We start from the raw sequence: 144179 nt of genomic DNA, 5'->3' as shown, positions 1-144179 counted from the left end.
CAGGAAAATGCACTACTAAATCAAATCTGAGCAGGGCTCAGAATCTCAATTCTCTTTGTTCCCTGATGCTGCAAGGATGCATCTGAGAGGGGGGTGGATGGAGTGGGAGGGCTGTTATGAGCAAGCTGACTCAACTCATTTCTTGTAAATACTATAAAAACCAACACTTGACCATAATCTATGAATCAGACATACAGAGAGAAAATAGTTTGTAGAGAAATAAGCATTTTAAAGTGCTACTTGAACATCAAATTGAAGAAAACATTTATGAATTTTCCGTCGTGTTGTGAAGCATCGTGTCAGGAAGGATCAACTGCATAAAACTATTTAGTGACAATACTTGTAAATGATTTTAGCATTATCTGTTGCTCTAAAGCAATAGCAAAGACTAGACAAGCCACCAGAGAGTTCAGAATTGTAATAGGGACTTTGAAGAGATTATTTGCAAACTAATCCTGTATTTTCTCATGGAAGCATTCTACAATGTGAAGTACCACATTCATATGGCACATTTCACCTTCCAAAATTACCTCTGAAAGAGCCAGTGAAAAATTATACATTGTGCAGACAAGCATACATCTAAATGATATGCATGTCTAACAGAAAGAGGTTATTTTCAAGGGGTCCTGAGCTCAGTTTTTCTATTTGTCCACACAACTGAACGCAATAATTTATATATAAGAATCTATGTATTTCAATGAGATACACACAACTACTACAGCTTTCTATTCTTGCACATTAAAATAGTAATAAAAAAAAAACATTAAAATCAAATATATTTTAAGATGTTATGTTTGGTTTTAAAACAAATCCAGGAGACAATATATTCACAGTCCTCATAACACTGAATGAGCTTCCAAAAAGAGCTGCCCATCAAGATATGGAATTTTAATGATAGGTGCTTAAAAGCAATCACTAAGAGATGTCTTCATGCTGTTGTCCTTATTCATCCTTTGCAGTCCCTCTATTTCCCTTTATTCCCCACCTATGATTGTCAGTAATTTAGGCTTCCAACCTCAATCTTCTAGATGCTACCCAAGCGAGGTGACTCAAACAGCAATCAGTCAGAAGCATGGAAGTACTTCTTTGATCAAAGAAATCAAAAATAAAAATAAAAAGCACCTTGTTTAGGATGCAAAGGATTAGTCTTCCTAATCGTGCCTCAGATGATAAGAAACTAAGAAATCAAGTGGCTAAGATGCAATAAGGCTGGTTCAGGACTTGGATCAACCCAAAAGGAAAACCTACTCATCACCACAGGGAATTTTGCTGATTGCCTGTTTAAGAAAAAAAGAAGAGAGAAATATGCTTCTTTCTTATCCGAGGGTACCAGCAGATAACGAATGAAACACGTTAGAGGTTTAGCAAATCTTCAGGCAAGCTGCAGAGGAAACTGTTGGGCTCCTGCTTCATCTGCAGCTCAGCCATTTCCATCAGACAGCCGAGGAAGAGCCGTGCTGTGCAGCACTGCATTACGAGCACTCTGCTTTCCACTGATTTTGCTTGCTGCTAATGAACTCTGAAGTAATAACACTGCACTGGAAAAACATCGGGGCAGCAATAAAAACCCATGGTTGCATTCTTCCATCCTCATCATGCCTGGAAGTATCCAGGTCGAGCAGCAACAACTGCCTGTAACTTCAGCAGTATAGATAGAGTTCCTCACTCAGATTTTCCCTTCCGTTTTCACCGTGGCTCTCAAAATACAACTGCCTTTAATATCTTTTCTAGCGCAAAGAAATTAGATTAATCTCATAATCAAAGGTGAATGTCATGTTCAAAAAGCCAAAGCTCTCCAGTAATAAGCTTATGTCTGTAAAACCCTGTGGCACAGCAGCATAAGATTTCATTTTCTTCTGTGTTCTGCCACGGAGAGAAGAGAAGAATTCAGTTTCACTGCCCCTTTCATTTTGCATCTCTGGTCCTCGGGTCCTTATCGAAGTAGCTGACCCTTGGGTGCAACAGCAGGAAGAGTCCAAAGTGGCTTTCAATAACTTAATTAAAAAAAAAATAGAGTGAGAGAAACCAACTTCTAAATTTCCTTTGTCTATGTGAGGAGGAGTGCATTATGTCAGATAAGGGATATTAAATGGCCTTTAAGCCTGACGCCAGAGAATGGCTCTAATGGGAGTCCCAAATTGTGCTGCTGGCAACGTACTGTACTTACAAAACAGGAACAGAGAGATGCCAGAGCAGTGCCATGACCTATATTTCCTGCAAACCAATTTTCTTCTGTGTAGGGTGGATGGAAAGGATCCAACAGCTTTTCAAGTTCCATTTCTTTCTTCTGGAGCTATGCCTCACCATACATATTTCTCCAACACCCAACTTTCTTGTGCCCTGCAGCATTTAAAGCATGAATTATCTACAGCCTACTTATGCAGTTATAAACAATAAATACTGCAAAAGCGTGTTTAGGCTGCAATTACCAGATGGGAACTGAATTCTTTACATCTCATTTCCCTACTTTTAAAAGGAGCCAAATCCCTTCAGGGGGAATCTTAAGGAGAAGAACAATGTCACAGGGCAATAAAGATCACATTCCGGGGAACTTGTGTGGATTTGTTATTGATGGAGTACAGTACAGGTGATGCTCTCAGAGCATACAACTTCACCTTACTGATTCCATCCTTAGAAAGTCCAGCTTTGCCTTCAAATCTCTCCCGTTTCTCACACAGGCTGTGCTCAAGGAGATCACAGAACACCTGAAAGGAGGCATTTCTTCTCAGCAAGCCTGCTCTCATTCCCCCTCCCTCTCCCTGCCACCCCTGCCAAATGCAGGCACTCTCCCTCAGGCAGGAAAATTTGGAAATAGAACACCTGATGCAGCTTCTATTCCAAAACAGCCTCACGTGTGTTGAGTGTCAGAAAGAGCCGTGTTGTGCCATGGCACCCACTTGTCTCAGGAAAATTGAAATGGTTCAGCGTCTAACACTTTGAACGATTTCCCAACTTCTCACTTGCCCCATCTGCTCCTCTCAGCTCATTTTGATTTGTTTTGGCCTTTGTGCCTGCAGGGGCACCAGCAAAACTGCAGCATCACTGTGAGCTCCTCTGCTATGGAGCAGGGCCAAGTTTCTCTCAAATTCAGCCTTCTCAAAACAAAAAAATCAACAAAAAAAAAAGGTAGAAAATGAGCAAGACCACCATCCAGTTCTGTTGTCTCTTGCTTCCTACATTTATACACATGAGCAGCTAGCTGGCTTCAGTACTGAGCTCTAAAATAACATCCCACCTATGAGGTAACCAATGCAAAAATTGAAAATCAGAAGTCTGCACAATAGGGCAAAGCCACATCTCAGCCCCAGTCTTACTGTATTTGCTGGCCCAGTTAGCTAAGGAGATAAAATTACTTGGCTTTAGGTAGATTTGTTTTCCCTCTGTCATTAGCACAATATTTATAGGACAGTATTTATAGTCAAAAATATCATCAATTTCCCAACATTTAAGAAACTGAGATTCTGAAACCAGAAACAAAACCACAAGGTAGGTGGGAAAACTGATGAAAGCCAATAGGTTTGGTGGCTTTTATTAAGACAGTGCAAAAATTCAACTAACTCAGTGCTCTCCACAATAAAGTTACGGTACACCTGCCCAGGGTTTTAAAAAGGACCTTAAATGTGATGGATCAATAAAACTGACTCAATGTGTGTCCTGGTGTGGCATTTCTGACAGAAGCTCAGGATGTGTCGGGTATCCACGGACTTTTGTTTTCCTTCATTGGGCATAAAGAGCATACAAGCACTCACCAAAAGTTGATGCTAACTCCATTATGCTGAATCATGTAGCTGAACTTTGTTAGTGATATATTCCCTTTTCCCAAATGTTCATTCTTGCCTTCCAACAAAGCTAGATTTCTTTCGCTCTGTGATTCAGAAGATGTATGGTCACACACCTCTAACCAGAAGTTGCTAAACAGGCTGCTTCTGCAGCATCCTCACTCACGGAGTTGAGCTGGACCTGAATGCAGAGAAATGTTGTTCAGCGGCCATTGGGGAGGAAATGAGGCAGAAAGTGAGTTAGCCAGGCAACTGCAGAGCCCAGAGCCCAATCAGATGTGGGAGCTGCAGGGGAAGGAAAGGTGAGCAGAGCTGGAGAGCCAGCAGCCTGCATTTGCAAGTAAAACGTGAGCTATCTGGAACCAACGGACAGCAGGAAGGGAAATCTCAGCAGCAAAAGAGGCTGATTAGTTCATGAATTGCTCTCATGAAAGTCTCTGGAATACTGAAGTATATCTTAGTGTAGCATGCACTCATCCTGCTTCTTCCAGAAAAGGGGGAAAATGAGCCAGGCTACATCTTGAAATAACAAACTGACCTGCCCTCACAGACATGCTGCTCCTTCAAGAAAAACAGTCTCAGCCAAACCTCTGCTCCTGTCTATTGACATCTGCTGACAAGTGAAAAAATACCATCCCATTTCCTAACTTCTATTTCTGAAATAAGGGGCACACCCTCTTTGTGTTAGCAGGAAATCCCTTGCAGATACAACAAGTTCAATGCTGAAATCCCACTCAGCTCCTGATTTGTTTCACAATGCATTGAAAGCCCAACATCTCCAGCCAACTGTAAAATACACTGTTAATAAAATTACAGCAAGAGGAACCTTTTTGCACTGCTCTTTTGTTAGAGAACTCCTACCGACTCCGTTATACAACTACAACATCTGAACTGTGCTCATTAAGTGCTGCCATGTACCAGTTGCACTCTGTGTTTGCACTACAAGCTGGACTCTGAAGGCAACAGCCTACAATAAGTGAAGTATGAATGGGGCTGTGAGCAACCTGGTCCAGAGAGAGGTGTCCCTGCCTATAGCAGCAGAGTAAAGAAACAGATACCTGATAACTCCATATTACTGCCATCGAGGAACCACTCAATGGGAAGATTGGGCGGCTCCAGGAACCAGTAACGGTGTGTTTGCCTTTAATGTCTAGGTAACCTGTGCAAATCTGGCTCAAGCTGATAACGATCAAACCTAATTACAATCCGACAGCTGTTCAGCGTTTTATACAGTGCTGTCGACTCTTAAGATTTTATCACAAGTCTCATGATATTTAATGTTTTTCTGAAGCCCTAATTCCTGAAGCCAAGCAATTATCCAACAACCGCCGCTTCCAGTAATAATGAAAATGAAAGCTGTCATCTCAGAAACACGAAACAAAGTTTAGAACACCACCAAAATGCAAGATAAGTTTCTATATTTAAGCAGCAAATAAGCCCTACTACGGAGTAGCAGCTCAGAACCAGAGTCAGACCCCAATGAAATCCAAGCTGAGGTCTCCCCAGAGAAACCTTTATACCCATCCCATGGAGCTGTCAGACTGGAAGTTGCCATGCAGTGATAGAGATGGTAACACCTCAGTCCCTGACCCCTACAACAACCCAAATAGCGAATATTCACAACAACACTTTGGTTTTCTTTCTACACTTCCTATACTTAACTCTTAAGAGTAACCTTAAATATGCATAATAAAAGCCAGAACATTTCAAGTGGTGAGCACAGAGTAATGTTACATAAAGGTCAACTACTTCAGTAATGTTGAAGAAATAATGCATTAGCATCAAACGCATCTGCTGTGCTTTGCGAAGATAATAGACATGCCAAAAAGCCTTTTTTTTCCCCCCCAATAGTATCTCTTTTGCTAGCTCTAAGCCAAGTAATGTGTCTACTGCACCAAAGTGGGATTATGGTTTGAGAAGCCAGAGGTCCTCATGTGCTGGCACCAGGACATACTTCTCCCAACACTTTACATGGCCACTAACAGTGGAACATCTGCTGGAAGGTCATTTCTATGAACAATTGCTAAGGGGATGCACAGTCTAACTGCAGTGCCACCAACATTAACAACCACGAGTGCTCTCAGCTCCAACCAAGGCTCGACTCCCACTCTGCACAGTGCTGCCACAGACCAAGCCACACAGCTTTTTCCACATGAGATAAAAATTGAACTAATATAATTTAAAGCATGAATTTAAGCTCATTTAAGCAGCTGCAAACCCTGTGTAGGCATGGTTACTTCAACATTAAAGTTGCAATTTTCAGTTTAGCTTCAGCTAACTGAAGGCGTTTAAACGTTAAATCTACATAAGCCAGTCCTGGTCTGAAGGATGTTTCCAGAAAGAGACTACACCAGTTTACCAGTGTAGGGAAAATAAATCAATTTGAAGTGAGACTTAATCAGTGATCGTATACATCTCAGATCTATGGCTGGAAGGACTTTGGTCTATTGACAGTTATCATGCGCTTTATCATGAACCCAACATCATCTCTTCATCCACCAGACAAATAAAATCCCACACTGGAAAACAATAATGACAACCAGTTAATATTTTCAGTAATAAGTTATCTTCTCAAAGAGCACTTGACCTTCCCTGTAATTTCCACACAGCTTGCAGTAAACCAACGAAATGTGACGAATAAAGAAATAATAAAAAATGATAGAATGTTGTTAAAGTAGGTCACAATTCAAACAGCACAATTACTGAAAAAAAAGAAAAAAAAATGATGTTTGAAACAGCACCATTCACAATACTGCTCACACTGGATGAGCTACTCCATAATTTATTTTGCTCAACAACAGCTTCTGCCCATATTCTTTCCCTTTCCATATCCCTGAAGACTGCATTAATGCAGCCCACCGTGCCACACAGCAGCAGTGCCCACACGAGACATGAAATGTCACAGATCACAGCGTTACACCTGACCAACATAATATATTCATCCAATTCCTCCAAGCAGTAGGAGCATTTGTTGCTGTTTTGTGGGTCAAACCTCACCGAGACAGATGGAATGGGCACTTTATTTACATATGAAGTCCCTAAGCCCATTTACTTTATTTATGGCAGATGAAATCTGGCCTTACACAGGCATTTAAGCAGCCTTGTACCAAAGACACTTATTTTAACAAAGATAAGGAAAAGTGGCTGTATCTCATGTTTCTAGACGATGAAGATTCATCTGCTGTTTAATATTCATTTCCATGTACTTAAAACAACTTAAAGAAAGCTCAGAGTACTGATATTGATTCACATGCTAAGAGGAGATCAGTGCAATTAAGACTTGCTCGTGCGCTAAACCAGCTTTGAGAGACCTCTGGACTCTCTCAGGCACTCATAACTACACTGTGGGAGCCCATGCTCTGCAGAATGCAAGGTAAGTCCATATAACCCATGTTAGAATGCTCAACTTTTTCTTTTAATCAGAAGTCCAAGGCAGTTGTGGATGCAGACACTAACATTACCAATCCTTCACAGATTACTAAATAAACTGGCTGCAAGGATGAAAACGTAGGAAGGAAATCCGTGTGTCACTTTATACATTAGGTTTATCTTGAGTGACTTTGAAATAGCTTTTTAATTTACTGCTATTGATGTTACCATGAAAGCTTTGGGGGAAGATTTCTACAGAAATAGGAAAACCTCCTTTGCTGTAAGGAGAGTATTGACCCTTCAAAGCTATCTTTGACTTATCCACATTGTACATGAGCGAGGTGGGCAGCTTGGAAGCCTCCTTGTGTTTCAGCTCCCAGAAAAACAAAAAAAAGTTCAGGAAAGAAAAATAAAAATCATAGAAATGGTATCCATCATAACACTGCTAAGTTTCTACCACTACACTGCTCTTCTCAATGCATTTAGTAAGAATTTAATACAGCATCTGGATGCATACTTAATTTTCTTTCTCATCATCTGGTTGTGCTTCATGACCCCCAAATGGGCCATCAGCACTTCGATAGACCATAGATAGACATTAGATAGATCATAGATAGACCATAGATTAGACATTAGATAGATCATAGATAGACCATAGATTAGACATTAGATAGGAGGAGCCCAGCAGATGCACAACAATCCTTGAAGTTCCTGGAGCTGTACTTTTAATTGTAATAGCAGCATCACTGAGCCTCCAAAACAACTTGATGCCTCTTCTCCCCTCCATTGCATACTGCCATCCTGCTCCTTTTCCAGCCAACTAGAAGGCCCTGCCATTAAAAAACATTTGAAATCAGACTGCTACTTTTTAATCAAAAATAGTTGCTACTTTTGTTAGAAAAGATTCAAGTTCACACAGCTGAATGGAAAAATCACTACTATAGAATTGTTTTGAGCATCATTCTCCTGAAACATCAGTTACTTTTCAGTAAGCTTCATCACCTTGGTTCACTATGGATGCTACATAGTAATACAAGGCAGATGTGTCCAGAAAGCCCGGTGCACGGGGTGGGTGGCACGCTGACCACAACAAAACACCCTGTAGGAAGGCAGAACGTTCCTGTCTTCCTCAGCTGAAGCTTTCAAATGAAATGTAAGACAGAGCCCTGACCATTCATCATCATTAACAATCCCATGGCAATTACTGCAAGAGTAAAAATGTTAACTAACATGTCCTGGCCAATATCCAACTCGGATAATTGCATTCTGCTTCCTAAATTCCCCTTACAGTTTCAATTGGATTAGTTTTTCTTCATCTCTCTTCCCCAAACCCCTCCTGCATAATGCTTCCAGCCCGCAATGGCTGCCGAATTCCACTCCAGAGGTGCATGAATTATCAGCGCTGGGCAATCCCGACGTACATTTGGATGTGTTACTCAGAGAAAACGCTCCACGAGGCAAAGCAATACCCTTACACCTCTCACTGAGGAATATTTAACTTTTCAAATAAGAAATCCCAGCGATGGCAGTAGGAATTCTTTTCTGTACAATACAGCACAGCAATCATAGAGGCACCACGGCCAGCGTCCCGCAAATGAGCGCAGTCCTGGGCTGTGTCCCCAGCTTCAGGGCTTGGATGACGTTGCTCCAACTTCATTCCTGCTACATCAAAACTGGAGTAAATAAATACTCGTACATTAGTTTTTCATTGAGTCATGTTTAAGTGTTGTAAGAATCAAAGAAGCTCCTGCTGAACGCATCAACATGCAGATATAAAAGAGGATTGCATGCGCTTGTTCTTGCACGAGAAATTTGGAGGTTCTTTATCTTGGAATACCAGTGGAAAAATTTAAGTGCTGTGAAACATGGATCTCCTATTATTTGTGATGGGTACTACATGTTAGGTACTTGAAATAATGTGACGGCAAACTGAAAAGTCCTAACCCAATGCATTTTATGGAACAGGAGGAGCAAAGGTGATTTATGTGCATAAGAGCAAAATCTGGCAAGTCCTTGATCTTCTTGTAGAACAATCCCAAAACGATTGTCAAAATTGCTCAGGTTTCTCATCCTCTCTATTTCTTGTAATAGAACAATTTCAACCAAAATGGTGTTTTATAGACACTGTTTAAGGGGTCATTTTCATCTGCTCTCCAGGTTACTCAGAAGAATATCTTTCATTCTCTTTTCCAAGAACTATAATCAACAGACGAGAATAGCTTGTTTTCATCTCCAGCCTGTTTCTGCGTGCCTGGCAAAGCATAAACTCGCCTCCTACTTCACTCTTTAGTGCTCCAATAGCAGAAGGACATTTAAAGTCTGAGAGCAATTGCAAGCAGTATGCAATCAGAAGAAGAAGGAACATAGAAAGCATCATTATTTTCATATTTTCCTCATGATTTTTTACAGTCCTCTTCCATCCCCCCCCCTCCATTAATACTTAATTCACTTAATAGGGGTCACTTTGAAAGCGTCCACACCTGCCAGTGCTGGGTTGGGTTTGTTGCTTACATTTCTACATCCCTCTGCGGAAGGGAGTGACATGGAGTCCTGCACTTCAACAGCAAAAACTCATGTTACTAAAGTGTGAAATTGGTGAAATTAAGAGTTGCCAATAGAGAAGCAAGCACGGTTTGGGCTCATCTGATCAGTGCAGATGGAGCCACATAGGAATATTAAGTAAGAATCAGGTGGTTACTGAAACACAGACTACGTTCCTGACCTTCATATGGTGCTGGTAAGGAGAAAGCTGACCATCAAGAGTGACTGACAATCTCCTGTTGCTCTTGTCCTGTCACTCTGGGTACCAGTCTTGACTCCAGCTCATCTTCTTTTGCTGACATTCGTATGGGGAACGATGCCCATCCTCAACCATACTCCTATCACTTCCCACAGTTTCCTCCAATGGAGAAATGGTCTTAAGCTGAAGGACATCAGCTCAAGGTAAGGTAATTACTGACATTTCTACCGGATTGCGAGCTTAATCCATTCATTGAAACTTAATTGCAAAAGCATGTAGCTGTTCATCAATGGCCTTGGCTTTATGAGCATCCCAAATAAGGACGGAAGTACAACGTCTCTTTAGCCTCTCCTTCCTTCCCACTTCCTCCCAGGACTATTCAGCCTGGAGTGGGAACATTGGCATTACTCCGCTCTACAACACAGCAGCAGCTGCCACAACAATCAATAAAAAATTAGCATGACTGCAGGAACAGAAGCTTGGGATTAGAGAAATCTAAGAATAGAAGGATTTCCCTCCCCACCCCTCCGCATCCTGATGAACCCTTCCAAAACCCATCTGTAAACATTTTAATTCTCTATCAGCTTGCTGGAGGAAGTCATTAGAGAGGCCAAATGAGGCATCACCACGTGCCACTGCGATAAGTGTCTGTCAGTGAAGGAAACATCAGCCTGCAGGTCCCTCCTGCACCCTCGTTCTCCCAAACCATGGCAGCAGTGCTTGGAACGATGGACCCAAAGCCGACCACTTTTGGCCATGGAGTAGGGCAGTATTTCAGATGCCTTTTTAATCTGTTACTTGATACAAAGTCCTCTGGTTCAAGCAGGTTTTACACTTAATTTTAAGATACACCTTTGTTTACTAAGCAAACAAAAACTGGTAATGAAATAAGAGCTGCAGTCAGAGCGAGGTAAGCAACCTGCTTGTCTTCCACTCAAAATTAAAAAGTTTCAACATCGAACATTGACTCTGCAAGGTAAGCAGCTCATGTTCTGGTGAAGAGCTCATCTGCTCTTCACTCCTTCCGAGTGCACCACAGAGCACGGTGTGAGATTGCTGAAGGACATACAGCAACCTGTTCTGTGACTTCACTATCACACCCCGCAGACACCATCACCAAATCGTAAGGAACCTTCATTGCTCAATTTGCAAATGCCTCCCACCTCAGCGATCTCTTCCCCTCTTATCCCTGGTCCTCCTTGCCTCCATCCCCAGTAGCACCACAGGCACTGAACCACCCACAGAAGACAACCATAGCATCGTGTGCTGCTGCTCAGCACCAGAACAGCACTCTGCTTAGAGAGGGAAATACATGCAAGGAAAAGACCTCATCGCCAATTAATTAACAGTAGAAAGAAAAAGCCAGAAAGGACCTGTTGCAAAAAATAAATAAATAAAAATAAAAATAATTAAAAATGATTTCGAATAAAGCTTTGGCTAGTTTGGGGGGGGGTTTCCTTTCCAGGTTTCAGCTCACACTTACCGTTCCCAGGAACGTTTACAAGCAGTTTAAAACCACAATTAAAAGAACACAGTCAGTTCAGGTCTGAAATCCAGCACGGTTATTTCCCGTAGAAGTACTGAAACCGCGGAAAGCGTCGCTGCAGCACCGGAGGGTTATTTGCTCCAAGGACCTTTTTAATATGGCTGTATTGTAACACTGCAGTGCAAATGCCTCTCCGCTCACGAGAAGAAATTCAGCTCAGAAACAACTTGTGGGCTCTGAGGAGCGGCACGTCGGCTTCGAGCCGCGCTCATCCAACAACGGCGTCATTTAACGAGAGCGATGCCAACGACTCCGGGCACCGCTCGGAGCACCGAGACAGCCCCCTCCCCGCACACCGACACCCGAACGGCGGCGGAGGGACCGTAGCGGCGGGCAGGACGGCACGGCAGCGCTCCCGCTACCCGCAGCCAGCCGTGCCCGCAGCCCTCACTCAATCCATCCCGGCGCGAAGCCGGGCTGCACCGCACCGCCGCGGAGCCACCTCCCGAAGGAGTTACGCCTAATCTCTCACCAACCTGACCGAGCGTGAGCACCTCCGTCTGCCCCAAGTTCTCCCGGCGGCTGCAGCGGTGCCACCGACTCCGCGCCCCCCGCGCGGGGCTCTCCCCGCGGCCGCTCCCACGCGCCGCGCAGCTCCGCCGCCCCTCCGTGACGGAACGACCGCGGGCAGCCCGCAGCCCCCGCCTCCCTCCCTCCTACCGGCCCTCCCTCCCTCGCTCCGAACGGCCCAAACTTTGCACACAAGTGCTCCCCATCTCCACGGTCCCCCTTGACGAACCGGGACCCCCCCCCCCCCCGCCACCCACACCGTACAACCCGGCCGCCTGCTCCCTACCTGCAGCCGCCTCGGCCGCCCGCAGCGCCGCGCTCATCCTCCTGTGGCGGCGAAGCGATGCGCGCGCCCGCGGCTGAGCGCGCAGCCGACCCCGCGCGCAGCTCCGCGCCGCTCTGCGGCCCCTGCAGCCACCGCGCTACCGCATTCCCCCTAATAGCGGGGCGCGGCTCCGCGCCTGGCTGCATCCCCCCGCCCGGGGGGTGAATGCTGGACCGGAGCCCCTCACAGAGAACTGCAGGAGGGAGTCCAGAGGTGATGGGACCTGGAGCACCTCCTGATGGGGACAGGCTGAGAGCCCCGGGGCTGTGGGGAACGGAAGGATGAGAGTGGATCTGATCAGAGCAGATCAATATCTCACGGTGGGAGTCAGGAGGATGGAGCTGGGATCTTTTCACTCATTTTCAGTGACAGAATATGAGGCAATAGGCACAAATTGGAACACAGAAGTTCCATCTGAACAGGAGGAAGAACTTTACTGTGAGGTGGCAGAGTCCCAGCACAGCTGCCCATAATGGTGGAGGACCCTCCTTCGCTGGAGAGATCCAAACCCACCTGGACGTGTTCCTCTGCAGCTGCTGTAGAGAACTGCTGTAGTGGGGCTGGACTGGGGGAGTGCAAAAGTTCCTCCTGACCCCTCTGGTTCTGTGGTTCCGAGACAGCATTTTTCACAGCCCTGACCTCTCACCAGCATGCCTGTGCCACTTACCTATCACAGCAGTGATGGTTTCTCCTGCCTGTTATGTTCCAGGTGCCAGCCCTGAGCCATCTGACAACAGCTGCTTCAGACACTTTGTTATCCCTAACTGGTGGACAATGAAAGGTGAACAAAGCTGCCAGACACCCTTATGGGCTATGAGACTGAACCATATCCTGATTGCCCTTCTCATGTTGAGTTGCTTCCAGTCTACTCCTTTCAGGGATTTAGGAGAACGGGAAGAGGAGCCATGCCAGACCGACCTGCTCCAATCCCACCACATCCCCATTCCAACAATCAGCACAAAACGTTTGTCAATGTCAAGACTTGCATTCTTTGGCTGTTCAGTTGTGGTGATGCTGGCACTGAGGCCCCAGCAGTTTTCTTACTGTTCTTCCCTGTTTTTGGAGGGAGAAGTTGGTAGGAAATGCACCAGGTTCAGCCAGCCATTGGGCTAAGCCACAGCGGGGGGATTGAAGAGATGGGGGTTTTGAGCAGAATTGCTGAAGTTGGGGAGGGTGGTCAGTTGGACCTGGGAGGGAACTCCATGAGAAGCTCACATGGAAAGAGCTTAACCATACGATGCTTGGTACAAAGAGCATCAAATATGCAAATTCTCATCAGCAATCCCATCCAAACAGGAGCTGGGAAATGTCTGTAAAAGATGACTGCATGAGATATGTCTGCAAATGCTGTTAATTTCTGTTCCTTAACACAGATGGCTGAGCAAAAAGCCCTGGGATGCTGCAAAGGAGAGTGCTGGTGAGCTCGTGCAGAGCTGCTGGGGCTGCGTGCCTCCAAGCAGCAGGGAGCAGAGAGCTGGGAACAAGGCAACAAAAGCAGCAAGGAGGGAGTGCTGCAGCCACAGCCACAGCCAGGGACGGGCTGTGCTCAGCTCGGGGCAGGCAGAACTTGGCATGGAAATGAGGTTTCCCTGTCATGTTACTCAGCAGCCAAGGCAGACATTGCTCTGAGAAAGCAGCATGCAGCATGGACTCTGTTTTGCTCAGCTCAACTCAGAGGTTCGTTTAATTACAAGTCAAAAAGTCCCATGTGGTAATGGACCGGTTAAGAAAAAGCTACGTTCACCCTCACATCTTGACAGTGACATCAAGGTCTCCCTGCTTATGTACTCATAGCAGAGCAAATTCCCTTTACAACTCTCATCCTTATGGGCTTGGAACCAAAGTATCACCCATGGCGCTAGCAAAGATCCCTGCAGCCAGGCATGCAAAGGCCCCCCACCCGAGCTGCTGGGGATGAACTCTGCTGCCCTTTGCACCCAGGCATGGCTAAGGGTGCCCCAGGTTAAGGTGCCCGCTTGACCCAAAATTCCCATGAGGAAATCACACCTACCCAATGCACCTACCCTTAAAAACTCCCAGAGATGTAACTTCCAGGCAAGTGTGAATGCAAATGTCTGCCAAAAGAGAATTTTGACTTGCCCTGTCATCACCCTTCATCACAGCCAGGGCTTTTTTTTCCTTCTTTTTTATGACTTTAGGAAAGTATTGGCTTTCTCAAGCAAGACATGTGTCCTCTGATGGCACCTACCAAAAGAGACCTCTGATCTCTGATGTAGTCAAGGCAGAGAGAGATATTTAATCATATGCATGCCCAGGAATAGTGCGAGTTTCACAAGCATAGATAAATGCTCTGACTTTTTGCATTGCAATCCTTTTACTTTAGCATTTGCCACCTGCAGATCTCATGGAGTTTGACACATGTGCCAATACCCCAATTTTACCAAAAAGACAACAGATTTGAGGTGTCTGCTGTTTGGCACTCTCAAGTAGATACGGTAGCATGGGCTGCTTTCGCATCATTCAAAACGAACCTTTAATAAATTGGATCCTTAAATAAATTACAAAAAAGATCTTGCTTTCCTGGAGGTTTCCTTCTGGCCTCTGTTACAAAAAAACACCCTGATCCAGCAAACAAAGCAAGAGATTCCATCAGTCCTTGCAGGGGTAGCACTAACCAGACCACAGCGCCTCACGTCCCAGTGCTCCAAGTACCCTCTGCCCCCATCATCCCATCTGAAGGCATTTCTCTTTTATCCCTGGGCTGGAAGAAAGGGGAGGGAAGGCACATTAGAGGCAGCAAGTCAAAAGGGTTTGCTGAGATGCTTCCCCACAAAATGCATTGCATCACTGTAACATTCGCCACATGCTCTTACACTGAACTCCAATCTGAAGATTAGTATTTAAGGCGTAAATATTAATCTGGAGCTACAATCACAGTGCACACACCCACCCACCTCATCCACTGAAAGAATAACTAAGTAATTTTATGTTGCCTCCAGAAACACTACTTCTGATGGTGAAAGTCAAGGATCATAAATAATAATTGCATTATTTCTTCTTTCAGATGTGTTACTCCTGAAGAAAACAGCTGAGTGCCTTGTATTCCCCTTCTGAAGCATTTCAGAGATCAAACTGTAATAGTTTAAATCTGAATAATAAAAAATATATTAAATATTGAGAGTCACATCATCTGTTGTTGTTTGGAGGTATTTAGACTAGCAGCAACACTATAGCCATCCAAGAAAGAAGAGGGAATGATGTCTATTTCTCCAGTCACAAGTACACTAATTTTAACAGTGAACTACTTCCAGATGAGACTTTATTGTCCTGCTCATGAAAATGGGAAGATGGTGGCTAGAGGGGAAGTCATGCTTTAATTTAACTAGAAATTAGTGCAAAACATACATAACGTGGATGGATGTTTTGCAGAAATAAAGATGCAAAATGCAGCCAAGGAATTATCTGCTGTGAATTATTCACTTGGTTCTGTCATTTTCTGAACCTTTAGGAAGATTCTGTGGAAAGCAGAAAAAAAAAAAAAAATATTCAAGCATATGCAAAGCAAAACAGCATCAAAAGTCAAAGAAGTCTCCAAGGGAGATGAACTTCAATGCCAGGAGAGAGTAAACAAATGGAATTATTTACAATATAACGTTATCGTTTGCAATGATATTTTATTCATTATTTAATCACACACTGAGTCTCCCCTGTAGCCTGTGGTAGATGGTGCAGCCATTTTGTTCCACCTGCCATGTATCTATGTCAATGGCCTCGTTTATTTAACGTCTGTGTGAACTGCACAACACGCTGCCTTGTGTTTGCAATCCATCCCCACCTGCTAATGGGGCACACAGGCTGTGGGATGTCATTGGTTGATGTGGCTGGGTGCACAAAGTTCACCTTTTTTGCTCAAGCTGAGCCTTAGATTCTGTTGCTATTTTCGTATCCTCCATGTTGAGGATGTCATTCCAGTATTCAAGTTCAAGAATCTCGCTAGGATACAATTTGCATAACCACGTGTATCAATCCGTGCTATGCTTAAGCACCTCTTGGCTTAATCCCCTAATTTGCAGGAAGGGGTGGGGGCAAGGGGTGGTTCTGTTCAGCAATGCAAGTCCAAGAAAGGAGGATTAGCCTAATCCAGCTGCTGCAGCTATTCAATTTGGAGACTAAGAATGATAAAACCAATTTTCCTAGTCTATCATGGTGATTGATTTGAGTAAAAAAAAAAAAAAAAGGAGGGGGGGAGGGGAAGGAAATCAGGGTATAAGTTAATGAAATCAGTGGAGTTATGTCAAGTGACACCACTGAGAATAAGGCCCTGCACTGGAAGCATCCCACTATTGCTGTGAAGGAAAGTCAATAAATTATTAGAAACTATATCACGACGAGTTTATCAACGCACTTTATCCCCTCAAGCACTACTTTCCAAATACCAGGTATCACTTGTACTGCCACTTAAGGAAGTGAGGAGCAGTGAGGATGCTTGAAGCATCACCAGGCACTCAGCAGGGCCAGGAGTGGAAGGTGGCACTCCACTGTACATCCAAACTCATTAAAGAGATTCCCAGAGCTGCTGGCTGACACTGATGCAGGATCTGCTCTCGCTGCCAGTTCCACCCATGAGCAGATCCCCATCAGAGAGTTTTGAGCTCCCTTCCTCCTTTTTCTGCTCTCTGTGTGGTCTCGCTGCTGGTCCCCACCAGCACAATTGTGTGCTCTGTCCCCTTCCTATTGCATGCTCTCAATAATGGCTCCAGCAAAGTCTCACAAAATGCTAGGTCCTTCAGATGGAGATTGCTGAAAAGGAACAAATGCAAGCCCACAGGCTGTGAGCAACCCCCTTGTTGCATTATGGGGATGTCATACGCAGCTTGACTTAACTTCCCAAACACATTTGATCCTGGCACTGCAAACGGCCTAATGAAAACTGCACTAGCTTCATTTACTGTAGGTGATTTCTTAAAGGCTAACCTGTATTCCTCTAATAACCCATCCCCACCTTCCTCATTCAGAGTGTGCATGGAGCCAACCAAGACCTCAGCACAGGCTCTGACACTGACAAATGCCTCTTTTTGATCACTTCAGGTTGTGTGAATCCATTGCATACACATCAAAATCAAACACAAAGTAAGGGGAAGCGTTAATTAAAGCACATCAAACACGGACTTGACAAGACTATGATTTAAGCATAAAACTGCCTCGAGAACCACGATTCAATATTTTGAATTGTAACCCACTTTCTATGTCACCGTACAGAACTGAAAAAAGAGAACACTTCCACCCCCCCCTCCCTCCACACACACACCCTTCATCTGCTCTATTTCATCTTTCAGCTCTAGCTGGCAACTCTGTCTCAGTACCACCTATGAAGGAGGTGACATAAACAGCTGGAAGAGTTGAAAGAGAAGAAAAACTTGTAAACAAGTTACCAGTTCTCATACCTTGTCCCCTAACTCCAAAGGCAGAAAGAACAACACGTCTTTCAGAGGATGCAGCTTTTCTCCTCTGGCTCCAAGGCTGAGAATTGCTCCATGCAACACTTCTGCAGGTGTGCCTGTGACTCTTTAACAGAGATCATCCTAAATCACAGGAATATTTAAAGAAAAAAACCTAGTAGGCACACACATGGAACTCATCACTTGCCTACTAGGAATTCATACTCTGATCATTAAGGAACAACGAGGGTTGATTTTCAAAAGGTTTACACTGGATGTAAATCTGATGTGTACACAAATGCTTTGGATCAGAAGTCTTGAGAATAAAACTCATGAGATTCCTGATACTCTATGCTTAAACTGCTAGAAACTCGAAGGGAACATGAAAACTACAATTAAAAATAGAAATTAAGCAAACCTTTGAATCTACATGTACATACATAAATGACACAACCACTCCTCCTGCAGCCCTTGGAAGAGTCAGCCACGGGCAGCAACACATCAGTGTGGTACAACAGAGCAGTAACCCAGAAGCAAGGCAAAGGACTAGCACTGGGTGTGGGCATATGCATCCCGTATTAATTTGTTAAGTGCTTTCCAGCCTATCTCCCATCCTTTAATGTCAGAAAGGCTTATGAGAATATTGAAAAGGCCGGCCAAGCCTGGCCTTTGACACCAGGAGACGAGACCTCCAAGTCAGAGCCTGTTGGGAGTATAATGCTAACTCTCCTCCAATACTGTGCCATTTCCTTTTATCTTTACTGCAGGTATATCCTCTTTCTTCCTCTTGATTTCAGGCTAGACGTTTCACTTTTTACGCTTCTCTGTATGTAACACTCTTCTATTTGCTTCTCTATCTGAAGAAAAGAATGCCTTTTTTATCAGTAGAAATTGATCACTTGCACTTCTGATGAAAATACCTACACTATCTGATGTTTCCAATTGTGCATCGTGGCATCCCAAGACACCGATCATGTGACGCATGGCACTGCGATAAGATGCTCTTACAGAAGGATTTTCTCCCAGAGCAGCAAGAATGTTTCCTCAGTCCTCCCCACTGTTTGCTGGAACCACAGGGCTGGCCCCTGGCTCATTTTGCCATCTTCTGCAGTAGCCACAGCCTGAAGCCTTTTGTACGTCCTCAGTTTTACAGTGAGTTTACCACCAAGATATCTTCGGTGCGCTGCTCCTTACTTGGATGTGACAGGGAATGAAATTTAGTTCACAGCAGGATTACTATTATTATTGAGTTGGATTCATCTGAAGGAACACAAATGTCATGCCGTTACTCCCATACATCATTTCCCGTTCTTTGCCATCTTCATTCAGAACAATCTCAGCATCCTTTATTATTGTCTTCAAGTTTGCATCTGCTGACCCAGTTTAATTTTCCCATTTGCATCTTCACGTTACCGCACGCAAGTTATTGAAGTTAATGCGTGTCATTTATCTTATTCCTTCCCCCAAAATGTGTACATTTGAAAATCTGATATTCATTACTCTTTTTGACAGATCCTGGTACTGCTTGAAAATGCTCCACAAGACTTATCTGCATTGGCCACATTGATTTATCAGATTAATTTAACTTCTTTGAAGAGGCTCTCGGTAATAATCAGCTCTATTGTGTTCACAAAAATAATTCTAAATGAAGAAATGTTAATTAAGATCCAGGGTTCTGATTTAGCTTATTGTAAAGATAAGGGGAGTTCCAAAATTCAGTTGTGTTTGGCTTCCAAAACCTCAAAGAAGCTCAGTGGTCCTAGAAGCAGAAGGCTACTTCAGATGCTCCCAAACTGTTCTGCTTGTTCAGACCGCTGCTCTTGATCTTCCCTTGCGTTATCCTAAGGACAAAGCATACAGTGAAAGCATTAGTAAGGCAAAACTCCTCATTTCTTGGTGCAGGCAATATAATAGAGACAAAGGCTTCCAAACAAGAGGAAAATATATAAATATAAGAGAAAAAAAAGAAAACTGGGAGATGCTAGAGCATGGGTGGATCCTTTCAGAAATCACACCAGTTGTGTTAAGAAGCGTACACTTCTATTTTTCCAAGCTTTCTCCATATTCTCAGGACCACCACCATCTCCTGAAGGATGCCTCGCTGTTTCCCAAGTAAAACTGTGTTCATTTAAAATGAAGTGCTTTCGCAGCGGCTTCTCCTAATGCAAGTACTGTTAGCAAAACTACACCTATGTGTCTGTAGGTAGTGCCCTTTTAGGTATTTTCCAGCCCCCAGCAGGGAGAAAAGGCTCAGATACCAGTCCCTGTGGTAGCTACTTAGACTCAAGAACTGGTGAATTGCACTCAAAACATGCTTTGAAATAAGGTTAAAAACCAACAGTTGTGGGACTATCAAAGAGTCAATTACTGACTTCTTTATTTTTTCCAAAATAAAATACAGTTAGAAGAATGCCCTCAATGCCCTGTCTGCATCTCAGTTGTGTTAATACTAAATCACATGCAGTCTGTAAAGGTCTTCCACAACAGAGATTTGAAGCAGCCCTGATAAATAATTCAGATGATTTATGTAATTAGTTTAAAATGCAATGCACTTCTTTTTCTTGATCATTTCAGACACGAGTGCCTGTTATGAATGTAATACTTAGTTGGAGACAAGCTTCATATCAAACAATTCTTGAAAAAAACACGGTATGAAAATGGATGTCTAGACATTGTGTGGACCTCTGGGTGTGAAGAGGCACTCTTCCCAACTTGTCTCACTGCACACATTTCACACTGATTGCTGGACCAAAGCACTGAGCTGAGGCTCCGGATCTGCTGCCTGCTCCTCCTAATCTTGGCAGCTGAACACAAGCAGAGACTTTCCCACACCATCTCAACTCACTTTTCTGGAATCACCTCATGTTTCAGAGGCAGGATCCATAGTCAGGCTATTCTGATGAGACAGGGCATCGGATTGCACAACCACTGCTGTCACAGCCAAAGGTGATGGTAGGCAACCACATCTCCCCAGTTTTGTAGAAGTGGCTCTGAAACATTTTTGTGCTTTACTGTCACAGTTCATTTCAATATTGCAACTGACAATTAAAAAAGAAACAAAGGAAATGTTAAGGCTGGTGTATAGCCCAGACTGAGGGTCTGTCTGTGAAAGATCCTGCCTGCTTTAGCCAAGACCAACGCATGCAGCTCTGTCATCCATCTGGAAAGGGAATGGTTGATGTTCAAACACAACCCAGAGAGAGTGAAACGAACATGAAGGAAGGAGATTTCCTCCATAACTAGCCCTGTAGCTGAGAGATAAAGAGGGCAGAGAGCAAAGTCTGTTCTGTTCAGGGAACAGCTTTGTATCGCATTACTCTCAGAGGCTTTTGTCTGAATTAATAAACAGTGCCTTAAGGGAAGAGGTTGGAAGCAACTTTGGCAAGATGTTAGCCCTTCCTTAGTTGAGGAGACAAGCCAGCAGCCATACGGCACTTATGGGATAATCTGCCCACAGGGAAGCTTCTTCTTAGCTCTCATTAGTTAGAGGTGGGTTTATACCCTGAAGCATGAAGCACAAATCTGGGAATTTTAAAAGCATTAGTAATAAGAAATCCACAATTAGCATTGTTTCGGCTCTTTTTAATTGACCATAATGCAAATATATTTAAAATGTCTGAAAGATACTTGAAAGAAATTCCTCTCTGCTGGTATCATGTTTAAATCTGTTATAATGCCCAAAGAAAATTAACTCACATCTTAAATAATTCATGCATTTATTGGGTCAGAGGCTCTTTCAGATCTGTTGCTCTGCCAATGGAAATGGCAGAGACACAAATGAGAAATCAGACAGGAGCATTACCCATGAAGTTCGAAGATGGATCAAATCCTAGGCCTCTTGACGTGGGACATGTACAGATGAAAAGCTTGTTTTCAGGTGTGCTCCTTCCAAAAGCAATGAAGGTTTTCCTTGCAAATGCCCTGCAATCAGGTCATATTAGTCATAAGCAGAGCTACACAGTTCAGCATAGTAGTAATAATTGGGAAAGACATCCAAATGCAGGAAGAGTTCAACCTATCCACAGCGATGTGAAGACCTTCTGCAACATCAGCGAACAGACAACACTGACTTCTAAAGCTGAGACTTACAGACAAGAGAATATGAACAGTTTAGTGGTAGAAGTTCTGCCTAAACTTCATAAAAATCAGCACAGCAGCTATGGGCTGCACCCTACAGGTGCACTGAAATGCCAATACTTCAACAACATGTACCAATGACATTTTTTGTGCAGCATGTCCCTTGAATAGGCTGGTGACCACTTAACACGTATTGTAACGAAGTAGAACTAGCTGAGGTATGCCAAGTAATTTAGCTTTTGACATAACTCTGCTAATTCACCCCAGCTGTGGCCTTTAGCACCCCCAGGTAGCCATTCCCTGGATCTCACATAAAAAATGACTGCCCATCATGATGAACCCATGTGGTCGGTTTATATTGCAGACAAATATCTGCTAGAGATGAGGTCAGGGCCACTGAACTCACTTTATTCGTGACCCTAAGCCAGTTTAGACCTTTGTTTTTAGAGATGAAAAATGACTGCATTAACCCATGCACTGCAAAGCTAGCAGCAGCTTTCTGCTATCATGCAGTCAGCACAACACACCCCAGGACAAATACAGTGTACAAAGGCTGAGCTAAAGTCCTGGAAGGGGAACTTTTAGATCAGCTGTTACCAGTGAATTCTCTCTGTTGGAAGCACTCCAGGGATAGTTGATTAATTCAACCAGGGCATTGCAAAAGGCATGGATAAGCAATCCAACATCCATTTGGGAGAGGTGGTAATGCAGCACTACACTGTTCCGAGATAATCAAATGTCAGCCTGGCAACTCTGCTGATACAATCATTAAAGATGGGCTCAAATCCATGAAAACTCCCAGGTTTTTCATCCCTTGAGATGGAAACAGCTTTACCCCACTTAGAAGAAAAATGAATATTTTGCATATATAAAGCTCTTTTACCCCAAGGACTCCACTCAACATGGACTAGATTTTAAAATAGACTTCCAGCTGTTGCCTTTGGAGTTGTGAACAATTACTGTACAGACTGCCCTACAATGCACAGGGAAACCTGATTGTATTGAGATCATCTCCAAGCATGAATGCACAAAGAGCAAAAGGATTACAGTCCCATTGCTTCTCACCTGCAAAGATTGGGTGCATGTGAGAAAGTGATACGTGGAGACTTGAACAGATGGAAAATAATTTTTCACTAAGGACAAAATTCTGTAGGCTGGTAACTTCTCTGTCACTGAGCAGCAACTATCCCAGTTTTTGGACAAAAGAATGTTAGTATGTGGTCACAGGATCCTGGGGCTCCTGACAAGATTTCCCAGTGTATTTTATATAGAGAATCTTCATCCAAGGTCTAACTTTTCCAGATATAAGTGTGCTCAACTGGGTGAGTAACTGCTCCAAACAAAAGCACGAAACCTATCAGAAAACTCTTCATACCTGGCTCTGACCTTATTATATTTAAAGCACTTGCTACAGTCTGGTTAATAATTCCCGTTACGGATAAGTACTTCTCAAGTGACCTGGTTCTAGTGCTTATCATTCCTATGAGCCTGCAGATACTGATTAATTCTAGCTCTCCAAGAAGGCATTGGCACCAAGTCAGGGAGGTTGCAAGAACACCAGGAGAATGCCTGGAACGCTTACATTTCTTATTAGAAAAAGGCCACGAAGAGAACAACTCTTGGAAAAGCTCATTAAATACAAAAGCAAATGCTAATTACACACCTAGCATGATTAGTTCTTCTTGCATAGGGAATTCTTTAATCCAACCACTTGATCTAATCCACCTGCATAATAAATGAGTTATTACATTAAAGGACAGAACAGTACCTTTCTCACTGCTCTAATGGAAAGCAAATAGTGAGTTATTTTGCAGCGAAGCAGGCAAAGCACATCTATTTTCCATGCACGACATATGCTAACTGAGAACACATTGGAAAGCAGCTACGTTATCATTAACCAGCATTTATAAATGAAGGTTCACAGGAAGAGTAATGAACACTGCAGCATTTTTTTTTTTTTTAATGTATTCTCCCATCACATATCTATCCCAATAACCTCCCAGGAAAATAAGGAGGTCAAGAGAGCAGTCAAAGTTGATGATGTGGAATTTCAAAACTACTATTATTAAACACGATCATTCGGAAAGCAAGAACTGGCAAAACCGCAGTGTGTCAGTTAAACCAAAGGTGACTAAGGCCACGAAAGGACTCCAGCACGTCCATCAGTCAGGGAGAAAGAGCAGAGAAAGTAAAAATTGGACTGAGGCAATCTCCAGCTCTGGTGTATTTACAGAAAGGGAGGAATGAGTAATATGCCGAGTGAAAATGAGTATATAAAACAAAAAAAGCAAAGTAAAATGAAATGCTGCACCAAACGCATCCCCTAGCTCATAAATACAGATGCTGGAACCGCAGAAGGCTGCTGGCTTGAGTCACTTCAAGGTCTCTTGTGTACAAAAACCGATATAAACAGTACTGGTTTCACACAAACTGATAAATAAGGGCTCCCAAGAACGGTGTAAATAAAAATTACCAAAAAAAAACCCACAAAAACACCACACAGATACAATGTGTAAGTGGGAAGAGCTGATTGTTAAGAGTAAGAACTCCGCTGCAAGAATTTTCTAGAAGCATACGGCCATAGCAAATGGGCAGGTCTCCTGAGATCTCCTCTCCAGAGCAGCTTCTGATGGCTGCACCTCCAGCAGGTGGCATTTTTGGTAGGGACTGCTGCAAGGGTTCATCCTGACAGCACGCTGAGCCACCCAAGGGCACACACACATTCATTAAGGCCAGCAGTGATGTTCCACTAGAATCACAGCACAAAGGGAGTTAGCAGCAACTTATCAAATAAAAGTTGCTTTGCTGCTGATTTTCTCCTTGGCCGTTGTTTGTGGCGACTTACTACAACAATTTACATAAGCAAAAGCCAGGAATATATGCCTTACGTGCCTTCCACAGCTTGCAGCCCACTGCACGACGTGTCCAGTTTCCTATCCTTCTGCAAACCCTCAGAGCAACAGGAAAAGAGAACACAATTTATTGAAGCAGGCCCAGAAGCCCCCAGATGGCAGGCAGTCACAACAGTCGTAAGAAAGAAATAACACAGCTAAGTAAAAAGAAAGCTTACACAGCTACTGCTAAACTTAACAAATAGCACCCTCCCCTTCAAGGCTTGAACTGAAAATGGAAGAACTACTCAGAAGCAAGCAAATAGAAATGAAAATCTTGAGGATAAACTCAGAGCCGTGTCCTCATTCACACAGCCTTAATGTACAGACACAGGGCTGGCAGAGCAACATGAACTCAGCGTATTCAGAATTTCAGGATGAAATTCTCCATCCCGAAATGGAGAAATGCACGTTTCTCCAGCACCTCTAAATAGATTCAATTAAATGTCTTTAAAAAGAGCACTGGAATTCACCACTAGGGATACAGGCATGTGCTTGTGTACTAGAAGCAAGTAGACATTGGAGCAGTAAGTCCTGGAGTGCAAAACCTACATTTCCTGTTCACCCAGACTGAAGGGGCCAGAGTTTTTACAGGTAGAAGAATATATTGCTTAAACAAATGCTGACTTATTCAATCTTAAAAGAAAAGGCAATTTCCCTTCCTCAGTGTTTGCTGAACCCTTTGTTAAAGTAAGCACCAAAAAAATGAGTTCTCAACAAAAATTTTACTCCCTTCTCTCTGCAACTGGTGTCTTCCAGCCTGTATTTACAGCACAGAAACATATAATGCGAGACATATACCAGCAGTTATTGTTATTAGGCATAGATTTGTATTTTGAATTGTTGCTGTAGCAGTGTAATGATTCCCTAAAGGGCTCAAAGCCATGCTGCTGCACATAGGGCATGTTGCAAGGATGGTATGCTGAAGAAGATGTGAGATTAATGCAACATGTCTTTGCTATTTGATTTCTGAGACAGAAATGGAAGAAGTTCCAAATCTTTGGGAAATTAGTTTGTTGTTGTTTTTTTTTTTTCCCCTCTTTCTTCCCCCACATAAAAATTCTAAACTCCTCAGTGCCAAGTGCACATCAGTACTGAAAACCTGAAATTCTGAAGTCTTCAAGGACAGAAACTCAGTTCCCCTTCCAGGTCTGTTTCAAAGATATGATGTCAGGATGTGATAGCAGCTAACCTGCATGGGTATTGCTGAGAAGAGCTTTCAAATATTCACGCACTGCTATCGCTGAATAAGCGTCGTAAGTGCTAACACAGCATATCTGACCTTACATCTGCTCCCTATTCAGCCTATTATTGGCTTTAACTAAGTGAAAGGCAGAAATGAGATGTCATTTAAGATGGATTCTCTTACGTTTTTTTCTCTTGTAGCATTATCTGGGATTCACACATATTCACAAGCCGAAGATATGTGCTTGCTTTAGGAGGTCTGACAATCTGATAAGAGATGTAACACTTAACACATTAGCCAGAATGTTATACTGGCCTGAATTCAAGGCAATGTTCAGCAGAACATTCCTAATACCTGTCATTATTATCATCTGAGACTGATAAAACAAAAGACACAGCCAAAACTCAAGTACTCGATACTTATCCATACAGACACAGGGGCTCCAGCTCCAGCAGAAGTGATGCTGCCTAGTTACACCAAGTCATATCAGCAACCAGCCCAATTTCTCCATGCTTCTCACCAAATTCTCACCTATAGCTGAATCTTCCCCATTCTCCGAAGAAGCCCTACTGGAATCACATTGGCTGGATGGAGGATGCAGCAAAGATTCTCATCTCCTAGTTTAGCACTGTTACCACAAACCTCTCACAGATGCAAGTGCTATTCCATGCTCCGCTGCAGGTGGTTGATATCTAGAAGCAGCAGGTAAAACCAAAGCTGAGCTCTTAATTTGCTAGTAGCCCACCAACGTATCTTTTACTCTGCATGCACTGTTTATTGTGCAGAGCCATGGCAAAAACATAGAAGAGTTTAAAGAATAGCTTCAGAACCAAACATGACTTTGTAGGACCTTTCCAAGCATTCACTCCCAGCTCCCATCTCCCTTTAAGAAGCAGCAGTGTCAGGATGTTTTCTTTATGTCTGTGTCTACTTCCACAGTCAGCTCTTAAATCACTTCTCCCTACTTCAAAGTGAAGAAATAAGTACAGTCATATACTCCTCACAGCAGGCCTTTTTTGACTCTCTTTTATGATGCTTTGGACTTCCCCGGAGCCAATGGAGTGAGGAACAAACACAGGATACTCCTTCTTCCTCTTCTCCATCCTCAAGCCTTCATGTTCCCATTTTGGACAGAGCCGAAATGCCAGAAAAGTTCACAGGTTCACAGCACATCCTACAGTCTTAACATCTTCTTCATTGGGTGGAAACTAAAGGATAGAGCATGCAGTTAAGGAATGACAGCTCCACGGGCACTGTAGAAGCAGATCAGCACAGCATGGCAGAATTTTGGGCCAGTTACTTCAGGCTAACCCTTCCTTGCTGTGAGCGGGCTAGGTGTCCATTAGCAGAAAGATTAGGTGCACCCCTGGTGTATCTCTCCTGAGTTAGTTTCATGCTACAGAAATCCACTTTACGCACTTCCAGAACCACAGTGCATTGAATGAGAGATTACCTTAAAAGCTCACTGCTGACCTAAATTAAAACATCAGGGTAAACACCCACCTGGCAAGCAGAATTTTCCTCTGTATCCAGGTGCTGTTTTGACCTGATTTACAGCACAACATAATGAAGTCTGAGTAGTTCCAGTTCCCCAATGTTAGTCACTACTCACTGATTAAAGAAATATCACTCTAAAAGAGCAGATGAAATGAGGTCGACAGGTAAGGAAGAAGAAAAGGATGGAAACAACTTACAAATTCAAAATCTTAGGAGCCTTGAGTTACTTTCATTAAAATGTTTTACTAACAGAGAAAGAAAATCAGCATTAGAAACAAGTTTTCAGAGCCATAATCCTCCATTCTTTTTTAAACTTTATTTTGGCTTTTAACTCTTTTTTTTTTTTTTTTTTTTTTTTTTTTTTTTTTTTAATTAGTGCTTCAGTGGCAGACGTGATCAAAGCTTCTCTTTCTGAAGCAAGAAAATAAGCTTACTTCAGCTATCTCAGTGATAGATGCATTTCCAGTGCTTCCACTCTCAGTTCCAACCTAGAGGCAACTGATTTATTGTCTTTCCAGAATGCCTTTAGCAGCTGTCTTTGGGTTTTGTGCAGTTATTTAACATTCAAATTTTCATTTTATGCATTAATAATCCCAGTAGAGGTGCTTCTTTACCACCTTTCTGTTGTGGTTTGCAAAATAATTTACGGATGCTGAGGCTAATTATTGCCCATGAGGTTCTGCTCTGCCAGGACACACTGCCTTCCCTGCCCAGTGACTGCACAGAGCTGTAATTCACTCAGACTGATATTGGATGAACCTGGAAGACACCAGACAGGCCTTGATGCCATAAGCACCCACACACAGAAAAGTGCTTGCTCTGCAAACAGGTTATTGAAATCAAGGAAGAAAATGAGCGCAAGCTTTTCTTTGGGTCATTCCTGGCAGAGATTAGAATGATCCTAGGAAGGTTTTGAGAATGTGCAGTCAAATCACAGTGCAACTGGAAAAAATGAATCTTAAGAGTAACTAAGAGCTGTGTGGCAGACTAATAGGAAAATATCAGCTGTCCAAGGGCTAACACCCATCTGCATAGATACAGTGCTATCGCATGGAGGAAGGGATACAGACTGGGAGGTGCACAACTGCAGCATCCAAACTTACAGCACACAGAGAGTGCACAGCACATGAAATATAAACTAAGTCTGTATGCACACTTGGCAAATAAATAAAATATTTAACCACTTAAGGAGATAAGAAATAAGATGGATGCATAAAAAGAGGATTACGCTGCATAAAGATGAACTAAAGCTGGAATCTCCTTTGGGGTTAAAATCCATTCTTGATCTCCAGTCTCCAGGGTTATACTTGCTCTCTCTCGCTCTGATGTGAATGAAGGTTAGTTAAGTCAGTTACAAGCTCAACTGAGCATCTGAACTGGGCTAAGCAAGCCTGCTCCTTACTTTGTCCCTGGCCAAATAGCAACACACAGGAAAGCCAGCAATGCTCAGCAGGACAAACAGCCCATGAGGGTCAGTCCTTCGATCTCCCTGCCTGGGAGTGCTGGCAGTGCCAAGCACTTGAGTTGATGTGACAGAACAAGTGAGCAGCAATAAGTCCCAGATAGCTTACTGTTGTCTTGGCCATCCAATAAACTCAAGTTTCAAAAGCAGAATCGAATCTGAGAGCAAAACATTTGCTGTAAGCATGAAAACAAAATCTATGCATGTTTTTAATATATAACAACAGTAGCAGTTACATACCTGAAGAAAGACATTTTCAGCAAAAGATGCTTAAAAAAATAAAGAAATTGTCAAAAAAACATTGTTCCTATTTCCACTAACCAAAGAGAGCATAAAAACACCTACAGATGCCTTAACTATGGAAGGCTCAGCAACTGAGATGCCAGACTTTGCTCAGGTATAGAAACAGGTGCTTCTAAAATCATTTTCAGATCATTTTAAGTGTATATGCAATTTAAATAAGCAGAAAGTGATCCTGGAACTTACATATAATATGTAAACAAAGAATACTGAAATACATGATTTTAGTATCAGTACTCACTTCAAGCAAACATCCCTTTCAAATAGCAAAGGACAGAGGGAAACACACAGCCTGCATTCATAGCATGCTTGTTCAGGCAGCCATAATTTTTCCCAGACTGCAGCCTGCTCTCCATTTCTTACTCCCTTCAGCTTGAAGGTGTGCTAAAGCAGGGATGCACAAGGAAGAAAAGGTCTCATTTTACAAAGCACAGGCAGGCAGGCTAGGTATAATGGCAGCCAAGGCATAAGCAGGGTATCCTGTTAGAGCCAGGCACCAGGGGAAAGGAGATGCAGCCAAGGTTAGACCAAAATACAACCCAAGGTCCAAGAAGCAACTCAGAACGAAAGCAGAGAGCTCAGCTGCTGCCAGCAGAGGAGCACTTATTTCACTTCCCAGAGGCCAGGTGCAGTGGAAGCTGCAGGCCTGATGAAACCCTTAGAGAGACTGTTAAGGAGACGCAGATGGAAAATAGATCCAGCCCACACCTGAGCATCCTCAGCCCTCACCTCCCTCCTGCTGCAGGAGGCAGTTCTGGAGATGATCTATTGATGTCACATATCGTAGGGACCACTAGAGAACATGAGCAAACCTCCTGCTGGCTCCAGCTCACTGTCTCATTTCATAATAGCAGTTAGCCTTGCCTCCTTGTGGTTACGTCAGTCCAGGCAATGAGAGAGCCAGAGGCACACCCTGCTTCACAACTCCAATTTGCACAGGGAAGGCAAGCACGTTTGTGGCTGCTATTTAACTTCTTCCTCATTTAAGTTCATCTCAATCGCACCCTCAGGCTGCATGATGAGGGTCAATGCAAGCTACAGCAAATCACAGAGCTCTCTTTCTCATTAGGACTTCCTACCCAAATGTAAATGCAGAACAAAGCAAACTTCTCATCATCGCATTTCTGCTGCTTAGTTGTTTACTAAACACTTCTTTAAATGAAAACTGCTCCACGGACATCTCATTCAGTAGCAGTGTACTCCAAGGACACAGAAGGGTTAATGTGACTGGTATCAGAGTATGGCTCCATGAACAAACTGCTGCAGGGTTATGGAGTGCAGCTCTACAGCACGTTAGCTGCTCCACAGCTCTTCTCCAACATCCCCTGGAGTGACTTGTTCATACAGCCAGAATGCTGGGAGCGTGCTGGCCTGTTAGCAGCAACGCATGCTTATTGAAAGGAGCAGATGTTAAGAATGGTTTAAAAGGTTAAGAATCACAGCATGCCTGGAAAAAGAAAGGAAATACGCAGATTATCCTTTTAGATAGCATGATGATTGTTTGGTCCCCTCTGAAGGCCCAGTTATATCCCTCGTTACTGGTGGCAACAGTGGCTGCAGAGATGAGGGATGCTGGGTGGGGAAGCAATGCAGTGGCAGGGGGAAACTTGTGATCTTCAGGCCATCCTTCACAGAATAACAGGAACAAGAGGTTCTGAGCCTCTGAGCTCATCATAGAATCATTAAGGCTGGAAAAGACCTGTAAGATCCTCAAGCTTAACCCACCGCACCATACCCACCACTCATGTCTCACAGTGCTACATCCCACGGTTATGGATATTCTCAAGGGACAGTGACCCTACCACTCCCTGGGCAGCCTGTACCAATGGCTGATAGCTCTTTCAGAGAATAAATGTTTCCTAATGTCCAACCTGAACCTCTCCTAGTGCAACTCAAGGCCATGTTACAGCCTTAAGAGATGTTTAAGGGCAGTTGGAGGCTGCCAAGAGGAGGTGTCTGACTGCTACAGCAATATTTACTCCTTCTTCAGGAAAAAGATGGTGAATCACACCCAAACTCCTCAGGCTGGATCTAGTGCACAAGCAATGAGTCAACATATACTATGTAAAGTCTGTCTGTGCATCCAGCTGCTATCAGTAGAAAAACATTCAAAGCCCAGTAAAGTTATCACACAACTGTGAGAACTTGCTCTCAGGAAAAGCAGAGCAAAGGCCATTGACCAGGAACAGGAAAGTACCAGCTCAGGACCTCTTTCCTGCCACGTATCTCTGTGCTCTGGCTTTCCCTGCTGGGCTCACCTCCAGCACGGCTCCTGTCTTACTAAAGCACTGTGAGGAGCTGATGGTCTTGAGATTTCTAAAACTTTTTCAAGAGTTAGGGTCACATGCAAGTCTTAATTAAAATCAGACACCAAATAAACCTTTCAAAAGCAAATAATCTTTTTTTCCTGAAGTCAATCAGTGTAACTGCTCTTCTTCCTCACCCTGCAGAAACTGGCGTTTTCTTCATGCTTTGTTTGCAGTCCCATTGACTCCAACACTATTACTGTTTCAAATTACTATTAAGGCAGTGAATCCAAAGCAGTGCTGCTTTTTCATGGAATCCAAAGACCAGGTGCATCTTCCTTGTTCCACGCTGAATTGCACTAAACAAGCTCTGAGCAGTCCAGTGATCACCAGCCACATGACAAAGCTGATGCCCACCCCTCTGTGCCCATTCCTGCTTCTAAGCTGGCTCATCTCTTGCACCCATTTCCCTGTCCATGTTATTTCTCACCTGGCTGCTCCCCAGTGAGGATCGCTGCGCAGCTGTGCCACTGTCTGTGCTGAAATACGAAGATGGGCAAGGTCAAGTGGAGGGGTTAAGGGCTGCTTAACCTCCTGGATGCTCCGGGTGGCTCCAGCCTGGGTTGCTGTATTTCACATGCTGGCCTCACTCTCCCACATAAATCAAGATCAAAATGTTCTGTTTTTAGAGATAAAACAAAAAAAGATGACGTTTAAACATAGGAATTAGTTGTGGACTTGGTGTTAAAATGTGAATCTGTTAATTAAGCTGGATAGATGCATTTTCTTAATATATTCTGCAGGTATTACTGCATGACTTCAGCTTGTGTGATGTTACAGCAGGGCCTCCCGTCAGATCTTACCGCAATAGCAAACACTGGCAGGGCAGTCATGTGCCTTTACTCACAAAAGAAGGAAAAGGAACCCAACAGAAATGATGTTCTTTCCTTACAGAGCTTCAGTAATGAAATTAGGACTTCTAACACAGAGCTATAAAGAGTGACAAATCTCTCCTGCAATTCTTAATTTGTATTAACCCCTTGACTCCAGCAGGTCCGAAGCTCTGACATTAAGTGCTAATGCATTTAGCATTAAACATACACACTAAATGCATTAGAATTATGCCATGCTAATGGAAGCATTTATGGTTTGTCAGATAGGTCAAGTATTTACTTCACTTGGATGTTTTCTACAAGAAAGGCAGTGTTTCTGCATACAAGTCTTGTCAGAAACATACTGATCTTTATTTGGGGAAAATGCAATGCACTATCCTGGATCTCACTGTTCTTATTCTCCCATCTTATCAGCTGAAGGCTGGAGTTTGAAAGGTTACTCCAATTAACAAAGCTTGTGATGTGTATGTTTGTTTATGTCACACCTCTGAAGAAGTACCTTTTGGGTTTGTAGTCCAAGGAGCTAAATGAATGCTATGTACAACCTATTCTGAGCAAAGTATGACAGGAGAGGTAAGTCTGCTCCTTCTGGTATCTGAGTTCAGGGGCTTAAAAGAAGTAAGAATAGGAGCAGGAGAAATGAGCATCGCAGAGCATTCGCGTGGTAAAATATTATCCCCATAATATATGATGAAGTGCTCAGTCAAACAGAGACATGCTATACCTTTTAATACCCAGTGATGTGATACAAAAGGAAGTGTATTGCAGCATGCAACACACATAAACCCCAGAAGTCTTATTGCCCTGTGGGTGAGGAGGTGACCTCACCCTGTCTGACCACTGCAGCTCCCATCCTCTCCACTGTCTGTTTATATATTGGCATTCCTATGCAAAGCCATAATGCTGTGTCTCCTTTTAATGCCTTGCAATTAGCCATCTAAGTCGTTAAGAATCAAGCATAAATCATCCTAGTAACCACAGAACACATTCATTTTTTTCCTCTGGATTTCAAATTATACGGGCAATAGAGATTTCATTCCAGAAAGGATTTGACACCTGATTTAGAGTTGCCATGCAGACAGATTAGGCAAATATCTATGGGAGCAACATACGTGGCACAGCAAACACTCTGCAGTGACATATTATCAGGTTAGCCCAGGGCAGCAGAAGCTGAGAGCTGACAATGGATGGCATCTGGATGTTCAGAACAAACCCCCAAATATTGCTTGTTATTCACAGCTGACAAAGCATCACTAAGACATGCTGCTTTTGATTTCTACCTGTCAGGCTATATTCTGACCTCTGTGATTCACCCACCTGGAAAACTCAAAGAGACAATTTTATGATGGGAGAAATAAGCCTGCAACTGTATTTTTGCAAATGGGAGAGCACATGGACTGGTCTGTGTTGTTTCCCACTGACACCTTTCCCCATAAGCTGTCTATTGGCAGTGCCTGGATTAGACCTAATTCCTCACTTTCTTCTCTAAAATGCTCTGTTTATGGTGAAACATATGGTTGGATTCAAAAGCTCAATAATTCAGCATTAAAGGACAATGACAAACTCAAAGAGAAAAACAAAGGCAGAGCTGGATCTGCTCAGCCCTGCTCACTCCCTCTTCTTCTCCAGCTCCCTTGCCCCATAGGAGTGCTGTGACATCCAATGGAAGCCATAGGGAGACACCTTAATGGCAAACACGTGAGCAAACACACTGGCAGCTCCTGGGAGCAGAAAACATCAAGTGAGCACAGCGATATCTTTCCTCACCCCACAAACCAGAGCTGGAAATGGGAGAAACCCTCTCCCTTCTTCAGACTAGTCAGAGCATTAAGAAGTAAAAGATGTCTGTCTTCCTTACCCTGTGTGGCAGAAAACTTTCTAATGATGTGAAATCACCGTTTGTAGGCTTCATCCCTGGCCCTGCCATCATATCATGCAGATGCTCACTGGGGAAGAGAGCATCCTGCATGCAGGACTTGGCACAATGGGGTTCTGCTCTTGCTGGGCTCTTCAGAACAACCATAAACATGATCAGGAATAATAATCCCCACTTAAGTTACTGCAGGTATTTTTAGGCTAATGCCAAGCTTAAAAGCATAATTCATTCACAACAATGAACAGAGCCAGCAGAGCATCAGTAATAATCCTCTCACATTACAGAAGGCATACTGAGACCTTAGAATAGCGTGGTGACGAAAACTCCTCCTCACTACCAACTGTGAGCAGCAATCGGTATGAGATATCTTTTTCAACATCAAAAAGCACGTAGATCACTGTGCAGGCAGGGGCAAAAGATGGAGATGGATGTCTTACAGAACTGAATTTTAAGGTAGGACAGTTGTTATTAGCAAAGAAAACCAGCCTTTGGAAACTGTTGGAAGGAAGGAAGGGAAGGGAAGAGAGGGGAGGGAAAAGGGAAGAGAGGGGAGAGGAGAGGAGAGGAGAGGAGAGGAGAGGAGAGGAGAGGAGAGGAGAGGAGAGGAGAGGAGAGGAGAGGAGAGGAGAGGAGAGGAGAGGAGAGGAGAGGAGAGGAGAGGAGAGGAGAGGAGAGGAGAGGAGAGGAGAGGAGAGGAGAGGAGAGGAGAGGAGAGGAGAGGAGAGGAGAGGAGAGGAGAGGAGAGGAGAGGAGAGGAGAGGAGAGGAGAGGAGAGGAGAGGAGAGGAGAGGAGAGGAGAGAGGAATCACCTGCTAGTTTCATACAATGAAAAAGAATAACTCAGCAAACTTCTTTAGTCAGCATATTGTCAAGTAACCTGAATATAAAAGTAGCTCTGAAAAAGACTGCTTATGCTTTAGCAATAATCTGCCTTTGCACTCCCTGATCACTATTCAGCCTGTTGTTCCTACACCTGTTCAGTTTCCTCCAGGAGTTTCCACTGACTTCCTATCCAGCAGCTCCTCTATTGTCCAATTTCATGTCCCTAGCTTCATTTCTGCAAGTCAACTGTATTAATATTGCATCTGCAAGAAAAGGAGGCTATATATTTAAAGAACCCACTGTGATCCACTTGGCCCTGTTATGCCATACCCACACCACACAGCCCTCGTGTTCTCCCCATGTTCACTTCCCCCAGCACAGCACAACTGTGCTGCTGCTTGCCTCAAAGTGACCAGATGATTCCCACGTGCAGGAACAGTATAAACACCATTCAAACAGTGCAGCTGGAGAGCACTCATCCTTTCTCGCAGCCACAGGTGCTTTCTACCTGCTCTCTTTTTAAATGCCACATTTCAATGGTTCATATTTTTCATGTTAGACTCTTCACCCAGCCAGAAACCCCAGAAATGTATAAATTAAACACAGAATCACAGAATGGCCAGGGTTGGAAGGGACCTCAAGGATATCAACCTCCAACCCTCCCTGCCACAGGCAGGGCCACCAACCTCCCCATTTAATACCAGACCAGGCTGCCCAGGGCCCCATCCAACCTGGCCTTGAACACCTCCAGGGATGGGGCATCCACAACCTCTCTGGGCAGCTGTTCCAGCACCTCACCATTCTGACTAAATGGCTAAATGCAACCTCATGTAAGTGGGTTTCTGTAATGGCACAGGATGGGGAGATAAATTATATCTGATGCTGAGGTCTGTGGAGTGGGATGTGTGCTGATAAAGCACTGGGTGACCATGGGGAACACCTTGCACCCCAAGTAGCCCATAGAGTACAAATCCACAATGCAAAAAGAGTAAAACAAAATAAAATAAATTGTCCTCTCAGTGTGTAATGCCTAGAGAATTACACACTGCTATTCAACACCTAAATTAGCAGTTCCCACTCTTTAAAATGAGCTCCATTTGTATTGATTTCCCTTCCTCCCCACTGCCCCTTGGAGGCAAAAGGAGAACAGAGGCAGGAGGCCATTAGAAACTGCAGAACTCTGAGGGCTGCTGGGAGGGAAGGGACCGGGGGGTTAGTGGGTCACAGGTCTGATCATCAGCCTGGCAAATGAGGGAGCAGCTCCAGCAGCACTCAGTCATGCAGCTGGAAAAGCCCTGCAGCACTGAGAAATTCTGCAGACACTGTGGGGGAAAGACAGGAGGGAGCTCCAGCTATAGCACGTGCTCTGCTTCTGTCCCAGGGGAAGGAGGGAGCCTCTCTGTCCTAGCTTTACACTCTCAAGTCCCACTCTCCAGCAATGTACATCCCAGTGATTGAGAATACCTGCTTTATAGCAATTCTGGGGAAGAAACATTTCTGCTATTAATAAAAGAAAAAACAACACGCAAACAGAAATGCTGCGCAGTATAAGAGGGCATAGCAGTTGCTTATGGCAGGTAACACATGCTTCCAGAATGACTGCACAACTACTGGTAATTAATTCGTAGCATTTCCTTAGGCCATCATCAGTAATTTTCATGTTGGCATCGAACTACTGAATCTGGGATTTCTGCTAATGCTTTTTGGATTTGAAACATAAACGTGTAGCACCCTGTTCGGAAAAGCAGCAACTGTAGGCAGCACAGCTGGCACTGTCACAGAATCGAGCACCTTTTGTGAGTAATGAATAGCTTTTGAAAAATGTCATGTAAGCAAGTAACTGATTAAACTTCATGACAGAAAGGAGCATGGGCTGCTTTGGCTAATCACTGTTCTCTCTCTGTTCAAACCCAACTCCCTCTTTGGCCCAATGAAGATGTATCCAAACGCATACTTGAAATTAAGGTGATCTAGTGCATAGCAGTAATTGCTTCCTCTCCCTTTCATCAAGCAGCTATGGATTAACTTGTTAATTCAAAAAGTAGTGCATTGAGCAGTCTTCCCTCTGCAAGGTTGATTTCAGAAAGCTCGGAAATAGAACGTTTGCTATCAAATCTTAAAGATTGTGTTAAGTAAACAAGAAGCTGTGCAGGTGCTCCACGACTTTTTGTTTCAACTTCCTGAGGGCTGTGGGTTGGATGTGATTAAGTCAATTCAACTATACAGACATTCTCAGCTGCTTTTCTTCCAAGAACAAGAGAGATGTGTCTGGGGGAGAAAATTTACAAAACCATGTGGATTCACATGAGCACAATAAAAAGCAAATGCAGAAATGACAACAGATTTGGATGCTATCAGAATTTAATCCTGGATTCTGTGTGTCTGCATTCCTCCACAAATACTTTTCAAACTCCAGTTATGACTTATTTTTTTTACACCTAAGCAATGGCATAGGCAGAAAGTCATTTAGATGCCTCTACCTTGGAGGTTTCTGCAGAGGTGTCTCATAGATTAAGGCCTAAGAAACTCCAAAGTTTCCCAGAAAATCTATCCCAGTGCTTCACTAATATTACATTTTATAAGTGTACTTTATACCAAACTTGGTCTTCACTGCTGAAATCTGGGCTCACAGCCACTCACCGTGTCCTTTCCATCAGAGACACAGAAGAGATGATTATATGCCTCTCTGCAATAAAGGTTTATCATGACCATCTTTATAACAACAGCTTTAGGGTGCATGGCTACTTTCAGTGAGCTTCACTACAGCACATTGCAGCCCGGTGTTAGGAACCAGTGAGCCCTGTGAGGCTTTCCAACCTGCCTCAAACATGCTTTAGCAATGTGACCAAGAGATTTTGGAGTTCTTCTCTTCAGAATTCGGAAAGCAAACCAGGTGCTGCCAATATAACTGTCCAGTGGGGACACCAAGAACTTTGTATTCACTTCTTTTGAGTTAAGAGGAAGATTCAAGCATAACTGACTGCCACATCTCACATGCTAAGACATGAAAGGTTTAGAACTATGCGTATTTTCAACAGGGCTTTTCTTTTTTTTCATAAAGATTTGCTCATTTAAACACAGAATCCTAGAATGGTTTGGGTTGGAAGGGACACGAAGTTCATGTAGTTCCAACCCCCTGCTGTAGGCAGGGACACGTCTCACTAGACCAGGTTGCTCAGCCCCATCCAGCCTGGCCTGGAACACCTCCTGGGAGGGAGCTTCCACAGCCTCTCTGGACAACCTGTTCCAGTGTCTCACCACACTCACAGTAAAGAATTCCTTCCTAATATCCAGTCTAGATCTACCATCTTCCAGCTTAAAGCCATTTTCCCTCATCCTGTCTCTGCACAGCCTTATAAAAAGTCCATCCACAGCTTTCCTGCAGGTCCCTTTCAGGTATTTGGGGTAAGACTAAACTAAAGTTGATAGAAAGACGGTGCTTAATCAAAGACAGTAGTAGTTTAATGGTGCTTAATTAACCAGCAATTTGAACCCATGAGATGTTGAGAGTAGGGCAAGGCACTTAGATCAACTAGAGGTTTAATGTCAGTTTCATATACAAATATGTGAGGTAGAACAGTATAGTATCAGTGACCAAATAGTATTTGTATGTTAGTATGCTAGAAGCAATGTCATCTCCATAGAATTAAACTGTTAAATGAAGCTGAACAGACCAGTATTGAAATGTGGCCCAGGAGATGAAGACCGCCCTTTGGCTGAGGGAAACATCTCAACACTTTATCTGCACCCATATGAATTTCAAGCCCTGGTTGGTAACTGCATACACTGAGACAGAACTTAATTTCCCAGCCCCCTTTTCATATATCTTGATTGTCTCCCCCATTTGTCTCTGGAAATTTCTGAATTCATCTTTTCAGCTTTATGAATCTGACCTCAGAGGGCAAGAAGATGAGACCTTGATGATCTAAGTTAACCCTTTCGATATTGCAGCTGCTGCTAGAAAGTAGAGCAGATCTTATCTCCAGAGTTGCTGCTTATTTTGTAATAGTTGTCTGGATATATCTTTTTTAAATAGACTGAGAAAAGAGACTTCTATTAGAATCCAATTAAAAAATCGTTTGTAGATTCAGCGCAAACAGGGAAATGACAGGGAAATTGTTAAGCACATAGTGCTGGCCACACAGATTGGAACCCTCTTACAATTTCTCCATGAATATTTAAAAGTGAACATTTTCTCTGCACCTTCTCCCTGAAACATGTCCTGAGGGTTTCTAAGTGATTAAGAAACCAATGCCAGCTTTCTTCCCAAATAGGCAAGATCACTTACCTCAAAATTTAGCAACTATAAAATCATCATCTACATCATTTAAGTGCATATTTCTATTTCTCTAGTTTTACACCTTACTCTTTCTCTGCTAATTTCTCACTCTTACAGAGTAAAAGCAATCAGACAACAAAAAACCTCGTTCTAAGCCCTTTCCTTTGTCTCGTGCATCCATTCTCCCCAGCATGGTTTAGCATTCTACTAAAAATTCTAATATACTCTCATCTTTCCATTTCTAAATCTGATCCCAACTGGAAACAAAAGTAATTTTGCAAATAATAGGAAAGCCTGAGGTTGGGTGTGGAAAAGCTGAAATGGGCAAGGGGAAGATGTGATCTTCCTGTGATGCAAATAATGTTCTGCATTAAATGCGTAACCAAAACTAGAGCTCCCTGAGGTATATTTCCTACTTCAGACAAGAAGAAACATCTTCAACATATAAACACAGAGCATAGATTGAAATATTTGTCTGTGTGAAAATAACCAAGGATATAATTAGCATGGTTCTTGGGCTAAATTGCATTTTTTTTTTCCAAATAGTTTGACTTTCTGCTGTTTGCACTGAAAATGATGGTTTACTGGGGCATTTGCACAAAGGTAGCACTGTGTACAATCAACCAGAAAATGTAACTGGAAGAAATGTTAAACCTTTCAAACGCCCTGAGTGTACAGATGTAAGAAGGTTGTGGTAAATGCTGAAAAGCAAGGCCAATTCTCCTCCCACACACTTTGCATCTAATAATGCAAGATGTCCAGAATGACAGTTGGATATTCACAAAGGGAGCGATGCCCACTAAAACTGGGCTCATTGTTTTAGCCCTTTGCTAGAGCTCCTGGCCTTTTAAAGTACAAAACTCAAGTCTTTAATTTCATTAACTTCTAATAGAGATGCTTCTTTGATTGACTCATTGAGGACTGGAGGAGGTTTAATAAATAAACAGGGTTTGATCTCACTAGGGCCAGTGCTCCTGCAGCCGGTGAATACAGATGAGCCACGTGAAGCTGTGCGACTTGCTGGGCTGAAGCACTAAGAAAAGCAAGGTGGTGTGCTGGCATGACTGCTTTGTTGGGGTCTGGAGGTGGGTGGCTTTCACAGGGTTATGTAGAGGTGTAAAATTTTCCTGATTAACACAGCAATCTTACAGGGCACTATACGCACATGCTCCCCTTCCATTTTGCACAAGTTTTTTACACCTTATATGTTTTTACAGCTTTTTTTTTTTTTTTAAACAAAGTTGATGACTGTACAGAGCAGTGAGGCTGCATTACTGTTTCATATATTGGTATTAGACAGATGTAGTGTTCAGCCTGTCAGAGCAGATTGTGAATTCTGCATGATGGTAGAATGGAGGCTTTTATCTTAACCGTGTTACTGCTAAAAATCGGTGTCTTCAAAGACAAGAGAGAGATAATGAAGGACATAAATATTATTAAAACTATGTTTTAAAAGAAAACTGCAATGTGGATAGTGGTATTTAAATGAAAATGGTTGCTGCTAGGTAAGCATATAGAGGAGGCTTGTATCAGTTTTGCTGTAACAGAGGGGCTACTGCAGAGCTGATGGAATTTGCACCATTACAGCTGCCTGGTGTTGGTTGCTGTCAGAGAGAAGGCTCTGTGTGAGAATGAGCCCTAAACTGAGCAAGCACCAACACTTCCCATGCCTCAGCACTCAAGACTTCAGCCTTCTTTTATTAAAAAATAAATAAACAAAAAATCTCTTCACACTCACTTGGTTTTCCTCGATGCTTTTTCTGCACTCAGAATACATGTCCCATCCTCTGCCTCACATCGAATGATATCCTGTGAGCTCACCATCAAAATAAAGTAGGAATGAGAAAATTCAGTTAACATGTAGTCAGCCCACTCATTATCAAGGTGCCTGGATTTTGACACTGCATCAGTTTAATTCAGCTACAGGTTAGATGCATGGACTTATCTGTGTGTCTTTAATTTAGATGTAGCCAGCATCCTTTGCTGAAAGAAACTCTTTTTGCAACATGTCAGCAGGAGACAATGTATTCAGCTCTGTAATTATGTACTTTGGTACAATCACATAGCATTATATACAAAATCACCACACTGTTGGGAAAAAAAAAAAAAAAAAAAAGAAATGCTAATTAGTTCACAAATTAACATTGATTTGATTTGATGTTGAAATAAGGGTTTGCAGCTTATATTTACGAGGGAACTTCACTTTCAGGCATGCTCCGACACTTGTGTTTTAAATAACGCTGTGCAGCCTCTACCAGGTGCACAGGGCTTCATTATCTGTGTATAAAGAGGTGTGACTTACTCAAAATAAAATCAAGCACAGAGACTCCAGCACAATGTCATCCAGCAATACAATACCCTTTGGGACTGAGCTGCTGAGTAGAAGCAGTGTAACAATCATCCATCTCTGTGCTGCATCATGTTGGAGAAAAGGGAGCAGATCGCATTTCCAGCATCGTGCCCTTTTCTGTCGCTGATGTCAGCACTGACAGGTGAAAATCAAAATAGTAATGCATATTCTAATACTGGTTTGAACTCCTAAGGCATCTGCATGGAAATAACTTGGCTTTCAAAGAGCTCTGGTGGTTTCAGTCCCAAATCAGTCCCGTGAAAGCATGGAAATAGCACCCTCCCCATTCTGTCCTAGTTCTGTTCATTTGAGGGGTGTTTTGACATTGACTGAAGAAGAGCAATGGCTTCATCTAGGGAAAATGAGAGAGAGAGGAGTTCAAAGGAGAGTCTTTAAAGGGAGCTGTTCAGTCTGGGACAGAGAATATGAGCACTAACGTGGCTGCTCCAGCATCGGAACAGCGGCAGTGCTGAGGATTTCAGCTTCTGCTGCTGGAGTTGTGAATCCAGCCATGCACACGGGTCACCTCTGCTCCAAAAGGGGCTGTGAGAAGAGTTAACGGGGCTGGCAGTCACCAGTCCTTCAGTCCTGCTAGCACCAAGTGCAGCAGTGCCCCTTTGCATCTAGGGCACTCAAGCACTGCAAGTGAAGTCAAGCAGGTTGCATGCAACTCATTAAGCTGGTGGCCATGGTTTAACAAGAGCAAGCTCTGATCCAAGGAGGGGCAAGCTATCAGAAACTCTGCTTTCTATCAATGGGGAAGCAAGACACTTTCGTGTGCTGGTTGTTGCAATTGCTCTGGCTACTTACAGGGAAAATATTTCAAGAGAAAAACAAGCTGCAGTGAAGAAGAAACACCCTGAACTGCCAAAGCAGCACAAGATAGAGACTCCTGAGTCTTGTAGAGATGGAGAAGCACACCGTAGGTGCCACTGTCCATCTCATCTGCTCTGTATTGCAAACTGAATGCTGCTGCTCCAGGTGTGGCTAGTAGCACTTTGGGTCCGTGTGATGGAACATTTTGAGGTGGATTTCTTAACGGTGATGGCCTGGGGAGGCCAAGACAATGGGAACTGGAGATAGCATTAAAAACAATGCAGATGATGGAATTGTTCACTCTGGTGAAGGGTGGGCTGCTTTGTCAATCTGTGGCAGGAGCAGAAGATGCTATGGCTGCTGGCACGGAGGTCAACAATCAAAGACAGAGCCGAGAAAAGCTGTATCAACTGATCTGCAAAGTTCCAACTTCCAGTACAACTGGAGATAGAGACAGGGAAAATACTTAAGATTACCTCAGTAGGGGAGTGAGAAGTTAATGTGATTATCTTCTGGATCAAAGAATGGACATAGCTGTAGAGTAATAACTCATTAATTCCAAGATCTCCTTATTTTCCTTTCAGGCTTGCGTTAGTATTTTCATTATCTTGCTTTTTTTTGCAGCTTAATAAGCACAAACACCTATAAACCTCCCTCTTAAGATTCAGGTCCAGCTCCAAAGCTACAATAGTAACCAAAACAGCCTGCAGACAGAAGTTTTGACAAGCAGCAGGGAGCAAGGACCTAGAAAAGCTCTGTGTCCAAGAGGCATGAACCACAGTGTAAGCAATGCATTCATGATGTGATAGTAGAGACACACTGCTTTCCTTTCTCAGCACTACAGAGGACACCCATAGATCCAAGAGGATCAGTAGCAAGCTTTCTCATAACTGTGCTCTTTCCCAGAGTCTTAGGGCTGAAAGATTTGGGTTTTCACAGGCTTTTCAGCTGTGGCTCAGGTGTTCTGTAGCTTGGGCACAGAGAACAAGGACCTGCAAGCCTCTTCTGTTTCTTATCCACCTCAGTGCTCCTTCCACAACACATGTAGCCCCGTGGAAAACACAAGATAGTGTAGAGAAGTAAAATAAATAAAACACAGATGTATAAGGATATGTAATGAAATTATGTGGCTTCCAACCAACACTATCTAAACACAAATATTTTGGGTATAAATTCTATTTGAAAACATGCTTTCTTATTTCTTGTTCAAACACATGACACATTTAGATGATAACATAGACTGGGTAAAAAACGACATTCAGTACAATACAGCAAACATTCAGATCAGGACAACAGAATTCAGAGATAAATTTGTACTTGCTGGGATGGAAATCTAGATGTAAAATAAGCCTGACATTTCTGTTAATCACAGCTGAGGATTAATTTTATTAAACAATTTCACAGTCTTCCAGTTCACTGAGTGCATTTTTTCTGATAACTCCCCAAGAAGGAAAATATTTGGTATCTAGCAACTTACACCAATACACTGCTTCATTCAAGCAGCACTGACCCTGCATTGCACTTACTCTCTTACAGTTCCACTTTTTTAGCAGGCTTGGTTTGAACTCACTGGCATTACTTAACCTAGAAATCTATTCAGTTCACTTATACCATTATGAACATAAGGTAATTGTTGAGTGTCACAAATGAATATCTACAAGAGACACCAAAAAGAAGTAAAGGAGAGGAAGTCATCATTAAAAAGGTTAATTTTCTCAAATGCTGTTATCAGTTTGAATAGATAAACTCAGGACCTCTTGTTGGTTCCTTTTATGCAAAAATGTCAGCTACTGTAGATTGCTGCCCTTTATGCCCCATATGAAACACGTTACAATTGCATTATCATAGAACATTATGTAAAATAAAGTGGGATTAACTTTCAATTATTTGGGTCAAAAATTATTCCAAATTGAAACCCATTCTCCTGCACTGAAATGGGTCAAAGAATAAAAGCTCTCAAAAGCAGGATTTAAGACCTTGGGCTGACCCACCGTCAGTGTCTTCTCAACGTGCAGTCAGCAGCCATGGCTTACAGATGGCTCAGCCCACGTCAGGCTGGCTGTCACCTTAATGCACACACAACCTCTTGCCCCGAGATGATTTCACATATCACAACCATTTTCAACACAAAGCAGCTCCATACCAATGGCAGGAACTGGAAGGCACCTGATTTTTTCGTTCAATACACACTACGTATAATTGCTAATGCAGTAATAGCTGTTGTGTTAATAAACCCGACCAAATTACCAGGGAAACCTTTCCATTCTCTTCTCCCTAACCTTGCCGCAACGAGTCACTCTTCTGAGAGTGATCTACAGTTGTATTTTCTGCCAATAGACTCAGCCAGGACAGCAAAAGCTCTTATTTACTGGACAGTCACTGGAGATTTAGAAGTGAAGTAACCTTGGCTCTGATTCTATACGTGCAGCACAGCTAGATTTACACCCAAGTAAACAATATACCAAGCAGTGAGAATGATTTCCAATATAGAATAACAAAGCTGGCATCAAAATATACATACATCTGGCAAAGAGCAAACATGCATGATCCCAGTCGTGCTGGAAAAACAGCAGTCTGAGTCATCATCCCCAGCGCTGAGCTCTCTGAGATGAAGGAGTAACAAGCAGAGAGCAGTCTGTCAGAGTTACTACTAAGGCAGAATTACTATTAGAAGGTGAACACACTGTTCTCTGAACAGCACTGTCTGTCCAGCCTGGAACCAAATCCTCCTTGGCAGAACTCAGCTGTCAGTGAAAGCTGTGCAAAGGCAGTTCACAGAGTAATTCAAGCACTGGAAGTCATCTCCTTTTGTCCCCACTTCACACAGCAAATAATGAAAGCGGGGTGGGGGTAAGGTTGCATTTTCTTCTAGCAGATGCTGAACTGAACCCAGCTCTCCTCAGACAACTGCTAAGCATTTTTGGAATGCCAGCTCCCACAAACGGGGAAGCAAGAAGAAGAGGCAGAGGTGTTACTCTGCTCAGCATTTCCACCCTTCAGGGACCAGTGAAGGAGAGTCCTGACACTTATCATCCTCTGGTTTATCTTGTGGTCCTGGGATAAGTGGACAGTCACCCACATGAGCGCCCTCTGCTTACAGGAAAGAGCAGCAGCACATCTCTGAGCCAGCAGAAGCCTGACCAGCTGCCTTTAATTCCTGCAGAAGGTGTTCTTCCCAAACAGGAAGGAGGTCAGCCATGGGGAAAGAGCACAAAGAGCTTGTATTCATACAGCTGTGGCTCTCAGGGCACCAGGTGCCTTAACCTTCGCAGGTGCACTTCTCTGTTAATCAGAAGTTTCATGGTAAACCCAATTTTGAAGAAGAATTAAAGCAGTCTGGTATTTGTGTAAGGAGCTTGGTCCTGTCAGTGCGGCTGCATCGCCCTTCTGCCCTCCGACTGGCACTCTGCATATGAAGCCCCAAGAAACCTTTCTTGAACTGCAGGATTAATAAGATTGCTGGCATTTTTAAATGTCAGTCAGTTTTTACATAAGCTCTCTGTCTGTGGAAAAATGAGGGAGCCACAATCCGTAATTGTCCAGCAGGGGCAGTTCTTTTTAATGAAAATGCTGAGGATTCATTTAGAGGATCCTCTGGAACGACATCTCTCTTGTTGCTGGCTGGGGGTTGCCCCCAGAGCTCTCCTACAGCAGCATCAGGCATGTCAGCTGACACGGCTGAGAAGATTAAATGCTATCTTCCTCCCAGGGTAGGCATATGAACCCCCATCTCCCCAGGGAGAATAGGCAATGAGAGTGCAAGGATCTCCAGGGCTAAGGAAACAAGGAGGTCACTGACTTCTCCCTGACAAATCTCTGCCTTGGAGACAGCCCGACATGGATGCACTGCTGCCCCTTGTCCCAGTATTGCTCTGGCAACGGAGGTGCTGAAGCAAATGTGCATTTACTGTTTTCCCAAACATTTTGGGAATGGTAAAGAGAAAAGGGAGAGTAAATTCTGCCAGATCTTTAAGTTTCAGCTTGAAATTCGTGTACTGAGATTCTACATCTGATGCCATGGTGTTAGATGTACAGCTCCTCTTCACCCTGATCAAACCCATTACTCTAAAACCCCCAGCTATTTTAGAAAATTCCAGTCATATTTTAAAAATGTACATTATCTGATAATTGCAAATGCTTACTGTTCCTTTTCTTGTAAAATCCTCATTAAAGTGACACCACCAAAGGCCTTAAAGAAGCCTGTCAGATTACAGCTCACTCCTGCAGGGAGACACGTTAAGAAAACAATCTAACCTTTTAATTCCTCTTGTTTTCACATTTCAAAACCTCAGGAAAGAAGTAAAGCAGACAAACAGCAAGAAATGGCAAGCATTGTTCCATCGTGTGTCCACATTCATGGCAAATATGGATACAGATTAATGAATCAAATATATATATATATATATATATATGAGGGAGTTGGGACAGTTAGAAGCAAATGTGTATTCAAAGTCAGCTCAGGCTCTGCAGCTAATCCTAGAGCCACAGGGGTCCCTACCTGAGTAGGGATATGCAGGTCTTGATTGCTCGTGTGACCTTTCTGCCTGCTCTCGTGCCACATGGTGAGCAGAACAAGCTGCTCTTGCACTGCTTGAAAGCTGCAGGGTTAACCCTGGAGGCAATCAACACATTTCATCCCTGGCACGGCTGCAGTAGAGTACATCACACGCTGCCACTGGTTCTCAGGATACTCTCTACAGTTCCTAATTTACATATGCACAGATTAATGACCCTTATAATTTTTATTCTGATAAATGGATGAGCTCTCGTAATACATGAAAATTTCAGTTTTCACATTCATTTTAGGCTTAAATCCTTTCAAATGAGCACAGAGAAGCAGCATTGCTGCATGTATAAAGGAACCCACAGCCTTCATCCCTGGGTTCTCAGAGAAACCTGGGCAAGGGAGAAATCAAATAACTTCCCTTTGAGTTCCAGAGAAACTTTTAATCAAATCTGTGTTCTTTAATTAAGTTAATTATTTTTAATATAAATACTCAATAGGAAATTTGATGCAGTGATTACTGTAGTCACTTTCATGGGATTTGGCAGATCAACCTCAGTTGCATTCTCACACCATGAACAAATTGTTTGTCTTCTACTCAGAATAGTTCCTTGGATGTAAAATTGGGGCCAACAAATTTTCTACAGAAATACAACTGAAGGAAGTCTACCCCAAGGACAGCTTTCCTTAACTTAGCTGTGATAATTCTGCAGCACTTTCTCTCTGCTGGGACATGAGTCCATAAAAGCTGTGTCTCTGTCTTTGTATGGAGAAAATGCCAATTTCCATCTCCTTTGTCAGATAGGACAAAAACAAAATGTCTGTGTCTCATTTCATAAAGCCAGTGTTTTCATTCTTTTGCTGTATATGAACATAGGAGGAGGTTCTGCAAGACTCCTACAACAACAGTGATGTCAGAGCTAGCTTTTTGCTATATATTACCTTCTGAGCTTTTCCAGTATCCTCAGCAGCATCTGCTTCTCTGGCAGCCTGCTGTAGCACCTAGGGAAAAAGGGAACAAGCAAAAAGCCCCAAAAGAGGCTGTTCAGAGACAGGACAAAGCAGAAAATATATAGAAAACACAAAACATTTCTGGTTTTCTATTTAGGAATTGACCATGCCTATTTTCAGCCCAAGATTGCAGCAATGATTGCTAATAGGCTTCTGTGAAGAGTAAAAAATTATGTTGATTAGTCTCCAGCAGTGCCATTCGCCTTTTCAAAAGAGCCTGAAGTAAAATGAGTGTGAGAGCTTGACCATGCTGTGTGAAGGAAAGAAAGCAAATTCCACAGCACACTGGGGAACCAGATACAAAACCAGTACCTGTGACAGGGGCACCCAGCTGTGTACATGTGCTGGGCAGCATGATTCCTCTGTGCAAATTCTTACCTATATTTATTGTTCATTTTAACCTAGGAGGTTTTGTAATAACATTTACCTCCTTCTAAATGCTGCTAGCAAAATCCTCTGGTCAAATGGTCAAATGCTTAATGCAAAACCACTTCTTGCCAGCAGCAAAATGATAAATGCAAATAAACCTACTGTTCCTGCAATCCTGCCTCAAAGAGACAGATTGATATTAATTCTTCCTAAGATGCAGGGGAAATTGATAAAAGAGATCTCTTCTGTTTATTCTCGACATGTTTTCACTTCAGTCACATATTACTGACTCCTCGCTGGCAGAACTGGAATAGAAACTTTACTAGATTGATGTCAGGGAAGAGGATGCTGAATGCTTCCCAAAGAGAACGTTGTCCTTTCGCAGTACAGCCCAGAGAAAAGAGGTTGAGAACGTGGTTTGGGAGCTGTTAGAGGATTTGCAGGATACAGAGACATGTGAATCTCACTCAGCTCTAGATGCACAACCATAGACTTTATTTCAGAAGTCTTAATCAGTCTTCCAACCTTGACTCTTTTGAAGAATCTGCTCTGATTTCCCCGTGACAAAACCTCACTCTACTAGAAAAGCAATATGCTATCTCAGAATAATAGACAAGGATAAACTTACAAATGCCTGAAAAGAAATCAAGCACTGTGATGATCAACAGTACTGAAAAGTGAGGGTATGCAAGAGGGTAGCAAACAGTAACTGATTTCAGAACCTCCCTGGACGTGGCCCATTTTTTTAACCTCTGCCATTCACATGCAGCAAGGAAAATCAAGGGATCTCTGGCCCAAAGCTGCTATCAGAGAACTCCTCTTTCCTAACACGCTCTTGTCCTTTAGCAATGTGAGAGTAGACAGAAGATACAAGTGCCCTGCTCTAGCTCTCTTCTCACTCACCTGTTGTCCTGCACTGAGAGCTGAGTTCAGCATGGAGGTGAGCACAGAGGACATTCTCCTCCAAGAGGAAATAAAGCACTCCCATGGGAGGGCTCAAGCTTAGAATGGAATGAACAAATCTCCCAAGATTAGCAGCTCTGGTTTAAGAAGAACAACAGCTTTGTTGCTCTTTGCACTGCCACATGTATGGTTGTCTGTACAAGCCTTTGCTTTTGATTCTTGGCACTACCAAGTACAATATACTTTTATAATAACCTTCTAAGTACTGTCGCCTTCATACACACATACACAGACAAATATCAGTCTATTTTCTATCCTGTTATCCCTGCCTAGCAAGGTAGTTTGACAGGCAGACTGACAAAAAAGTAATGCAGGGTTTTTTTCATGCCTGCCTACACACCAGTCTCTTCCAAGCTCTGGAAAAAGACATTTGATACCTGCTGTGTTGGTCTGCTTCCTTCCACAGCGTAACACCTTGGAGACAGCTGATGCATCTATTTTGTTCTTACCTTGTCCTTCACATCAGTGGTGCTTGATCTTGGGTGTATTTCTGAGTTATCTCTGGAAAGGGTGCACACACAAAAACATAAACACACACCTGCTGTTATTGACCTAAATTCTTCTTAATTGTCCTGGATAAACGTAAGCTTCGAGTCTGACTTTCAAAGGTAACTTCTCTTTAAAGGTGCATTTACATTCATGAACAATTAAACACAAAATTCTGATGTCTGTGCTTACAGCCACATCACCAGACTTGTTCCCTAATACTAGGGAACCAGACTCAGTCAGTTTTCACTGTCTGGAGAATCAAACAAAGCAGTCCACATGAAATCAGCTAAAAGAAAACAAGAGTCTGGACATGCAGCACATGCTTGATCTAAATTGCATAGCCAGGACCAAGAACTTTTAGAAATCTTTAAGAAAAGATTACAACTGAATTATCTTCAGGGAGATTTAGGGCTTAGGGCTCCCTGTTTCTAGAGAGAAAAAAAAAAGCCATTTATCCTGGCTGGCCAGGACCACATAGGGATGCAGAGATCAAAATGACAGGGAAGTGTGTAAAGACAGAAAGCCAAGAGACCTCCGAGAGGAAAAAGCAGACCAGGGAGCTCTGTGTGCTGACTCTCACTGCTGTTCCTCTTATCTTCGCAGATACGTTTGTTCAGCAAATAAGCAGCCCACTGAATCTCCATTGAAGAATGAAATCAGCATGCTTTCACATCTGATTGCCAGTACCCAAGCAGCCAGACTCTAATTTTGAACTTAAATAAGACTGGCCTGTCTTCAGGATTTCTGAAGTGCTGGGCATGGAAGATAGCTGGTGTGTCAGGAGGCCAAACCCACAGCGCTCCTGGAGTTAACAGATTTGTGACTTAGACAACCTGGCTGGAGTCCTATCACCAAACCACTTTTGGTAGGGTTACGAGTTATGTATTTTTAGAGGAAGAAGAATGCCTGCTTAAGTGGTGCTTCCTCTGTGAAATCAAAGATGGCTTTTGCAGATGTTGAGCTTTACTCTCTCAGTTCAATTTTGCCATCTGCAAAATGGAAATAATAACACTTGTTCTGCAGGGAGATGATGCATCTAATGCACAAAGATCAACACCATGGCTACTTTACACACCAGGCCACTCCAAGGACAAAATATGCCTGAAAGTAAACACTACTTTCTGAAAACATTCATTAGCAGTGCTTAGTCTTAGGAAATCTCTGTGGCCATATGGGCTCCAACAGCCTTATTAATCTACTTCATTAGTACCAAACAGAAAGTCACATTTATTAGGCTGGAATTCTTATTTTAAAACAGCAAGAGCTCCCCTCTCCAGCCTGCATTTTCGCTTGCAGGATTCTCTTTCTCATGACCCGTGTCCTTGCACCTCTTGCCACGTACCTTCCCAATTTGGCTGATAGTAGGCTGACACCTAATTTCATTCAACTCTTTTTCTAATGCACGTTGTCAAACATGTTTTCCCCTGCAGCAAAGCTTAGTCATAAATTCATCTGGAACTTTTTACACTGCTGTTGCATTTGCATGCTAATCAGCAAAGTCTTCGTCTCCCAGCCCAGAAGAGCGATCAAGCCGCAGGCTTACAGAAAGCCTTGGCTTGCAGGGCTAGGAAGCCTTTATTGCTCTCTGAGCCCCTCTCTGAGCTTCATTTAATCTATGAGGATTCACATCTGGCCTCTGACCTCATTCACCCCCTCTCCTCTAGTCCTGGCTAGGATCACAGTTCAACCTCCCCAGGTCAATGCTATGGATTTTCTGCTTCCAGATGTTCCTTTCTATTCCCCTGGGCTAAGACTGGTTACTACAAGGATGAGATTGGATTTCTCAACTCGTGGGCGAAGCACTGAAAAGAAATGACCATTTTAATAACTACTGCTCACTGATGTTAAAGTGATGATATCATTTTACCATCATTTAGGACTCTTGTAGAGCTTGGCACTTATCAAGCTTAACAAAAAACCTTTTAATCAGTTCTAACTAGTTGATAAATACATATATACACAGGTGGATGCAAAATCCATTTATTTGCATGAGATTAATAAATGTATTGCTCTATTGTTCTCAGATTTAACCTTTTTGCTGATAGAAATCTTTTAAAATGCTTAAAGGGAAAATTTCCACCTCCCTAATACAATCATTGCATGATTCCAGCTTAGTAGAACTTGTTTGAATTTGGTTTTATTTAAATGCTTTTGCCAGTCACATTCAACCATCATTAAACAGCACTTTAAAGTGTATTTGAAGTGGTCACTTCTGGCTTTACGTTTCACAGATCCTGAGTTCAAATTACAAGATTTGAACACAGATCTGAATTTTTTTCAAAAACCTCCACCTTCCAAATTATAGCTCAGCCCACCTCCAGCACAGCCTTAAGTAAAGAAAGCAATTCCCTGCTCCCCACAGGACCGAAAAATGTGCAAGGTGCAAGCTTCTGCTGCTCTGGGCTCCTTCCAGGTTGCAGAACATACACAGGGTGCTGAGTGCTGCACTGCTGGATTTCCTGAACATAACAGCTAGATCCAATGTGGGTTACCTGGTTCAGCACTGTCTTTATTCTCAGGTTCCCCAGATCACTATTGTGCATGAAACTTTTGTACATATTTGTTTCAATAATAGAGCAGGAATTTAAGCAAAGCAAAGCTGCCCAGCAATTGAGCTGAAATGAGCTTGGGATTGTTGAGTTCCTGTCTTTCCCTTGCTAAAGATTTCTGTTTGGCCTTGACAAATTTGGGCAGAGAAACATTCCCCTGGCCTACCTTCAGGTACCCAGGAGTTAGCTGCCACAGCCTGTGAAAAGAAATTTATTTGCCATTGATTCTCCCTCTGGACAAGCCAATTCCTTCTCACTAACTACAAGGGGCACCTGCAGCTCTTGGATAGATTTAAACTGGTAGATGCTTAGATCCAGTGGGACGAATCCCACCTTCACACACCAGCCTCCTCTGCTAACAGTAATGTTGGCTTACTACCAGCACTCCGCAAAGGATCCAAAGGAAAAGGTGGGCTTAGACATTTGTTTACTGTGGACATCCACTTAACCTACTCCATCAACAAATGAAAATAATGTTCAGAAATAGCACTGAAGAGAAGACTGAGCACTGTAAGCACCGGTTTAAATTTTCCTTCTATTCTGCTGGAGAAGATTGTTTGCTGACAATAAAGCCACCTACTTTCAAAGGTGAATGTAGTTCTGGCTCTGTCTGTTGAGACTGACGAAAAGATTATTACTTGAGATCCTGCCCTTTGTGGTGTGGACATATGGGACAGGGATTAAAGTCACTGAGCTCATTTGACATACAAGAGACCACTACCACCTTGGAAAATGGTAACAGACACCATCTGATAGCTTTCAAGCCAGCTGCCTTTAGGGGGAAAGTTAGTGTGATCTGCTTATGGCGATTTCACAAACATGGTGGTTTAACAAACAGGTTTGTAATTGCAGCAGGACTGAACAGACACACGTTTCCTGCATAAAAAATGAAGTCTTTAAAACATAGTGATTTTACAGCAGCAATGGTAGAGTTAGAACAGATCCATCTTAATAGACATTTTCCCTTGATGCGTGTCTAAAATAGCTTTTGCTTTTAATACATTTTTGGAAGACTGTAAAGGTGACTTCCACAGTCGCTGCCCTAGATCCCTTCTTCCCCTTTTGTGATTTCTGAGAATTGAAGCAGATGCCATGCTAAGTAAGGACTGTTAAGCACCACTCACAAAAACCAACAAACTGATCACACAAAGGACCATTTTCCACACTCTGGAAAAACTTAGACCAGACACAGAGACTACCAATATCCATGACAGCCAGATCTTTCCTCTCCTCTGACACAAGAGCTCCCATTTTCAGCCTTCCAAACAAGAAAAATTGAAAATGGTTGCTTGAGGTTTGAGAGCTGGTAAGGGTACTACACAAGGTAGTGTGGGACTCCTAAGAATTTCTTCATGTGTTTCTAATCCCAGCAACTGGTATGTAAAAGCTAATGGACTTCAGTAGGCAGCCAGCTGAAATAACAACCATCCCTTGAATACAAAAAGGAGTAACTCAGAGCATCTTTAACAAGTGATTTACCTTGAAAATAAGGATTCATGTAATTAGCATGCTTTTTTGTCCCCCCACAGTAGACCTCCATCCATAAATACAGTGGGCCCAATTCTGCTTTCAGTTACTTAATCTGTCAAGCTTAGTGGACTGATACAGGTGGAGGCAGAGGGAGAACCATACTTGCTGTATTTAGCTTTAATTTTAAAGTAAATGAATTTTCCAGAACAGTGACAGTATTGACCTTACATATTATCCAAATAGAAATTTTAATGAAACAAGTATAACACTGAGTATAGCCATAATAGATATGCAAATATTGGTCTTTTCTTAAAGGTCTCTCTATCTGGTCACATGGATTTTACTTGCATACGTGGGGGTGAAATCAGAGAACGTTTATTAGAAGGAGAGAAGGAAAGGATGGCTGAACAGCCATGGAGAATCAGAGCATCAATTCAAGTTTCATTCTCTCTTCATGAGAATTCTCCCCGAGTTCTTCCTTGAACAATGACCAACAGGAGAGCTGTATAACTTGCTCCTGTTTAAATTTCTTCATGCTATGTGACAGCATCTACTTTTGCTTTCTGCTGTCACTTAAGAACAAGCTCTGCTCCAAAGGAGGCCAAAAAAACACGCACATGTTATTGCAGTTGGCTTTAACTAAACAAGATGTGGTGTAGGGAACAATTCATATGGATGGTGACTCATCCAGAGGTGTCCCAGCCAGTTAAAAAAGAACCAGAAACAATGGTCTCTCATAAGGATCCCAGCCTCAGAATCTGAAATTGCATTTTATTTTTTTTAAAGCTCAAAGACACTGGAAAGCGAACAGAAGGTGGTAATTTGGCCTAGATTCATGCATAAGAGTACAAAGGTTATAAAATAGAAGGTTTGAAAAGCAATCAGAATCCCCAGCTGAGAGAGGTTTAGAATAACAGCCTAAAATCAGATCCTTCAAAATAAAAGTCAAATAAAAAAAAGACCTACTGAAAATAGCTAAAAAATACATGATCTGAAATCACTTTGTCTGTATAGTAGCCAAGTTCAAGTTGTCTATCCACATGTGCCTGACGTTTATTAGATCTTACTGCCTAGATGCAGTAAGAAGCGCCTACTGAGATTTTTCGCTCTTCCTAGACATGAAGTTCTCAGTTAAGTGACTTCCACACATTCTTCTGACTGCATGCAGGGCATTTGCATTGCCCAGCACCTCTTAAAACCAGGCCTTGTGAATGAGGTTCCCCAAAAGTTCCCTCTTCCAGCATTCACAAAAACCTGGGTGTACGTTTCCTTGTGGAACAAGGACAGACTGCTCCTGAAAATCTGCCTTTTCACACCCTGAAGTGGGATAGACAGCCTGAACAGCAGCCCATGACGGTACCCAAAATCAGTTTTTCTCTCAAGCCCTTCATTAGGAGTTACAAAACTAATCAGCTTTAACTACAGCACTGATGGTTTCTCTCAAAATTCACATCTAAATGCTCATGCTCCCTCCGTACACTAATTTCTGGCCATTTCTTACCTAACTTCTCAGTCCCTCCTGCTGCTTGCTCTCTGGTGAGCACCCTGCACTTTGGTGACTCTCCTGGTAATGTTTCTTAGTCTTCTTTGTAAGCCCCCAGGACCTGCCTGTTCTAACTTCTTTCTTCCTTCTATGCTCGGTCTCATGGTTCTCTCTTGCTGTTCTGCTGTCACCTCTATGCTGACAACTCACAAATCTGCCTTTCCAACCCTACCCCACTCCCATAAATCTCTTCAGCACATCATCCTGCATAACCCCCCTGCCAGCTCAAGGGCAACTTGGACAAAATTGAGCACCTTATTTCTTACATCCTCCACCCTCCCCCTTCCTGCCTTTCTCCATTATTTTCTTAATTTCTCCTCCCTCCCTCTTCCTCCCCTTCTCCCAGGCCAGCAATGCCAGCACTACTTTTTATTCTTCTTCTACTTTCTTCTCACATGCAGGCTGACAAGATTTAGTGAATTCATTTCTCCATAATATCTGACCCTTTCATTCAGTCCCATCAACTTAAACTTTGCTCATGCCCTTTTCATCTTCACAGCTTCACAACTTTATTTTTCCACTACCTCCTCCTTCCCTACGTGCTGTTGATCCAGGATATCAGCACTCCAGTCCCTTTTTGCCCAACAGTCAGAACTTGGTGCTCCTTCCATGTGTTGTTTCATTGATTTTCACTTCAACAGCTTTAACAAGTGGTGTGTCTGCAGCTCTGTCCCAGTCCACAAAGAGATGAGAGTCTTCTCTTATATTTATTTTTGCTCCTTCAGTTTGCCACCTGAAACAGTCCTGGCATCCATGCTTCACCCTATACAGAGCAAATTCTCTGTGCTTTACAGATTTCAAGTAACAAAGTGCCTTTGTCTGTCTGGAATAGAAAAGCTACCATAAGAGAAATTTTGCTTTATTTTTCAAGTGTGTGTTATGATGGGTAGAGCTATTTACTTTCTTCGTAAGTCCTTTTGTGGAGTACGACTGCCCATGTTGTTTGAAAGGAAATGTAATACTAGCAAGTAGGTTTTACTGCAAAATTGGTCTTCTAGTCTGCAAAATGAAGGTAACAGAGCGCTGAGATTTTTGTAGTGGAAGAGGTGCAAGTGTTCAGCATAAATCCAAATATATCTGAATTTGTGTTTAAACATGAGTGTTCTGTCAGGGAAGAAAGGGGGAATGAAACAGTACAGAGTCTGAGTCTGAAGACGGGCTCCAGCACCTTCCCTGGGAATGTTAGTACCAACAAAGGACTCACTAAGTATTCTTCCCAAGAACAGATTGCTAACGTGAAGAAATGTGTGCAGATCCCTTCCTCATTTGGAGCAGGCAGACATAAGATTGGGTCTTAAAAATAAGAACATTCCAAAGTTCCTCCAGTGTGGTCAGTGACACCTTTCATTTCCTCGGCTATTTTTACAAGATCCTGAAAAGAAAATATTTCAACCCAAAGACAAAAAAATGTTCTGCATTGTACTAATTAACTTCCTGGTTTTAATTTCAGGATGCAGAACATCAGATCTACTTCGGTTTGATCCACACCACATGTATTTCCTCCAGGTTTACTCTTTGATTGCCAAACTGAAAAGTGATCACTCAGTGCCTCAGGTGAAATCTTACGTGTTTTGCTCCCATTCTTTGCTTAGGGTAGTTTCAGCTGAGTCTTTTCATCTCTACGGTATAAAAAGACATTTCTTTCTCAGTTTTCTCTGGAAACCTTCCAAGTGTCTCTCCTTTTTTTCAGTCTTTCTCTGAAAAATAAGAACAGGGCTCTCTGCAGAAAACTATTCTCTAACCTCTTCTTTGAGTCCCTTCCCAGCAAAGTCTGTTCACTGGGTTCTCTGGTCTTTGTATTTCTCAGTAGGAAAAGGCTTGAAGTTCCCCTCAAGTGCCCTATGAATTTCTTCCCTTATTCAAGGCACTGAGATGAGGCCTGTGCAAACTACCCAGTCCTACACCATAGAAAATGTTCTCCTTTACCCTTAACAATCCCCTAGGCTTTTTTCAAAATAAAGCAAAAAAGGAAAAAAAATTGCATTTGCTCAAAAAAGAAAACCAATCCAAGCCAGAGTTCTGCATATCCCTATAAGCCTGCAGCAATTCAAGACCTATGAGGTTTTCTGATGCGCTTAATGGCTTTCAAAAGACTAAGAAATTTTGTCCATATCTAGGGGAAATTCTGTGAGGTTTCCCATAGATGTCACTGGGGTTGATGGGAGCTCATTTCTGTGGAAGGAAGGGTGTACAAAAATTGTCTCTAAAGGCAATCAGGTTTTAGCCCTTTTCAGTTCCTAAGAAATGCTTCCAAGTGCACTCCAGCCTCTCCAGAAACTGCAGCAAAGGAAGAATCCCTCCCACCCCTCAAAACAGAAATAATTGTTCTGGTCTGAGCAGAAGCAGAACTAACAGCAGGGAAGAAAACAAAGCTGGGTGTTTCCACAGCCGTTGTTAGATGTGTTCCCCGATCCTGCACGGGTCACAAAGCAAAAATGAAGATGTTTTGCACAGACAGGTGCAGGCACTGCTGTGATTAATCAAGCCATAATTAGGGACCTGTCGGCAGGCGCTAAATATATGTTCTAGGGCTTCAACCCCTTAGAAATCTGTGGATAGAAAACTTGCCAAGCAGGAAATTTATAAAAACAGTGAGTCTTTGCATGATGAATGCGTACAAGAAAAGACACTTCCACCAGGCTCTGATAAAGACAATTTGCTTTGTCGCCTCACATCTAAAAATTCTTTTCTCCATTTCTCTGAGTTTTTTCAAAAATGTTAAAATCAATTGACTACAGAGTTTAACAGATAATTCCTACCCTCACAATGGTAAACAGCAACAATTTCAGCATCTGCAGAGAATGAGTGGGTTTACTGTGTTACACTGAGCCATGTAGCTGCAACAGTCTTGTGGAAGTGACAGAGGATTCGAAATACTCTGTGAACAAGACAACTCTCATCTTGCACAGCCTTACACATCTATTTGCACCTAGCCAAAGGCAACATGAAATACCTCCATTTAGCAGAGAGCAGAAGGTGGAAGTTCAGAGGCTTTTTATTATCTACGTACGAATTAATGCAAAGTCTAAGCCTGAGATATCGTACTTACTTCTAGGCAAATGTAAGATGGGGGCCTCCCTTCCCATAGCACAGTCAGCCAGTGGCTGAAGTGGTCAATGCCACCCTCTAGAGAGTCTCACATGGTTGGTACCCATGGGGGAAGACAGACAGCCACTCCTGTGCACATCTTCCTCCCCCTGTTTCATACAACACTTATCGGTCCATATATTTACTGATTCCTTTACATTATTATGTAAAGATGTTTATTTTGAATTGAACCCAGAAACATCTACATCTCAGTTATAGCAACACACAGCTGAAATGTCAATAGCAAGAAGGTACAAGATGACCAAGGCCGTAGCTTAACAAGATGCCCAGCCATCCAGCCTTGCAGCAGGGTTTGCAGCAGGTGCTGCCTTTGCCACTAGAGCATTTTGCTAATTGGAGAGGACTAGTTAGTTTACAGCTAACTCAGGTATGCCTTTATGAGCTGAAGTCACTGCTACATCAGTTTTTGATATTAAAATATTTGCTGTTGTGTGTGCTGACAACGTGACATACAGAAACAACATGAAATACAAAGGCTGTGTGTAATGTGATCAACATCATTATTGTATTATACAGTGCCACGGTACACCTCATTACAATATTAAACAAAAAGAGGTTCCAAGAACTGAAATGCTGCTCTGCACAGAAACCGAACCTACAGGCTCACGTTCTGGAAATTCAGTAGTCTGAACCTTTGTGCACTGTGATCAATTGCCCTGCCAAATTTACAGAATTTGATTTCAACTGGATATCGGTTAAAATTTTCTGAGGAAGGCAAAGTGTTAGGTATCTGATTGAGCTCGGTGTTATTAAATGTGAGGGGAAGTCATCTAATGCCTGTTTAATTGTAGCTGCCTTTGGTGAGTAATATTGATGATTAATCAATTGACCATAGGGGACAAGCTGAGATGGGGAATAAGGCTGAATCGATGTGCAGGAGAGGATGTGAAGTAAGATGGACTCTGAATCGATGGTGTTGCTACTTGCTCAGTTAGGCTGGCGATTGGGATGTGCCCTCTGCATGAGCTCACAAGCGATGCAAAGAGGTTGCTTCACAACAAAGACATTTCACTGCTTTTTATTTATATTGATTTCCCAGTGAAGTGTGTCTTGGCATTAGGGACTCCCACAGAGCTGAGAAGAAAGATCAGCTTCTTTCCTCTGCAGGTCAACAAATCCCAGGTGATGAGTCTTGTCTTCACAGAAAAAAAGACAGGAGCAGAGGTTTGGCTCTGAGCTGCCTGCTAGAAAGGAAGGAAGGAAAATGTATAACTGAAACTGAAAGCTGTGATTCAAATGGAAGAGAACATCAAAATATCCAAACAAAGGAAAGTCAGATTGTTGAAGTCGTTGTTTAAAAGAGTATTACGTATTAAGAGTGATAAAGTGAAGCTTTGCTGTTTATTTAGGGCATGGTTAGTTAAATTAGGTGCTTTCTGTGGACGCCAAAACATCACAGGTGTACAAGTTTTCTTCACATCCCATGCCCAGCTGACAGTAAACCAATGATCAGAGCTGGAAGAAGTGCTGTCCTCTACTGGAAGTAATTCATATGGCTGAGGGGTCTCTGCTTTCAAATTTGAAAGTCCTGTCACTTAGGGACATGTTGCTTAGTGCCAGAGCAGGAGGGAAGGGTGTGCTGTCAGGCAGCACTTTGATACTGAGCTCCTATGTATGTATGCTAAATGATGTGAAGCAGCATCTAGCTACAAAGTTGTTTCAAGGCCTTCCCAGTGGGGAGACTGGATGAGGTTTAGAGTTTAAACACGAAATAAACAACAAAATGAAAGCTGACCCAGGCATGAATGCTTTTAGACATTACCCAGGTAGCCAGCCATTGCCAACCCCTGCAGCACCTGATTGGAATGAGTTTCAGTAATTCTGATAAATCACTCAGATACTGATAGAAATTAAGACACTGTTAATATTGAACTTTGTCTTGCTGCTTTCCTTTTTTTTTAAGGATAAGCTTAAGATAACTTAAGATAAGCTAATAAGCTGTTAAGTCTTGGTTGGTTTAAAGAAAATGTTTGTTAAACTGCAGGTGAATCAGGCTCATGAGTAAACAGCCTTCTCAGAAATGCAACAGAAAGCAGAAAGGGCTCATGAGTTTTCCCAGATCCAAAGGCCAAGTGATACTCAAACACTGGCAATACTGAGAACTCACATGCAGAAGATCTTAAATCTTGAGGTTTGTGTGTTTATGCCCTGTTAGCATTACATGGAATATTTCCCCATATCAGTATATGATAATAGACAATAAACTTTAACCTTTAAGCTGCCCCTGCCTGCCATAACATAGCCACCTATCTTACAAACCAGAACAGATGAATATGTATATTACTCTTTCTTTTCTATTTCCCATCTGCATGAAACATATGCCACGTACAGTGGTTCCAAGAGATCAGTACAGGGTCTACAGTCCACATGCTAAAATTTGTAATAAAATATGCATGATAAAATCTTGCAGTGGAAATCACATTTCTAACCAGGAAAAAAGCCCTCACTTTTAATGAGGGTTTAATTAATGTCAGATTGGCTCAGCTGGTAGCATTTTTGCCTCTGGTGTAGAAGGTCATGGTTTTGAGCCCTACATCAGGCTCTGAGCTCATAACCAATGCTGACACTGCAATGTACTTTTGCTACACTGTTAGAGGTTCTGACCTTCAAATGAGGTGTTTAAACTAAGATTCCTCCTGCTACTCTCTGGTGGTTCTTCCAGCTGGAAGCTAAAGGTGTTCTGGCACTTTTCAAGCAGCACAGGGAATAGCCCTTGCATCCTAACTCACCCTTGCTGAATAAAGTAGGTTATAATACACAAAGCTGCAACTGTCAGCCATTACTGACAGCTGAGAATACACACTAATGAGGCTGCTCTATTTGTTTATGTGCCAACCTCGCTTACGAAGTAGGAAATGCTCACTACTTTGTCACAAAAGAGTGAAGGACCTTTTTTGGGAGCTTGAAAAGGAGAAATGATGGGAAGATATTAAAACAATGTAAAAGGGCTTATTTTCAAAATGAGAATGCCCTAATGCCATATTCAAGGAAAAATGGCACCACTAAAGATAAGCTAATATTGTAAGTAAGGAGGTACTGGAGGGGACAGGAGAAATGTGAGATAAAGGCCATTTCCAGTCTTCTTGCAAATAGAAGGTATTAAAATGAAGCCTGACTGTCAGCAGCAATAGGGTTAAAATTTCAGAGCAATTGTACATGAATTAGTAGTCAAATTGGTATCAATCTATGTGATCCTGTTAATCAGCTGAGTCATCACAAAAGACATCGTATGAACTCATCTGGAAATTAAGATCTTTATGATCTGTCCATTCAGGCTATCAGAAATGATTTAGAACTAAATATCAGAACCAATCCATTTCCAGCCTTGCCAACACTCCTAGCCCCTGCCCTCCTCCCCTCTCCCACTACACACTTTATTTTAAAACCAGAAAAGTTTTTTGTTTCATCTCCTTCTTAACACTCTTACCTAAAGGAGATTTAATTTGGCACTCAACAGTGACTTCCTAACTTGAACCTTACATTCTGTGACCCCAAGGTACCCTGGTATTCCCTACATAGTAGCTATAATGATGTTTTCTGGGACATGCAATCCTGGCAGGCTGTCTTTCAGCAACAGCAAACTTCTGCTATTTACTCTATCTTGGCTTAGGAGGTTTATAAAATAAGCCAGCATACTGCATTGCTTCCTTACAACTTGTTGAGAATAACTGAATGTAGCGCAGCAAGCCAAAGCCTTGATTATCTAGGATCTGGATTATGGCTAGGTAAATAGAATACAATCAATTCACATATAGAAATGAAAGTGGATTTATTTGTAAGACATCTTATCTCCTCCCTTTAATTCACTCTGCTGGGCCAACTGCCACTGGAGCATAGAAAAATTGAAATGATGCCATCTACCTTTATGAAATTACATCTAAGTTATTTACAGAGGCTCACCTCATGAAGATGAACTTTTTTTATTCTCCAGTAAATCATTTCTCGTCTGCAGGTAACAATTATAATGTTAGAAAGGCCTGAAAAGTAGTTTATGGTTCTGGAAATCAGAACAACTCAGAAAGAAAACATATGTTTTTAAAGAAGAAGGTGAGCTACAGACACGTGGAGCCAATATGTCTGAGTTCCCAGCCAGACTCCCCTGGGTATTCAGTCACAAAGCTTTTGTATGACTGTGGTATTTGAGACCCTGCAAAGTGATAGTATTCTAACTGTAGTGTAGCTGATACCATCTGCATAATTCTAGGTGTTTTCTTGGAACAGAAAAAACAGCTTTCATGATTCCTTCCAACTATATTCTTCTATGACTGTATGTTTTCTGTGACTTTATTTGCAGTGCAATGTTGCATCAGCTTCTAAAACTGCACAGAGTTCAAGCACAGAGCTGTAAAGCACAAACAGGGAACTTAAATTTCCCATTATGGGGGGAAAAAAAATAAAATTAATCCTTGGCTCTTTAAACTGAACTGCTTGAGTGCAAATGGTATCATTGCTGTCAGGGAGAAAACTAACAAGCAGGCTGCTAAAGCCACAAACCTCCCCTCTGAGCAAAGCCATCCACGAGCAGCAGAGTGCAGCATTTGGCCCTGAAGATGGAGCTGCTGACAAGGTGAGGAAGCCTGGGCACTTAGTGGGATTTATCTCACCTAATATTTTCAGTCTAACTTCAGCAAGGTGTCAATTCTAAATTAAGTTCTCAGTGTAGTCAGTGAGGAAAAGATCGGCCAACCCCTAAAACACTACACAGTCTTAAAACGAATGGAATGAGTCATTCTACATAGCTGTCTATTTCTTCCCACTGTCTTTAGAAGGAATTCAAAAAGGGGAATGAAGACAATGACAAGTTGGAGAACAGCACGCCTCTGCTCCTATATAAAAGATATCCTATTGAAGATGAAACAGGAAACTATCAGTAGAAAATGCTGCCTTTCTACTCTTTGCTGCATAATGAATTCAACATAAAAATTTAAATGACGTACGTGAAACACATAGAATTCTCAGATATGGACATTTGTCCCTTTCAGCAGTTGCTCTCAGACTAAGTCTGATGGGATCACTAGGGGTTCACAGGTCTACTTTCATCTTCCCAATGAAGTAGTTTTTAAGTAATGTCACATCCTACTAAACTCCAGCCAGGGTTTCCCAAGGCTTTTTAGACATTGTAGCTATAGCAACAGGAACCCAAACAACTCTGTTCCCTACATGACACAACTTTGTTGGGTGTTTCTTACAGCTGGAATTCAACTGTGATCAAATGTACGGGTGGCAGCTCTACTGAGGAGGTATAACACACACACAGCAGGACCTAATCAAGCTGCAAAGTAACCTGAAGAGATTAGAGCAGTAGGAGCTGTAGGCAACAGAGGAGAATCCAGGAGCAATGCCAGTCCCACACCACGGAGAGAATAAATCAATTACAGTGTCACAAAGTAAAGATTGAAAATAGAGGTTTCTTCCTCCATTAACACAAGTGACATTCATCCCTTTTATTGTGTTCTTTTATTGCAATGTGCTCTATTTTTTTAATACTGGTTGACACTGCAGTTGTTTCAAGGCACAAAGTACTTTTTGGTGAAGATGTATAAACTATTCAAGAATCTCTGCTTTGGTGACTTTCTGAGGACTTTCTGTCCTCACCATGCTGCTGTGGCTCTCTGGCCCTGTTTCCAACAACAAGCAAGGCAGAGCGTTGTGTTCATCTCTTGGGACAAGATATTTGTACAAGTAGTGGCTGGGCAGACTGAAGGGCAGGCAGACTGCTGGCTGACTGCTTCTGTGTCTCATAAGCCTAACAGTGAATTATTTTTTAATTTCTTATCACTTCTGTCAGTGCATTTAAAATCATTGTCACAAGGTTGAGACATGATTGCCACAACTGCCTCTAACATCTATATGCCATAACAAGAATGTATGCAAAACGTTTAGACTGAACAAAACTACAAACAAAATCAAGTTACTTAATCATCCATTGGTATCCACTTAAAAAGCCCACAGTACCTTTTGCTTAAAATTCATCTTAAGTGGAAGCCCATTTCATGGCTGAGCAGTTCTTCCCAGGCTGGAAGCGTGGCCAAAGGCTGGAGACTCCTCTCTGGAAAGTGCTGTCAGTCCTACATTGAGTGTGGGGCTAACAAATGAAGGATGCTGTTTTTGAGAGGAAAAGGCTTTTTTCTGAGGCTTCCACCTAAAGCTCTTTTTGTTTAGAACTGAATGCTCACACATTTGCACATCCAGGCCAAACCAGAAGTCTGAAAAAGAGTGATTTCATTGTTTGCCCATAGCTATGAAGCAGAGTCAGACATACATCCTTGGAGACAGGGAAAAAAAATGGAAGGGAGGTATTATCTCCAGAAGCAAAGGAGAAACACCACAGAAAAATCTTCTCATAACAGCAACATTTCTGAAGACAGCTTCTCATTCCCAAGAGGATTATTTTAGCCACTTCTTGAGGGAAGATAACATTTTCTCCCTGTATGTGTAGAAAAGAAACCTTTGGAAAAGAGCATGTGCTAGAGCTAAGAAACTGATTCTTGTTAGGCAATGGAAGCCAGAGATAAAGGCTGCAGTGCTTGGAAGAGCTTTGATAGTATGACAGTCGCTTACTTTTGTGATCAGCTGTCAACCATACCTTACAAATAAGAAAATTAAAAAATTTATCTGCACTCAGCCATGGTGTGAGGCAACAGGAGCTGTAGGCTCACTCCACAGACCCCTCACATCCTTTTTGTCTCTGTTCTTCTCACAATGCAGGGACATTGCAAACACCAGATCCAGGAATAAATTGTAGATTATACTAATCATTCCCCTCCAAATGACTTTCTTGGCTTTTCGTTTTAAAACTGGATTTTCAAGAACATATTTATCTATGTTTAATTTAAAAAATGCAAATCATTTGGCTAACTTGACAATGGATTTTAATTCATTTTACATTTCGTAAGGAAAAACTCAAAAATTCAATCATTCATCTAGTCCTAGTTTTCAGAACAGCAGCTCCCATCAAGTAAGAAAAAAGCTCATCACTCATGGGCTTTAATCTGGAGCCCAGTGTCAGAACAGAGACATAAAAATTCAAAAGCTTGACTCAAATTCTCATGTTTTTTGAAGTCCTATTTAGGAACCTGGATCCAGCACAGTAACTGAAGAACACAGCAGCTGATGTACTACAGAACATCCTACAATATCTTTGCTCATTCCCAACTTAACAGATAGATATGCTACTGCCTGATGTATTATTCCAGAAAAACTACTGACCAAATTTCAGTGCACTCAATTACATAGCTTCAGTACGATGTCTCAATATAGATTCTGTAGTACAATGGCAGGAACTCATTCATTAACTATAAGTGCCATCCAGCCTGACTTTAATATAGCAAATAATTCCGAATTGCTCATAATCACAACATATAACTCCCATTATGTAATGACTAATTTATTTTTTACCCGTATTTGTAGCTAATGAAAATAACTTAGACTGATAAATAATTCCTCAAAACTTTGCTCCTGTGAAGAATAGAACAGGTGTGGTCCACGTTCCTATTATCTAAATTGTCCTGGAGATGAGTTTTAATTTGCCATAAATACTTAATGCTGCATCCTTTACTACTGTATTATTCATTTTGTAGGAAAATGTGAGGCAAGTAGTCTCACATGGGAAAAGACTGTGAAAAGATTAACAAGGCTCTTTTTTTTCCTCCTTCCATCAGTCCTCAGGGGTTTCTGGAAAGCAGGGAAGCCCGCTGTTACTGAGAGACAGTGGCAAGATCTCCAAGAAGTATGTAGGAAATATTTTTCCTCCACTGGGATGTACTTCAAGATCATTTTGTGTTGTCACTCCAGATAAAAATAAAAAGTCAAAATGTGAACTGCGAATAAAAATTAATTCCCCTTCAGTCCCGTGAAGGATTTAGATTTCAAATGTTCTTAAAATCTCTCCAATAAAACTTTCAAAAGGATTCATCATTTCACACTAAGAAAAGCCAACACAAAGCCTTTTCATTTTCCAAATGACGTACTGTTTTTGTTCACTACTCCAAATCATAAAAACAATTGTGCTCTAACAAACTTCCACTTCAAAAATCCTCCACCGTGCGAAATGTTTGTTATAATCTGAAAACACAGGAGTCTTTAGTGTGATTTATTAATGCCAAAGGTTCCTTAATTTACTCACAAACTGAGCAAAATCATGAATCTTTCACTCTTTTCTTCATCAAACATTCTAATGCTTTATGCTGTAGGCAGCTCACAGCAGAACAGTATTTCCTGGGGAACACATTGTAAGGCAATAAGGTGATCCACTTTCTAGAGCAGAAATTATGAATTAAGGAACCTTAATTCATAATAATTTCTGTTGAGAAAACGACCATATCACTCAGACCCAGCTCAAAGCACACTGATGTAATTTGAATTGTTTTTCAATCTGATCATCAAAATCTAAATTGATTACATGAAAAAAAAAATGCTGCTTCCAACAAACAAGGAATCCTCAGTGACAAGGCTTAGGAAATATAAATTTCCTGGTCCTTTGCCTATTCTACCGAGGTCTTTCTTCTCTCTGAGAAACATGTGGTTACAACCTTGCCTACCCTTTGCAGTGTATCACAGAGTCCATCCTTGGAACCAGCCTGCAAATCTGTGCATCTCAGCCATGCTGCCTTTGGAGGCAGCTAGGAAATTAAACAGAGCCCAGGATCCTGCTTCAGTTCTGCTGAAATTTGTTCCTCTGAGCTACGGGTACAGGTCTCCAGCATGATCTTTTGCAGAAAAACTGACAAGAACAAAGCCCACAATTATTAACCTTTCCACTTGTTCCCATAGTTTATTGTGACAAGACAATGCAATAAGCTTGAAGGTAATCAAAAAGCAATTTTGTAGTAGTGAGCTTAAAATGACAAACCTTTCCTTTTCTAAATAAATCACCATTATTCCCACATGGTCCATGCTTGACAAGTTTGTTTCCTTAGTAACAGAGTACTTAAACAGGGTCTGTGTGCAAAGATTATACCTTTAGCCACAGAAGTGAAAGAAGAGACAATAGGACAAAAAGTGGTCCACCCACTGAAGTCCGTGATTTAAATATTTATCAGCTGGGTAATGACTGAAGACAAGGATGTGCACAAGCACGGGTAGGCCTATTTGTTCCATGCCTTTTGTGTGCTTGGTGGAGCCTGTGGACTCTGAGGGGTTTTCAGACTACAGTACCTAAACTGAATTTAACACTCCCTGATGTTTGTTCAATAGCTCACCTAATGTTGAGGTCAGCTGTCTTATAAATTATTGAGCAGATTAACAGTGTTAGGACTACAATATAAATAAAGGGTATGCAGTAGACAAAGGAGACACACAGCACGTCTGCCTCAAAGACGAAACAGCGAACTGACAGAAGAAAAGATTAACGTGCTACAGATACATTGAAGAGCTTTCTGTTCCCTTTCCTCAGTGATTAAATGACTGATTGCTTTGTAACAGTAAATGTGTTTGTCTTTGGATACACAAAACCTGATGTTACATGATGCCAAGCTAAGACCACTGCCAGAGAAAATTCCTCAGTCCTCTCTGCCAGTGCCTATTAAATCCTTCCAGACAAATCAATGGGTAGGCCTTCAAAAAATTTAGTTTACTCCATAACTGAACAGGGACAGCTTCACAACAACTCAAGCTGGTGAGAAGCAGATCGGTCTTAATTCTTTCAGCAATTACACAATTCTTGAAAGATGTTTTCCCCTTTGTCATCAAATTCCTTTAGATGCACAATGATTATGGATATTTTTACAGAGGCCAGCGTGTTAGAAAGTCTAAATTAACATTAACATTAAATTACCTACCATTTTCACAGCCTTAGATTCAGCTGCCAGCAACTGATACATGAAAATCCCTAAGATAATGTCTTTAAAAAAATCCCATTTACCCAAAACAAAACTTCTTCTTCCCTTCTAACCTGACCATTTCAGCAGCTGTCCTGAAGAATCATACCGCAATAGTTTGACAAGCGCCAAGTAACCTGACTTTCTACTTCTTCCATCGGCACCCACATCGGAAAGGCAGTGGTGCTGCCCATAAGCAGCAGAGGCCAGCATCTTTATGTAGAAAAACTGTGTGAATAAGTTTAGTCCTAGCTTCAAAATGTAATTTCAAATAAAGCTGGTGAGATTGCAAGGGTGACAAATTGTTTAGAAGTAATTCTTGTCAGTATATGGAAAGGATGTTTATAAGCAAATTCTAAACTTGCAGTTGATAGAAAAGTAAGACAATACTTATTCCAGCAGACGTAGTTTATTTGAAATTTCAATCCAAAGCAACAGACTTCAACGCTCATTATGGCTTCAAGTATTATTCATCAACATTTGTAAATTGCCAGGAAGAGCAGAAGTAATCACCCACTTCCTTATACTTTTCAGCAGCCACACAGAGTGCTCACAGATTTGAGTAGGCTCCTGAAGACTACTAAGTGTGTGGGTCCTACCAACAGACCTCAAGATGGGCAATTTGCTGAAGGTCACCTGATTGCTTACTGCAGTGCACGAGGGGATGAATATTGATATTTAGTTACTTTTGAGAAGATATTTCTCCTCTTCATCAAAATAATCTGGAGTTTATAGATGGGAAGGATTTATGCAACTCACTTTTGTTAGTCACTTTTCTCAGAGTGGTCTGGTAAACGATACCAAAACACAAGAGCTTCAGATGAAAACTGAAGAGCTGCTGGTTTCATTCATTACTGAGAATTACCAAGACCGTTTGAAACAAATGATTTTTCCTAATTTTTCTTGGCTTTCAGATAGTGACCCCACCACCGTGAGCCACCATCAGTGACACCAGTAAAGAGAGAAATTTACTCCCACAGTCTAAAAGCTCTTTTCATATATTGCCTGCCTCCTCAACACCTACTCCTCCTCTTGCATTTTTTAGTGTAAACAACATTCAGTATTGAGATGTGGAATGAAAATCAACACAGAGCTTTGCTGGTAAAACAATTTAACTTTATGCATGGGAAATAATGAGCCCTATTCCTTTAACTGTGGAAATTAGGTTGTCTTTCTTTTAAATGTACTGAAATATAAAACTTGCTAAATCTAAATTACCAGTTTAATAACATATTTACCTAAACATTCCTGGATGAAATATCAATTTGGAAGAGGCGCCAGATTAGATTCATCAGAAAACATATTGCAGAGTAATTCAGAAAATATTAAAATGTCAACCTCTCTCCAATCCTCCTTCTGAAATGCAAGAGAAGATATTGTTGTTCAGCTTGATAGTTCTATAGTTATGTTGTTTCCTTTCCCCCCACCACGTTCTCCTCTAATTTGTCCGCATTATACAACTAAACTTGCATCACGTGGTGAAATGTTCCTATAGCATCATCCATACCCAACTCAGCAGGTCTGCCTGTCTGTGGTATTGATTCCAGCCTTGCAGCAGGACCATGGGGTTGCTTAGGGCTCTATCTGCTCTATGGCAGGCATACCTCTGCCCTAAGCAATACTTGCTGTAGAAAAGGCAGCAGCCTTTCTGAGAATATCTTCAGGGTGCTGAAAAGCATGTGCTGAAAAACACTTGTGTCATCCATATTCAGGCCTTTGAACACTCAGCTTCCAAGCAGTAATGCTGCAGTCCCATGCTTGGTTTTGTAAGGGGCCTGGCAGTCTCCAAGCATCAGGGAAGAAACTGCTTATGTCAGATAGCACTTAGAGCCAGAAAAACTACTATGAAGCCTTCCCTTTTCTCGGTGGCCAAACAGAGGCTAATGACTGGAATGAAAGCTGGGTGTGTTTCCTCAGATCTCATAAGTCCACAGTGAAAGTTTTCTGTTTACCCACAGAAATATCTGAGATCTACTGTAAAGCTGTGCTTTAGATCTCAGCCATCATAACTGTACTTCACAGAAAATAAGACCTGTGACAGCAACTGAAGTTTATAGACAGATCAGTGGCATCAGGCTATTAATTACCCACTGTTTGTAAGTCTCTTTGAAATGCAATGTTGAAGCTCTAAACATTATTAATAAATTCTCAGTTACCATGCTGATGTGCATTTCAAATGGTTAGAATAAACTGTTATTCTAGTCATTATTCAAATCACTTAAACTGTAAAATCCCAAAATGGCATTACTGAGTGTCTGGCTGGATTCTAATATCTTTTACCACTTAAAATAAAATCCTGAAAATATATTCTAAATGCAGCTGATATCGTGATGCCCGTCTGAAGTTGCAGATACCATGAGACAGTAATTCTGAAAGATGGGAACATTCATGGCTTGAAGACTCCTTGCTTCAAAGGTTAACCAAGAAGATGTGCACACCCATGGGAGAGCCCAACGACAACATGGCACTGAACCTGACCTGCATGGAGCAAGTTCTGGGTCTCCCTGCTGCTCCTGAAGTCAGAGCTGTGAGCACAAAGCTGGAGGCCAATGCTGCAGCACTGCCTCTCTCCTGGAGCATTGCAGCAGCAGAGAATAAGACAGACTTATGAAAGCTGAATCACTGCAGAGACCAATGTTCTGTTAAGTTCCTGGTACACTGAATTGCTTTAGTAATCACTTTATACCCAACTGCTTTTAGTGAGCATTTCACCCTTCTGTGCCAGCTTTTCTTACGCAGATATATAATTTTAGATGAATTTCTTGATTAGACGCTCATAGTTATCCAAGTCCTTTGCTCATCAGTAGTGTGACATTCACTATCTGCCAACACACCACTCTGGGAGATTAAGTAGAATAGATTTTAAATGGGATGTTATTGACATTTCAATTATTTAAGCTCTAGTAGAAAGTGACCAGATGAGGTTTAGATTGTATGATCCTCCTCACAAAAAGTTCTGCCAGCAGGGAGCAGACGAAAAGAATGGGTGAGGGGTAACTCAGTTGACTATAGATCATAGCTGAAGGGGAGAGGTAGGCCATCTGGATAGACTCATCAGTAGGATAGATCCAAAAGTGCTTTATAAAACAGTTGAAGTGATACAGATGCTTTTTCTAAATACCTCAGGGTATTAGCAGCCAGCAAGAAAGGCAAGGACATGATCAGTTCCCAAACCATTGGTATAAATCAGCTACCAGCAAAATGAGGAGGCTAGCTAGAAGTTTTCTAATCAGGAGAGGACCAGGGTTTTGGAAGACTTCCAGTGGAGACAAAAGAAAAAAAACAAAACAAAACAAAACAATTTATGAATGGGTTTATAGCAAGCCAAAGCTATCTCAGGACTCTGTGAGGGGGGAAATCTCTCCTAGCTTTGCTCCCCCAATGTCATATTCCTATTACAAAAGTGTAAGATATAAAAGTCTGTAATAAAGTGAGAGCTAAGCTAAAAGCCTTAGATTACTACTAGTTGAAATTATTACAGGATATCTCAGTTTACACAATGTTCTGCGTAGGAGTATCTGCATCCTGGATAGAATTTATGAGACAGCAGGCCCTGACCACACAATCTCAAAACCCCTGGCTGTGTATCATCATATGAGCCTGCTTCAGTCAATTTAGATCCTTAGTGTAAATGCTCACTGCTGCAGATAGTCAGCAACATTTATATCCTCATTTCTTGTTTTTACTTTTTGCAACAGGCAGACAGGATGCGGTAGAGCCTCTAAAGAAGAATAAATCCTACAATGCTTTTGATTTTCACTGAGTCATTTTTCCATTTTTAAATGAGTACAGATGTGCTGAGCCTCTTGACAATCACTATGTAGTAGGGAAGAAGTAGCCATGTATTCAATTTTTGTATTAATAATCACAGTAATTAAAACTGTGACTGAAAAGCCCCGAAAACAAGAAAGCCAAGATATTCAGTTATGGATGTTTTAATCCTAGTATCTAAATTCAATTCCAGCCAGATGAACAGGGAACTCCTTTCACTGAGCAGTTCTGGCTCATAAGGGACTGGTTTATGTAAGGACTCACCGTGTTTCTGAAGAACTACAAAACTGCTTATCTTTTCAAGAAGAGACTTCAGCACATCCCAAAATCCTGATGTAAACTGGATATTTTTTTTCTGTTAAGATACTCTGTACTCTCACATAAACATAATAGATTTCATTTTTTTAGCACCTTTAGCCAAAAATTGTAATGATGAGGATATTCTCATCAATGTATAGAGAATATTGAGGCATGTTCATTATCAGATTAGGAAGAATGCTCTGCCAAGGAAAAGTGTAAGATTCTGCAAATCTTATTCCTGGGGAAAAAGCTCGTCATGCTACCTGAAGCAATGAAAAGAAAACAGGAAATATAATGAAGAATTAATGCCCATCATGCATCAGATTTATAGGCAATTGTCTGCTTCACATACCTTGAATTGCATAACGAGAGCGACTGAGTTTTACTACCTGTGATGTAGAGAAATCATCCTCAAATGAGATGCCTGGAAAGCAATAATGTTGATATGAAATGGAATTTTTATGTAAGAAAAACAAAACATTTGAGAATTAAGTAGATCTTCACCAATGTTAGTGGAAATGAACAAAAAATTTCCTGCCTGGGTTTATCATGAAAGAGAGTGGGATTTAGGAAAACATTTGTACTTTCTACCACCGAGCATTAAAAAATATGTATTTCTGTTTTTAAACTTAAATCTGCCTTGATTCATCACCTCCAGGGCACTATAAGATTTCTATTAGTAGCTATTTGCAATCTTGCCCCTATCTCAAAATTAACAAATTGCTCATCATTCATTCTTAGCTCAACGTGAACCTTAAAATAGGATTGATAAAACAGACAGTGAACCGAGTGCCACCTATAGGAGCTCTGTTTCAAAGGAGCACAAAAATCTCATCTAAGATTCCCAGATAGAGAGCCAGATGCAGGCCATAGAGAGCAACACCAATCCAGAGCCAGCAGTTCTACAGTATGCTGGAAGAGGAGTGTCAAACAGGCATCATCCATGAGTTTAAGACACATTTTGGCTAATGAACTAGACAACACTTTTACATCTTTTTCCAGAAGGATTATGATGCATGGGTGAATAAATGAAGGGGTCTGTATGTAACAAACCAGCTGCTTGGATGTTGAAACTGGTCTTCTCACCACCCTTCCCTCAGCATTTCTGTGCAGGGGCTTAGGCAGTTCATCATTTTGCTGGTTGGCTCAACAAAACAGATCTTCTTTCCATTTTAGGGACAGCCAGAGATTTCTGGATATGAAGATATTCAAAAGCAGTGAAGAAAGAGCCATTGTCATTCACTGTAAAGTTGGATGGTTGCAGCTCTGAGAAGTAATGAATCTGCAGTTGCGATATATCCATAATGATCCATGGGAGAGCAGGATTTCCAGATCTATGCCCTTCTACTCTAACATTAACCCCTTTCCCATCACATTCCAGGGGAAGATATCTTGGTTTGCAGTACTGGAAAAAAGACTGCTAGATTTAATCTGTAGTCACAGAAAGGCCGGGCGCTGATAGCCATGAAATGATTAACCAGCCTGATGGTAAATTATCGTTTGCAAAATCATCCCCCTGTGAATGAGCACAAAGAAATTCATATTTGTGTTGCACTGGAAACAGAAGTCTGGCTCCCTCTCTTCCATGGGAGGTGCACTGCAGAGAGCACAACTAAGAAGAGTATCTCTTTATGGAGAGAAGCAGGCTAGTGAGTGTGAATGAGCGAGCAAATCATGCTATTTTGACCTATATGTGGCACCCTGTACAATCAGAGGTTTTCATTACAGAAACAGAAAAAGGAGTGTTTTGTGAGTTGCAGCAGCTGCTGTCATATGCAAAGATTTCATACAAGCCAGCCTAGTGGATTTGTTTTCCTAAACAAACTTGCAGTCATCTGTCTTTTTAAATATAACTTCTGTGACACACAGATGAAAATCAGAAAGTGATGCTGAAAGCTTTCCATGCTCTATTAATTTTATTATGTAAATCCACTCCCCAATTGATATTTTCATTCAAACTAGCACAAGATCTGTCATTATTCCTCGATGTAAATGGAAGCAAAACAAGTAGTATTCAAGCAAGTACTCTCATTTGGATTATTATTTTAATACAGCAGTATTGTCTGTAGGTAATTTCTAAAGCATGTTTGCATAGCAATTCTAGGCTGCTTCTTCCCAGAGGCTGTTTAGCACTGTCAACATTTATTTCTTTTGCTTTTGTAAATATAATAGAAAGCAGAAATGTTTGACTTCAAACTAATAAGCAGATTTTGAGAAATGGACAACAAAATCACTCTTCTGCTCTTTGAATTATCTGTCTCCACACCTAATAATAAACCAACAATGGGAAAGCAAAACTCACAGAGACTGAAAACCCACAGAGAAACGTGCAAAGCATTCGCAGTGTTTTAGCACCAATTCTACTGCCATTGGTGAGTATTAAATGGTTGATTAAAAAGCATTTTTAAGGCACTTAGTGTAACACATGTTCACCTTGTTCTAGGAACATACTGGCAGATGAATGTATATCATTTAACTGCTACAGCCTTTAAATACTTGGAGGAAGTATTCCACAGTAGCATGAAGTGTGCTTGGTCTAAAGGCCAAGCACACAGGATTTGATTCCAGTGTAAATGTGTAGCTCAGTTACCCAGACCTACACAAACACACAGAAGTTAATTGGAATAGCCAGTTAATCAAAGCAACAGGAAATTCTTTTCCCTACAGAAGCGTATTAGCAAGTTTTATCCAAAGTATTATCAAATTATGATTTGTAGTAGAAGAGCACATCATATTTTCACATAAAATTTCTGACAAAATACGTTCAAATATGCAGCAAGAACAAATCCCCAAAGCAACAAACCTTGAATCAAAAAGAAAAATAAGAGTGGGGAAACCAAAGCGACATAAAGGTGACGCGATTTTTTCTATCCGGTTTTGTGCACTGGCTGTGACACCTTGGGGAATCAAAATACAACTTCTGAATAGCACTTAACAATCTAGAAGTGTTACAATTTTATTGTATCATGGTACTCCACAATGAACTGACACAGCATTCCTAGTGAAATTTACCTAGCAGAGACCTTGTACAGATGCCGGAGAGTCAGGCTCTGAGAGCGCTAACAAGCCTTAATGGCTCTGTCCAGCCTCACCTGGGACCTCCACCCACACCATGAGACCAGGAGCCTTGGCCACACAGTTTCTATCTGAGCTCCATTGCAGGATTCCTGGGCTCTGGTATAACCTCAGCCATGCCTGTTTCTACCCTTGCTGTCCTTATGCCAAATATCAATCTGCAAACTGGCTTCCAGATTTGATGTTGGCTCTGCCTCGTCACTATATGCCCCGTCCTCACCCATGGATTGACCTCCTGCCTTGACTTCAGACCTGCTTTGTCACTGTACTGGCTCATTGTAATTGGATCTGGCTTTTATGTCTTTATTTTGATAGTTCTCCTGTTGGTCCTCATTCCTTTTCATCAACTCCTATTTTCTGAGTCAGTTTTATTTCCCAGAAGAAGCATTTGCTCTGCTTTTCTTCGTCTAGTCTATCTACAAACCATCGCTTTGCACCCCTTTCAATACTGATTTGAAGCCTCAGTTGTGCCCTTTGCTTCCTCTTTGGTTCTCTTCTCCCCATGAGTTTTGCATCTCTAATGTCCAGGCAGGCAATAGAAACGTAGTCAAACTTCTAGTAGAGCTACTAGATGGTTCTCGTGGCTCTTAACTCCTTTACAGAATCACAGAACGACAGAATCACCAAGGTTGGAAAAGACCTTCGAGATCATCCAGTCCAACCATGCACCTATCACCAATAGTACTCACTAAACCATGCCCCTCAACCCCTTTACCTTGGTTGCTGGGTAATGAGTTGAGGATCATGAGAATCATAGAATTGCTCAGGTTGGAAAAGACCTTAAAGATCATCGAGTCCAACCACAACCTAATGGTACTACCCTAACAACCGTCTGCTTAATCATGTCCCTAAGCAGCTGTGAAATGCCTTTGTCAGGAGCAGCTGTGTTTTTCTCTATCTCTGAGATAAACTGTTTGAAGGATGGATGTATCTGGGCATATCTGAAGATTTGTCATAACCCAGAGATCAGGAAAACCACTAATTGCACAAATGTCCCAGGAGCAAGGCTGAAACTTTCTGGAAAAGGTTTCAGTCTCAACTGAAGTCTCATAATTCAAAAAGAGTTGGTGGGAGAATAAATTAATCACTGAATATAAACAAACAAAAAATCAACCTGCATCCAACTCAATACTTGCACTCTTTTCATGGTAGTTTGCTTTTAAAGGTCCACTACATATTTGCTGACACAAAACAAGATTCCAGTTGAGAACAGAAAGAGTTTTTGAAAAATTATGAGCACATAAGTACATGTCGTTGGGGAACTCAATATGGTCATATTTGTCATATTTATGATTTCAGTCAGTTTTGAGCAAGGCTTTGTTGGTGCATTTTGCTTATCCTTAAGTTCTATGAGCATATTTTGGGTGTTCGGGTTTTATGGCTCAATTATTTTACTAAGAAACAACTACAACAGCATCAGTGTTATACCAAAGGAAAAAGGCAAGTAAATTTTCCAATTATCAAGGCAATGCAGCACTTGGTGTATATCATTATGAAGCTGTTAACAAAAATGCTACATTTTCATTAGCTAAAAGGCTATTTATCCCTAATGAGTTGTTAAAGACTGAGGGCAAAATTCTGCTTTCACTTACTCCAGTGTAAATCTGTAATCCATTTGAGTGCCTCTGGATTTATATTGGTGTCAATGAAAGCAGAATCTGACCTGAATGCTCTTGGATTTGACTTTGTAATCTGTTTCCACCCTAAGAAAGCCATTATTCACCAGTAAAGACCAATCAATAACAGTAATACTGGGTGGAAGGAGAAATGAAAGAACTTTTTTTTATCCTGTTAAGGATACTTTAGGAAACACTAAATTTATTGATGTATGTAGCTTTAAACATGTAAAATAACATATTTCCAGACTGTTTTGCAGTCTGGATGCTCATGTGTATCTACATGTAAACGACAAACATGGAAATTGAAGCTGGCCAGTTTCTACAGCTTCCCTTTTGCATGTAGAACTACTAACTGGCAAGTGGATAATTGACAAACAGTAGGAAAGTGATGTGAGGTCAGTTAGAGCTTACTGAGTTGTACTCCAGTGCAGCAAAACATCAAAGTGATGAACACATTTGGTACAATATTCATCCCTACAATCAGACTTCTGAGAATTTATGTATCGTATCCTTTAAATGACTTAAATGTTGATATTAGATTCAGTGAAGCAGATCTTGCCTTACAAATACATGGAATGGGTTGTATTTAACAGTTTTATACAATAAAGCAAATTACAGATATACAAGAGCCTTACAGGACATAACATGACCATTTAGGTCAAAATGCTGTAACAGTGATGTTTACATGACTAATGTTTAAACATATCAAGCGTCAAGATTAAAAAATAGAATAAAATAGAAATTACAGCTTTGAAAAGCAAATGCACAATCGCAGAAGAATCTGTGCATGTAATTAGAGGGCAATTAATGTGTTCCTCTATGGGAGCACGGTATTGCTAGTGGCTGACTACAGGAACCTTAAGTGCTAGCTGGTGATACTGGAGCATACATGTTATGGACTAGTGATCTTCACCGTGGCATTCTGCTTTTACTATTCCAAGTTTGTTGCTTCACGACTGTAGCATATTGAGCTGATCACACAAATGCCACACCTGGTCCCTTAGATGAATTAATACAACGATGGTAAATTAATTTCCATAGCTATTACTGGCATTCATTTTTGGCTCTGAGACACATGGAAAACAAAGAAGAGTTCAGACACCGTGCTCTGGCTGCAACTCTTGAAGTATTTGAAGTAATAGCTATGACTGTAGGGCTGTGTATCCTTTCCCCTACCAGCCTGACCTTATTCTAACTAATAGATTTATTTCTTCTTTTCAGTTTTGAAGGCAAAGATGAGTGCAGAGTGCTATGCTACTTTGTTGTACAGTAACAGCAGTAAGTGTGACCAGAATGTATTAAGTTCTTGCCTGCCCTAGTTTTTCAAAAACAGATTGTTGCTAATGCATAATTTTCCTGTCTTCTATGATTGATTCATCTATTCCTTTCATCTACTTTCATCTATGAAAGTATTTGCCATCAGTAAGCAAATAATATAAATACAATTAAAGACAAAAGAGAAGGAAGATGTATTGTATGAGATATTACCCAGGGAAAAATATTATAATAAGCATGAATAAAACAATGTTTACTGTAAAAGTAGAAACATGCAGCTAGATGAACATTTCCCAGTATTAGAAAAAGAATGATTTCTCTTTCCTTAGTTGCATTCATCTCTATGATCTTACAAGCCACCTTTGAGAGTGATATAAGTAGAATCATTGAGGGCAAGCATTAAACCACATCGTTCGACAGGCAGCTACAGGTAAAACACCAACTCAGAATGAAACACAGTATATAGGAATTAGTTGGTCCAGTCTGTATATCTGCACGGAACTGATGGAAGAAGTTTTTCAAGTATGACTTGAGAGGAGGTCCCAGTCCCGTAATATCACCAAATGCACTTTGGTTCTTACCGTCATCAGTCAGCTCTGCAGTTGTAACACATGCATTTTCATGTTCTTGGTAGGCGAAGAGGCAATTATATCTTTTCACTGCTGCTGAACTGGAGCACAATTGAAAGAGTATTTCTGAGTTATGTACAGAGTCTGTGACGAAGCAGTTACATTAACCTTGGACTCTCAGGTGTAGACCCTGGCATCTGAACTATTTGGCCATCCACTCTCTGGACAGTCTCTAGAGGAGAACTGAACTCAGTTCATGAGGTTTCTTTTTTCTTATTGTGCTATTTCTATTACTGGATGGTTTAGCCACAGTGCAGAATATATCTTAGTTTGTCACATTTTCAATCTTTGTTCCTTTTCTCCATTTCTTCTGTTCCAAGACAGTTTTTTCTCCCCTAGTGTCTGTCATCACTACTTCCACCTTTTGGATTACATCCTGTTTTATTCAATTTCCTTTCTTTTTTTCTTCTTCTTCATTCTTACATCTTTACATGGTGTCTCACTGCAGCAGAAGCAAGTGCAGAAACTGTGTGCCCATGGCTAACGTGTAAAATGTACAACTGGGTGCCTACTGTTGATGTGTCAAATGCACAAAGGATAGGATCAACTCAATTCTGCTTTGTGTCTTAAGTTTCTGAGTGAGGGATAAATAAGGATAGTAGCAACACTTCCTCCTGTAGATAGCTAACTAGTACTTGTGATCCTACCTGGGTTTAAAGTCCTGAGAAGATCTGAGCCACTATAGAATTTGCTTTAACTTTTAAGGAGGAAAAAAAATGCTCAGCATTCTGTCTACAAGGAGAATGACTGCTTTAATGCCACAGGACAAAAAGCTCAGGCCTTAATCATTTCCAGGTTGTGATGAAAATGAATGTCACAGCAAACTACCAGATTCTCTTTGGAGAGAATAAGTGAAGAGCCAGCCTTGAAAGACAGTCCATGAAAACACTACTGAGGACCTTATACGTTAGCAGAAGTACTTTAAAATCAACATAAAATGTCAACCATAAAAATGGATTTCAGAACTGCACTTGTCTGATGTGAAAAGAGAAGATTGGGATTAAAACACTGAATTAATTGTTATTTAAGACCTTGGAGTAGATTTGGCCCCAGGTCTCTCAAGTCAAACTAGTATGATAAACACTCAGTTCCATACACTGTCTTCCTTCCCCACTTCAATTTCCAAGTCTCATCTGATCTTCAAAGACTGTTCATTTCCTCATCTCTAATCCTGAAGCACCTACATCAGTTCTATATGGGAATCTGAATGTCCTCACTGCTTTATCAATCATAAAGACCTGTTCCAAAGCATCATCCCAATCTCTTAGTTCGTGCCTTCTCATACTTACTTTCCCATTTTTCTATAGACCACATTAAAAAGCAGGATCCACTGGCAGCACTGCTTGCAGCAGTCCATGAAATGAAACCTAATATTTCCCACAAGGATCCTAATATATTCACTTTAAAATTTCAGGGAGAAGCTAAGTCCTATTATTGATATGCCACTGATTTATATAAGGAAGTCTCAACACCCAGGTACAATTTATCTTGGCCTAGTGTTTGGACAACGAAGCATTCAATAATGCATCCTTTGACAAATGTATATAGGCACTGGATCCCAGAGGTAGCTTTAACAAATAGTTTTATTCTTGCATCGTTCTGAAAATGGCTAGAACCAGTAGCTTCATAGCATTACTTTTGTAGCTTTGCAGTAAGTAACCTCACTGCTTTGGGAGAGAATTTAAAAATCCACTAACCCTCAAGATCAGCAGCTGCAGAGCTCATTTGTTTTTAAACAAAATAATTGAAAGTAAAGAAGGATACTAAGCACAAAGAATTCACCTTTAAAGTCAAACAGCCTGATTCAATTTGTCCCTGGAAATATTACAGTAGTAGGAAGAAAAACACCCATTAAAGCTAAGGTTTCCCTGCTAAATGAATGTTCCACTGAGAAGTGGGAATCTCTTTATTTGCTTTGGATGCAGTCATGTGTCTAATCTTACTATAAATATTGTATGACCATGCTAGACTTATTTAATGACAACTCTATAAATAAATTGTAAAAAGAGCATTGACCTGAAGTATCTGCTCTGTTGTCCATGTGAAGTCAAAATGGAGCTGAGGATGAAGGGCAAAGTCACAGAGCTGTGTCCTTGTAAAAGATGCACATTGTCAACAGGTAAAACTTAGGTCCTTTCTTACCTAAGTGGCTTATGCTGAGCTGGGAGAGGGAGAATAGCACATATCTCACGAGGCAGGACACCACTTGTGAGTCCCTCTAAAATGCAGGCAGAAGCACTGAGATTGCTACTAGGATATTAACATTTACTGCTGGAAGTTTTTCGTGTTACTGCGGTACCTGGGGGCACTGCAGTGGATGTGTTTATGCATGCTTGCGGGAGGACTCTGGTGGCATCCGTGCATTAATGTCTAGTTGTTCTTGCCTCCAGAACAGCCAGATGACAGGTTAGAGCCACCCATATCCTGTGGCACCTCAACAGTGGGCTCACCCCTCCCTGCTGCCCCATGGGATTTTCCAGCAGATAGCTATAGTCATCAGTATGAACACCATACAGGAGTCTCCACTGGCTACAGCCATGGCAAAACACTAAAGCAAGAGAACCAGTCTTGTCTGTGTCTTTTCCCAGCTACTGCTGATCAACACTACGAACTTTCCCAGAGACCTCATGTCTCATATGTATTGGAGTGAACTGGGCTCAGGTGATATAAAACCACATCAGTCCAGAGAACAAGGCTGGTCTCAGGAGCTGAAGCTGACTTAATATAGAGCACAGCAATGCATCTAGCCAACTGGCTAGCTTGAGAAGTGCTGCTTCACTCTGCCTTGCCATTGGCACTAAATTCTCCAGACAGTATCAGTGTACCTTTGTGGGGGTGACATCACGATATCAAAATGAAATGAGACTATTTAAATGCAAGACTCTAGCGGTGCCAGTACAATGTGAAAATGAAACTAACTCAATGTAACCCCATAGGGAACAAGTTACGGTACTAGAGAGAAATAAAATAATGCAAATGCGTGTTATGCTGGACTTAAAGAGCCCACTGAGGCCATGGTCTGTTGCTGAATTTGTTTGGGCGTTCAGCTTAATTTGTGCCATATATCTTGAGATGGATGCATTGTTTTACTGAACAGCTATTAACTAAAATTAACATGCAAAGAAGTATGTTAGCGTTCAGGCAGGGTTTGACCTAAGCTGCAAAAAGCAAAGACATTGTGGAAGTCTGGTGTTTCAGTCCCAAGTGGGAAATGTTACTGGAACAATCCAGTGTTACAGAATCACACAATTAGGAGAGGTCCAGTATACTCACACAGACTTGGCTTACTCACTGGAAACATCAATGCATTCAAATACAGTAATGTAGGCACCCAGTATGAATAGAGGCTATGTGTGGATAGGGACAGGGAGGTGAAAATGCAGTGTCACCATCAAGTGTTTGAAGGGTGCAAACAAGTAGAATGCTTGCTTCAGTCCTTAGGGCAATGATCTGGGTGTAATGGCACAAATTTGAGAACGAGAACTATCAATCTTGAATATCAGAAACAGTTTTGTGTTAGTGAGATCTGCTGGGCTGTGACAGGGTCTTCCCTGAAAACAGGAGGTTTCAGTTGGATCTGTACTATGTATGGCGGGATTCCTGGTGCAGAAATAAATGTCCAGGGGCTGCTTAGCATAACAGCAGTGACACACTCATGAAACATATGTTGCAGTTGACCTAAAAAATAAAAAAAAATTAAAAAAAGGAGAAATTTGGATTTTTGACAGCCCTGCTAAATACATTGTCAACCACAGCTCACCAGGCACCTTAAGGATTCATGGTCTGCCTAAACAAAATAGCCATTTGGAAAAAGATGTACAGAGGCCCAGAGGTATGGTCATCCTCCTGCTGCAGCATATCTATAGCTCACCTTTACTGGACATTTAATAATGCCTCACTTTTTTGGGGACAGCTCAGGGTTATCAGAAGCCCCACATGAACAACAGATGTTAAAAAGTCTTATCTACTGGCTATTGACAAAATCATGCACTAGAGAAAGGATGGAAAGATGCCTTGTGGTCATCCTCATTCTTTTATTTTCCTGCCTTTTCTACAGCCCCTATAAAGAAACACAGCAAACCAGAGACAATTCCAAAAAGAGTGAGCTGAAGTGACTGTGTGTGTTTTCAGAGAGCATTGCAAAATGGATACTAAAATTTCAAGTTAATGTGCTGCAGGCTGATGCCTAGTTTGTAACTTTAAGAGACCCAAACTTTCTAATTCCATGCTTGCCTAGGTTTCAGGCCCGGCATCTCTACTTCTAACCAGCAAGGCCGGTTATCAGTACAGCTAGCCTATTTCCAAGCCATCAGAGGATCAGACTATGGGAAGATTCTGATCTCTGGGTACGTGACAGTTACAAACGATCTGTGCAGGCCCTATGACAGGCTGCTCACTTGGTAACTGATGAGCTGGTGTCCCAGAGAGCAGAGCCCATGTATTTAGCAAATGACAGAACTGCTATGTTGATCGAATCTATGTGGATCGTAAAGAAAAGCAAATACAAGCTTTACACTAAATGCCTATGATGGATAGATTCATCTTGCTGGGTGCTACTCTGATCCCTATGTATTCACTCAAACTACACATGTAATTCAAAATTTTCCTTGTATTTATTCATGTTTACAGGAACTCTGCAGCACCGTGCTTCCAAGTGTTTGCAAATGACAAAGTACTGCACTCTGCTCCAGGGAAGGATTTGAGTCCATATCCTGAATTAAGTCCACAGCACACTTGTGCTAGTTATAATAAATAAAGAAGAGGCTTTGATTTGTCTCTGTGACAGCATAAATCAAAGGAAGTAGAGAGAACAAACCCAGAAATCTATGAGGTGAAGAAGGTGTTTCTCCCACAAAACTTTGGCCAAGATCTAATTGGCTTTGAAAGAACAAAAGAATAAAATTTCCTACATGGAGGGACTTCAGATACTTCATGTTCCACAGTATGCAAGTATTTTTACTAACAAAACTAGCCTCAATACTGAGGTTTTAAAAGTATTACTTGTACTAAAGGAGAAAATTATACACAATTAAGTTTCAAGGTCATTGCTGCTGGATCTTTGAAACTCAGCTGTGGGGAATGTGAGGCAATGAATGAGATGGAGAGTCCCTGTTTCTAAACTTTCTTTTCAACCAATTCTGGGCACCTTTTGAGTGCATATTCTCTAAGATATTAGAGAATCATATCTCTATATGATAGAGATATAATATATATAGAATATCATCATACTCTCTAAGATATTAGAGAGCTCAAGCAAGTTGTAGTTTTGACAGTCTTCTCGGATATTTTCTATTTAATGTGTTAATATACTTTTTTAGAAGCAAAAAACAAAAGAAGCTAAATGTCTTAATATCAGCAGTTTGTGTGTCGCTTCCTTTGTAATAGCTTTTTACTAGGTCAGCTTGATGGATGGGAGCAGACATGAAAACTTCAGCTCGTAGAGCCCAAATGAGATTCTACCAGTACACTAGTCTGAAAATATTCTATTTTATATTCAATTCTATTTTAAAACATGCATGTTTTTAATATATATTTGCATTTTAAACCAACAAAAAACTCAAATAGCCTTGTCTTACTGAAAGCACTCCAATCTGCTTCCAAGAGTGGTTTTAAAAATTCAGATCTGTACACACCAACCTGCCCAGCAGACTCCACGACCTGGCAAAGGTCATTCTCTCGGTGGAAAAGTGTCCTGACCTTCTAAAGATGGGCGAATCAAGTTGAATAAGCAGCTTCAACAGCAAGCCTTTCATCTCTGACCTCCAGGCTGGATTACTGCAACTCATTAGACTGTTACACTGAAACATGCTAATAACTTGCACATTAAGAGCCATTGATGTATCAGCACCTGGGGTGAAAGTCTCTATAGGAAGAGTTCAAGATGCCATGCATTACTTGCAGCCACAGCTGTACTCCGTGGGTTAAGCCACTTCATCTCACCTAGGCTCTGACCTGCCAAAGCTCTTCTTTGACATAAAGGAGTAGTTGCTACTCCTTTAGTCGCCATCTAAATTTATCCCCTCATTTCTTTCACAAGCAACCAAGTTTAAAGCAGAAATGCAAAGAAGAAGCAAAGAGAAGGTTAGAAGGAAGAACCTCTTGTGAAGCCTTAGAGGAAGACAGAGATCATAAAGCAGCTCTGCCTAGTGTTAGAGGAAGAACTCTGCTTATTTGCCTCTGTAGGAGAAGTTTGCATGCTTGTGTTTTACTACTGTTGTTCCAGGTAGCAGAACTGAATATGCAGTCTTAAAAACCACTCCACATGTTGTAAGGAGCACCTTACTGATATAGAAGAACTAGTAAATCATTATGGTGAAGTGTTCCTATGCAGATACAGTTACAAATGGTGAAGATGCACTTTTATTGGTGTACCAAAACCAATCAAAGCCAGATTTTTTTTTCTTTTTTCTTCTAAAATAGCTATGCTTTTATTAAAGGATCTTGGTGTGACCACTCAGACCATCAGAAGCCATCCACACCCGTGCCCAACAGCTGTGCAGACAGATGCTGGTAATGAGTTACAGCCTGATCCAAATCTGTGGCAATAAAAGACAAAATTGCCTAAAGACCCCTGGAAATGGATCAGTGCATTTTACTTTATGAACACTTTTCTTTGCTACGTTGTGCTCATTTTATTAATTCACCTTATCACCATTCCCTATAAATTCAAAGCCCTCCTTAAAGTCATATATGTATCAGCTTATCAGAACAGTTAGGAAACATCCTCTAAGATGACAGACATACCTCTTGGCAGACAAATCCCACCGGAACTATGAGACATTAAACAATAAAACTGAAAGTCCAAAGTGAAGAGAGAAAGATTTCTTCAGGGGTAGACTGACGGCTTAGGATGTGCTCACAGAGAAAAATGAGACAGTCAGAAGTCGCAGTGGCTTCCACAGCCACACTTGCTTGCAATATTGATTACCAAAAGGAGATATCTGCATGTCAAAAGGAAGCTAGCATCAAAAATAAAGCTGTTTGCTAGAATGCAGAGACCAAACAGCCATGAGGAAATGAATGCGGGGCACATTTAAATACTGCACTGAAAAATCCCTGAGAAATAATCCAATATCATACAGGGGCATACGCAACATGTATATTACAATAGCAACGCCCACAAACACCTGCAGTGATTAAAGCTGTAGCTAAGGCAAGATGGAATTCTAATAGAGGTGTGCATGTACAAAAAGCTGCAGGATCAGCAGCATTCAAATTGCAGACAGTGGTAAAGATAAGGTGTACTCCTGACACTCCTGGCCCCGCGTACACCTCTCCTACCTACAACTTGTCACTTTAATGCCACAAGGTCACAATGCACGGTGTTGTTCGAGTCAGTATCTAGCAAATAACGAAAAGAGGGAAAGCCTTAAAGTCTTCTGCAGGCTTATCTGAACCCCAGCCTAAGGGTTAGTTTGGGATCAAACTGTGCCATCATGCATCATACCCGGAATGAAAGCACGGTTTACAAGTCTTGAGGAATGTCTGATATCTATTATTCCACCAGAGCAGCAGCAACGTGCAAAGTTACTTCTTGGTTAGAAAGTAATGCACAGCATTTGAAGACAAACTAGCTTCCTTGTCACCAAATCATCATAATTAATTTAACTACCATCATTACAGCTGAACTTTGCAGCCCAGCCAAATGAAGTCAGTCAGCTCCTTCTGTGTGCTTTTTTTTTTTTCCCTTTGGATGTTTTCCTTCCTCTGTGGCTAATTATTGAACTTTTTTTTTTTTTCTAAGCCCTAATTCATGCCTCCTTCCTGCTTACTGAAGCTAAAATGTCATCCGTGCAGGAGCTCATAATCAGCTGATTCTGACAAGCAGAGGATAAAGCACAAAAGGAAGAATATTGTTTTAAGGAGGGAGAAAGCCAGATCTGACTATTGGGACCTCTGCCAGGGGTTTCAATGCAAACAGAATACAGGCCTCACTGTTGACAAGGAAAATTGGACCTTGTTGTTTGTTAGGGATTTTGTTTCCTTCTAGCACACTGAAGAAGAAAAAAACAACAGTGAAACACAGACCACGTACCCTCATCTGTACCAACAGTGCAATAGGAGGGTGATACAGCTAAGGATATTATGGCAATGAAGTGGAAGAAGATAACCCACCAAACACAGTGCTAGCAAACTATTCATAAAGCAGACAGGACCTCAGCTATTTTGTTAAAGTAATTAAAGAATACATACGGATCTTCCCCAGACTGAGAATTTGAAGACAACTTTCTACCTGGCATTCTCCAAAATCCAGCAAACACGTGTTCAGCTCCTCCAGCTGAAAATCCTGTGGTGCATACTTAATTTTTGCACGGTACAATTCTTCATTGAGCCATTCTTTTCTGATTATTTCTACTGAAGGAAAGCAAGGATCGACAGACAGCAGCTTTCTGTAAACTTTTCTAGTACCCAGGTAAAGAACAGTTGGAAGCCTTCAACTGGACCACGCAAGGTTCACTAGCCCACAAGATCGATGTTTCAAGTTTACTCTAGAGGAGTCTTTGCAGTTAACACTGAAAGGGAAAAACCACGCTGGTAATTTACCAAAGCCAGACTGAAAAAGAAGGTATTGTGATGCATCAGTTTCAAGATTCACTCAGGCAACCCAACTGCCACCTTGTGGCTAACAAATCATTCTGCTGCAACTTCCCTACATTATTCCTTCATCATTTACTCCTTCATTATTTATTCCATACACATTCAGAATAAATCTCAAGACAATGTATCCTAGGCAGGAATAAGGAGCTCTGATTCTCTAGAGTCCAAATATCCAATATAGATCAATGTTGTTAGAAGGGAAAAAGAGATAAACTCAATTACCTCAAGCCTTATATTGCAGACAGCAGTATGTGGGGAAACATCTGGGTTGGGGCAGCAGGCAGCTACATTCTGGTAGAACTCAGTACAAGCTGATCTGACAAAGGAAACCAACTTCAACAAAATATTTCATGTGACAGTTGGGTCAAATAACCAATTCTCTATGCAATTCTAAAGATTTATAAGGAACAGGGAGAAAAGAGAGAAGAGGGAGAAGAGAAAACTACTAATTTTCCAGCAGGTTTTTTTCATTAATTGTGGCCCTCTGGTTAACCTAAATGACTCGAGAATACTGAGTGTTGTCTTTGACAATATGAAGAATCTGCAAGAAAAAATTTGGAGCTTCCTATTAGCTCAGTGCATTTAGGATTTTCAGCAAGTTGTGTTACTTACTACACATCACCTTATACTCTTTTTCAGTTGCTACGCTAGCTTGCTATAGCCCTGCTCTCATGGCCTTGGGAGAGTTCTCTATGTGAAAAAAAGTTCAGCATGACAAAAGCCTTGTCCACGATGCCACTCATGAAAACGACCACCTTTTATCATTTCTTTGCATACACACTGAACTGGAACTGCTGCTCCAGACTGGATGGAGTTGTTAAATTGAAATATACTGTAGAATGTAACAGAAGATTTAGAAATACCATATTGAGAAGGGGATAGATATCAACGGATCATAAAATCATAGGATGGTTTGGGTTGGAAAGGACCTTTAAGATCATTTATTTCCAACCAAATTATAAAAGACTGAAAAAATATTTATGCTTAAATTACAGTGAATATTGTGCATATCCTTTTAAATAGTTATGCTCTAGTCAATGTATTATAATTGAGCTCTACTGAATTACTTTCCTAGTGGATAAATACTGTACACGCTGTACTGCAAAGAGACATCATGTAATGTATACTAATTAAGCCATTATATCTGTAGAGAAGATCGTATCTGAAATATCAAATTAGCAAGAATTAAACATCTCAAAGGATTAATGAAATGTTATGGAGCCATTCACTTCCAGGTCAACAGGTTCAATTTCAGCCTAGTTTAATAGTTATAATGAATTTATGTGCTGGAGATAACAATTCTCTGCATCCATTCATGAATCCGTGTAAGAGCCCCTGGCTCATAACAAGAATAGCAGCCTTTAGCAGAGTAACATAGCACGAAGGAATATGCTTAGCCTGTATTTGGCATGGAAACTTAGGCTCTATGAGATCAGGTAACACATTTAGTGGAAGCCTACAAAACAGCTAGGCAGCAAAGAGGGACACAGAGATGCTCAGTTCTCTTTACAGATCTGCCATCACCAACCCTATCAAGAAACGTACTGCAGGCAGAACATTCTACTCCCTCTCTTTTGTTTGGCCTCAGAGTCTGACTCTGCTGACAGGTTCCTCTCTTAGCAGCCCACACTGCTTCTAGCAGAGGCACATACAGCACAAGAAAAAGACAGAGGAGGGAAGGCTTATAGCAAACTTTCATGCAGTTATCTTAGCAGCTAATGTGGTAGCAGGCATACAGCAAACCTTTGTTTTTTGGAGGAATTGAGAATTTAAAATTCTCAACTATATTAAAATTAAATAGCCACTATGTCAAAAGGTTCAGGCATCAGCTTCTGAGTGATGATAGGCAGAAAACAAACAATAACCCTTCTATATATAAGAGAAATAAGTCAAGAAGTAACAGTTATTTGTTCTCGATGCAGTATAAGCTAAGTATGCCTAAAAGGCCCATCCAACTTCTGCAGATACAAACTGAAAGATGACAAACAGCATAAACATAACAATCTTCCTTCCAAAGCCTACCAATTTACTTAGCTATGAGAAAATTGGCTTTGGACACAACAACATTGTGAGACATGCTACAGTAAGCTAAGGAATGATTCAGAATCACAGTTCTAACCTTCCTAAAATCACTACCTTATTGAGCTTCCGTATCCTCAATGTAAGTGCTAGGAAGTTCAATGATGCAGGCATTATGAAATATTTGAATATCATTTACGATGTGCTTCAAGTGATCTAGAAATGTGAGTCATAAATATTAGTCCTTACAGAGGGCTACTAAGCCACACTTCAAATAATGGATTGCAATTCTAAAGCCACAGCATTATTGCTTACAGAATCCTCTTATTCTGCTACCTCTATAATCAACCACTTTTTGTCATCATTCTGCATCCCCTCCCGAGATCTGGAAAAAAACTAAGAAGGATTTTCAGTAGAGAGAATTTTAAGGGCAGAGAAATAGCTAACAGGCTACTACATTGGAACTACTTTGTCAGCCAGAACTGAGATACCACCACCACCACAGTGAAAAAAAAAATACGGTGGCAGCCTACATAACATATGGAAAAAGTGTAATGCTTGCAAGATTGTTCTCTCTTAGTGACTACAAACAGAATTCAAGAACAAAGAGCATCTAACAGCTGTTTGCTTTTCTGGCACTTGTGTATTTCAAGTGCTAATACTAATAAAGTAAATATGACAATCCGAACGCTTTAAAAGCCATTCTTATTACAGGACTGCCTTGTATGTCCATCCCTAGCTCATTATGCTCCCACTACAATCAGTTCATTAAGAAATTCAGTACAATTTATACCACATACTTTATCTTTCTACAGTAAGCTAGTGAAGCACAGAAAGCAGCAATGGCAGTCATAGAATCATAGAATCAAAGAATCACCAAGGTTGGAAAAGACCTAAGAGATCATCCAGTCCAACCGTTCACCTATTCCCAATAGCTCCCACTAAACCATGTCCCTCAGCACAACATCCAGCCTTTCCTTGAACACCCCCAGGCTCGGTGACTCCACCACCTCCCTGGGCAGTCCATTCCAGTGCCTGACCACCCTTTCTGAAAAGTAATACTTCCTCATGTTCAGCCTGAATCTCCCCTGCCGTAGCTTGAAACCATTCCCTCTGGTCCTATCACTAATGACATGAGAGAAGAGGCCGACCCCCAGCTCACTACAACCTCCCTTCAGGAAGTTATAGAGAGCAATGAGGTCTCCCCTGAGCCTCCTCTTCTCCAGGCTGAACATTCCCAGCTCCTTCAGCCTCTCCTCATATGGCCTGTGTTCCAGACCCCTCACCAGCTTTGTTGCCCTCCTTTGAACACATTCCAGGGCCTCAATATCTTTCTTGCAGTGAGGGGCCCAAAACTGGACACAGTACTCAAGGTGCGGCCTCACGAGTGCTGAATATAGGGGAATGTACAGACACATTTTTACTGATCCATCTTATCTTCTGTCATGTTAGCTACTACTGCTCTTCCTGTACGAAATGCACCCTTCAATTACTGTATTCCTTAAAATACACTCCTAGGTGTGGTTTTCCTGTAACACACACAGTTTCACAACTGCAATGCAAAATTTCTACAGATTACCAGACTCTGGCAATCACAATGTTTCTTACGGCATATATTCTGAAATGATCTTTGTAACAACTTAAAGGCATTATATGAACTCCAATTTTACAAGTGCAACTTTTACTATCACTTCTCAAACTTTTGATTAAGTTTCATCTGCTCCAGTAAGAAAAAGGAAAATACTTGAACAACATAAGCAGATGCAACATACGGTATTTAATAAGAGTTTAAGAAAAAAGCAACTACCAAGAGGTGAATGAGCAAAAGGCATTCTGTGTTTGCAAAAGAGAGTCAGAAAGAAGAAACTCCTCCTAAATCACTAGTGAAAAATGTTATGGATAACTCAATACATAAAGTAAAAACCTGAAATTTTCAGCTTCCCATTGAGTATTTTAATGCAGTGGCTCAACTGTGTGTGTTTGCATGTGGACAAGTGAATGTAAGGCTAGGAAGAAAGACACTTTTTGTTAGACCAGTATCATTAGAAAAAGCACACAGGTCCTGTGTTACTCTCTCTCAAAAACTTCTCTCTCTCATCACAACTATGGCTACAAGATCATTTACATACAAATTCTAAGATTCTAATTCTAATTCTAAGCCTTGGTGAGCTTTAAGATTCTGTATGTATTTTAGCTTTAAGAACACAGCAGAAATGTGAAATGTGTGTCGTTTCATGCTTCATCTTGAATGCTATAAAAACCCTTCTATGCTCTCCTTACTGCAAGCAGACATAAACATCAAGTTGGATGTCATCCAGGAGCCCTGGATAACACAACAAGATTTGACACAGGAGCGAGAGAGAGGCAGCGGCAATGGGGTCTTGGTGTTGCAGTATAAACTATGAGGTCCACAGGGAAATCTAAATGGTGTATTTTTCTGTTTACCTTCAGGTGACAACGTCCAAATGCTTTAACACATCACCAAACGTCTGTTACAAAAATTCCTGTCACTAAGAATAAAAATGGATGGATGAATAATGGCCAGGCTGGACCTTCTGTCTCTTGCCGGTACGATTGGGCAAAGATTTTAAAACAGCTTGTAAGCAATACGCCGCCAATCCAGACCTATATAATCAGGCCTCGAATCATCAGCAGTCAACTTTACAGATGTATCATCTTACCTCTGACTAGAGATGTGTCAGGCAGCTGCTGGCATTTCTCAAAGGACTCGGAATCATCAGCTGAAGTCAGGAAAGAAATCACTTGTTTCACAACATTTTATCCAACTATATTTTATCCGACTGTATTCACAGACAGCAACAAATACATTGTTTGTTTCCTGTTTTAAAAAATTGTATTCTGATCAAATTCAAAAAATAAGACAAAGCTCACCCCTGTCATACATAAAAAAAGAATACTTCAAAATACTATACACTGTAAAACATTTTGAATGTCCCCTCCATGTAAAACCCTACCATAAACGAGACTGATTTTTCTTTCAGTATAAAATGAATAGCAACAACAGCAAATACGTGTGAGGGGATAAGGGAAAGGGATTTTCCTTTTTTGGCTTTCATTCTCTCCTGCTTCTTTCTGCATCTTCCCATAAGACGACATTTGATATTTTCACTAACTGCAAAGCAAGGATAACTCAAACAGTTGCAAATAATACTAACATGCAGGCTATATAGAGCAATCCATCACAAAGGATAGAATTTACCTATATTGTGCTTACTGGTCACCACAACATACAAGGTGCAGCTTCAGGAGAGACAGGAGGTTTTCCTTCATGTGCAGTTGTGGTTCTTTTGCATTTTTGTTTTTTCATTTGTTTAGATGCCCAGCATCAGATTCTGGTTCCTGAGGATCAGTCACCTTCTAGAACAAGGTACAACTGCTAAAGCTGCAGAGTCAACAAGTCATGTATTTGTCTACTACCCAGCATAATTCCACATCAGCTATCACTGCTGTACAAAGTGATGTATCCAGATCAAATATAGTTGCAGTAAAATTGGCCTCTGGTGAGGCACCCTGATCATTTAAATGATAACACAATCATCCTTGCAAAGCATTTTAGGGGCTACAAACTGTAGATATTATACACAGTATTTTAGAAGAAAGACTTCCTCGAAAATTATTTAGCTTCATTTTTAGATTGAAATTTTTGCAACCCTTTCAGGTTTGCTTTGAAGAAAAATGTTGAATTAATCCATATCTTAAAACGCCTTAGAAAGAAACAAAATCCCAGCAGTAAATCCACCTAATTAAAGTGGAGGTGTATCTTAGCCCATAGGCTATTACTGCATCTCAGCTTAACATTTTTAAACATTCTATATGTGGGACAGGCAGTAAGCTCTCATCATTATTTCTCAAACGAAGCTGAACAGATCTAACGCAAATTAAAGCAAGATAAACCAGACAACTTAAGTGATGAAAATTGCACATTTTCCTCTGCTTTAGGGACACTTCTGGCTCATCTGTCCTCTGATCAAGGTGAGTCTGATAAAGCTGAAAATTATACTGTGCAACTGGATTGTATGAGATTATCTTTCCCCTGAGAAGTGATTTATTTTAGTAACCCTTGATGAATAAGAAACTTTCTGCTCCAACCGATGCTTCTTGTGTGGGCATGGCTCCTTTATTGCTTTGAGTGAGAGATCACATAAAAGAAACACAGAATATGAGCAGTTAGATCATCTTTATGGTTCAAAGACAAATGTGCCCTAAAAGATAGACCTTCAGGAACCACAAGTTTCACAAAATGGAAAAACGATCAGAATTAGTTCGTAGGTTTAACTGCAAAAGTTACTGGCATGTCTTCTGTTTTTTGTTTTTGTTTCTTTTAAGTGTGGGAAAAATCCTCTTTTGTTTTTGCGAGATCTTGATTTGTAGCATTTTGTGATTCTTGAGCTTTATATGACTCCAGGAGATGCTGCCTGTTAAGTCTGAAAACGAGGCGAGGGTCAGGTCCAGAAAGAGATGGGCAATTGCAGCGCTCTCTTATTTTAAGAGCCTGTGGATACATAGGAACACAAATCAAGCTCATTTAAGTAAGGTAAACAAACAAAAAAAAAGGTTTCAGTCAGCAATTCAGCTTTCCAGCAAAGTCTGCATTTTCATATAAAGCTTAGCAAGTATAAAATAGAGTCAGAATTGCTATTTTTCAGCAGAAACCAAGATTTCCTGGGAAGAAATGTACCTTTTAATACTGTAGAACAATGTGGGGGCGGGGGGGGAAAGAATCAAGAATGAAAAATGTTTTCTCAGTCTCCAGAGGAATAAATGTCCTAACACATACAATGTAAATAAGCACTAAGTTCTCAGAGTACTCTGTGTGATATCTGTGCACATCAGTAATTCTTACTTTCTAATTTACGTTCATATGTAAATTGAAATGACTGCATACTTCATTAGCTGTGTTTCATTATTGAAGGAAAGACATATATAGGTATCTGACTGGAAAAAAAGCAGGGAAAAGTCTCCAATAATATAATGGATAAATGTTTGACATAGAGATCCAAGATGGCTGATCAGTGTAGTAAAGTCCAGTTACAAAAAATGATCTTGTCTTCAAGAAGCATTTGAATACTTCTGGCATGTGTTCTCAGAAAAGGATGTCTCTGGAATGTCCAAATTTATCTGGATTAAAAGAAGTACTTTGAGACCAAACTCTAATTACTCCTGCTTGCTAAATAATGAAAGTGATACAGCTTCCATTTTACAGATTAGAAAGTAAAGGCACAAAGGATTTAAAGGATTTCCCAGAGAATCAAAATCCATTAGTGCAGCCACATTCCCTCCAGCTCTGTGTTCTGGCCCACAAATCATTTTGCCTTAGAGGCGATATGAGAAAGGTAATGACAATCAATGGATGAATCATCTCTCAGAGGAATCGTGCAGAATTGGTATAAAACAGTATAAAATAGCTGTTATAAAAGATGCTTCATTTGGTGCTCATTCTAATGAAGTGAAACTTGCTTTAGCAAGTCCATTCCAACAGGCAGCTTGTTTTAAAGATGACCAAACAAACCACTCCGATGCAGTACTTTCCAATTGGTTTTGCATAAACATTTCAGAATCCATGGATTCTCCCACAACAGCCATATCAACTAACCAAGTTCTGTACATTACATATAATACCATTACATGTAGAACTTCAGAACGATCTGCATTTCAGCAAAGAACTGCTCTTCAAGACTTTCAAAGAAAACACCAAGTCAATAATTAGTCTGCTGCTTCCATCATTCAATCATCTGTAGGACATTAGTTTTTATACAAGGTTAACTGTATCCTAGCCTCAGTCAACAGCATAACCTGTTGACAGAGTAACATCCAACTTTCTTTTTAATCCTTTCATGGAAAAAGTTCAAATGTATTTCATTCTACACCTTTTCATGACCATACAGTTCTTGAAAAACAATGGCAATATCTGCCCTGAGCCATAGCCAGATGTCTCCTGACACTTCTGTGGACAGTTATCAGAAAGTGTGCCGTCCTAAAAGGATTGAAGAGGAAGAAGAAACTAAGAGTTTACATAGGAGTTCAAATGATACACTGGGAAAAAAAATGGAAAATTGGAATCTGCTTCATATACTCCAGGTTCAGTTGAGATACCACCTGTGTCTAAGTATTTGTGCATCATTATGAACCTATTTGGTACTCTTTCACAGGAAACACTGGGAATAGCCCACTACAGCAGATTATTAAATTGAGGAGCAGAGCTCTTAAATTTCTTTGTATGAAGAGATACCAAAACTTATTTCTCCCTAACTTTAGTACAGTGAACTAATAAGAGTTTGATTTAAATGGCTAGAAACAAAGAATATAAAGGCAAAAACTGCCTTGGGAAAAAGATGCGTCCCAGGAATGTGCCTTGCTGAAGTGTAAGTTACTGAATGCATAAATCTGGATTAGGCATGCAAATAAAAGGAATTTAACAAGAGGAATATAAAAACCACAAATAAAGCTTTCAGTATTTGTTTTTCTAGAGGGTGATTGTCCATGTGGGCACCAAGTATAACTCTACTGCTAAGCACTCTTCTGCCTCACTGACCAATTAATTTCTATACTGATGTTTTTGACAAACAAAGAGTTTTCTCTTGTTCTCTTCCAGAACATAAGCTGCTGCAAGACTGCATTAATGTCAGACAGCATTATTCAAGGCAAATGGAAATATAAAGATTTAGGCTGTATCCTGGAAAAGGGCAACATAATCTTCTTTTAAACTAATTTAGCAATTGTAAACCTCTAGGGTTTTTTTGCTGTTGTCACTATATAGTGCTTGGCTTATTTCCATGGTCTCACTTAGCTAAAACACCAAAGTAACAGCAGCAAAGGCCCAAAACAATACTTCAGAGTTAACACTTCTAGTCTGTGGAAGTCTGTTTTCTTGCTATACACATAGCTGTCAAACGGGAAAGAAGGCAGCCACCACACCACCATCAACCCAAACACCATTAAAAGGCTACAGTTACGAGAAGGAAAAGTTCTGCTGACACATCATCTTACTGTTAATCACACTTATGAGGACACATTCTAATGAAAGCAATCTTCTTATGTATATTTGTGCATGAAACATTCAACCTTATTTAGGCATTCTTTCCCTGGCTCTGATGGCTATTTTGTTTTATGCCAGTAACAATATAGCATCACTGATGTACCAATACCTGGCTGAGGAGCTTGTAGCACATTTTTTCAGAAAGACAAAACAGCCCAACATTATCAACTACGTTTCACATCCCCAAATAAGCTGCTTTCTGTCAGTTTGGGCAAGTGGAGAAATAAAAGCGTTCTTAATGAAGCATATGCATGTTGGTTATAACAAGAAAATGTTCTGTGGACTGTATACTGACAAGCGTTCTGAACAACACAGAAAGAACTGAAACAAGGTAGAGAATACACAGATGCACCTGAGAATTAAAAGCACTGTAATTCTATTCTTCTCAGTTAAGAAAGATACAGTGGTGTTCAGAATAAAGATCACTTGCATGCTTGCTGCCTCAGAAATATCAAAATTGCTGCCTGTAAGTAGTAAAGGTGATTCTGTTTTTCGTATCAATACAACTGAAGTAACCTCCTGCAATGTACTGCAGGAGAAGAGAAAGAATTTTTAGCTCTTAGCACTAGTCCTATACCACTGTCACAGGTAACCAGGCTAACTGTACCACCATCTTTTGAATACTTTTGGACTTCATCCTACCTCTCACAGTCCATCAGCTCTCTCAGCACCAAACTCACATCACTCTCTTGTCCACAAGCCAGACTAAAGCTTAAAATCTCTTTCTCTTACTGGGGATTACTTCAGTGGGGCTGAATTCTGTTCTGATTTTGCAATTCTGACAAAAGCTAAAGAATACCACAAGCATGTGGAAAATAAATAAGTCAGAAAAACAGTTGCAAAATGAGTTACAATTAGCAGGCATAGAAAACATACCAGGTCCTACAAATAAAGCAGCATTAAAAAGATATTAAAAGAAAAGAATGGATAGATTTGTTACTTGATGGAGAAAAAAGCAACAGGTTCATAATGCTAATACTGCAAATCTTTCATTGCTTCTTCCAGCACAGAAAAGAAAAATTGTGACAAAATATTTAACAGAGTTATGGAGACGACAGAAACACAGCACTTTTCACTTTCTGTTTTCCTTCAGGTTTTTTTAAGTTGATTGGACTTAATATAATCTAGTATTAGAACTACCTGAGGTATTCAGCACATCATTAGCAAAGGGTAAATATGCCATCCTGACAAGAAAATACAATCAATACATCTTCAGTACTCCATAAGACACCAGAATGGGCAATAAAGTAAGTAACTACACAATAGGAATAAATGATAAACTGTCAACATGGATTTGATAACAACAACCCTTGCCAAAGTAAATAAATTTACTGTTTTTTTTTTTTTGGCAAGTTGGTTGCCCTAGCAAACAGAAGAGAAGCAGTAGAAATGATGTGTCCCAACTTACTAAGACTGTTGAAATGATCTCAGTGGGGTATTTCCAAGAAAACATGTTGGAAAGAGGAGCTTAAATGAATCAAAAATGGAATGTGAACCAATAACAAAATGCCAAAAAAGCAAATGTCCTGTCAAGATGAATTTTTTTATCACAGACAAGGCTTAGTAGATCAACTTCTGCTTTATTCAGTATAGCTGAGTTTTCAGCTGATGTACAGCGTTCTATTTGGACAGTAGAGCAGAAAAGGGGTAGACAAGCAGTGAGTCAGACAACATCAAAATAAAAGGTTCAATTATGAACCACGAGATCGTTTAGTTGCTCTCTGGCTCTATGATTTCATGATTTTTCCCTGTAGGACAATGATAAGCATCCCTCCCTCTACTACAGAGTCATGGATTTTATTATTTAAAAAGAAAATAACTCTTCTCTGAGTATTTCACCACTTTCCATGTAGGAATTCCATGAGATTCCAGTTTCCTTTTTAAGAGGGTTCTCATTTGGCTGGTACATTTTTTCCTCCTAATGTACAACCAAAATTGCTCCCTAACTGAGGGGGAAATCCCTTACAACCCTGATAATCTTTTTCATTTTCTTTATTTCCTTTCCAGCCACTTTGCAGCTGTTTATAGTTCTCTATTTACTAATTCCTCTGTTTGGCTGTAGCTTGCAACTTGTTTAGAAATCCAGATGCAAGATCTTTAAAACCCATTTGATTGCTCCCTGCCTTTTAATTACGTGAAAAGAGAATCCTTGTGATGCTGCTGCTTTAATTTACATTTCCTGAGAACTGTTAAGTTGCCTCACTGAGACAAGCCATTTCATTACCTGAAGAAAAAATTTTCATTTCATATAATTGTAGTTTATTGTGAGCTCCAAATCTGCAGAGAAACAACCGCATGGTCTGATAAGATCAAAAACTTGCCTCTGTTTCCCTCAGCTCTGGTAGCTTGTCTAAGAATACATATAACATTGTCCAAAAAAACATCTCAGTCTCAAAGCCATCAGTGTACAAACCACAATATCAGTATCCTTAACAAAAAGCTGCTCTACTTCATTCACATCTTCAGAGGAAAGGCAGTTTCAACTGAAGGAATATTCAAACCAAATACAAATGTAAAACTAACAGATTGGTTTATTGATAATCTTTATTTTAGGATTCAAATTTTATGATGGATCTGAGGTTGAGTCCAAGTAGTAGTTTCTCCATAAAGAGATTGAAGAGGTCCATTCAGATATCCAGCTTCTCCTCCTGGGCTCTGAGCACCTACTGGCTATCAGTGTATGGTACACAAAAAGCACTCAACAATAAAACCCTGGAATTCCTTTTAAATGCCTGAAATCCAGCTTCAGGAAGGCAGTTTTCAAAGAAACAAGGAGTCAGTAGTTCAGACAAGAAGGCTCCAACAACACTTCTACACACCTTCTTTCATTTTTATTCCACTTTTGCACTATCAACCTCACATCCAGTCAACTTCTGTTAAAAACAGGACCTTCTTCCCTCCCTTTTACTCCAAAAAACACACAAGGTAAAAAGCAAATGAAAACATCACCTTCTCAACTACCCTGTGGAAGACTTCCTAGCCTCCACTGCTTTTGCAAGGAAGAGCAGTAATAAACAGACAAGAAGTTGCTGCCCCTGCTGAACTACAAGGGTAAGACAAATAATAACTCAACTGCCAGGACTACACTGTTGTTCATTTCTATAACTTCTTCACTCAATCTTTGTGTAGAAAAGAATTTATTTCATCACCACTTTAGAAGCCAGTCAATAATTGTATAAAAATGAAGCCTCTCAAACCTTCTATGTTCCATCTAACCAAAGTGAAGGCTCCATAAAAATGCAGATCATTTTCCATTCAGCTGCTCTTAAGTGGTACAGAATTCACAAAAATATTTCACAACCTATTTTTGTAAAGCACAGAATTTGTGTATGTTAATTTGAAATACTCAGTCTGGCCATTCTCCAACATCCTACACTTTATCTCTGTTTTGATTTATGCCATCATTTAGATTATTTACTGCATTCATTCTCATCAAAAGGTTCAAGAAAATCTCTTCCCCTTTGAAATCAGTAAACACCTCAGCATTTTAGTGCTCTCTCTACCAATAAATCTTCAGCTGTTTCTGCAACTTGGAGTTAAGAAAGACATGAAGTGGCTGGGAATGGGAGAACAAAAAAAAAAAAAAGAGGAAGAAAGAAGTTGCTTGGTTATAAGGGGAATTTCCAGTTAGCATTTAGACTGTTGAAAAACAATGCTGTTGTAAAGTGTACAAATGTACACTAACAAAACCAAAGAACAAAAAAACACACTGGGCAAAAAATCCATGTTATTTTACTGGTGTAAAAAATATGGAAACAGTAAACAAGCTAAGATCACTAAACTTGGAACAGTCCTCACATATAAAACTAGCACTTGGTTATAGCAGAATTTTTGTTTAAGCTACCAGTGAGTAACACACCAAATTAAGGACATCTCTAAGCAGCCATGTACTTGGCATCCTTTGGGATGAAATGTGAAACAAATAACAGAACAGACTGGCAGGCAATTGTGTGAACCAGCTCTATGTCCCTTAGAGTGGGGTAAAGTTTGCTCCCCAGTGTGATGGTACAAATAGAGATGAGATGTGAGGGGTGGAATAAAAAAAAAAAAAAGAGCTGGCTGAAAATTATACAAGAGCTATCATAACAAGATCCATTGAGAAATCTTCTACTGGGGATCTAATATTTTTTTGAGGCACTGTTATACAAGGTGTCCAGTTCCACATCAGTGGGAGAGAAAGCATAGAATGGAGTGTTCTCTATCTGATAGCCTTGGGCTAGCTACCGATGTAATGGTTAGATGAGACAGTTTAGGAAACCAGCTTAAAATCTGCCTTCCAAATTTGCTTAAAAGGAAGAAGAATTAATGCGACCTGTGTCATTACCTTGTCTATATTATAAAAGCAATTAAAAACCATAATTACTACAATTTGATTAGAAATCAGGAAAAAAAGTCACTAGGCTGAATTGCATTTTACGTGTACTACCCTCATTTTTATTCATTTAATACAATTATCAAGAAAGATTTTTATGATAGAAAATTGCATTATGGATAAAGAGAGAGATAACTCTGATACTAAGAAAAAATAGCATGTCAATTAATACCAAGCTAATTCTTTCCTCAGAGGGAAAGGCCCACTTCCTTCAGCTCTGCTCACCTCTGGAATAAGGCGGTCCAAGTGCTCAGCTCTATTCTCATGAGAAGGGTGTGTGGAGAGCCATTCTGGCAACCTGGGCTCCCCTTTAATGGTTTCTACTAATTCCATTCGTTGCCAAAATACACTGCTTGCTCTTACATCAACACAAGCCTGAAAGGAGAACGAAAATGTTTGCACCGCTGTTTTTAAGGTAATGCAACACACGTTCTAATGGATATTGAATCTTAAGAGACATCATGAACTCCAAAGCTCAATGACTATTTAGAATAGCTTATCTCAGGCAAAAGACTGTTCTGAAATACCCAACAAACCTGAATCAGCTGTTTATTCCACACTATGTTCTCTAGACTCAATACAGCACAAGTTATCCATTTCCACAGAGTTCAGAAAATACACACGAAGACAGAGTCTAACACATGAATTATTATCACTTCTTGTGTAAATCTCTCTGAAAACAAGCTGCAAAGGCTGTTCTGTATGCGATTAAACTACCTTTATAAAGGGTGATTTAAATACCTTTTAAGGGTGTAATTCACAACAGGCAAAAGTAGCAATTCTGGGGAACAAGAACTCTCCCATCCCCCTCCATATTTAACTATGACAGGCATGGACCTATGGGAATGCTACACAAACAGCATTTGTGTATCACCAACAAACTCCTTCACACTTGTCTTTAAGTAGGGTGGAACAAAGAAGGAGATTTCTTGCAACAGTTTCCATTTCTTTAAGAGAACAAGATGACCACTTACAGGGTAAGAAAATTACTCCTCCCACACTCAAAAATAAAAATGAGTGGTGCTTTGTCCTTTGAATTTTATTTCTTATCAATGATTACAACAAATGTAGTTGCAAAAGTAGAGAAATGCTGTGAAAGCACTTTGCTTGTTTCTTTCTGGTACAGTTCTACAGCATCACTGCTATTAGAAAGCAGCAAGTTACCCACACAGCAGTTTTGTTGTCATGGATGCTATTCGTTCCCCTGGATGACTTCCAACTCCAAATGAAGTTTCAGTCCCAGAATCAAAGATCATTTTTAAAATTCTGCCGTGAGGAAACATGAATAACTAATAAGAAAGGGAAATTAACCTTATCAAATATTAACACTAGGTGGTGCTGCTCTCATAGATATCTAACACAACAGCTATGCTGCACTTTGCTAGAACTGAGTGTTTTGTTTCATTTAGAATTACAACTCACGGAGATGAAAAAAGTGACTGGAAAATGAATTATGAAAGAAGACAGAGTCATTTCTTCACAAATTTGCCTTATTTTAGGCTGTATTTGGATTAAAACTTTAAATACCTGAAAAGTATTGATATACTTCATTAATCAAGAGCGACCACGGGCATTTCAACATCTGAAATTTTCCTGTATTGCTATGAAAATAGATTTTATAGATCAGAGTATTTTTACTTGCACAAAAACATAGCAAAGCATTCCTCAGAAGCTCTTGCAAAAGGTGGACACTAAGTGAAAGGGAAAGTCAAGGAAAAGTCAAAGGACAGTCTCTACTTCAATAAACAATTTAATACGGCCTACTTATGTAGACTCACTGTTTGCCTTTCTCTGTATACTGTGCCAACTGGAGAACAACCAACCATGCAGTTTACCTCTGTATGAAGTGCAAAGCTCCCTATGGTTATAATGGAAAATGGAAAGTGTTCAGTTGGTAATCAAACAGTTGTAGTTACCTTTGCTGCAAACTGAAGTCCCACTTTATCAGCTTCAGCCTCCAACGCTCTGCTGTACGGTCTATCAAAAATAAACTGCAAAAAAAGCACATTGGAGCTGTGTGTCATGTTTTTGAGTGTATTGAAGCTGAAATGTTATAGCTATTTTTCTAACCTTCCCATAACAAGTGTGTTATCTATAATGTTTGCATTGCATGCGAGCAGTATTGATTTTTCCTAATAAAATCTTTAATTGCATTCTATCTATCTATCTATCTATCTAATTCAACGTTCCTATTTTCAGTTGAAATTAACTCAGATTATACATCTTTCATGGTTCTCCTCATCAGCCAGTGTCACTGTATGTTGCTGTGGCCAAAGGGTGAACATCAACTTTAAATGAGTTGCTTTAAGATACTATAAGCAGAAATATATTACTGATCAGGGTTGCATTAAAGATTCAGAGTCAGAACAAAAACTGATTATGCACAAAATGGAATTTTCTCACTTCACCTTTACTGACATTAAAATTGTAGATGTAGCTACAGTAAATAAAAAAATCCAGAGGCTTTTTAAATTATGGGTTATTATTATGTACATTACGTGGTAAAAGCCCACTGTATGAATGCAATCAAATATTTTCATGCAGAAATCACTCCTTTGCCACAGTTATCTCTCAACAGAAGTTGCAAATTGCCCTTGAGAAGCTTGATTTGAAGAAAAGACATAACCAACTACTCTCCTTTTTTTGTGGTTATGACAATTTATTAATAGGCACAAAACAATGGTAGCTTGGACACGTTGTTATTAATTCATATAACCCAACTTCTTCTGGCTTGTGTAGATCTGGGTTACCCTGTCCTAGTTTATCAGGTTATAGTAAAGGCAAATCAGGGCTCGAAAAGCAGCCTTCTCCTGCAGAGGTAAGCAAAAGCCAAAGCATTCTGATCTATGCATCAACTAGGAAAAAAACAAAGAGCAGAGTAAGGATGTGCAAGGAATCAAAGAAGAAAAGGCTGCATCTTTATTTAGCCAAAGAAGCAGATCCTCCTTCCAAGTTCCAGGAAAAAAAGGAAAGAAAAAAAAAAACAGGTAGATATGAAGGGCACCAAAGCAGTGGTGCAATAAAGATACCAGTAACTCCTTTTCTTACAGACCTTGAACACTGCAGTTATAAATGTATTTCTAAAATCTTCTGTAGGTATTGTTTGAAGTGTAATATACACTTTTACTGCCCTGAAAGTCTACAGAGGCAAAGATGTCCCTAGTTAGTGTGTCATGTAATCCTCAAGGGCTATTTCCCAATTAGCTAAATAACTATTTTATTTTTTAATTGTTAATAATTCCCCAGGTTGAAACAGAGACTGGTAGAAGGCAAGATGACTATCCAAATCACCAACCAAAACAGATCTGCACAAGCAGGGCAGTTTTCTACTTCTTCAATTACAACCACTTGTGATTTTTCTTCTCCAGGAGCTTCAGGAGAATTTAAAGTTGGAAGCTGAAGAACTAGGAAATTGGTGGTCTGAATGCATGTGTAACCTAGACAGAGACTTTGGACAGCATGAAGATGATCATAAGATCATGATTTTAACTCTTGCCCCTGAGATTTATTTGTGCTTACATTTAAGCAGCAGGATATCATTCTTTATCTGCATCCTTATAAATGTGCACAAAAATATGGTTATATTCTGAAAAATAAATCCAGTGCTAGTGCAATTCTTGGTTAAGGGATTACCTGTGTGGCAGGAGTCACCTACACTACAGTCCATGGGAGCACAGATGACACCTGATGAGGCCATTCTACGATTTCAGTATAAGCCAGCATTGTGTTCCCATCTCTGTTACAAGTGCAGTGAGTAGGGCTGATCTGGCACTGCCTAACTGTATCTGGAAATCAAAGATCGTCTGCCACATGTGCTGATGGAAGAGAAGAGTGATTCACTAAAGGCCAGGCTCCTCAAGATTCAGAAATCCTTAGCTGCACACACAGGCATAAGGAAGGGGTGAGTAGTTCACCTAAATGGAAAGTCTTAAAGGCACACAGCTAGTTGAGGAAACTCCTATTCTCTGTAATGTCTTCTGTGAAACTTGCCATTCTCAAATACTTATCTGAAGCGCTGTTCTGATTGCAGCAAATTTCACTGAATCATCACATTAGATTCACCAATGATTAAGTGATGACTAAGTGCTGATTTGATTATTAAGTGATGGTTAGGTGCTGTTAAAAATCACATGACCTACCAGTGTGATTTACAACAAAACCATTAATAAATTCAAAGTGCTGCAGAACCAAAGCACGGCAAAAACCTATTTGTGACAAGGAAAAAATAAAGCAGACATGGCACTCATGGGTGAGCAGCAAACAAGAATTCCCATTCAGCATATTTTGTGTGCGGGATAGAGCGTGGCCAGTATTACCCACTTCTTTATTCAGGATTACATGTGGATACATTTAATTCTATTTTATTTTAAGGTATTGCTGACCGATGCTTCAAACCAGGACACTACAGGACTGTGTCCTGCACGCAGCAGATCTAGAACGGTAGAACTGTGAGTTTCAACTCAAATTACCCCGGCAACAACTCCAATCTACAATAACAAAATATCAGTTGCAGTAACCCAGGAGTAAAGCTCCAATGCAATACAACCCAACCCAAATGGAAACGCGATACGGTGGAACGCAACGCGATGAAGTGAAACGCAATCGAACGCAATGCGAGGCAACCCAATGAAAAGAAGAGAAATCCACTGCAATCCCAACTCTGACAGGAAATTAAATCTTGCTATTATGAGCAGTCTGAGGATTGGTTCACACTTGGCTTTTTCCAAATCCAGCTGTTCAAAATGATGACTAGCAATCATCAGTATATTACTTTCTTAGCCACTTGTACAAATACCCAAGCTCTTTAGATGTAGTTTATGTTCATAACCACATATCTATCCATTAGCATAAGAACTACCAAACAGATTGGTTATATTTAAGTTTTTGAAGAGCTGGGTGAAATAGGAAAATCATCAAGAGAGTCAAAGCCAAAGAGCACTTCCATTGCATTCCAGACTCAAGTTTTATGAAATAAGCAAAATTTCCTTTAAGGAAATATTAAAAAGGGTTTTATTATAAAGAAAAAAAAAATTTTATGAGTAACTATCCAGAAGAAGACAGAAAATTAGGCAGCAGGAAAAAAAACAGCACCAAAAACCCCTGAATTTTACACTACTGGAAATAAGCAGTCTGAAAAGTTTATTTCACTATGTTTTATTATAGCATAGTTTCTAGTTTCCGAGAACATTTAGACTCTCAACTTCCTTATCTTGAAAACCATTAGCAATGAATTTAAAGATACTCTTTCCATATATTTCAGTTTGTTTAGAAACAAATTAGCAACAATTCAAATAAAAACTTCAGCATCTATAAAACATGAGACACATTTCAAAAAGACCCTCATTTAACTTAATTGGCAAGCAAGTGCTAAAAGCCCATCCAACTAAATCCAATCATTATTTCAGGAGATCTACAGTTTCTCAAAGTGACAAATGAGAAATATGTACCAACTATAGCAGAAGCTTATTTATAAAAACATATTTCCTCCAAAAACACCCAAAGACATGTTTATTTTTGTTTATAGTCTTTTTCCTCTTGCTTTTTTCCCATTTGTACTCTTTAGAGATACTAACCCCCCAAAACTGTCAGTGCTCTCCCGTGACGGATAGCAAGAAATATTTCAACACATTTGCAATGAATGTCAGAAACAGATGTATTCAATTAAGCTGTGTGAAGTATTCCACAGCCATTCTTACCTCCTGCAACTTGCTCTGGATCCGCTGGCCAACAACCGCCAATATATCGTGAGGACAGATGGCCCAAATCATAGTGAGAAAGATGAGTGATAGGAAATCCACAAAGTGAACCAGACTGGCTTTCTCTATCTGAAAGAAAAAAAGAAAAAAAATGGTCCAGTTTTCATTCCTTGCTGTGTTTTCTTCTACACAGGCAACACGAACCGGGCAAATAGAAAATCCTATGCTCACAAAGAAAAAAACCTAAAGAAAATAAACAGTGACCCCCAACCAACAGAACAGCTGGATGCAAGGTACTTCCAGTCTAGAATCCACACTAACTACATATTTGTTCCTGCTGGATATATATATATATATATACACACATATATATGTGTGTGTGTGTGTGTGTGTGTGTGTGTGTTGGATGTCTCCCTGTCTGAAAGGCACAAAGCCTGGAATACAATGACAGTGGTGTGCAGACCACCTTTAGTAAAAAGGCCATGAAATGGTTGGGAGGGAAAATCTACAAAAAGACCCAAAAGACTGCTGTTTACATTAACTTGAGATAAGACAGGCAGCGTTTAGACAGGGGGCAATAAGCGACTCTACTTAATACATTTTTTAAAACTATTTTCTGTTGTGTTTCCCAACTTCAGAAGGTGAAGAATAAAACTGAAGTTCTGCCATTTTTCCTGAAATTCTGCCATTTTTCAGCTCTTCATTTGACACGCAGAAAATTGCTCTGGGCACTGACAAGACAGGTTGTGCCATTGTTTCCATCAGGACAGTGACACAAATTGCAAGGTAAGCTATTTCTAATAGGCTGAACAAGTCTAACAGCTCAACCAAACCCAAACAACTGTGACGTAAACATTCTTGATCACCCCAAACGATACGATCTGCAGTAAAGAAGTTCTCCTGGATTTTCACTGATTTTCAAAACATATTTACTGACTTACAGATTACTTTTGCAACTTTATCAGGGCAAGTACGATAAAAAGGTTCTCGTTATGTCTTCTCAAACTGAGATGCAATAATGCAATAATGGATGCAATTTTTTAAAAACTACATTTAGAGACAGAAATCATTTTGGAGGCAAAACAGCCCCTTTTACCAAATCACCCCAATCCAGAACAGCATGAACCATAATTCTATACCATGCTCTTTCTTCATAATTGTATCTACAGAGCACAACAAAATGATTACTTTCATTCTTTAATGTTTAAAGGGCAAAGAACGATTCATTTCAACACATGAAGAATACAGAATAATTAAGGTTGTGAAATTAATTCTCTCTAAACCAAGCTCCAGACATTCTTGAGTTTTGCATCCTGTAGGTTTGTGCTACAACAATAAAAGCACCATGTGTGTACAAAAAATTTCTGAAAGTACATCCACTTTTGTGGATATGAACAAGCCTAGGAGCAACAAACTGAGTTGCCGATGCCTCCTTATCTCTCCCTAGAGGAGAGACATCTACAGACCAAGTTCTAAACGACTCCTGATAGTGAGCCATAATCCATCCATACAGCTACAAAACAAGCAAACAAACCCAAACAAGCCACGCTGATAGGACTTCTGGCAGCTAAATACTAGGTGAGTAACAAGAATAGACTGTATCAGACTACTCTCCTTTCAAACTCAATTTCTCATTAACTGGAAAGCCATACCAAAATTTTGCTTGGCAGTGTTAGGAAATATCTTAGTTAATATAATGAAAGAATTCTACATTTAAGAATTAAGAATTTCTTAAGAAATTCTTACTTACTGCATGTTCCAGCACAGCATGAGCTATTTCATGTCCCAAAATGAAAGACAGCTGATGGATATCAGAAACTGCATTTAGTAATCCAGTGAAAACAAACACTTCCCCATTCTGTGAATAAGGAAATTAAGAAGGCATGTCAGTAAAATGCTGTTTCAATATCGCTAACAGTGTTTGTATTTAGGTTCAACTCACTGGAAGCACAAAAGCATTTACTTCTGGATCATCTACCACATGGATAGCCCAGGTGAGCGCTGAGACCTGCGGGATGTCCTTATTGCTCTCAGACAAATGTCCAACAACTCTCTTCACAACCTGATAGCGTGCATCTGTCTCAGGCAGCATTTTGCTCTCGTACTTGTCCATCCACTGAAACAAGAATTGATTGATTGCCAGGTGGAACAAACACACAGTAAGCGACTACTTGGTAAATTAGTTTAGTGGCTACATACAATTTCGTTATAGCTAATCTTTATACATTTTTCTTTCAGACAAGTCACGCTAACATATTACTGATCATGCTTTCAGACCCACAAACTAAAAATAAGATACTATGCCTTGTTGCTATATCTGGTGTTTCCTCATACATGCAGCTACGCTTGGCATCAAAATTAAGCAGACTTCTGTATCTTTCTCAATTCCCATTAGAATTTATAATTCCTCTATATTTTTGTCATAACTTGTAAGTTTGACAAACTTACTAAAGATGTAACAGAATATATCCTTGTACTAATTCTGTTGTCTCACATTCTCCATGAAACAGGAATAGAGCGACATTTGTACATGACTGGATTACCAGGTTTCACTGACATCAGGATAGCAAGTTACAGAACTCAAAGTCTCAGAAATTAGAACAATAGGCAAAGTAAAAGAACAATTAAAGAAAATGAGCTGATTAAAAAAAAGAATTGAACAAATTCTTAGTGGTGGAGTAACAACTCATAGAAGAAAGGACCTTAAAGAAATAGCAAGGAATGATCAAATTAGAACACAGGACAGATCTGAGCACGTGCTTATTAGCTGTTTTTCCTCTTCTCTACTGGATTTCTGCATTCAGCATATTACAATAACACTGCTAGAAATATTTGCTACCCACCTATTATGTGCTCTTAGCCATCATTTTAGAGGCAAATGATGCCTGAATGATTTGCTAATGGGAAAACTCTTAAAAGTGGATAAGAGTATAAGATTACTCTTGGATGTGCTCTAAGGGCTGCTGAGCACAAAGTGCAGGGAAATACCATGTAATTTTCACTCTTATTAAGGGATATAAGAAAATCTGATTGTCAAGAAGTGTGCCAGAGAACACAGTTACAGCCTTTACCTACAAATTAAACACTGCTGGGTGTGTTTGTCCATCTCACCATTTAAACAAACAAACAAATATATAAATAAAGCATTAGTACTTTGAGTATTTTGATTTTTTCTTCAGAATCTTACCATAGAATATTCCATCTGTGACAGCTGTCTCAAATGCTCCTTTCCAAACACCAACAGTCTGGCACGTCCAGTGATGGGTGTCTCTTCCAAGTGAGTAAAATAAAACACGACAAATAAAACTCCTAAGCTACTGACACCCAGGAGTATCTTCCATTTATTTGTCCTCACACTTTCTTTAAAGAGCTCCCGTTTATTAGGAGGAAGTCCCTTCCACCATTTTCTTATGCTCCTGTAAGACACAAACACTGGCAACTTAGGACATAGCTAAAAGAGGGTTGTTAGAGTCTGCTGCTGCTCTGATTCCTCCTACATTCTCAGCTGCTATGAGTTTAAGGAGGTTTTGTTGCACCTGGCCCCTACCTATCTCCCTTTCCTCCTTCTCAGAGAAAGAGAAGGAGATGCCTCTTAATGTCTGGTCCATCTCCCTCTGCCATGTGTAGGTGAGGAGTAAAAGGGAAAAAGATACATAAGAAACAATTCCTTATTAAACAAACTCTTAGCCCTGGGCTTCAGCCCTTCAAAGCTTTGCAAATCTACCACCATTAAAACCCTATAAATAACTACACCTCCCATTCTTTATAAAATAGAGATTCAACACACCCACATGCCTTGGCACAACAGGGCCTTACTCTGAGAGAGAGAAAGCAAGATCATATTTTACCTGCCAACAAGGATAGCAAACAACTTCTGAACAGGTTTAATGATTATCCAGAAAAGAGGAAACGGTGCAGCCCGCAATGATGGCGATGTGTGAAAAGACCTGATGAGCTGAGCGCTCCCAGCAGAAAAATGATTTGGGATTGGCCCTACAGAACTGATTTGGAGGGATGTGATCTTCTCCTTCAGCAACCGAGGAGACTGGGAGCAAAACCTTCTGGAAACGCGATGAGCACTCTTCCATACTTCTGTATTTGGGACATTTGAGACACATCTCTGTTCTTTACCAAGACAGGCCCTGTTGCAGTTTTTCGTTGGGATCAAAGCCAAACGAAAGAAAAGACAGTTCCTTCTGAGAAGCTTGAAACCACGGGTGACGTTCATAACCTCTTTGGTTGGCTGGCCTGAAACAAAGGAGGAGGGGAAAAAAAAAAAGGGGGGGGGGGGGGGGGGGAAATAAGTATTAAGAAACAGGAAACGCCCCAACAGCCAACTGGGAAACGTGACTTCATCTGAACAGATCCCGTATTTCCCCTGAACAGATTACAAGGTATTTCTTTGCCCACACACACTTAGAACTGCATTCTGTTGCAGGCCAAGGGCAGGACGCTGCTGCCAGCTGCAAAACCAAAACTCGTGCCTCATCTTATCACCGACAGCAAAACGGCGTCGGGTGTTTTCCCTCGCTCCGTAACAACACCGAGGGCAGGCGGGTTGTGAAGGAATCCCGCGCTCCCTGAGGAGCCCCAGCCCAGCGGACCTCCCGCCCCGCGCGCGGCGGCCGTTCCCACCCGTGGGCTCCCCTCAGAGAGAAGCCCCGCGCCCCCCGAGCTGCCAGCCCTATCGTGATACTGGCAGACGTGAGGAGGGTGACGTGAGGACGTGTGTCTGTAAGGCGCCCGGATCAGCTCTGTCCGCCATCACGGCGAGACGACTGTGGCACCTGCTCCGGGATACACCTCCTCAGCCGCCGCCCCTACTCACCTCGCCAGCAGGCGGAGGAGGAGGGGGGGGGGAGTCGGGCCGATGCTGGGCCGCGGCTGAGGGCGGGCACCGGGAGACAGGATGAGATGAGACGGGTCCGACGCGGTGTCGCCGCTCCACCCCTCCCCCGACCGGCAGGGAGGGCGCTGGGCGGGACGCTGAGAGCGGGCGCCGCCATTTTGTGTGGGCCGTCGGTGCGTCACAGAGCTCCGGGGTTGTCCCTCCCAGCTCGGCGGCGGGGCCTCAAATCTGACTGATAACGATGTGTCGTGCGTTGGGCAAAGGACGTGAAGAACGCGTTCTTTACAAATGAAAGGGTGAGGAACGTGTGTGGGCTAAGAGCAGGTCACAGGCGCTTAATACGGGCCCTGGGGCTCTGCGTGCTTCAGAGCATTTCCTCACTGTGGGGAGGTGAAGGAGCGCAGATCTCGCCTTCGGCAGCCGCAGAGGTGGCTCCACACATGAAAGCAGAGGAGTTGCAGCGGGAGAAAAGCAGTTAGCATAACCCAAGGCCTGTGTATGTCCTAGATGGCAAGAAATACACGCTCTCGTCGTTGCTGATGCTCGGTGTCCTTATTTCTTAGACTTCATTGTTGTCCGTTTTTCCTGTTTTCAGGGAATCACAGAATGGCCTGGGTTGAAAAGGAGCACAATGCTCTTCAGTTCCAACCCCCTGCTATGTGCAGGTTGCCAACCAGCAGACCAGGCTGCCCAGAGCCACATCCAGCCTGGCCTTGAATGCCTGCAGGGATGGGGCATCCACAGCCTCCTTAGGCAACCTGTTCCAGTGCCTCGCCACCCTCTGTGTGAAAAACTTCCTCCTAATATCCAACCTAAACCTCCCTGTCTCAGTTTAAAACCATTCCCCCTTGTCCTATCACTATCCACCCTTGTAAACAGCCATTCCCCTTCCTGTTTATGTGCTACCTTCCAGTATGGGAAGATCACAATGAGGTCTCCCCTGGAGCCTTCTCCAAGCTAAACAATCCCAGTTCCCTCAACCTTTCCTCATAGGAGAGATGCTCCAGCCCTCTGATCACCTTTTTGTCCATGTTTTCTGCATGTAGAATTCTCCCTTCCTAAGCCAAGCATGAGTACTTTCTCTTGTTTGGTCTGTGGAGCAAATCTCATTCTTCCACCTCAGAGACTCCATTTTATATTAAACCAGCTGAACATTTGTTTTGTTTTGTTTTTGCTATTATTTGTTCATCTGGATTCATTATTTACCTGTCTGCTTAGAGGCTATTAGAGCTATTTCTGCATTCCTGCCTCACCTATTAAACCTCACCTCATTCCTCATTCCTATTAAAATCACTGGATTTTTTTGTGTGTTTTTGAGTTTTGAGTGCATAAAGATGGGGCTAAGAATTGTGTTCTGCACTTCTCCACAAGTTTTATCACTTACAATTAAGATTTCAAAGCAGACAAGCAGCAAATACAACACAGATAATTATAGGATCTTTCTATCAGATACTGACATGAACTGCATCTCTGAAAATCTGGAAGGCGGTTGAGCAATTGGTGATGAAGTGGTGTTTTTCTCCAAACTGCCAATTTGGAGATAATAAATAATAAAATAGATCTAGTGATTTTCACCATGGCTTCTCTTGAATTTTAGCAGCTATACATGTATGTAACTTTTTTCTTTTTTGAAGAAACTTCTGTGCTGAGATTTTGTTGCTAGCTTCATCTCTTCTTCAAAAAAGGTCTGTAATTTGCATTTCTGAAGAAGACCAGAAGACCTGTGTAGATGTATCCAATCTCTGTGTATTACTGTAAGTAGTCACACTAAACTGAATGAAATGTTCATGTTTAAAACCCTTCACTCAAGCAGTTGGCAGTACCGCCGTGTCTTTGGTATTTTTGAGTCTTTGTCTCATAGAGCTGGAGCTTGTTTTTTTTTTAGTGAGAGGATGTGTGTTACAAAGATCATTGCAACTCAAATCGATTTCTTACAAATCTTTTATTCTGAGTTGTATAATCATAGAGTAATACAGGTTGGAAGGGATCTCTTGGAGGTAATTTGGTCCTATATTCTGTTTGGAAGAGGGCTGACCTCAAAGTTGGATGCAGTTGCCAAATATGAAATCCAATAAAAGTAATTAAAAACAAGGTAACTATAAACATTAATGATTTTTCTGTATATTCAAGTGGAAGCCTTTTATACTAACATCTTCCTAGTACCAATTTTAATCCTGACAATTAAAAAGTTGTCACTTAAAATGTAAAGTATTCATTTTTAAGTGAAAAAAAAAACCAAAGTATGGCAAAATGTTTATCTTTTCTTTAAATCTAGGCAGAAAAAAAAACCAACAATCGTGAGTGATGGTTTTGTCATTCAAGTTTCAAAGTAATTCACAACTGCTCATTAGTGGCAGGCTAAAATCTTGTCAGAAACAATAAAGTCTATCAGCCTTCTGCAAGTCGTAAATTGGATTTAATGCTACTTATGTCTGTTTGACCAGCAGAAATCCAAGGAGTTCATGTGAACTTCAAAGAACAGTTAACATGTCATTATTATTGAAGTTCTTCCAAATGTTGTTCACCAGATCCAGTCTCAATCCACTGAGTGCTCTGTGTTGTGTACATGTCGTATTAGCTAACCTGTCCTTGTCCCACTGACATACCTGAACGTGGATGCTAGTAGATATGTATCTATTTGTTAATAAGTAATCATTATTTCTGCTGTTTATGTATTACAGTATAGTTTAAAAAAAGTAAAATTACGATCTAGAAGATGAAGTTACTCAACAGAATGGAAAACTACTGCAGGACTATAGAAGTTGTTGTAAAATTCAGTATAGTCCCTTCCAAAGCATCCGTGAAGAGGCAGAGTGATCTAATTTGCTTGCAATGTTATATTTTAATAAAAGACTCTGTAAGAGCCACGAATGATTATTGGATCTCCTCCTACCAGTGAATTGGTCTGGATTTTCCAGCTTGCTAGTGTCATTTCTTGAGTCATAGCATCTTGGGAATCGTGCAGTGCTGTCATCAGACTTGCACTGAGTCACACAATGAGTGCCTTGCTGACCCAGGCTTCTGGTCAGTCCAGGGCAAAGTGCACTCGCTAGTTTTTCAGAGTAGCCTAAATACAGACAAGATATTTAGAGTTAAGGAACCAAATGTAAACATCCGGATCCAATACTTTTGAAGAGCTCCTGATTTTTGAGCCGTTTAAGATGTCTTTATAATGCAAATGATCTCCAGCATTCCCTGTTGCTGGTAGCTCGGTGTATCTGACAATCATTGCACTTTAAAGTGTGAATTGAACGCTTAGCAGTTGCAAAACTGGCAGAAATTCTGAGAATCTATCCCTCAATTATTATTTTTTTTTAATTCTTGCAATGAATTTGGAAATTGTTTTTAAAGCAACTGTGTACAAAATATCCCAGTAGCAAACACCACAGAATTTTTCTATTTGATCTCTAAAGCAGGAAATTTATTTAGAGAGACTTAGAAATGGAGCACTCATTAACTTTTGGTACTGGAGATTTCACTTAAGTCCTTCGGCAGAATTGAGACAGTTGTAAAGGTGGTGCATCTCTAACAGCAGAAAAGAGCACATGAGGACAGGAAAAAAAGAGAGTTCGACAGATGTGTGCTAAGACTGGGGAAACTGAGCTGAGCATTTCTGCACTATGCAGTGCAGTGACTGCAGCAGTGCCACTTCCATTACTCTGCAGTTGTTCCACGTTGTTTTTTTGGATAAAATCAGGCTAGCAGAAACGCAGAGATTTCGGTTCTCAGGCCTTATGAATCCATTTATTTCAAGCAAAACCAGTATTGTTGTGCCCATATGTAAAAATCTCAGTGGAAAATTAAATATATTCTCATTATTTCACTTAGATAATATGAAATATCCCTAATTGTTTCTGTGGCACTTGATTTGTGCTGGAGTAGGACTGTAAGAGTGTTATCCTTCAGGCAGAAGGGATGGGCATGAAAATGAGATGTGAATATTGTCAGGCTGCCTGAAGTGTGTGAAATCTTCACCAGATAAAAACCAGTACAAAGAATTCTGTTGGGAGCTGCTGTGAATAGTTATATAAATGCCAGAAGTTGTTTTTTCCTGCTCTGAAAGTAATTGCAATAACTCAAGATGAATTTTAGCATAAAAAAGACAGATACTGGCTGTACTTAAACCCTCCGACAAATCAATGGAGATGGTTTGGAAAGGGTAATTATACCTGAATACTTGCACAAGGAGGACAGTCTGTTTAATAGCAGTAATCATTCCAGCTAAGAGAAATGAAAGAAAGGTCTATTTGTTACTTTTTTTTCTCTGAAAAAGTGATTTCAATGTGTCAGCTCTTATTTCTAAGTGACTCCCTGACACTTTTAGGGACGTTTTAAGGACTACTGGGGGGATCCTGTGTCCTGTTGTCATGAAGTGCTCACCATCACAGACACGCTAATGTTTTATTATCCAAACAAGAAGGGATGGGTATGGCATAGGAGTTAACCTCATCTTGCTGTAGTCCCAGTGCAAAGAGCCCTACAGAGATCAGTCCTAATTGGGGAAAGATGAGAGGAGGAGAGATTCTCTTTGTCATCCAGAACAGCAGCGGGTTTGGACTGCGTTAGCACTGATAAGAGCTAGGTCAGGCTTCAGGCTGGCTGAAGTGTAGGATCTGCTGCCACAAGCTTTCCCTGGGGCTTGCCTGCTCCAGGAGAAAAAAAAATAATAATAGCAATGTGCATCTTTAAATACAGGTATGGGAACCTACAAGAATGCAAACACACCAATAATTTGCAAACTAATGCAGGGATGATGTGCCAACCCTTTGAGTGCATACTTGCATATGGAAGCAGGCATGGTTTTTACCAGGGTGGCAGAGGGAGCAGAGTTGAGGAGGCTTTTAATCCCCCTGTGAATCCTTATCTTTCATTTCCTTGCTCTAATGCTGGATTGCAACTGGCACTTCCCTCTCCAGCGGCTAAAAAAAAAAAAGTCTATTTGTTTTTTAAACTAAAAGCTAAAAGGAAAGACTAAAGCCCACTTCAGTCAGTTGAACTAAGACAGCGCTGTATGCAGAGGGCAGCATTAGCCTCTCCTGAGCTGTAGCTTAGAGCCAGGGATTCTTTCTGTGGGAGCTGTTTTCAGTTTTCAAACCAAGGCAGCCTTTCCCCAGTCGGAACTGCAAATGTAATTTAGACAACAGATAGCTCTGCGTAGTTAAAGTGATCACTCCCTCTGTTACATAATGTGGCTAAATGATAGCACACAGCCTCTCGTTAACACTGGTTATCTTTATTTGGTCTATTTCATTTGTATTATGTTGCTAATGTAGCTGTAAAAACCTGATCTGGGGGAAAGGCGATGCATCTGCCCAGCTGATGTTTTTCCAGTAGGTGAGAAATCAGTAGTGATGCTGTGTGCTGTCAGAAATAACACCCCCTGCTCCCAAATCCAAGTCCATTCTTCTTCCATGATAAACAGGCAGAAACAGAACCAAACTATCTTCACTCTTTTCCCAGTAGCCAGTCATTCCTCAGACAGATTCCTGTATTTGGGATGGGGTTGTGGTTTTGGACTCTGCAGCAATTACACTGCTGAAATTCCCCTTGCAGCTCTACTAAATAAAGCGTTTTATTAGCTTTATGTAGTAGTTGTGTAGAACTGTTAAAAACCAAAAAATATCTCCTCTGACACAACTACGAGGGATATTTAGGTAGACGAAAGCTACTATCTGAACTTGGAAAGAAAAACAAGGTTAACTTACAGCGGGATCAAGGGATCATTGCTGACTGAATGCCAGACCTGGAGCTGGGAAAGCTGAGTTCTACCTGAATACAAAGAACCGAGGCCCTGCACAAATGGAAGTGACCACAGTGCTGCCTGCTAATACTTGACTGCAATAGAGGTATTTTATTACTATTTTATTATAGTTAGCAATAGAGGTATTTTATCCCAATTTATTTGATTAGAGACACCGACAAAATTAATCGTTGACAAAAAGAAGTTCCAGCAACTTTGAAGACTTTTAAAACATTTTTATTGCTATGATTATTTTGCTCTAAGCAAACACACGAGGAACCTTGGCTTAAATATTAAGCAAGTGAACGAAGTCTGCAGTACAAGTGCACGTATGCTATATTGGCACAAAATATCAATTACACTTTGTGTAGCTTCCAAACTGAGACTTTTGGTCCCACTTTTCAGTTACCAACTCCTAGATTAATTTATATCCGAGGAAAAGTTGTTTTTTCTAGTAGAATAATTCAAAACGAGTGCTTTGTCAATTCCTACAACATGGGAGACAACTCCAAATCCATCCACATTACGCAGAGTCTGTTCATTCTTCTTATTTTGCCCTCCCCACCTCTGCCTGGTTGCTGAAGTTTGATTCTTTCTGTCAGATTAGAGCTCTAGAATTTGTCCTTCTGTGTCACTCATCTTTTCGATCTTAATTTTTCTGTATTTTCTTCTCTGGCACAGAACAATCACCAAAATAGTGACAAAACCAGCAGGCAGTATTGCCACTGCCACCACAGCACTGATATCAACAAGCAGTTGCTTCATGCTAAACACTGGTGGCTTTTCATCAACGTAGTAAATGCGTATATTTTCAATAGCCAGATCTTTCCCATTAACAGAGACAAGAAATGTGCTGTCAGAATGAAACACAGAGTCCCCTGTTACGTCTTTTTCCAAGTAATAGGCTGCATCAACTATATCTACATCCCGCTGCTTCAAGTTATTCTGTTTTAGGTGGATTTGGATAAATGGGGAATCGTACTTCACAGCTGCGATGTATTTGGGTCGCAGTTTGTACCGGTTCTCAAACAGACGTGTCAGGGCTTCTGCTACATCAAGAGCTTCGAAGTAATGGGGTGTTTCTTTGTGCTTCAGTTCGATGTCGACCCAGTTTGTTCTTATCAGTTCATTGCATATCAAATTTTTGTCACCTTTTCCAGTTCTTCTTATTCCAGCTGTGTTCACGCACCAGCAAGTTCCAGCTTTGTCACACTGTCTGGCTTTGAAGATACCGCTGTCCTCGCAGTCTGGATCGTAAATGCCACCATCCAGCAGCTTAACCCGAGGTCTGTAGGAGAGCTTCAGGACAGACATTTCTGCCTTCATCAGCAAGCATTTTGAAGTCAGCGTCGAACAATCTACTGTATGATCTGAACCTACCAGCCTGCAGGTGCAGTTGCCAGATGTATCCTGGTCGCACACTGTCCACTTATTGGTCACGCAGGTACAGCTCCGTGCCGATGAAGCTACCATCAGAATCAAACCCAGCGTAACCCCAAGCAGAGGCTCCATAGCACAGGTACGACGTGTGGGTACAGCTGGAAGTGGCAGCAAGCGTTGTCTGGAGCTTATATCTGCTAGGGGACTTGTTTCTACACGCTGTTGTGCAGTTCCTTTCTTCAAAGTACAATCAGACCTGACAGACAAGTTCTGAAACAACTGGTCTCTCATGCCCAGATGCCAGAGGAGCTGCGCTTTCATCTATTATTTCTAAGTGGGCAGCACTGATTGCCCAGATGCCTGGCATCCCTCGTGGTGAGGGAGCAACACGGAGAAGGCAAAAGCAGACCCAAAGCATGGCTCCTGCATTGAGCTTACAGATTAGAGCACAAGGCTTCACCTCACCTTCTTCTCTTGTCAGGATTTTTATGGAGCCTACAGACAAATGCATCTGTAAGGAACTTCCTCCATTTCTTTTGGAGGAAGTCCCACTCATCCGAGGCAATCCTACTCCTCTATGTTCATTGTGATTTTTCCTACCTCTTACATAACTTCTGTATCATCCACTGTCCAGATGCCACTTTCACATCCTTATAAAACTGCAGAGGGCTTTATTTTATGTATGATCCAACAGAACCCCGAAGTAGCTGCCAACTCAGGTAGAAAGACAATTCATCAGTTTGATGAACTTTTACTTAGCATAGGAGAGCAATCTCAGCTTCCACTACAGAAAGCTTCCCTTTCCCTACTCATCCCAAAGCAGTATTAGGAATGCTAATTTCCTAACTTTCATTACCCTTACAAAGTTGTTAGTGGTTTCTGAAGAAATTTTTCAGTCTGAACTTTGAGTAATGCCTATCACACTACACTCCAGTGGCTCCTAAGTGTCTTAATGATGATTTACAAAGCATGAACCACAATTTCCAGTTAGCATTAAGTCATCTATCTGTTTGTCAAATGTTGTCAGACCCGTTATAAATCATTATTTTGAACAGCACCATTCTCCCATCTGCACAACTTCTGTGCTGCCTTGCAGACAATTCTTTTGGCCTGTTCTGTTTTCCTGAGGGCCTGACCTGCTTTAAATCACCATGAGCAGGGCTGCCTGTAATGATGACTTGTGTGTATGTGAACAGTAGGAAGCTACCCTGGCTACCGATGAGCATTACTAACATGGTGTAGGTTTAGAATTGAAGCTGCAGATGCAAACACTCCCTCTCACTCCATAATCTGTCCATAGACCTCCTCCTGTTTCTCAATCAGCCAAAGAAATTCACACTACTTAGGGCAGCAAAGATGAGGCAAGTTCTTCAAATCATTCCTGGCTCCTCTTCAGACCTATAGCTCATTACTGCACCTCTTCACTTCCCCTCCTCTAGGATTAAAATCAGCATTGAAGAGCTGTAGGAAGTCATTGTGAACTACTGATACATTTTTTATGAAATCACCAAGTAATTCAGTTTCCCACTTTGAGGGTTTTGTTTGTTTGTTTGTTTTACAAGTGTACTACATCCCAACTCCCATGTCATTTTTATTTCCAAGTAATTAATTTCCATATCTTAGACATACATAAAATCCACATCCTTCCTTCAAAGTCAAAATCCATTTAACTGTCAGCTACGTCCTCATGCTATGTCTTTATTTGACGTTATGCACTTCAGAGAGAGCAGCCTTTGTTTTGCCCTCTGAGATGTCTCACTGAGGACAGACCCTCACCAGCTATAAAATGTTACAGCTCATAACCAGATTCAAAAGAAACTACAGCAATTGCCGTATGGCTGAGAGCTGAGCCGCCCTTGTGCTCTGAAAGCACTTTATTGAGCCAAGGTTTTTAGGTGACAGCACTTTCCTCATGCAATGCTCAGCCTTGGTCTCAGCCTCCCATCACCATTTGATAGTTTCTCCTTCCTTACAGACACAGTGAAACAGAATAACGCAGTGGTTTTTCAGAAGTAACGCATGGAAGAAAAATGACAGGCAATTAAAACAGATGGTCTGACTTCCCTGCTGGTGATGATTCTCACTACTGTTACCTTAATTAAAAACTCCATTAATTGCTGCTTCCATCAAAGCTGGTTCAGAGTACACAGCAGTGCTTTTAGTCACCAGAAAAAAAAAAACAAAACACAAAAAAACATAGAACTGAGGCAAGAAAAGGGGAAAGTAGGAATAACTAAGTTTCCCTGACCGAGTTCCATAATGTGCCAAAGTAGTGTGTACTCCTCCATTAACTTTTTTTCCCCCACTGTAGATTTTCCCTCTGTAAACATGCAGAGAACAGATTTCTTTCAAAGGCAGGAAAGGAAAAAAGTCAACTATATATACACAGTCCCTCAAGGTATTATTTTCTGTTACCTCCTTGAACCCACGCTAAACTGTAACAGCGCTACAAGAGTTAATTGCTGAGAACAGCAGGCTGTAAAAGGAATCCTGTAGGAAACACGGAGTGTTATTTCTTTTGTGATCTCTGCTTCCATGGAAACAATTTTTCTGCACAATTTTAAGTCTCATGAAAATAGGGCAGTAGGTCTGTGTAAAACAGCAAGGCACTTCCAATTAAACGACCAGAAGGCTTTCATCTAGGCCATTAAATGCTTTGTTCAGTATCAAACACCATTACCACGTTCCCTGAGACACGAACGAGCAACTTCCCATGCGCTGGCTCTGCAGCCACGCCGCACACATCCCCATTTCCCTCACAGTTTTGCAGCAGTGTTTCCTTTGCCGTGTTTCCTTCCCTTGCAGTGCTGAGCTACACTGCTCTGCCCCAGCGCAGGTGGCACACTGCAGTGTGCTGCACGCCTCAGTGCAGCCTGCTTTTCGCCTGCACAGCTTCTCTCTCCGCTACTCAACAATGTTCTCCTTGCCCAGAAACTCCTAGCAGATCAAGTTCCCTGCTGGCACAGCAGGAATAGAGCTATAACCAAAACACTTGAATGAAATTTGGGTAATGCATACAGTAGTTTGAAAGATAACTTGATGATCACCTTCAGAAGTCACTGCAGTTGCCTGTGGTGGCGAGGGAGAGAGAAAAACTGCATGATATTATTTCAGTGATCCTACAGCTAGGATGCTAGAGTTGTTTCTAAGGAAATAGCGTGCAAATACAGCTCTACCATCTCAGCATCCCTGCCACAAACCATCCTAATTTTCTGGAGATCAGAGCAGAGAGTTGGTAAGAACAAATGAAAGCAACAGCATACAAGCTACTGCCCACAGAACTTAATCACTGACCGCAAGGCTCATACATAAGTAAGAATAGTTCTAGCTCTTAGTTCAAAATGACAATCATTTCTGCTGTATTCTGTAGTTTACTTTTTCGTATCATCTGTACCTAAGCTCCCTCTAGTGGTATTACACTGAGCTGAACCACTTCTTCATTCTGACCGGCTTCAAATAAAGCAATAGCAGATGTTATCTTCAACAAGCAAGAAGCTATTAAAAGTTTGGAACGCATCTTCTGAAGTACAGAATATTCAGTCTTTATTAACAGATTCTTGGATACCATCAGTCAGGAATATCAAAGAAGTGAGCGAAAGGGGGAAAAAATATTCAAAGGAATATGGACAAGCCCCCCATCCTCACCATGAACAAGGTATAAGTAGCTGTGAAAAAGTGCTGCTGGTTACCGGGGCAGCAAAACTTCACTCAGACAACACATGGCCGAGAGCTACATCTTAGGATGCGGGGTGACTCTCCCAGTTTGAATTCCATCGTTCCAATTGCTGCTCAAGCATTCCCCCTCTCTGGAGGAAACGCTTGGCTAGACGAGACGTGGGGTCTTACATAAACAAAAAAATACATTAGCCTGCAGTATTTGTCCTAAAACAGAGCCAACATAAGAAAAAAATCCAATGAAAAAAACACCGAGCTTCTCAATAAACGTATTTAATGCCTTGTATGTGTTTGGTAGCAGAACCGACAGTATTAGTAGCATACATCTCAGAAGCACACAACTTCCAAGCTCATTATTAGACACAAAGACAAAGGACAAAAAGCAGAGTACTTCTTACCATGACTCCTGCCCACAGGATTATTACTTGCCCTGATAACACACTATTTCCAATCCACATGCCACACGGTGTGGTCACATGGGATTACGGTGGCACTACCAGCTCATGGCGTGCCCCCCTCACCCTTCCTGCACTTTGAGACACAGCCCATGGAAACCTTTGGTACCAGATCACCCTTGGGAAACCTGGTGCCTTTGTGTGCACGCGTATCAAAAGCTCAGTTCTGCACAGTATTCTCTGGAGATTTGAGCTGCTTCAGAAGTGAGTTTGACTCCAAATTCTTCTGACTTAATGCGACTTAAAACCAATTAATACAACTGTATTACTTTAACTCGCTTTAATTCTTAAGCAGAAAAGCAGCCAGCACGTTCTTACCACTACTTTGGTAACACTGACATTCGTGTATACGGACAAAGAATGGCATCTACTTCATATTGCTGTTACATATGAGGCTGAAATTTCCTTCTAGTTTATAGGAGAACTACAGCTTTTAGTACATACAATATATAGCATATGATTTTTCTGGAGTATCCTATGTAAAACTGCAGCAGAACTCCTCATGCTGCAGACCATCCAGGACAGAACCAACTCAGGACAGAATGCTTTGTCACCAAGAGTGTTGTCTAAATCAGAAATACAGAAAGCCATGCAGTGTTTTTAATTAGGAATTCCCAAAGATGATGATTTCGAATATATGCAGAGTCAGCATGCCTTAAACAGATGGATGCACCAAGTTTGTAAGTTATACACAGCAGTGTGATCTAAAACTGTGCACAAACACACCTGGCAGAGAAGAGAAAGAACAGTCACCAACATTTTCCAGACCATAATCTTCAAACGTGCACCGAGAGAACCATCAAATAGCAACTGCTCAGACTTCCACACATTCGTGTTCTGCATCTTCCACTTAGAAACTGACGTTATGAGACGTGATGAAAGAAGGTAATTCTAAACTCTGCAAGGAGTTCCCCCATTAGGATACAACTGTACAATTTTAAAGCTTTTCAGATGAAAAGCTGAAGATTTATACATATAAAATCTTAAATCCCATTTATAGATGTAGAAGTAGATATACATACATATGTATTTTTCAAATAAGAATCAAATCCATCTTTATCCCTATGAGTACAAAGTCACGTTCTGGCTTGCTTCATGTTTTCAAATATATTTCTTAGATCTAAGAAACTTTGCCCAAGATAAATCTGTGTACTGAGGTCAAAACTCCTCTTGATTTAGAGGGCAAAGTTTAAAGCATGTTTTTCTTTGTGTCCCTCCCCCCCCAAAACGACACAATCTTCTGTTTGTTGCTCTACGCTTGCCAACAATGAAGAGCTCGTTTCCACAGGAAACACTGGCAATTAGATGTGGGCAAATCTCAATGATCTGACAGAAAAATATATTATCTTCCTGTAGAATGGAAGATCAGAAAGACTGCAACCTGTAACAAACAGGAGCTCACATTTCCACTGGAAACAAGCACAACTAGTAATGAGAAGACAACGACTGGCCAGCCTTCTCCACCCAAAATAAAAGCAAGATGGCAAACAATATGCCAACAGCTGCTCTGAGTACACACCGTTCATCTCAGCAAAGCGGTCAGTTCCCCCTCTGTGAATTCACTTGAGCTTAGACTCTGAAAGCACTAAGGAACAAATCCATGAGTGTCAGATACACGTGCCTGGTCAATTAAAAAAATACATGACAACAAAATTCCCAACCTGAAAGAGAGAACTGTGAGAGAACGTGAGAGAACTCTCCTCGAAGACTGAAGCACAGTACTGTGGGCAGCCTGTCCTTCTCCCAAACCACAGGCTGGGCTATAAATAATTCACTGACCCTGTGATACATGGTTTCTCTATATGTTAACAGCAAATGCTCCTCACGTAGCCTGATCACACTCACCGGGAGTTCTTCAGTTTCTTTGAACCATAACAAAACAAAGAGACTGGGTACTTAAACTATTAAAATGGGTCACAGTTTTGAAAGCGTTGACGTAATGCAAGAAGGAAAAGAAACCAGTGGGTGAAATAAGAATTAAAAAAAAAAAAAAATAAATAAAAATCCAGACTTGTTTTGTTTGAGCCACACTGACAAGGGCCTCAAGTTGTGCCAGGGGAGATTCAGGCCGGGTGTCAGGAAATGCTGCTTTTCTGAAAGAGCGGTCAGGCCTCCTCCCATGGAGGAGTCACCAAACCTGGGGGTGTTCAAGGAACATGTAGATGCTGTGTTGAGGGACATGGATTAGTGAGAATTATTGGTGACAGGACTGTGGGACTGGACGAGCTGTAGGTCTTTTCCAACCTCGGCGATTCTATGATTCTAATTCACTTGAACATTCATTCCTGTTTTCTTCAGCATTACTCTTCTTTTCACTCTTGTACAAGGAAAGGAATAAGTTTTCTATTTGAGTTAAGAACTCTTCAGCAATGAAGCAGCTTGTTACCTTGCCCAAAGTCTTCCTCATGCACTCCAACAGCTAGCCAAGAGAAAATGAAATCTTAAAGTTGTTTTCCTGAATTTTTGTTTCCTTCTTACTACTTGGTATTTCAAACTGGTTTTTAATTTATTTACTTTAAGATCAATTGAACAACACAGACTTCAGAAAAGAACAGCTATGTATGAACAAATGGGTGATTTTTCTACACTGGGCTTTTAAAATAATTAAAAAAAACACTCAAAAAAGAGCCATACCCCACTACAGCAGAAAGGAACAACTCCTCATGATCTGATTGAGCTACTGCTCAGCAACTGGCCCTGACAAAAAAGATCTGACAGCCTTTTGTGGGGAGATGTGTATTATTTTGTAAATCACAAATTTACACAACAGCTAAATTCAAGAGAATTCCACCACCTCAATTTCAGACGTCAGCTGTTTGTAGGCAAAGCCACATTGCGAGGGGAAAAAAGAGACGTGGATAATTATTGTGTATGTTTTCTGTTGATGCCTTTTGCTTTGGGCAGATTTTCTGTTTGGTTTGTGCAATTAGTGTTACAGCTGTAGTTTAGAACCTCACAGTGATGATTACACTGACTGGAAAATTGAAATTCTCACTTCTGTGTAGTAAACACAGTACAGCTCCACTTCACTGGCAGAATAAAGGACTAGGATCAATCCTCTCTCAACACGTGTGCAGTTCTCACACTGAAAGCACACGACATGCTGAGATGTCATTCATTTGCCATTCGTTCTCCCCCAAAAAGGAGGCTAAAATTTAGCAGCTGTCTGTTACTGTTATGCCCACTATCTCAAGCGAGCATCCTTATTGTCACTGTGCTGTAAGCAAAAAGCTGCACCACAGAAGTCATTTACTGGGATCAGTCTATGTCTAACATTTAGATGTGACACCTGATGATACTGAACAGACATATTTCAAATAGTATTTTAAATTACAAAGCCTGAGAACCAAAAGCAGCAAACTTACTTTCTGCAAACAAGTCAGGTCTGAATCTCTATGAAAAATTTTATCCATGGGGACACTGCTGTTGAAAGAAAAGGAAAGCAGGAGAAAGGTTAGAGCAGATTTATTTCTTTACTGAAACACATTAATAAACATACTCAGCTTAGAATTTCTGCATAATACAAAGCAAAACATACCTGTGACAGAATCTATATTTTTCAATTATCCATCTTGTTTTCTCAAATATTAATTCCCACTGAGGTTCCTCTGACATTTGCTGTATTTCAAATTTGTAGGGCAGGCCTGTAATAAATCAAACACAAATACTCACTGCATAACATTTTTACAATACATTAAAAATATTTTCAGGTCACAGACACTTAGCACTTGTCAGTGTTAAGGATGTTCAAGTGTGATACTTTGGATGGGAAATGTAATTTTGGTGGGTGTCTGTGTGAGGAACTGTGGAGAACAAGAAGGGAAAAAGAAATCCACAATGTAACAGAAAAATGGCAATGTGAATTGAGTTCTTTTAAGTCAGAACCACTTCATCTCTGTAAGATCTGTGTGGCTATTAAACAAGAAAGAAAGGAAGACTGGTTTCCATGTACAAACTGGCTGATGGAATGCCTGCTGCTGTTCCAGGCTTCAGAGGAATCTTCCTGTAGGAAGAAATTCTGCTAGTTTATTGAAGGTACAGAGGTGTAGAGGGGCAAATGTAGGAAATATTCCAGAAGAGTTACTTGGAAAGCACAAAGTCAGGTACCAAAAGTGAGAGAAAGTGTTAAATTTCAGATACTCAAAAAAAAAAAAAAAAAAAAAAAAAGCAGCAAAGAAAAAAAAACAAAAACAAACAAACCCTACTTTCCCAAGATCCTAAGAATTCAATGAGATGAGTTGCATGCTTTCAAACTACACCTCAGTGTAATGAAAATAGAGCAATCGATACAATTAGTTGAACCTGCAGAAACATTTATAGATCTCATTAAATACTGATTTTGTTCCTTTGCACAGAACTACAGCACTGCTGCTACAGCGTAACACATCTCAAGAGACAGCTGAGATGCTGTCTTGTAGGATGCAGTTTTCAGAGGAAAACAGAAAGTATTAAGTCATCTCAGATGGAAAATGTAGGTGATCAAGAAAATGTCTACTTCTAAGGCCAGATAACATTCCCATAGATTTTAACTCCACAACACAGGTGTGGCACAAATGGGAAATAGAAGGAAAGAAAGCCCAAAGAACTAAACTTTATAGTACAAGTACTGCACAAATGTGATCACCACTTCACTTCCCCAAGTCTCCAGGCAGATGGTCTCCATTGCTCACATGCACAGGAAAAAAACAGAGGGGGAACTGTCAGATCACATGGCCTCTTATACTAGCTTGCCAAAAACACTGGATATCTTCATGTTTGGATACAGAAATCAGGTCTTAAAATGGGAGAAGGAAGGAGAAGAGAGAAGAGGCAGAGACCACAACCATATTCTGTTATCCTGGGATTTGTCCTCAGATTATTATCAGGTAACGAGAGGAAAACCCCATCAACAGTAGAAATTCCAAACGTTTTATATTAAGTGTCTGAACTACTCAAGAAAGACAGACATCCTGTTTTCACAAAACATCAGTTATGTTTTTAAGCAGCCATGTACTTACTCTCTTTGGTTGAGATTCATGCCAGCACACCATTTCTAGGATCTGCTTGATAATTCATCTTTTATATCTGCATTTTCCTGGACAGCTGGCAAGTCTGATCCTTCATCTTTCTGAATATTTAGTTACTCAAGTAAGAATTTCCCACCACTACAGCAGCCAAGTCTTTGCTATAGTATTTCTGGCCTCCTCTATCAGAGGATTTAAACTCTGCTGCTTTACAGAAAACAAGTAAAGCATGTGAAAGAGTTTCCCAGATTTTCACGTGGACGCTGTATGTAAGCACACCTTGCTCCGACTCCTTTCTTTCTTTCCCAGATTGTGAGAAATACTACAATGTCAGTAAACAGCAAACACAATCTTTTATCTATTCATATATTTCCATATTCTCCTAACAGCAAGGGCTACTTGCAGGACTATCCCTTAGGAGCAATTCCTCATTTTGTACAGCGCAAGTCCTTCCTTAGCAACGTACACCTGCTTCTCAAGGCCTGGCTCAAGAGTATGCAATATTTTTCCCCTTAGCATCTAAAAGGATAAGAGAAGCTAAAACAGTGGGGAAACTATCAGTACTTACGGTAGGAACCATCAGAGCTGATCTCATCACTGATCACCAGGCAAGTAATCTGAGAATAGGGCAGAGGATTGTTTCGGTTGTAAGGACTTACAATCATTCCAATGAACATGGCACCGCCCCTGGAGAAATAACTCTGAAAAACAAACAAAACCACACATCAGAAATAAGCCTTTTTCACAACAGCATCCTGAAATCAAAGGACAGACAAGAATAGTGGGAAGTCTGGGAAGCATTCATACACGTTCAACCTCATTTAAACCAGCCAGCATGAGCATGCTGCGTGAACTACAGAACAACACACGAACATGCTTTGAACAAGCAACAGGGCAGAAGTGTGCATTAACATTGTGAATGGGCTTGAGGGGGTTGCACTTGCTTTGGTTATTTATTATTAACGTACAGACCAGTAAGTACCTGGTATTTAGCTTGGGTGTCAATATCTCGTATGGAGGGGTTGGGATCAAATGCTGGGTGGGAATGGTACCACCCAATAACACCGTATCCTCTGGCAGCAAGTGTTTCTGAGGCCTGAGTTTGAGATACAGGATCCATCTCACACTGCAGCCCTGTACTGAGGCTATTGCACGGCTCTGCTGCACAAACCTGTTAAGAAAGTCTCCAGATGGATAAATGCAAGAAATCTTAATCAGTTCAATAAGATTCGTTTAAAGAATTCTAAGTCGCGTGCCAGATCTTCCTTGTGAAAGAGCTGACGAGCCAACACTTCAACACAGAGCATGAAAACCATTTCAAGATTGTGGTAATTAACTTCAGCTTCAATATGCTTGAAGTAGATGCCCCAGAGAAATAACATTTGCATCAATTCAAACACAACAGTTTTAATGACTTAGAGAAAATGGAAAAAAGATAAACACTTACTTCTACAACTTTATCAGCTTCAGAGTATCTTCCACCTAGCAACCCTATTACTTCTGCCATAGACACATGTGAGTGCTAAAATGATATTAAACATCATTATTAAAGTTCAAGCTGTATAATTTCTCCAAAGTTTGATTTGTACTTGACAGACCACATTGGCTTCACAATTGCAATTCAGTAATTTCTCAATGACATTTATAAGGAGAACTTAGGACAGCTAAAGATGCTAAAATAGCCAGTGGTTCAATTTAAAGCAAACAAAAATGTGTTTGCTTAATATACACATGCATGTTTATAATGCACCTGTATAACACTTCCATCCACTAAGCAATGCTAACTTCAGAAACCCCACAGCATTCAAAAACTGCATGAAGTAAATACTGCGTTGCCAAATCCAACCATGTTGCCCATCAAACCCCCTCCCAACACATACATCACAGCTTTCTGTAAGACAAAACTTCCTCCTCACCAAATCCATTATTAAAAGTGCTTCTGAAGACACTTTCACCTGAAAAGGTTCCTGAAATCACAAACACAACAATGAGCATAATGAAAGTAACATAAGAAACTAAAGCATGATAGATATTCACTCACAGATACATACCCGTTTTTCTTCAGTGAATAAACAGCATGGTATCAGCTGAAAGGGATCAAAGGAACTATAAAACGAAAGAAAATGTCTCTAAAGATGCAGGACAGTCAGGAAACTTTCCTAGTTTCCCACTGTCTCCTCAATAGAGGAAGAAGAGGATTTCTTTACTGTGTGTCTTTCATCTCATACTACGAAGACTTCCACCAAATGCAGAAGTTCACCTCCCACACTTTTGAGTTTCAGCACTAAACATCTGAAATGCTACATGTCATTTCTGCCCACGACACACATTCCTGATTTGCAGTGTTCCAGCCCGATGCCATGCAAGCCAATTATTTTTTTTTCTATAAGATCTGTTTTGGAAAATGATGTACAGCAAATACCTTTTTATTTGTCTTGAACCTTTAGATGATTTTGCAGGCTTCAGTTTTTCTTCTTCTCTTCTTCTCGCTAATTCTTCAGCAGACAGATGCTAAAAAAGAATTGCAAAAACCCATCTCAGTGTCTTGAATGAATCCTCGACATCACTGCCCTCCTTATGTGCCACCAATAACAGTCTCCCACTGTAACCTGTAGCCACAAAGTACCAGAACACCTTTTCAGGGATTAGCATTTTCACCTCTCATTGCAAACCAACGCTGTGTTTTGCAGAAGGTGTATTTACTAACCAGGGCTGTACAAGAAACACTTCTGTCAACATAACACAACAGAAGTGACTGTTACACATGCTTTCCACTGAAGGCTGTGAACTTAAATGATTTTTTATTTTTTTTTGTCTGAGGGAGGGTTCAAGAATAACAGAATGTTTCCTGTTCTTCACTTTTTCCTAAATTCTGAACTTGTAAGAATGGATGGGCTTGAGGAAGCATCTTCTTTAAAACCTTAAAACATCTCCACAGAGGACAGCACTTCTGGAGATACTGCTAGAATCCCTGCTACCTCACCAACTCACATCATCTGCATTACAAGCACAAAGAAACCATGCTGGACCTAAAGAAAAATAACTTCATATATTATTCTCTTGTACCGTTCAGTAAGGCTGAAGGGAACTAACGGAGCAACAAGATTTTCTGACAACAAGCCCAATTCCTCTCACATCAAGGATCAAGTTCCACATTGTATGCAGTCTGCATACACTATCAAGGCTGCTCTATTCTAAAGCTCTATCCTAAACACTCAGGATAAACAAGGATATTCAGGATAAATGTAACTTAGTGTTCCGAAATCCAGAGTGAACAGGAGTTAAGCAACTCCTTTTTCTTTCTGGAAAAAGGAACCAACCTTTTCCTGCCAGATTCATGGCAAATCTGAACTAAATAAAACAGACATGTGCCAAAATAAGGCCGATTTATTTTACGTTATAAGCAAAAGGAATCAGTACAGAAATTAATGTCAGCTTTTCCTGATCCTCGATGATTTGATATTTTAACCTTAGCACTGCATTAAACCATCCCCCACCACATCAAGGGTGTAACTAAACTGAGGGAAAAACACTTTTTCTTTAACTAAAGGGTCATGAAGTTCAATACAAGATGAGGCAAAGAGCTCTGTAGGTGTCCAGCTGTGTAGATCCATCCATGCTCACAGCACGAACACCTTTGCAAAGACCAAAGTGCAGTCACTTACAGCAGATGTAACAGCTGCAGCATTTATTGTAACAGCAAGCAATAATCACATATTTAAATGAAGGCTCAAAACCAGGTTACCTCAAACGTCTGCCCTTCCAAATCCTTGGCATCACACCAGTTTCCCCAAGGGTCTCGGACTCGCCGTCTTCTTGTACGCTGCAGAAAGTAAATCATCACAAATCAAGGATCAAACTCATGCAAAAAAATGCCTTTGCTGTGTTTAATCAGCTGTAAGAACACCATCCAAAAGATCACTGCCACGGGAGCTTTCCTAACACTGTGACATACTTCCAGAAAAGAGAAAACACCCTGGAGTTCAGCAGAATCGATTAGTTCACAATCTGTCACAAAATATCATCAGTGATGTTTTCAGGTTTTTAAGGCTGTAAAGAACACCTGGATATCAATGCATGGAACATCAACGTCCCTCACAGCAACAGCAAACTATTATCCAACTGTGAATTATAGCTTTCTGCATGGTCTGTGCTATCAACCAGTATGTGTGTGCCTTGTGTAAGCTACTGTTCCTCAGCTGAAGCTTTTTTTTCCCTTTAATGGGATTGATTTTGTTTTCTTCTCATCAACTGATTTATTTCCCTATGAATTACTTCAAAATGCTACAATAAATGTAAATATGAACATTACATCTGGCAAACCTTGGTAATTCATCTAATTATGAATGAGTTACTACTTAATTGCATGCATAAGACTCTCAGCAAGTCAAATCACACACCCAGTCTACTTAATGATTAAGACACAAGCAACTTAACCTCACTCTACTGATGCACTCCACTCTTTTCGGACTAATTCATACGAACAGATTATGGGGTGCTGGGGAGGAAGGGGTTGGGATTCCAGGAAGAAGACTGTACCAAATCTTAGTTAAGTAGCTGGGCAATTAACATGCAAGAGAACAGAAAACAGAACAGATACCAGTCAAAAAAAAATAATTCTGCTTAAACTGATACTTGAACTGAAGGGCGCTCTAATGAAACTGCAAACTGAACAAGAGGAGGAGTTTCCTGAGATGGCCTGGCTTGAAAAGACCTGCATGTCAAATTTTCCACCACCCACTCTCTTCCCCTTGACCCCAAGACATACCATGGACTGCAAACGCTGAGCAAGCTGGTATGCTTCCACTGTGTCTTTGCCTTCCTTGGACCGAGATTTATCAGCTGGTTGTGGTCTGTTATAGACAGCCTGTTCTACAGGAAATACAGGAGATACACACTGTGCTTCAGTAATGTTTGAAGGGATACAAATGCCACAGAGGAAGAAAAAAGTGACATCAAGATAGATTTTGATGCTCATGCTGATGAGTGATTATCTAGTTTTCTCTCACTACCACAGCATTTCTAAGAAGGGAAAAATCTCCCTCCACTAATTCATTTGAAATAACTTCCATTTTAGACAGGAAGTATTGTAGGACATTCCTCCCTACCAAGGTGTTTATCCTTCAGCTTTGGACCAGAGTCAACCCATTACAGGGACTCCAAAACTGAGCATCAATTGACAGTAACTTTTAGGTGTCTACATATACTTTAAGCATGCCAATTAATTTCAACATTTGTATATTGTTTAAAAAAAAAAAAAAAAGTAGCCTTGAGGGTGGAGACTGTTTTATTTCCAAAATGATTCAATATGGGGAAGCAGGAAAAGAAAAACATCCATTCTTCACATGAAAATATTCGTTTTAATAAGAAAGCTGACAAGCAATAGCTGGTCTCAGCACACGCTGACTGAAATTTAAGTTCTGAATCAATTCTGATAGAAGTTTTTTTTTTGTTTTTTTTTTTTTTTTTTTTTTTTTTTTTACCACAGCCAAAGTTAATTGCTCCTATTAATTCCAAGTACGTGTGGATACGTCCAATACAGTTTACGTCACCGCAGTTCTTAAGGCCCGGACGCACTGAGGTCTTATTCAGGTATTTGGGTTTACATCTCTCCCTGAAATAAAACAGAACACATCATCCAATAGAAAACAAGTCAGGTGGAGATGAGACAGCGAAGTGTTTGACCCCGATGCAAACACCACGCACTGCTGTGCAGAGCAATCACAGCAAAAACACAGGTTTCACAAAACATATGCAGTTATTTGAGCTTGCTACCTCTCCAAGATGGAACATCAGAGTTTCTTTGCTACTAGAATAAGCTGTTAGCACAGAGAGCACTCAGTGAGAACCCACTAAAATTTGCTAACTCTTTCTACTAAGAAGCAAAGCAAGCCAGCCAGTGAGCATACACAAAACAGAACTGCAACAAGCCATCCATTCAGCCTGCTACCACAAATATTAAAAGTTCTTAAAACTAATTTTTTTGGAGATGGAATATAAGATATTTCAATGTACAAACACCACTCAAAAGTGGTTCTTAATTTGAAAAATTATTTGGTCAACATTATTTCCTCCAGTGCAGAGCGTTGCTTCCTGCTGCTCTTCTGCATGGGCACTACCACACACATCAGTAACGAAGTAGAGCAGGTCTTCTGAAGAAACATTTATTGAAAATATCTAAGGATTCTTATATGCTGGATGACAAAAGCAAAAGAAAAGAAGTGTAACAAAAACAGAAGTGGTTTATTCTGATATATATATCTATATATATATATATAGGACACAAACTTCCATAATGCTTCAAAAAGCACTTTCACTGCTCAGCTTCCAGAATCCCAGAATTGGGAAGAGATGAAAGCAGCAACACCCATCAGTGCCATTCACTGATCACCTTTAGATTATTACTACAAACTTACTTCCACTCTTTTCAAAACCTGTTTGTACTGTTTTAACTACAACAAAGCAGGTCAAGAGTGATTTTAATGACTTACTGAAAGAAGTGAAATGAACGCATCTTACCACTGATCCAAAATATAATTCCTAATTTTCAAGTAACGCTCTGGTGTTTTGGCCTGGCGTCCTTCAAAGAATTCAGGAATAGCTTGCTTCTCTTCTTCCAGGATGATGCTCCTATCAATCTCCACTTCTTGATCAGGTGGCTTAAGAGCCTCTGCTTCTTCTTGGTGATCTTCATCCACTTGGCAGGGGGGATGAAAAAGCAGTCCGTTATCAGCCAGGTCTCTCTGTTCCTCATGAAGCTCCTGCTCAGTTATTTGTCTAGCACCATGAGATGCTCCTGTTCTGCCCTGTTCAGCTTTCTTTATAAAATCACTGCACTGCTGGTAATCCAAGTTCACAGATTTATCACCGTTCACGTGCTGAGAACACGTCGCTACCTGAGATGGTAACGCGTCCACTGTGGGTTGCTTGGTATTCTGAGAGTCTTCTTTCAGCAAAGAAACAGCAGAACTACGTCCAGCACTTGGAAAAGGATGCTCCGTTCCTTTGGTTTCTTCAGCTGGACTTTCTGACAGTTCAGATTTTCCAACATCTTGCTGGAAAGCAGGAGAAAACAGTTCATCCATGTCATCAGTTATATCTACTTCTTCATCGTCCGACAGCTTTTCAATTTTCACTGCATTCAGGTTAGGGTCTGCACGGCCTCTCAAGTTTCCAGCTGACCATGCTTCTACCCTTACCCCATCTTCAGCGGGAAGGCTGCCACCATGCTGACTTTGCTCTTCTCTTTCAGAACCATCGTTTTTTGCCTAAGGAAAGCATAAAATACTTTAAGAAGGGAAAGAAAATAGAAACAATCCCCTCTGCCTCCCAGAAAGTCAGGACTATTTTACTTGACAGCAGACGGACATTCTGAGGGAGGTGTCTGATGGGCTGACAAAGCAATAGAAATACTGAAATCATTCAAAGCAAACTAACTTCACAACAGTACTCAAAATACCTTTTACCTTGTTCTTAAAGTACTGCCTGGCATAGCTCTTTACTTGTAGCACAGTACGACTCCCAATCAACTTGGCAATTTTTGTCCAGCGGCGGCCAAACTTCACCTAGAACAACAAAGCATAGCCGAGTTACCCAGCCTCTAACATTCCAGTTTATACCCAATTGTATAAAAGCTCAGTTACACATTGCAAACACACCAACAGTACAGCTGAACCCGAGAAGCTCAGTGATCACCTTGCACCGAGAAAAGCATTGCATCCAACAGTAACAAGCGTTGCTATTCCTCACTCAGCGTAGACATGCAGTAAATTCCATTGCCTACTAACCCAAGGAATTCTACTGAAATGAGTTTACACTTGCTGAAGCAAACCCTATTGCATTCAGCATTGCACAACCATGTAATCTCTGAAGATCTTATAACACTAGCTGCAGGATTTCACTTTCCTTAGTTGACTTACCCTATGCAGTTAGTTAGTTAAAGCACGCTTAAGGACAGGAGTGTGGCTGTGCAATTCAGGAAGCAACATATTTCAGATATTTTGTGATCTCAAATTGTAATCAGACCCAAGTGAACAAAGCATGCTAAACACACAGAGCCATTTCTGGCAATTCATCAGTACAGATCTGATTTATAAAAACACTCTGAGTATACATGGTAATTAATTATCATCAAATTAGAAGTACACGAGTAGAAGCAGCTAAACACAGCATGCTTATTTATGGTTAGTTTATTATTTAAGACAACTTAATTATCTATTCAAAATATTACACATCAATGCAATCATACCAGCCCTTGTTCAAATAGTTCTTTTTCTTCTGATGTCCACTTCAATGAGTAGCTACCTGGTTTTGTAGGAGATCGCACCCTACGAACAGGAAGGAAATGAGGTGAAGGCTCTTAAACACATCTTCCCAAACCCCTGTAACTGAAGGCAGCCCCTGCACGACCAGAGCACTACTGATCATCTCCTGTAAAGCTCATGGTGCTGTCTGAAGCACCAACTTGGCCGACAGACTGGGAAACGTGTCAGCTTCTCCATCACAAAGAAAGACTCCAGATAACCATGAAACCCAACCAATTTTTTTAAATAAGGACCACTGTGCTACAAAACAAACCAACAGACCAGCAACAAAGCACAAGTTATTTTACTACAGGCCTTTTGCTACATACAGTATTTCTGCTAACAGAAATAACAGCTAGGGAGCTAACATTTTGGGGTGTGCATTCTGTAATTAAAAAAATGGAAGCTGTGCTGAAAAAAAGGCAACTGTGACAATGTACGTACATGGCTTTTCCAGTTTTCTTATGTGGGCTGCAAATACAGAAACAGAATGAAATTAGAAGTTATTAAATGTGATACAATTGCACATACCTGCAATTAACCAGCTTTTAATTTTCTTATTGATTAATCACTTATTATCTGAGAGCTTTCCCAGAACACAGCTTACCTTTTCACAGACCTTTTTTCTGCTTCCTTTTGACTGAGCCATATTTTCTCAGAAAGTGATTTATTTGAGAGATAATATCTGAAATTGTTACTAAGAAAGTCTTCAAAGCATCAAAGATGTGAGAATTCTAGAAATGTGACTGATCACATTGGTTCATAATAATTCAGTTGTAGAAATGCTGCATGTATGGCTTTAGAAGCTGAAATTTCACGTGCTCTTATTAGTTTAATACAGAAGGCAGTGATGCTTGTTTTCTGAATGCACACACTCACTGCAGTGAGCTAAGTGCCCTGTTCCTACAATAGGCTTTTGCTTTTTGGACACAGAAACCATAATGAAGTAACTTTCTTTGTACTGATGCCTTACCCATTTTCAGTTTAACTCTCAATAACTCATTTCATTGGGAAAATTCCTTTATTTTCTTGTTTCTTTTCTTACTCATAGTCACAGAAGGAATACGAAAATGAATTGGAGCAATTGTTGGTGAAAATGGCTGTTTGGGCAGGTTTGCTTTGGCTGTGTCAGCACAACGCCGGAGGTAGCACTGAAAAAGCAGCTGATGTGGAAAGGAGCACAATTTCAGGCACCAGGAGCAGCCTAAAGCTGAAAAGCCTTGGAGCCCTATTCTTAAAACTCACGACTGACCACATCAGGATATTTTGTCTCCAATGCCTCAACTATGTAATTGTGGCCGTGGATACTTATCAGGCTGAAGAAGCCACAGACTTACTAGCAACAGGAGGAGCTAAGGTAACTATATGACTTAATTAAGTGACAGTGCTTCAGTCACACTGCCAAGGAAACAATTTGGCCAGTTCCTTTGTAATTAAGAAGCAAACCAGAAAAAGGATACTCTTCCTCCAGCAGCATTTTCTCAATGACAGCCCTGTTTTCTTCACTAATGCTGCTGTCCAGCGTCCACGGCTGCAAACAACACAAACACTTCTTAATCCTTGGATTCTGTTATGCTATTATTTAAGTATCAAGAATCAATATATAAACAGCTTCTGAAAATAAGCAAAAAACAGTGTCTAATAAGCTAAAAGGGGATGTACATGGAGGTAAGACTGAAGTGGTAATAACCTTGCTAGAAGCGCCATTCAAGTAAAAATAACTTACAAGACTGTTATCAGTTCTCCAAGATGAATCAAGGTAGTGATCCTGCAGTAAGCTTGATGCTGTGTTTTCATGACCTCTGAAAAGAAGTCCCATATTCAAAACCACAAATATATTCAATCAAAATGAATGCATCATTAGCAACTATACCATGAACAGAAGAATGAGATCCTAAAATTCAAGTCACGCATTGTAGACTGTTAGGCAATGTTATTATCTTATAATATTCTGTAAGGCACAGCCTAGCTGCCCCCGAGTAAGTCAGCTGTTAGTATTCCAGACTGAACATCTCACCTATCTCATTGCAAACCATACAAAATGCCAGTGAAACCCTGCACAGCAAGAAGCCCCATCCAGAACCACTGAAAGTAGAAGGGACTTCGCAAAATAAGTACAGAAGAAAAATACCAGATCTTCATGGATAGTACAGACAATACATCTGTTTAACCGTGTCATTCACTTGTGTTATTCCCAGTTAACACTGCTCCACCTTTGTGAGGTAAGAACATTTGCCTTAACAAAGCAATAATGTTTGCCTGTAGAGGACAGCTTCTGCTGCCTAAAGGCTTAATAGAATCTCATCACGTGGGATAGTCAGCGCTCTTACAGATTTTGTCCAGACTATGCTTACCTTTTCCTGTCAGTATTTGTTTTTCACCTTCAGAAAACCATCACTAATCAACTTTATTCTACCTTAACATAGCAAAAATCACCCGGTAATTTATGTAATGCCTTGTCATCCAAATCTTTGCTTCCAGAACATTGAGACTTGCCTAAAGTGCCATCAGCCCTCTCTCCCTTGCTAGAGTACTAAAGGCAAATTCTCTTGTACTCTGAACCGCTTTGTGCCACCAGTTCCCACATCTCTTTGCAAGCAGGCACATATCCTCGTGTATGCAAGACAACAGCGTTACTGCTGTCAGCTCAGCAGCCCGATACCCCGATCAGCAGTGCAGCAGGAGGTGCTGCTCCACACCACACACGGCCTGCTTTCTGTCACAGGGCGATTCCCCTCCTCTCTCCCAGCATCGCTGGATCGGGTAACACCGCTGCCCGCTCACTCCACAAGTCGGTCAGACGTGCCTTAGCTGCGAACCGTGCCCTGTGTGACCGCCCGTTCCACGCCTGTGGTGCAGATTCGCTCCCTAACCGCCCGCCCTTCCCGCTGCACGGCCCCACGCCGTCCCCTCAGCCCTGTCGCACAGCTCAGCGCCGCCGCTCCGCTCCCTGCGAGGACCCGCGGCCGCAGTAAGGCCTCCCCTCAGCCCCTTTGCTCCGGGCCGAACAAACCGAAGAACTCAGGCTCCCCGCAGCGGCCGGGCGCCGTACCGGCGGTGTGCCCGCGCACGGCCCTCACTCACTCTGAGGCCGCCTCCTCTGGCGCGGCCGCCAAATCCCCCTCGACATCCACCTCCGGCTCCTCCGCCGCCATGATAACGAGCTCACACCTCTCGCGAGAAGAGTCGCAGTCTCGCGAGACGAGGCAGAATCGAGGGGCTCTGCGCATGCCCAGTTGGCGGCGAGCGCACGCGCGACAGGCAGAGGCGAAGCCGCGCCCTGAGGAGACGCCGGTCGGAGGCGGAGAGATGGCGCTGGGTAGGCGGGGCGCCGGGCGGGGAGAGGGCAGCTGAGGGCCAGGCGTGGGGTAACGGCTGTGGTGCCGTGTGGGGAGAGAGAGGAGGTGAAGGGTGGGTCTGAACGGAGCGAGAGGGGGCTCGGGGTGCGGGGAGAGGGGGTGGAGTGCTCTGAGGAGAAGCGCTCAGGGTGAGTTAACTAAGGCCCTAAGTTGTGCCTGCGGAGGCTCAGGTTGGATATTAGGGAAAATTCTTGTCAGAAAGAGCCATCGAGCCCCGATACTGCTGCCCGGGGAGTGGTGGGGTCACCGGGCCTGGAGGCGATCCAGGGCTGTGGGGATGTGGCGCTGAGGGATGCGGACAGTGCGTTGGGTTGGGCTCGGTGACCTTAGGCGTCTTTTCCAGCCTTTGTGATTTGGTGATCCTACACAGATCAATTTTTATAGTTCCAGGTTGTGTTAATGCCATGCGACGGGGTATCGCACAGAGATGTCTGAGCATAGACATGTATCCTTGAGGATACAAATGTCTCCTTGTTCATAATGGATGGCTAGTTAAGAACCTGGTGTTTAACTAAGCTATCCGTGCAGACTTGAGTTGTGATTTATACTACAGAAGGTCAAAAACAGTGCATTTAAGATTACCACTTTTTAGATCCCAAGTGCGAGGTTCATGGGAAAAAGCAGTGTGTAATCAGTGCTCCAAAGTTTAATGGTACGTTTAAGATCCTGTTTTCCATGATCCCCACTGATTACTGACTTAATTTGCCTGTTCTCAATCACACAGAGCCCCAGCACCATCCAAATTATATTAAAGAATAATGCTGCCTTTACATTTAGAAATGTTTGCTTTACGTATTTATTATGCCATCAACATTTTCTTTTTCAGGAGGGTGACAATGTGAGCCTGATTCTTTGTTTTGTTACATTCTGCTACTTGCAATGGGGTCTTTTTGAGGCTATTAACTGCTAGCAAATTGGCTTTTTCTCCTTCTGACCAGTTTATGAGGGAATTTACAGCATTTAAGTGACCAGCCTTGCAAGCACAGTGCAATGGGGTATCCTTATTGCTGTCTAAGGCATTAATGGCTGCTCCGTAACTCAGCAATAAGTATATCAAGTCACTGTGCCCATATTCTGCTGCAATATGCAATGCAGTCTTTCTCCAAATGTTTCTATCATCAATATTCTTATTTTTCATTGATGTCAAAAGAATCTTTACAACTTCCGTGTTTCCTCTGATGGCTGCATAGTGCAGGGGAGTACATCCATCCATGTCCTTAACTCCAAGTCTTCCTTTTCTAGCTAGCAGAACTTGAACAATACTGAGATGGCCTCGCAGAGCTGCAGCATGCAGAGGTGTTTTTTTCTCCTTGTCTTGTGCATTGGGGTCAGCATTAGCATTCAGAAGCATCTCCACCATTGTTTTATCTCCCCTTTCACAAGCAAAATGTAAAGGTGATTTTGACTGCTTATCTTTCGCATTAACATTGGCTTTGTGGTGCAACAGCTGTTTGGCAACATCAGCATTGCCTCTTTGACTTGCAGTATGCAAAGGAGTAACAAACTCTTTAGTGACAGCATTAATTTTGGCCCCTGCGCTGACTAACAGGCCGACCAATGCTCCGTTGTTGTGCAGTGCAGCAGTATGGAGTGGGGTTTCATCGGTCTGATTGGTCACATTGGCTTCCATCCCTTTGTGCAGGAGCAGGTTGGTGATGGAGGCAGCCCCAGCCCGAACTGCCAGGTGCAAAGCTGTGTCTGAAGCAGGGGTTTTTATTCCCAAGTTTGCTCCCTTTTCGATTAGAACTTCTGCACATTCAGCCTTGCCCGTTTCACACGCCAGGAGTAAAGGAGTGTACTGCATTTCATTGTAGGCATTTACATCTGTACCTCTGTCAGCTAAAGCTGCTACAATACCATGCAAATTTTTCTGTACAGCTTTAAAAAGAGCTGACTCCATTATGTCCGATGGCAAATCTTTAGAATATTCTAGCAGTGTTTTGAAGATGGATGGGTGGTTGCTGTCGAAGGCTCTTTCGGCCACACTGCAATCAACACCGGCTCCAGCTTCCAACAGTGCTTTTGCAGTGATTTCAAAGCCCTGAGAAACAGCATAACTGAGAGCTGTCTGTCCTCTCTCATCCTTCCCATCAGTGGAGGCACCACACTTTAAAAGCATTTTTGCCAGACTGCTTTCATCTTTAAGAGCTGCCATGTGCAAAAAGTGATGTAGGTTCCCACTGCTTCTTGCTTCTTCTCTCAGGAACATCTTCACTATGTGACTGTGGTCATTCTGTGCAGCCAGATGAAGTGGTGTCTTGCCTTCTTTATCCAAACTGTACATGTGAGCACCGCAGCAGAGAAGCACTTTGGCTGCATCACCATGGCCTTTCTCAGCAGCCCTGTGCAGAGGTGTTCTCCCTTTCTGGTCCATCACATCTAGCTGAGCACCTTTGCTGATCAAATATTCCATTATGCTTAGGTGCCCCTGAGAGGCTGCAACGTGCAGAAGGGTTTCATTTGAAGAGTTCAGTGCATTAATATCATTATCTTTCAGCATTTTCTCTAACTCTGAAATATAACCCTTGGCAGCTGCGTCAAAGATGCCAATATCAGAAGGACGTTTTCTAGGTTTTGCTGCTCCTGAAAGCTGAGTTTCTTTTCCTTTCTTCTTAGTAGCCCCTTCGTGTCTTTTTCTTCGAGGACTCTCTCGTTCTTCTTGGTACTGTTCACAGCTCTTTTCAAACCAAACTTTGTCCCTTTCAAGTAAGTATCCTATCAGTTGTCTTCTGGCATCTCTGATGCTTTCGTTTACTTCACTGACATATTTTCTCATCTTGTTATAAAGTTTTGGCTCCACTTGCTTTAAACATGGATAGAAAAAGAGCCTGCAGGCTCGTTCACCTTGAGAAACCAGGATGTCTAAAACTCGAGAGTTCTTTTCTGTTCGTGTCCTGTAGAAACTCATGACCATCCTTTTTTCTGGGGAAAAAATGCCATTGTCTATGAGGCAGCTCAGAAGGTGGTCGGGATCATTAATGCCTTCTATTAGCTCTTCTCTTTTAGTTCTTAGGACTTCTATTGCATATGGATTGGTAAATAGGCTGGTGGAATGCATGCTCACCTTGATAAGGAAGAAGAGAACGGAACTATTGTTTAACGTTGGAAGTGAAATACAAAGTATCAAAGTGGGGTCACATCACTGCCTGTGAGGTGCCGAACAGCTGCCCAGAGAGGTGCCCCGTCCCTGGAGGTGTTCAAGGCCAGGTGGGATGGGGCCCTGCGCAGCCTGGGCTGGTATTAAATGGGGAGGTTGGTGGCCCTGCCTGCGGTGGGGGGGTTGGAGCTTCAGGATCCTTGAGGTCCCTTCCAAGCCGAGCCATTCTGTGAATCTTTTTGATAGAACTCTGAACCAGCAATCGCTGTAGTTCAATAATACATCTTTAAAGAACGAGAAAGAAACCAAAACTCACCTTTAGTTCTGAAAGAAGTCCTTTGATTTTCTCTGTTCTTCCTTAGCAACAAGTGAGGCTCCATAACAAAACAAAAACCCGTGATATGTAAAGATCTTCCATCTGGAAGACTTCTTCCAGACTTTTTAATGCAAATTTAGGGAGGGAAAAAATGCTTTTGTGAAGCTGATATTTGAATAGCAGATATTGGTTTATCAAGTTCCTTTGGGCCACGCTGTTCTTTGTGGTTCCCAGTTGTCCAGGCTTTTAGACCTGACAAGAGAGAATGGACAGCATGGTTACTGTTGCTGTGTTTGTATACTTGCACAGTGTTAAATGAAGGAGTACCCTTTGCCTGCACTGTAGGTGAAATCTCTGTCATGTAATGAAATAAAACCACAAAGATCCAGATAAAAATGAACTGTACAAAGCAGCTGATTGTAAAAAGTGTTCCAGGCTTTCCAGGATGAGTTACAACTTCGGTCTGTGAGCTGTATTTAACTTTAAGGCTGTCATTCTTGTGTCTGCTGTCTGTCTGGAGCCTAATTCTATTCCATGAGGTGGATCAAGGTGTGTACAAAACTTTTAAAGTATAATTAAATGAGACTTCAAATCTGTATGTGTAGTCTTCAGTGTGAGTGTGGGACCTTTGAATCGAGCTGAAATTAATTTAACTTACTGGTCACAAAATTCCTCACGGAGAGGAGGAAATATATTAATAACCATCTACGTATTTGGAATGCAATTGAGAGAAATTGAGGTGGCAGTTCTGTAAGAGCTAGAGCTGAGTGGTTGGGTCTGGTGCTTTTTAAGGTCCCTCCAACCCAAACCATCCTAGGAAAATATGCTGACAGCTTCACCTTATTTGAGCAAATCGGACATTTTGCCATCTGGGTCTTTTTCACTGCCTTTTCCATTGCATGCTGCTACCTTTGCTTGTATTTTCTTTAACAGTAGGCATAGTGTGACTGATGAGATTTTTAATTTTTTATGAGTTGACTTTATAAGCTTGCATTGCAAAACTTATTCTATTTTATAAGCTAGATTGCAAAACTTCTTTTTTTTTTCTTTTTACAAGAAAGATTTATTGAAGAAATAGCCAAGAAAGGCAAGACTTCTAATATAAGTTTTGAAAGCCAGCCAGTTACAGAGTCAGCAAATTGGACAGCCAATTTAAAAGCCCAGTAACTCCTCTGAAATGCAAAGAGGGGCACTGCCCCAAGGATGGGTAAACTTCTGTCGTTTAGTTAATCATTGTTAACACACAACATGGAAAAGTGTGGTTTGTTGTCAGGAGGTCCAGCTGTTCCTATATCTGCTAATGACTCAGTCTGCGAGCTGCAAATTATTTAGTCTTCAGGTCTGACTCATCAAAGTACTTCAGATATATCCATCTCTTGAGTAAAGTAATAGGCCTTACTTAAA

General features: G+C 41.1%; 4 protein-coding genes across 4 annotated transcripts; all 4 read right to left on the bottom strand.

Annotated features, from left to right (window-relative positions):
* Positions 1–93777: 93777 nt before the first annotated feature.
* Positions 93778–112478, bottom strand: OMA1 (OMA1 zinc metallopeptidase; the record flags this gene model as incomplete). The annotated part of the gene is given in 11 exon segments (XM_079535470.1): positions 93778–93986; positions 101128–101277; positions 102819–102893; positions 106599–106727; positions 108349–108456; positions 108541–108714; positions 109786–110014; positions 110447–110841; positions 111427–111662; positions 111665–111761; positions 112467–112478. Coding segments are annotated over 11 exon segments (1776 nt in total). The 3' UTR covers positions 93778–93815.
* Positions 112479–117790: 5312 nt separating this feature from the next.
* TACSTD2 (tumor associated calcium signal transducer 2) lies at positions 117791–118699 on the bottom strand (the record flags this gene model as incomplete). The annotated part of the gene is made up of 1 exon (XM_079535469.1): positions 117791–118699. One exon carries the CDS (start codon positions 118697–118699, stop codon positions 117791–117793), a length of 909 nt encoding a protein of 302 aa, XP_079391595.1.
* Positions 118700–124951: 6252 nt separating this feature from the next.
* MYSM1 (Myb like, SWIRM and MPN domains 1) lies at positions 124952–139158 on the bottom strand (the record flags this gene model as incomplete). The annotated part of the gene is made up of 20 exons (XM_079536470.1): positions 124952–125116; positions 126063–126120; positions 126236–126341; positions 128269–128401; positions 128683–128871; positions 129148–129222; positions 129617–129667; positions 129752–129806; positions 130123–130211; positions 131446–131523; positions 132469–132572; positions 133184–133314; positions 134220–134968; positions 135167–135265; positions 135949–136027; positions 136448–136474; positions 136611–136688; positions 137464–137534; positions 137730–137805; positions 139088–139158. 20 exons carry the CDS (start codon positions 139156–139158, stop codon positions 124952–124954), a joined length of 2484 nt encoding a protein of 827 aa, XP_079392596.1.
* A 1003-nt stretch (positions 139159–140161) lies between these two features.
* Positions 140162–142420, bottom strand: LOC306946438 (CARD- and ANK-domain containing inflammasome adapter protein-like; the record flags this gene model as incomplete). Its single annotated transcript, XM_079535468.1, has 1 exon — positions 140162–142420. The coding sequence occupies one exon, from the start codon at positions 142418–142420 to the stop codon at positions 140162–140164; it is 2259 nt and encodes a 752-aa protein (XP_079391594.1).
* Positions 142421–144179: the final 1759 nt, after the last annotated feature.

Source organism: Tetrao urogallus (genome assembly GCF_951394365.1).
Source record: "Tetrao urogallus genome assembly, chromosome: 5".
Classification (NCBI taxonomy): Eukaryota; Metazoa; Chordata; class Aves; order Galliformes; family Phasianidae; genus Tetrao; species Tetrao urogallus.
This window is presented reverse-complemented; position numbering and strand designations above follow the sequence as displayed.